Here is a 144,179-nt window from a genome sequence, read left to right on the forward strand (position 1 = left end):
TTGCTGATATTTGAGGGTTTTTCTGTCTATTTTCATCACAGCGATTGGGCTGTAATTTTCTTTTCGTGTAGTGTCCTTGTCTGGATTTGATGTCAGGGTAATGCTGGCCTCATAGAATAAGATAGAAAGTGTTTTCTCCTCTTCCATTTTTTGGAAGAGTTTGAGGAAAACTGGCATTAATTCTTTAAATGTTTCATAGAATTCAGCAGTGAAGTCATCAGGTCTTGGGCTTTTCTTTGTTGGAAATTTCTTGATGAATGACTTAATCTCCTTTCTCAGTGATCTGTTAACATTTTAAATTTCTTCATGACCTAGTCTGGGTAGGGTGCATGCTCCTAGGAATTTATCCATTATATTCTAGGTTATGCACTGTGTTGGCATACAGTTATTCATAATAATCTCATAGTACTTTGTATTTCTGTTGTAGCAGTTGTAATGTCTTCTTTTTAATTTATAATTTTGACTGAGTCCTCTCTCTTTTTTGTTGGTTAGCTAAAAGTTTGTCAATTGTATGTATTTTCAAAAGTCCGATTTTTAGTTTTGTCAAACTTTTAGATCTTTTTTCTTCTCTGTATTTTTACTCTAATATTTATTATTTCCTTCTTCCTGCTAAATTTCGGCTTAGTTTTTTCTTTTTCTAGTTCCTTCAGGTGCAAAGTTAGGACATTATTTTAAGGCCTCCTTTTTTTTTAAAATGTAAGAGTTTATCACTGCAAACTATCATCTTTGAACTACTTTTGCAGAACTCCATAAGTTTTGGTATGTTGAATTTCCGTTTTAATCTGCTGTAACATTTTTTTTTTTTTTTTACTTTTTATTTTTTTCAAGTGGGTTAAGTGAGCCTTTATTGGAATGCTGTAGCAGTTGTGTTTGAAGAAGGCAGGCCTACAAATTAAGGATTTTAAATTAAAGTCCCTAACTGCATCAACAGAAAAACAGGACTGGAGCTGCACTGGGGGACAGAGGGACCCAGTTCTCACATGGACGTACACCTGTGCATGGACACCCGACGCCCTCACTATGCATGGAGCTGGACCAGTTGGCGGTAGACACAGAACGACTTCTGCCTTTCATCGTGGAACTGGTTTTTATTTATTTATTTATTATTTTTTATGAAGGCTATGGGAAGCAGAAAGAAGCAGCAAGTACACGTGCTCCCCACCCAGGTAGTACAGGATGAGGCATGTGGCAGAGAAGAGACAGCCCCTGAGAAAGCGGAAGGGAAAGCCACGTCCTTGGGAAAGAGCCAGGTATGCGCAAGAATATTAAGAGAACATTTGTAGAAGACGCAGAGAGGGGACAGACGGGGACAGACGGGGCCTCCGAAGTGAAAGAAAAGATGGGAAAAAGGGCTCTGGAGAGCCTGACGACGGCGATGGCAGCCGGTCAAAGGGCCCCTCGGTTCTAGGCGGGCACGCAGCGCTCGGCGGGACCCCGCCAGCCTCCCTCTCAAGGCGGACAGAAGAGGATCAGGCCACACGCGAAGCAGCTTCCCGCGAGTCTAGCCCTCGCCAGGCGGAGGGACTGCAACCCCCCTCTCCCCACCGTCTCTGATCTTGCGTGACCAGTGTTCATGTCCCCAAGGGGGTGCACCTGTGCCTGGAGACACTGCCATACCAGGCCGATGCGTGGACTGGACGGAGCAAGCTCACATTCCATGTCCCTGCTCCCAAAATCCATTTAATATACTGTCCTCCGATACAGGACGTATCAGATATTAAACTGATAAGAATAGATACTACACATGATCTTGGCCAAAAGGCCGAGAAGCGATGTGGAACTGGTTTTTAGAGAGTGGGAGGGGAAAGAAAGAAAAAAAAAAAAAAAACAAACAAAAAACCCAAAACTAAAAGAGGACCTGATCCTTTACAAAACATTTCTGTAGACACTAAAGGGGGTGGGGTAGGGGGAGGAAGTGTGAAAGCGAGCCCTGCCAGCAACCTCAGCTTTAAGGAAAGGCTCTAGCTAGCTAGACCCAAACAGAAATCCTCAGTCTGGGGGAGCAGCTCACCGCACACCTGGACGGCGCCTCCCAGCCCAGACGCAACTGTTCGAGGTCACCAGAGAGCAACGCAGGCCAGGGTGGCCTAAGACTGTGTCCATCAAAATGAATAGGAAAAGAAAAGGAAAAAAAAAATACAGTAAACCACCACCAGTAGCCGCACAAGAAAAAACCACACAGCAACCCTCCCCTCCGACTTCCTGGCCAGGCTTCAGGGCGTCGCTGCGGATTCTCTCCTCCCTCCGTTGTGGGCAGTGCGCATCTTCTGGGATCCCTACTCTCTGGCCGGGTCTGGATTTCAGTTTGTTCTTCAGTTGAGCCTGGGGGGTTGGGGGGTCTCAGGAAGGCGCAGCAAGGGAGGCTTTCTGGCAGGAGCGAGGCTGCGCTGGCGCTTCCTGCCTCTGCCACTCGTAAGGTTCATGTAGCCGCGGCCGCCCACTCTCCAGCGCACGGGGGCGGCCGGGACTACGTGTGCACAACAGAGACCCCGGGTCTGCTCGGTTTACTTTTAACTCCATCATCATGAGGTGCTTAAAGAAACCAAAAATCTTTCAACCTAGAGTTTGCCATGAAGAGACGCAGCCACAGATTGGTGGCCGAAGACAGGGAAAAACAAAAACAAAAGGAAACGCCTTGCTGGAGTCAGGAGCTCCGGGGAACCAGCCTTGCTCAGACCTGTCACAGTGTCCATGGTGAGCCTCCCTTTCACCCTGCTGGGGGCAAAAGAAGGCGGCCTGGGGCAGAACCAGCCCCGGAGGTCCACTTGACTGCTGGTGTTAGGCAAAGTAACGGGAACGAGATCGAGGAAGAAAGCCCCGTGGAAAGGTCCCCCAGTTGTAATCCTCGTCCGCCTGTGAAGCAGCATCTCCCAGCCGCGAAGAGACTTTGCAGCCAAGAATCGAGGTGTCGCTTGTGCAGAACGGCCGTCACTCACTCTGTAGGGTCAGCACAGTGGAGGGCGGCACAGTGTGTCCTTCTAGACCGGGGCCAGGTAACAGTGAGGAGGGAGCCTGTCCTCCACCGGTCCTGGCTGGCACTATCCCACGTGGCTGACTGGAGGGTGGAGCGTGGCGGGATCACATCAAGGACGTACTCTCGCTGGCGGTCCACGGCCGAGGACGTCTTGGGTACTGCCAAACTCTGGGGACAAACGCAAGGGTACTGGGTGTTCAGGGACGTCTTCTTCCAGGTCGAGGCGGTGCTGCCCCTTCCGGCGCTCAAGGCTCTCTTGGAATGTCTGCCAGTCCTCCTGACCAGGGCCGTGCCCAAGGCCGTGTTTTGCAGTTTGGGGACTGGCTAAACCTGTACAGGACACCATGGGTCATCGTGCCTGAGCCCCAGGACAGCTGGCTGGAGGCCAGTAGCAGAGCTCTGTTACTCCAGTCGCGAGCCTCTCCTGAGCTGAGCATGAACGTACAGTGGGGTTTTATGAGCTGCTTCAGTGTGGGTGCAGCGCGGTGGCAGGCGCGGCGTCCTGCTGCAGGAGGCGCTGCTTGATCGCACGCTCCCGCTGTAGCGCCTTCACAAAGGTGGCCTTGAGCCAGCTAGTGCCCTCCACCTTGAGCGCCTGTTCTCGCCCATGATGGCCCCGCCCTTGCGGCTTGCGAAGGCCATCTTGCAGTACACGCACATGGAAGGTTCCTGGGACAGCACAAGGGCGGCCAACATCCGGCTTGCTTGCGTCTCCAGTAGGTTCTGCACCACTTCCTCCAGGCCAACTAGGTAGACGAACTTCTTGGCAGCACTGGGCAGGAAATTTATCTCTGGGGTGAGGGGCTTGGGAGGGGGAATCTCAAGCAGCATCTTCTCTAGCTGTTTGCACAGCTCGAGCTCGGCGGCCACCTCTTGGCTGCCTGGAGACTCAGTGGAGGTGATCATGGAGGCCACGCTGGTGGAGGTGGAGTTGGTCTGAGCGGAGTTGGTCGTGAACACTTTAATGACGCTGAGGAGGGCTGCAGGATGTTGATGAGCAGAATGGTGTTGGGGACGTTGGCGACACGGATAAGCCCTTGCTGGATGACTCTCTATCCCTGAATTGGCACTCTGGGCATGGACACCCTGGGGTCCAGGAGGAGGGGCAGTGTCCCATGCTAGAATGTTGTTTGATGTTGTGGATTTGCTGGGATCCCCTGACGAGTGGGGCCATGACCACCTGTGAGGTCACCTGCAGCACCAGCATTGAGGGTCCCTGCTGCCCTTCCCGGACCAGCAGAAGCGGGATCATGCTGCCCGGCATTCAAGTTGAAGAGGTCAGAAGTGACGGCTTGCTAGCAGGAATGTTTTGGGTGCCCTGCACAAGCAGAGGACGGGTGGTCACGGTGCTCCCAGCGGAGCATATGGGCTTCTGGGCGGTGGCTTCCTTCTGCATTTGACTCTGTGGCAAGTTTTTCAACAAGATGAGTTTTGCTTCCTCTGATCTTAATTGTTCTATCAGTTGCTTGATCATCCTTTCTCATCCTTCAGGACTACTTTTGATGAGGGCTTCATTGCTTCTTTCCATCAAGGCCACCTTGGTCAGCACATTCACTCTCAGATTCGAAGGCTTCTTATGGTTGGAGAGCACAATCACGTCCTCTCGGACTTTATGTCACTGTGTGCGGTGTGCATATCCGTGTGCTGTTGCCAGTCTGCCCTTCACCTCTGCCCATGCCAACTGCCTGTGCTGTCCTTAGCAATACTTGGGCCAGGCTTGCTACCGGCTCAGGCATCACCCTCATATATCTGTCAGCATTTAAATTTGAAGCCAGAAATCCTCTCTTCATTTTATTTTCTTGCCGTCCACATCGTCCTCCGGGTCTGCGCAAGCACTAGTGTTTAGAGCGCTTCTGTGGCCATTCTGAACTGGCTTCAGGGATCAGGATGCTGGTCCTACCTGTAGGCCATGGCTGCAGCTGTGGCAAAAGGCAGTTTGCATCAACATGCTAACCAACCAGGCCACAGGTAGGAAGGGCCTTATGGCAGCATGAGTTTGCGAGGCTATAGTCTCCCACAGGCTGGGCGGCAAGATGCAGGCGATGCGAGGCTGGGGTGCTCTGGCTCTGCCTGCGGGACTGCCGTTGCTTGTCCAGCAGCCTGCTGGCCAGTGCCACTAGCCACATAATGCAACCTTCGGCCGCACAACTGGAAACCAGCATTGGTGTTACAACCTGGGACATGCACAGCAGGTTGATGTGCCTGGCCTGGGGCCCCAAAAACACTAGAGGGCTCTGAAAGGCAAGGTTGCCTGTCCACACTAGCTCATCAGGTCCCCTGCTGTAAGACTTAAATATAACTTATTATATATGTTTAAGGTCTACAACATGATGCTTTGATATACATAGAAATAGTGTAAAGATTACTATAGTAAAGCAAATGAACATATCTCACACTCCATTGTGTGTGTGTGTGTGTGTGTGTGTGTGTACGTGGCAAGAGCACCTAAAAATCTACTCTTTTAGCAAAATTTCCAAGTACAGTACAATATTAAGTATAGCTCTCATGTTGTACATTAGATCTCTAGACGTTCTCATCCTACATATCTGCTATTTTGTATCAACTTTGTTATCAGGTTAAAATAGACTGTTATTACTATAATATATTTCACACAAGCCCTTTGGTAATCACAAATAAAATGTTTATAGAAGTTACATAAAAGAAAAAAAATACAAATCCCCCCCCACACGCTAAGGAAGACAGGAAGAGAGAAACAGAGGAGCAAAAGAACTATAAGAAAAACAGAAAACAGATAACAAAATGGCAATAGTAAATCCTAGCCTATCAATAATTACTTTAAATGTAAATGGACTAATGTTCCCAGTAAAAAGATTACAGAGTGGCTGAACGAATAGAAAACAAAAGCCAAGATTCATCTGTATGTTGTTCTCAAGAACTCACTTTAGATTCACATACATACAAAGGGTGAAAGTGAAGTGAAGGCAAAAAATATTTCATGCAAATAACAATCAGAAGAAAGCAGGAGTGGCTGTACTAGTATTAGACAGAGTAGACTTTAAGTCAAACACTTTCTCTAGATACAAAGAAGATTATTATATAATGATAGAAAAGGTCAATTCAACAGGAATACATAAACATTGTAACTACATAGGCACCAAACATCAGAGAACCTAAATATATAAAAAAATTGACAAATCGGAATGGACAAATTAAACAATACAATAATAGCACGACTCTTCAATACCACGTTTACAATCATGGATAAAATGCCCAGTCAGAAAAATTAGTAAAGAAACAACAAACTTGAACAACACTATAGAACAAATGTACCTAACAGACATATACAGAACTTTTCACCCAAGAGCACAATGGTTACTTAATTCTTCTTAAGCACACATGGAACATTCCCTAGGATACATCACATTTAAGACAAAAAACAAGTCTTAATGAACTTTAGAAGTCAAATCATTCCACATATCTTTTATGACTATAATGGAATACAACTACAAGTCAATAATAGCAAGAAAATGGAAAAATTCATAAATATGTAGAAAATAAAATACACACTCTTGAACAACAACTGGGTCAAACATAAAATCAGAGGAAGTTTGAAAAATATCTTGAGACATAAGTAAATGAATGCAGAACTTATTAAAACTTATAGGATGCAGAAAAAATAGTCCTAAGAGGAAAGCTTTTAGCACTAAAAGCCTACATTAAAAGAGAAGAAAAATCTCACGTAATCTAACTTTATGTCTCAAAGAACTAGAAAAAGAACAAATTAAACACAAAATTAGCAGAAGGAAGAAAGTCATAAAGATCAGAGTAGAAATAAATCAAGTAGAAGACAGGAAAACTATATATAAATAAAAATATCACCTGAATTTAGTTTTATTTTTAATACACAAAATCAACAAAACCTTAGCTAGAGCAACCAAGAAAAATGTCCCCTCAAAATCAGAGATGAAAGGAGATACTTTACAATAGATATCTCAGAAATCAAAAGGTTCACAAGGGACTATTATTAACAATTTTGCAACAAGAAATTGGATAACTTAGAAGAAATGACCAAATTCCCAGGAACATAAAACTTACCAAGACTGAGTCAAGAAGAAATAGAAAGCCTGAACAAACCAGTAACAATAAAAAGACTGAAACAGTAACCAAAACCTTTCCAGCAAAGAAAAGGCCAGGACCAGATGGATTTATGGCTGAATTCTACCACACATTTAAAGAAAAATTAATACTAATCCTTCTTAAACTATTAAAAACAATAGAAGTAGAAGGAATATTTGCAGAAGGCTGGCATTACCCAGTTACCAAAGCCAGAGAAAGACGCCACAGGCAAAGAAAACTACAGGTTACTATCTCTCATGAACATAGATGCAAAAATCCTCAATGAAATACTAGAAAACCTAACTCAACAACACATCAAAAAGATTATAGAACGTGACCAAATGGGATTTATCCCTGGGATGCAATGCTGTTTTAACATATGGAATTCTATCAATGTCATACACCACATTAACAGAATGAAAGATAAAAACCACTTGATTATCTCAATTAATGCAGAAAATATATTTGAAAAAGTTCAACTTCCATTCATGATAACAACTCTCAACAAAATAGCTATAGAAGGAAATTTCCTCCACATTTAGTCCATTTATGAAAAGCCCACAGCTAATACCATAATCAATGGGGAATAACTGTAAGCTTTTCCTCTAAGACTTGGTACAAGGCAAGGATGCTCACTCTCACCATTACTAGTCAACATAGTACCGGAAGTACTTGCCAGAGCACACAACAACGACAACAGCAGCAACAAAAAGGCATCCAAATTGGACAAGAAAAAGTTAAATGGTCTCTTTCCAGATGACATGATTTCACATGTACAAAACCCCAAATAGTCCATGAAAAAAATGTTAGAACTGACAAATTCAGTAATGTTGCAGGATACAAAATCAACATCCAACCTTTAAGTCCCTGCTGATATTGACAATAAATTTCCACTGACTATATTTACAATATTCAGATTTCCATATTAGTAAAATGGTTGGCTGTTTGCTTAAGGTTTATTATTTCTATTACCTACCTGAGCTTGCTCCAAAGGGGATCGGAACACACTACACCTAAATATGCCATAAGGATTAATTTGAACTAAAGGCAATTGAGACTCAACAGATGCCGGAAGAGTTCTATCCTCTTTTAGGCTTGATCTGCCTAAAAGGCAAGACATGGATTGCCCTTTGAGGAAGGTGCCCCCTTTATACCAGGGAGAGAAGAGCTACCATTCTCACTGAAGGCCGAGAGCCAACACCAAGGTGAGTAAGCATAAACAGATGTCAATAAAGTAACTCATATCTTTCATTACTTCACCCAGGTATTTCCATACATCCTAGTCACTTGAAGCCTGTTAGAAAACAACTTGACAAAAACTTTAGAGATTTAATTGGCATTCTAGAATCATTTTAAAGTTAAATTCCTTACAGGGGTAACATACACGGAACTTCCTTATGATGGCTCATATGTTGTTGCTGTGAATCTTCTGAGTTTTTGGAAACTGCCCCACTGCCAATTTGGCTTCACGACATTTAGCTCAAGTAACTCCATTCTTGTTTACTTAGTCTAAATAATGGACTCCCATAAACTCTGCTTACTTAAGTCCCAACCCTTTTTCCTTCACTAAAAGGGTAAATAAGCCCCTGTGTCTAAACTTGAATTCTAGCAACCAATATTTTGTGAACCCCAGTGCAGAAATAATGTAAGATATATGCTCAGAAAAATAAAAAATCACTATGTAAAAATTAGTTGCATTCCTTTATACTAAGAATGATCTATATGAAAAGAAAACAATCCTATTTATGATAGCATCAGAGATGAATATACTTACGAATAAATTTAACCAAGGAGGTGAAAGATCTGTACACTAAAAACTCTAAAACATTGATGATAAAAATTGGAGAAGACACAAGTAAATGTTCATGGATTGGAGAATAAATATTACTAAAATACCACAGTTCATAAAGGTAATCTCTACCCAAATTCCAGTGGCATTTTTCACAGAAATAGAAAAAATTTTCAAGTGTGTAAGAAATCACAAAAGATCTCAAATAGCCTTAGAAATCTTGAGAAGGAACAAAAATGTTAGAGCATCAAACCTCCTGACTTTAAATTATATTACAAAGCTATAGTAATCAAAACAGTATGGTACTGGCATAAAATTAGACACACAGACCAATGGAACAGGATAGAGAACCCAGAAATAAACCCAAGCATAATATGGTCCACTAATTTTTGAGAAGGGTGCCAAGAATACACAATGGGAATAGGTAGTCTCTTCAATAAATGGTTCTGGGAAAATTGGGTATGCACATGCAAGACAATGAAGTTGAACCATTATCTTACACCATTCACAAAAATTAAGTTAAAATGGATTAAAGACTTAAATGTAACTCCAGAAACCATACAAGTTTTTGAAGACAACATAGGGAAAACATCTCCATGACATTCACCTTAGCAATGAATTTTTGGATATGACATCAAAAGCTCAAGTTACAGAAGCAAAAATAGACAAATGGGATTATATCAAACTAAAAGTCTTCTGTACAGCAGAGGAAACAATCAACAACATGAATAGGCAGTCTACAGATTGGGAGAAATTATTTGCAAATCATATATCTGATTAGGGGTTAATATGGAAAATATATATAGAACTCACATAACTTGATAGCAAAAACAAAACAGCCCTGATTTTAATATGTTCAAAGCATCTGAATAGACATTTTTCTAAAGAAGGCATACAGATGGCCAGTAGGTATATGATAAAATGCTCAACATCACTAATTATCATGGAAATTGAAATCAAAACCAAAATGAGATTACCTCACACCTGTTGAAATGGCTATTATCCAAATGACAAAAGATAAGCATTAGGGTGTGGAGTAAAGGGAACCCTTGCAGGTTGTTGGTAGGAATGTAAATTAGTACAGCCATTGCGGGCAACATTATGAAGGATCCTCAAAACATTTAAAATAGAACTACCATATGATCCAGAAACTCCTTCCTTGGGTATTTATCCGAAGGAAATGAATTCAGTACCTCAAAGAGATCTCTGTGCTCCTGTGCTCACTGCAGTATTATTCACAGTAGCCAAGGTATGGAAACAACATAAATGTCCATTGACGGATATGTAGGTAAAGAAAATGTGACACACACACAGGGATATTATTTACCTTTAAAAGAGAAGGTAATCTTGCCATTTGCAACAACATGGATGAACCGAGAGGACATTAGGTTAAGTGACATAAGCCATACACAGAAAGACAAATACTGCAAAATCTCACTTATGTGTGGAATCTAAAAAATTCAAATACATGGGAGCAGAGAATGGAATAGAGGTTACCAGGGGCAGGAATGTGGGGCCAATGAGGAGATGTTGGCCAAAGTGTACAATGTCGTAGTTATGTAGGATGAGTAAGTCTAGAGAATTAATGTAGAATAGAATGACTATAGCTAATAATACTGTATTGTGTGTTGGAAATTTGCTAGAAGTATAGTTTTCAGGCATTATCAATACACACATGAACACATATACCCACACGTTCACGCACACACGGTAACTATGCAAGGAGAATGATATGTTAATTTGCTTGACTAGAGTAATCATTTCACTATATATGTATATATCAAAACATCATGTTGTACACCTTAAATACATATAATTGATATTATAAAAAGATTAACTCAAAGGAGATTAGAGATCTTAATGTAAAAGTGAAAATTCTAAAATTCTTAGAAGAAAACATAGTTCTTTGGGCCCCGCCTGAGGGCCTAGGTCATCAAGCCTGGGACCAGACCCCCTGCTCACAACCAGGCACTCCGCCAGTGCCAAGGAGCATCACCTCCATGTAGGTGACCCACTATAGCCACCACAGTAACCACAGCTGCCACAAAAGTGTCTAGACGTCACAACCACCATGCAGATGGTCTGCCAGAGACTGGAGTGCATTGACACAAGGAGAGTCACCAGCAGAGTCCACAGAAAAGAATAAGATGTCTTTCTCCAAAAAACCCATTCCAGAGTGACAGAAGAAGCATATGCTCTATAATATTGGGGGGCCTGAACACACCTTTCAGCATTGGACAGATCATCTAGGCAACAAATCAACAGAGTAACCATTACTCTTTCCGAGGGAGAGAAGACATCTAGGATTATCAGTGGTGGGGGGTCGAGAGGGGGATGGGGAGGGATTGGACAAGGGGTATAAAGAATAAGTACAATTTGTAACAATATACATACTAGTAATATTGATTTGATCAACATATGTCAACATTGAATCCCCAAAATGCGTATAATCAATGATTCAATAAAAAAAAGAAAGAAAGAAAACAGAGTTCTAAGTCTTCGTGATGATGGAGTAGTCAATGGCTCCTTAGATATAACACAAACAACACAAGCAACAAAATAATAGGGAAATATGACTTCATCAATATTAAATACTTTTGTGCTTCCCAGGTTATAACGTATAAAAGAGGAAGACAAGCCACAAAATGGGAGAAAAATTTTGCTAATCTTGTATCTGATAAGGGAATTGTATGTAGAATATATAAGAACATCTATAAGTCCATAATAATAAGTCCAATAACCCAAATTAAAGTAAAAATATTTGAATAGACATTTTTCCAAAAAAGATATGAAAATGGCCAATAGGCACATGAAAAGACACTTAGCATCACTAATTATCAGTGAAATACAAATCCAATCCAAAATGAGATAGCACTTCACACTCACCTGTATGACTATAATAATAAAGAAAGACAGGCAATAACAAGCGTTGGCAAGGAAGTGGAGAAATTGGAGCCCTCATATGTTGCTGGTAGGAAGGTAAGTAGTGCATGCAGTTTGGAGAAAGAGTTTGGCAGTTCCTCAAATTTAACATAGGGTTTCCTTATGGCCTACCAACTTGACTCCTCTGTATATTCCCAAGAGATTTGAAAACAAATGTCCACATACAGATTTGTACAAGAATGTTTATAGCAACGTTATTCATAACAGCCAAAAACCAAAAAGTGCAAACAACCCAAAGGCCTATCAACTGAATGAATAAATAAGATGTATTGTATCCATTCAATGAACTATTATTTGGTTACAAAATATGAAGTACTGATAAATGCTACAACATGGGTTAACTTTTAAAACATTATACTAAGTGAAAAAATCCAGATATCAGAAGCCACATATTGCACGCTCCCATTTATATGAATGTTCAGAATAAAAAATCCATAGAGAAATAAAGTCAATGGATGGTTGCCAGTGGCTGGGGGTGGAGGGAGTGTGGAATGGGTTCTAATGGGCACTGAGTTTGTTTTTACATTCATAAAGCGGTCCTCAAATTACACGGTGATGATTTCACAACTTTGTGCATGTACTAAAAACCACTAAATTACATAGTTTTAGAGGGTGACATTTATGTTGTTTATCTTCATAAAAGCAAGGCATATTCAGTTATAGTTATTACTAAAATATTTCATAAATCAAAATTTTAGCACAAAATTATAAAGGAGAAATTAATATATTCCCATATAAACAGAAACTGAGAAAAGTTATTGCTATCAGATCTGTCTTAGAAGAAATAGTACAGGAAGCTCTCCAGGCTGAAATGAAAGGACAGTAGGTATTACTCAAATCCACACGAAGAAGTAAAGGTCATCAGTTAAGGTAAGTATATGGATAAACATAAAAATATAAATATATATAAATATATATATATAAATACATTTTTGTTTATGTCTTTTTCTATTTGATTTAAAGGAGAACTTTGTAATGCAATAATTATTAATCTGTGTCGATGGGCATACAATGCATAAAGATGTAATGTTTGTGTTAACAACCACATAAAGGAAGGGGATGTGAAGCAAAGATTTTGTGTCCTGTTGAATAGTTCTGTAACAAGTAAAGGAATTGAATTAGTAATCAAAATCATCCTATAATGCAAAGACCAGAATCAGAGGGCTTTACTTGTGAATTCTTCCAAACATTTAAAAAAATACTAATGCCAATCCTATCCTATTTCCTTAAGAAGACAGAAGAGGAGGAAACAGTTCCCAATTCATCTCATAAAGCCGGTATTACTCTGATACCAAAAAGAAATAAAGTTACTACAATAAAAGAAAACTGCAGACTGATATCTCTTATGAATTTAGAGGCAAAACTTTTCAAAAAATATCAGCAGACTGCATCCAGCATTATACAGAATGGATTATACACCGTGACCAATAGGAATTTATTCCAGGAACGCAAGATTGGTATAGCATCTGATAATCAATTAATGTGATACGCCATGTGATAATTAATGTGATATACCATATCAATAGAATAAAGAACAAAACCCACATGATCACCTTACTAAATGAAGAAAAAACATTTTACAAATTCAAAATCTCTTCATGATAAACACTCAACACTATGAATAGAAGGCAACTATTTCGATTTGATAACAGACACTACAGTAAACCCACAGTTATCACAGTTATTGGTGAATGCTGAAAGCTATCACCCTAAGATTAAGAGAAGACAAGGATGTCCATTCTTGTCTCTTCTATTCAATCTTGTCCTGGAGGTTTTCATTAGGACAACCAGGGAAGAATAAGAAATAAAAGACACCCATACTGGAAAGCTAGAAGTAAATCTATCTCTATTTACAGATGCCATGCTTTTTTCATACAGAAAAACTAGGAATCAACCAAAAGACAAGTTCAGCAAGGTTACAGGATAGGTCAATATACAAAAATCAATAGTAATTAAACACCATATCAATAAACAACCCCAAAATGAACTTAAGAAAACAATTAGTAATAGCATCAAGCCACTAATTTTAAAACAGGCTGTCCATTTTCTTTTGGAACTACTTTCTGGGATACTGCTTCAACTTTATTTTCAACTCTTCTATTGACATTTTCATTTCCACTGTTGCGTTTTTAAGGGAGGGAGGTTTTGGTGATGGGGAGCAATAATCAGTCACAATGTATATCGACAAAATAAAATTAAAAAAAAATAAATAAAAAATAAATAAATAAAAATTAAAATTAAAATTAAAAAAAAGAAACCTGAAAAAAAAAAATTCTGTAATCTCTTTTTTTGTTCTCCATTATGTCCTTGTTTCATGGAAACAAGTACCCTCTCTCATCTCTCTAACAAGATGAATCATAATATCTCTTAGGTTTTCTTCTACCAGAATAGGTCACTATCCCGAAAGTGGGTTTTTTACTGTTTATTTTGGCCTTTGTCATTGATGTTAGAGGCTTTCCTACATATGTGGTGATCCTTGGCTATTTACTTATATTTAAAAGTAGATAAATATGATCTTTGGCTATTTGCTCATATTTAAGCACAAATAAAGTTTCTTTAGTTTAATCCTAGTGACAGTAATCTATTATGTTATTTCTTGTGCTATTGCCATGATAATTTTTCAAATTATTATTTCGAGATTATTATCCTCTTGCTAGCATTCTGGAAATAGAGTGGGGAAATCGATTTGCAAAAATGGTCTTAACATTCATTTTGTAGAGGATCTTTTATTTAACTTTTGTGTTTTCAGTAATACACCTCTGCCCTCAAGTGTGCTTGGGACTCCCCTGCCTATCCTTCCCCAGTGTGGTCGTTTGGTTTTATATTTGAGAGGGTAAATTGCCTGGCTGATTGGCATTTGGTAGAGGACCTGGGGGTCTTATTCTTACACATGTTTTTGACATAATGTTTTTGTTTCTAGCTTTAGTTTCACCTATACTCCCAGAGGTACCAGGAAGCAGAAATGCCTGAGCACTTACGGAGGGCCGTGCTTCACTTCTCACTGCTAGGGTAGGACTCACTCACCTTTGTCAGGTCTGCTAAATCTGTCACATCTTTTAGCCGTCAAATTTCCAAGTGTTGTTAACATTGTATCATCACTAGTTATATCTAGTTATGTTACAGGATGAGTTAACATAATTTTCTTTGTTTTCCTTACTCATCTGCGGTAATTTTTTCTTTGAGGATATTTAAAAAGATTGAGATTGAGGCAGCTACCATTATTATACAGCAATCCACAACGTAGGACTTCCCTTTTGATGGGTATTGCATTGTATGAATGCATCACAATTTATCCAAAATTTTTACAGTTTTAGAAGTATAGGTTGTTACTGATTTTTGTTATTAGAAGCAATGATACTATTGATTTTATTGCACATATATCACTGCTTACTTGTGGGGGAAGCTCTTCTTGATGCTTTCTTTTTTAAATTGCTCGATCAGAAGGTCTGGACTTTTTTATTTTAATAAATATCGCCAAATTTTCATCAAAATGGCTTCACCAATTTGTATACTCATGAACAGTATATATTAGTGCCTATTTCTATACCCTCATAAAATGAGGATGTTATCAACTTAAAAATTTTCCAGTAAAACGGGGGGAATTTATTCTCATTTTATTTGTCATCTCCTTGGTAACAAGTAACATGGGATTTACATTCATTTAATTATAACATGTTTAACTTTATTATTTTACAAACTGTTTGTATCCTTTCCTCATTTTCTCTAATTGTTCTTTTCCTTAAAGATTTATTGGCATCTTTGTGTTATAGAAATTAACCTTTTTCATTTATATGATGCAATTGCCTTCTCTCAGTTTGTTATATGCTTTTCTGCCTTTGTTTTGTATCTTTTGCCATGCGATATTTTTAATAGTTGTGATGAAACCTTCCATTTTTCCCCATAATGTCTTCTGGATTTTAAATGCTACCTTGAAAAATTTTCCCAGCACCAAGCTTTGTAAAGATAGTGTCCTACAAAGTTTTCTATTATTTTTATCTACTAATATTCTAACTAAAAATTAACTTTCAAGGTTTTGGCAAGAAATAGGTGGCACACTAAAATTAGAATAGCTCTGGGAATGTTTAATAAAGGTAATATTGACAAACCTGAGGGCAGGGTGTAGAGAAATGACAGAACAATGCCTTACCTCGAGGCTAACACCATTCACTGCAGCGAGGCTCGGTTACCACTTCTATGCTAAAGCGATGAAAAGGAGAGAAAGCTGGGTAGGTAAGGCAAGCTGAGGGGCGTTTGACTTGGTCAAGGGACACTGCCAGTCCGTGGCAACCTTCGGAGAAGGTGCAAGGCAAAACAAAATAAATAAGTAAATAAATAAATAAATAGGGATAAATCTCATGTCAATCATACTCTTCCCTCCCCTAATCTCCTGCCAGAAACCAGAGAGCAAGGGAGGTCACTGAATTAATCAGTATAAACTAGCCTCCCAAGCAAGGTGCTCATGGGGTTAATTACAAGGAATTTTCTTACCTGATCAGTTGTGGGAGGTGTCTAGAAAGCCCTAAGTCCACAAAGCATGAGGTCAGGAAGGGAAGATCCTAAGAAGGTGGAACTCCTCAAATGTTAGGTGAAAAAAATTGAAGGAGGTCCAGGGAAAAGGCATAGCAATTTCAGGACCAGCAATTACTGCGTGCCAACCTTGCACGCCAGCAAAGCCACAATGACAAAGTGAGTGTGAAGAAATATCTACAATTTTTCTTCCTTTCTGCTGCTTGGAGTTTCTGCTCTCAGGGAAGGCTTACAACATCTTTTAAAGGGCTTCCATCGGATTAGGACATGCCTACTTAGGATAATCTTCCTTTTGATTTACTCAACAGAAACTGGTTAGAAACTTTAATTACTACTGCAAAACCCCATCACGAAAGCACCTAGATTAGTGTTTGTTTGAATAATTGGGAGAAGGTGTGCGTATGCTACAAAATGGCTACGGCCTCCCTTCTCTCCAATTCTTATTTATTTATTTATTTATTTATTTATTTATTTATTTATTTATTTATTATGAATATTGATGAGATGCAAAGCTGATTGTTCCCCCTTCTGAGCATGATGTGGTGGCCAGATTCATACTGGGGGCATATGCATTACCAGAAATTACTTTTGTACCCTTTGTCCCCTCCCAATTATTCCCCCTCCCCCCTCTCGTTCCCCTCTCCCCTCAACTCGAATTTGTAGCCCTAGGAATGTTCCCTCCCTCTGTTGGATCACGGCACTACTGTGGTCTTTCTTTCCTGCCTTCCTTTCTCTCTTAGTTCCCTCATATGAGTGAGCACATGCGGAATTTATCCCTCTGTGCTTTGCTTGTTTCACTCAACATAAGTTTCTCCAGGTTCATCCATGTTGTTGCAAATGGGAGTATTTCATTCTTTTTTATGGCAGAGTAGTATTCCATGGTGTATATATACCACAGTTTCCTTATCCAATCATCCATCGACGGGCATTTAGGTTGATTCCATATCTTGGCTATTGTAAACAGAGCTGCAATAAACATGGGAGTGCAGGTATCCCTTTGACATGATGATTTCCATTCCTCTGGATGTACACCGAGAAGAGGGATTGCTGGATCATATGCAAGATCTTTCTGTAGTTGGAGGCATAACTCTGCCTGACTTCCAATTATACTATGAAGATGTTGTAACCAAAACAGCATGGTGCTGGTATAAAAATAGACATTCAGACCAGTGGAGTAGAATAGAGATCCCAGAAATCACTCCTCAGGCTTATAGCCATCTGATATTAGACAAAGGCAACAAAAATCTACATTGGGGAAAAGACTGCCTCTTCAGCAAGTGGTGCTGGGAAAACTGGATATCCATATGCAGAAGAATGAAACTAGATATGCATCTTTAACCATACACTAAAATCAACTCAAAATAGATTAAAACCTACGTATAAGACCCAAAACTGTAAAATTACAAAGGGAAAATATAGGTGAAACACTTCAGCGTTTATTTCCGGGCACAGACTTTACGATCATGAGCCTGAAAGCACAAGCAGTAAAAGAAAAAATAAACAAATGGGACTATATTAAACTAAAAAGTTTCTGCACAGCAAAAGAAACAATCAACAGAGTGAAAAGACAACCTACAGAGTGGGAGAAAATTTTTGCCAACTATGCATCTGACAGGGGACTAATATCGAGAATATACATAGAACTCAAGCAATTACACAGTAAAAAAGTAATGACACAATTAAAAAGTGGGCAAAGGAGCTGAATAGACATTTTTCAAAGGAAGGCATACAAATGGCCACCAGATACATGAAAAATTGCTCAACATCACTAGTCATCAGGGAAATGCAAATTAAAACCACATTGAGATACCACCTCACCCCAGTTAGACTGGCTATAATCAAAAAGATGGTGAATAACAAATGCTGGCGAGGGTATGGAGAGAAGGGAACACTATTGCACTGTTGGTGGGAATGTAAATTAGTACAACCATTTTGGAAAACAATTTGGAGGTTCCTTCTCTCCAATTCTTATGAGGGAATCCCTTTCGTAGCTCACAGCAGAAATTCTGGTGAGTGTAGGTAGTGTAATCAAGTTGACATGTTAAAAAGGCATCTCATGGGGTGTATAGTAGGATGTAGAAGGGTTAAATGTCACCCAGAATGGCAAACAGAAGCTAACAAGCATAAAATACGTGCTTATTATTTTAAATTGACAAAACGTGTACATATTTATTACGTACAACACGATGTTTTGAAATATGTATACATTGTGGAGAGGCTAAATCAAAGTTAGGTATTGCCTAGCGTAGGGAAAGTGAAGAAAAATGTGCAGGGCCCTTCCGATGTTTAGAATCTTGCCAAGCATTTGATGCAAATTCGCACGTGCGCCCAGGTGTTTCTTGGTTATTGTCTAATGTAATTGCCCATGTGCACTCAGGTGTACTGAGTTATGGACTTAAGTATAAACCATCAGTGTCTTTGATCCAAGATGCCCCCCACCCCTGGGATGCCCTGGAGGAGGGGTACAGGGAGGCCGCTACTGCTGCTGGAGGCTGTTGCCGCCAGGGCCCCTGGGACCCTCCGGGGGCCACTGCTGCTGCTACTGGAGGCTGCCATAAGCCTCTGCTGCTGCTGGAGTCTGCCATAAGCCGCTGCAGCTACCGCTGCTTCCGCCACCACTGCCGCAGCCGAGGACTGAGCTCATGTCATTTGCCAATGGCTCCCAGGATCTTTCCCAATTACCTAGCGTGGACCTGCGTGTGAGGGGTCTTGTGAGCCAGCCTGGCATGTGAGGGGTCTGGTGACCCAGTCTGTACAATGGCTTTAAAGGGTCTGAGCCCTAGCCCTGACAATACAAATGGAAACTTATTATAACTAAAATAATGAAACTTTTTGGCTTTAGTTATGAAATACATAGCCATACAATTAGCGTAGCTATTGCCTCAGCCCTGACAAGTGGCGTAGTTGTGTAGCTTTATGACTAGAGATTATTTTATAATATTATGTAAGTATACTTGCATTCCAGGCTAGGAGTTTGGCTTTTTGCTTTTTTAAATTCAGGTACACATGTAAAATTTTAATTGACTGTCTTTTTAAAGCATTTAATTTTTTTCATTTATTTTCATACATGTTCATGCTATACAACATGATGTTTTGATGTATGTAGACATTGTGGAATAGCTAAGTCATGGTAATTAACATATTTGTTACCTCATATCCTTTTTTTCCGGCAGTGAGAACACTTAAAATGTACTCTGTGATTTTCAGATACACAATATATTGTTTTTAACTATCGTCACCATAATATTCAATCGACCTCTTGAACTCATTCCTCCTCTCAAACTGGAAGTTTATATTCTTTGGCCAACATCTTTCCAATCCCCCACCTCTCCCTCGCAATCACCCTGGCCCCTGGTAACCACCATTCCACTCTCTGCATACTGTGTCTTTCTGTGTCTGGTTTATTTTACTTAACATAATGTTCTCCAGTTTCATCCACATTGTTGCAAATGACAGAATTTCCTTCTTTTTAAAAGGCTGAACAGTATTCCATTATGTATATATACACTACGTTTTTTGTACCCTTTCATCTATTGTTAGACACTTGGGTTGATTCCATATCTTGGCTATTGTGAATAATGCTGCAATGAACATGGAAGTGCAGATATCTTTGACATATTTATATCATTTCCTTTGCATATATACCCCACAGTGGGATTGCTAATTCATATGATAGTTCTATTTTTAGTTTTTTGAAAAACTTCTATACTGTTTTACATAGTAGCTGTACTAATTTACATTACTACCAGTAGTGTGCAAAGGGTTCCCTGTTCTCCACAACACTTTTCTTTGTCTTTTTAATAGTAGCCATTTATAACAGGTGTGAGGTGGTATCAAATTGTGGTATTAATTTGTATTTCCTTGATTACTGATAGTGAGCATTTTTTCATAAGTCTGTTGGCCATTTGTCTGTCTTTTGAGATGTCTATTCAGGTTCTTTGTTCAGTTTTTAATTGGGTTGTTTTCTTACTATGGAGTTGTTTGAGTGCCTTATATATTATAGATATTGACCCCATGCCAGATGTATGGTTTGCAAATATGAGGGTACTTCAAAAATTTTGTGGAAAAGTAGAATTTAATGATAATAAGAATCTTTCTATGAACTTTTTGAAGTACTCTTGTACGTTCTCCCCAATCTGTCGGTTGTCTCTTCACTCTGTGAATTGTTTCCTTTGCCTTGCAAAAGCTTTTTAGTTTGATGTGATTCCATTTGTCTGTTTTTGCTTTTGTTACTTGTGCTTTGGGGGTCATATCCAAAAAGTCATTGCCCAGACCAATATCATGGCGGTTTCCCCCTACGATTTGTTCTAGTAGTTTTTACTATTTCAGGTCCCACATTTAACTCTTTAATCCATGTTGAGTAGATTTTGTATATGGTGTGAGATAATGGTCTGATTTTATACTTCTGTATGTGGATATCAGATTTTTCTAACATCAGTTATTGAAAAGACTGTCCTTTCCCCATTATATGCTCTTGGCATCTTTGTTGAAAAATGAATTGATTGTAAACATGTAGATTTATTTCTGGGATTTCTGTTCTGTTCCATTGGTCTATGTATCTGTTTTTATGCCAGTACCATGCTGTTTTGATTACTATAGCTTTGCAATATATTTTGGAATCAGGTAGTGTGATGCTTCCACCATCATTTTTTATTTTATTGTTATAATAGTTCTATTTTATTATTAGATATTGTTCATCTCTTACTGTGCATAATTTTTAATGCTTTTCAAATTGAAACTTTGTAATTGTACATATTTATGGGATACAGCTTGATGTTTTGATACATATGTATGTTGTATAACTATCATATCATGGTATATAATGTATACCCCACTTCATGCACTTATTATTTCCTTATAACAAAAACATTTGAAGGCCTTTCTTCTAGCTATTTTGTAATATACGATAGGTGGCTATTAACCATGGTCACCCTACTGTACATTAGAACACCAGAACTTATTCCTCCTATTTAGTTGTAACTTTTTACCTATTGAACAACCTCTCTCCATCCTCCTCTCACTCCTCCCATCTGCAGTCTCTGGTAACCACTGTTCTACTCTCGGCTTCTAAGATATCAATTCTTCCTTTTCCTTTTCTTCTTCTATTTTTTAGATTCTACATGTGAGTGAGATCATGCAGTATTTTTCTTTCTGTGTCTGGCTTATTCTACTTAATATCATGTCCTCCACATTCATCAGTGTTGTGGCACATGACCAGTCTTTTAAAATGACATTTTAGAAATGGCTTAATAGTATTCCATTGTGTATATACAACACATTTTATTTATCCATTCATCCATTGTTGGACACTTGTGTTGATTCCGTATTTTGGCTATTGCGAATAGTGCTGCAATAAACATAGAGTGCAGATATCTCTTTGAAATACTTTATTAGTCCACTTTGTGTTGCTATAACAGAAATATCTGGGACTGGGTATTCTATAAAGAAGAGGTTTATTTCAATTACAATTCTGGGACAGCTACATCTGGCACGGGCCTCAGGCTTCTTCTACTTGTAGCAGAAAGTGGCGGGCAGCAAGTGGGTACAAGCAGATCACATGGCAAGAGGAAGCAAGCGAGGGAGAGAAGATGCCAGGCTCTTTTAAACAACCAGCTCTCCTGGGAACTAGTAGAGTGAGAACTCACTCATTAATCCCCCCAACAAGGGAGAGCAATAATCAGTTCATGAGAGATCTACCCCCATGACCCAAACTGCCACATTGGAGATCAGATTTCCGTGAGTTCTGGGAAAACAATACATCCAAACTCCATCGCATACTGATTTCATTGCCTTTGGATACATAAACAAGAGTGGGATTGCAGGAACATACAATAGTTCTATTTTTAATTTTTTGAGGAAACTTCATACCGGTTTTTTTTGTTTATAGTGGTGACACTAATTTACAAAGCCACCAACAGTGTGCGTTTCCTTTTCTCCACATCCTTATCAGTACTTGTTGTCTTTTGTCCTTTCGATAATAGCAGTTCTAACTGGAGTGAGGTGGTATCTCATTTTGGTTTTAATTTGCATTTCTGTGAGCTAATTTTCATCTACCTGCTAGCCATTTGAATGTCTTCTTTTGAGAAACGTCAATTAAAGTTGTTGAACATTTTTATAATCAGGTTTCTTGATTTTTTGCTTTTAAGTTCCTTGTATATTCTGGATATTAATACCTTGTCAGATGTATAGTTAGCAAATATTTGCTCTGACTATGTAGGTTGTCTTTTCACTCTGTTTATTATTTCCTTTGTTCTGCAAGGGGGGGGAAGAAGATATAACAACCACAATTATTTGAAGTTGATACGACAAGCAAACAGAAAGGACATTGTTGGGGGGGAGAGGGGGAGGGAGAAGGGAGGGAGGTTTTGGTGATGGGGAGCAATAATCAGCTACAATGTATATCGACAAAATAAAATTTAAAAAAGAAAAAAAGAAATTAAAAAAAAGAAATTAAAAAAAAAAACTTTTTAGTTGGATGTAATCCCATTTGTCTATTTTTGCTCCGTTGCCTGTGCTTTTGAGGACTTATTTCAAAATTCCTTGCCTGGCCCAGTGTTGTAAAGCATTTCCCCTGTTTTCCTTTATCAGTTTTATCATTTTGGATTTTACATTGAAGTCTTAAACTCATTTTGAGTTGATTTTTGTATATGTTATGAGGTAGGGGTCTATTATCTTTCTTCTGCATGTGGATATCCAATGTTCCCAGCCTGGTTTATTGAAGACACTGTCTTTTTCCCAGTGTGTGTCTTGGTACATATATCAGTTGGCTGTAGGAGTGTGAATTTATTCCCAGACTGTGTATTCGGTTTCATTGGTCGATGTTTTTTTTTTAATGTGAGTACCAGCTGTTTTGGATACTATAGCTTTGTAGTATATATTGTGAAGTCAGGCAGTGTGATGCCTTTAGATTTTTTTTGCTCAAGATTGCATTGGTAGTCTTTTTTTTTTTTTTGTACTATAGGAATTTTAAGATTTTTCTATTTCTGTGAATTTTTTCACTGGAATTTTGATAGGGATTGCATGTAATCTGTAGATGAGTTTGAGCAGTATGGACATTTTAGCAATATTAATTTTTTCAATCCTAAAACACAGGGCATCTTTCCATTTATTTTTGTCTTCTTTAATTTCTTTCATCAATATTTTGTAGTTTTAACTTTGAGTTTTTCACTTGCTTGGTTAAATGTATTCCTAAGTATTTAATACTTTTGTTACCTATCGTAAATGCTATTTTAAAAACATTTCTTATTAGAGAGTTCATATTTTTTCAAATAATGCTATTATTTTTTACTGGTTATGAATATTCATGAGAAACAAAGCTGATTTTCACCACTCGTGCCCATGATGTGAGGGCAAGATTCATACTGGCAGCATGGCCATTACCATAAACTGCATTTGCATCCCGTGTCCCCCTCCCAATTATCCCCAATGTCCCTCTCCCTCCTCCTTTCCCCCCATTCCACTTTCCAACCCATAGAATCTTCTCTCCCTGTGCAAGTCCAATGCATTACTGTGGTCTTTCTTTCCTTCCTTCTTTCTCTCTTAGCTCCCACACATGAGTGAGTACATACGGTATTTATCCCTCTGTGCTTTGTGTATTTCACTCAAAATAACTATCTCCGGACTCAAACATGTTGCTGCAAATGGGAGTATTTCATTTTTTTCATGGCATAGTGGTATTCCATGGTGTATATATACCACAGTTTCCTTATCCACTCATCCATCAATGGAAATTTAGGTTGGTTCCATGTTTTGGCTCTTGTAAACAGAGCTGAGATGAACATGGGAGTACAGGTATCCCTTTGACATGATGATTTCCATTCCTCTGGGTATATACCCAGAAATGGGATTACTGGATCATATGGAAGACCTATCTGCAGTTGTTCGAAAAACCTCCATACTGTTTTCCGTAGTGATTGTACATTCCCTTCTCTCCACACCCTCACCAGCACTTGTTATTCACCTTCTTTTGGATCACAGCCAGTCTAACGTGGGTGAGGTGGCATCTCGATGTAGTTTTAATTTGCATTTCCCTGATGACGAGTGATGTTGAGCATTTTTTCATGTACCTGTTGGCCATGTGTATGTCTTCCTTTGAAAAATGTCTATTCAGCTCTTTGCCCATTTTTTACTTGGGTTATTTGTGTTTTTTACTGCATTTTTGCTTGAGTTCCTTGTATATTATGGACATTAGTCTATTGTTGGATGGATGTATAGTTAGCAAAAATTTTCTCCCACTCTGTAGGCTGATGTTTCACTCTGTTGATTGTTTCCTTTGCTGTGTAGAAGCCTTTTAGTTTGATATAATCCCATTTCTTTACTTTTTACTTTGGTGCTTGTGCTTTTGGGCTCATGTTCATAAAGTTTGCACCCAGATCTAGTTGTTGAAGTGTTTCACCTATATTTTCCTCTAGTCATGTTACAGTTTCAGTTCTTGTACTTAAGTCTTTAATCCACTTTGAGTTGATTTTAGTGTACGGTGAGAGGTTCATATCTAGTTTCATTCTTCTGCATATGAAAACTGCTATAGCCAGTTTTCCCAGCACCACTTGTTGAAGAGGCATTCTTCTCCCCAATGTAGATTTTTGTTGCCTTTGTCCAATATCAGATGGCTATAAGCCTGAGGGGTGATTTCTGTGTTCTCAATTCTAGACCACTGGCCTGAATGTCTATTTTTATACCAGTACCATGCTGTTTCGGTTACAATACCTTTGTAGTATAATTTGAAGTTAGGTAGTGTTAGGCTTCTGGTTTCTTAAACAACTACCAGTAGATCTTCCATGTGATCCAGCAATCACACTTCTGGGTGTATGCCCAGAGGAATGGAAATCATCATGTCGAAGGGATACCTGCACTCCTATGTTCCTCACAGCTCTGTTTACAAGAGCCATGACATGCATCCAACCTAAATGTCCATCAATGGATGATTGGATAAGGAAACTGTGGTTTACATACACCATGGAATACTACTCTGCCATAAAGAAGAATGAAATAGTCCCATTTGCAACAACATGCATGAGCCTGGAGAAACTTATGTTGAGTGAAATAAGCAAAGCACAGAAGGATAAATACCACAAGTACTCACGTCATATGTGGGAGCTAAGAGAGAAAGAAGGAAGGGAAGGAAGACCACAGTAGTGCTTTGTACTTGCACAGGGAGCGAACATTCTATGGGCTACAAAGTGGAATGGAGGGGAAGGGGGGTAGGGAAGAGAAGTTGGGGACAATTGGGTGGGGGAAACAGGGTACAAATTCAATTTGTGTAATGGGTATGGAGTCAGTATGAATCTGGCCCCTACATCATGTGCATGAGGGGTGACAATCGGCTTTTTATCTGATGAATATTCATAGCCAATAATGAAAAAAAAGATCAGATGGTATAGTTGTGAGACCAACATCTTCCACTTGGTCTTTATTTTAATATGTTGTATATATGCTTATACATGTACAAAACCTCTTTAAGTGCCTTATTTTTCTAGTTGGATTATAACTTTTCCAAAGATAGAAAAATATTGTATTCCGTTGTATAATTTAGAATATTTAGCATTGTATTGTTCACATTGAAAATTCTTGATGAACCCCTTTATAGTTGTTGGTTTGCTTCAAGTTCAAGTACCATATTATTGCCATAAACATCGTATGACCCTTAGCATAAGATAAACAACCATGTAGTTAATTATACAATATTATTGCAATAAATAAAGCAATGTGTGACCATTCACTGAGAACTACCAATGAAACAAACGAAATATTGAAATTTTCGGATATGAAAAATTAAATTAGTCTGTTCATTTGCCATTGGCTTACAGATGTTAAATAGAGGTAGAAAAGGGGGGGGGGACTTATGAGGAACTGGTCAAAGGACACAAAGAATGATTGTGTATTGTAATGATGACTAAGCTAACTATACTGATCTAACCACCACACATTGTAGAAAATTATTCGAAATCAACCTTTTACTCCACATGTATGTATGATTAAAAGAATATATATATATGTGTGTGTAATTCCCTTTGTGTAATACTTTATTTGAAAATGGTGAAACTATGTTTTTAAAAACTCAAATAGCATTTTTTAATTATAACAGAAATGCACTATTATCTACATATGTATATTTAGTATAAATATATATGTAATAAAATAACTATTTTGTTTTAAATGTCTGATTTTACTTTAAATATAATTGTCTCCTTTGTCTTTGTGATGATAACCCATTTATCCAAAAATTGGGATAGAGAGTTCGAATACACGTTGATGCAAAAATTCAGATTTCTGGATCAAAGCTAAAATTATTCTGTCAAAGCTGTTACTTTTACCTTTCTTTATAATTCTCAGGTAACATTACTTAAGTTGATAGTAATGTCTGAGCAAATAAAGGTTCACAACAGGGATGCATTAAAATCTAAATAACTAATATTAAATTACTTTCAAAAAATTATAAAATTGTGTAGATCTATTGAATTGTTGTAATACTATCCTCTAGTAAACCAGGGTCCCTTGGGGAGTAGTTGATTTTTGTGATGCAAATGGGAATGTGCAAGCTGGACCTATATATCTTGTTGTCTTTAAATAGTCTAGGGGTACGAGACACAGGAGCCAGTTCAAATGAGCTACCAATTGCCAAGCTGTGACAGTATGATCATCAAAGAGAGAATTATTATCTTTAGTTAAAACCAGACAAGTCTATGAAATGCCAAGCGTCTATAATGTACTCAAAGGGGAAAATTATTATTTCTTCCTTTTCAAATGACTAGTACTATACTCAGCTGATTTTATGAGGAGAAGATGCCAGACTGACTGAACACAGTTTGTTGAGGCATTCCGTATACAGGTATGAAAAACTAACCAATCGACCTATATGAACCGTGCCATGTTCTACTGTCTGAAGATTAGAGCCACATGAAAAATGGTGTCATATATCCCTGCCAAAGGCCATACCTAGTCCTGTTCACCGCCTAAACTGTAATAAAGAACGTGCTTTACTGGATGTAAGATCCCGAGTTCTCATTTCATAGTGCATTGTTCAGCATTAACACCTCAGGGAGAGATTTGTGAGTATTTCTGACAGAGCAACAGTCAGCACAGGACCGAACCAGAACCTTCCTATATTGAAAAGGCTCAGCCCCAGCTTCAGGTTCAGTCTCCTCATGAGCAAATATAATTAGCATTTTTAGAAAAGAATGTCCGTGTAATTGCCCTCATGTCAGGAGAAAACAATGTCCTATGAAATAACCGCTATGAATTTACCTGTGTATAACAATCACCCTAGAGGTTGCTGGTTTATGTCAGTGAATCTCAGATTTAAAAAATGCCATTCCACAGGGAAGGAGAAGAGAATTTGGCAATGCAGAGAGAAAGGGGCTTGCTACAACTGAGTGAGTACGTTAATCTTCATGAAATTGATCAGCTTTCATCTGCTTCCTGCTAACGTCTTTTTGTTTCACAAGTTCAAGGACTTAAAGACTGTGCTACTGTCTTTGTGGCCGATCAGTATGTTAGAGATTTAATTATCTAAATGTTGTGTCTGTGCCAATATTCCCCATAGTTCTAAAGAAATGTTCCTATGATGCAGTAACTTTCACTTGGTGTGATAATACATGTCATTCAAAAAATGTTGAGTAAAAGCTACCTTAACTGTAGTAAAAGTATGGGAGTTAACTGAATTTTCTGAGTGGGGAAAGAAAGGGCTTATGTATACTACAGATGACTAATAACACAGACAACTCCTCAGACCAAATGACAAGAAAACAATGTAGTCATATGGATCTCAATATTAATTAATCCAGTAAGAAGGAATATGTGACATTATTAATGAATCATGGCACATATACATTAAAAATAATTCAGAACTTATCCATAATACAAGTGGTCTTCAACAAGTTCATGGAAAAGTATGTATTATCATTTAATTGCACTTTTCCGTGAACTTTTTGAAGTACCCTTGTATAACCAGTCATAGTAATATAGAAGCTTTCATATTTTGAGACTAATATTGGTATAATTAGTCTGGGGCAATATGTTAAAAAAAATAAGAACTGAAATTGTTCAAGGTAACAAAACTATACTAAAAATGATTTTCTCCTTACATCTGAAAAACGTTGATTAAAATCTACTAACTATACCTACCGAAACAAAAAAACCCTAAAATACATTAAAAACTTAAATGTTTTCAAAAAGGCATTAAACGATGTATTGTGTAAGTCATATGTGTGTGTGTGTGTGTGTGTGTGTGTGTATAAATTAAAGAATAATTTTGTTCCATCTTCGTTAAATTTAAAATTAAAGTATAGGTCACACGTTCTTTAAAGTCCTAGGTTATTTATTATTCAAAGGGATAAGGAGGACTAAATGGAGTGGCTACGTTTGGTAGTGTGGAGAACACAATGGAAGAAGAACTTTAAGCCAAGGGGAATAAAGATTTTCCTTTAACTTTGAATGAATACATGATCTGTCTCTTGTAAATATAACGACAGTTTCCATTGTATGTTTGGTCTTTAATGGTTGAGAGAGCCTGTAATATGAAATTTTTAACTACAAAGGCTATAGTCTGTAACCTCAGTGTTTACATTTATTGCAGCAACTATACTTTAAATATTTCTTATAGAAATGTGTTTGTATTTCTAAAGTTAAAAACGGTAGAACTTCAAATTTGTCATAAGAAAGTACATTTGCTTAAAAAACATCGTGATAACAAACCCATTTTCCGTTAACTCGCTGGCCTTATTACCATTTGCTTCAACATAAATGTTCTCGCCTGTTAGAAAAATGTATAGACTTATAATCTGAGTTATTTTTCTACTTGTGTGTTGTTCAAATAAAATAAATGCTGTTTACAGATGCTGTTTTTCTTCACTAATGAAAGGAAAAAAATATTAGTTTTTCCACATAACTCAGAGATGAAAAGCAAAAAGAAAAAAATACAAAACACCTTAATTTAAAAGTTGAACGTTTGGGCCGAGCCCGTGGCACACTCGGTAGAGTGCTGCGCTGGGAGCGCGGCGACGCTCCCGCCGCGGGTTCGGATCCTATATAGGAATGACCGGTGCACTCACTGGGTGAGTGCCGGTCACGAAAAAAACGACAAAAAAAAAAATTAAAAATAAAATAAATAAATAAATAAAAGTTGAACGTTAGTCATGTTTGATCCTAGACCTGCCACTGGGAAGTGTTCACTGCTTCTGTCTACAATTCAAGTTCTGACCTACTAACATTACACACTGGGTCCTATTTCGCCCTCCCTTGACATTTCCGTCTTTTCTCTTCAGCTCCCTTGCTTCCTACATCCAAAATATCATGGCATTTCTTAAAAGGCGATTCATGACTACAGACCTTACACACATTGGGTATTATCAGATTTGCATACGTGTGTGTATGTCTACACACCCAGTCTGATGGGAAAGGGTCTGATATATCAATATTTTTTTAAATTGTGGTAAAATACACGTAGAATCTTTAGCATTTTAACCATATGTAAATGTGTGATTCAGAGGCATTAAATAGCTTCATATTATTGTGTAAACCTCATCAGTGTCTTAGTCTGTTTGGATTGCTAAAACAAAATACTTTAGACCAGGTCATTTATAGCAACAGAAATTTATTGCTCACAGTTCTGGAAGCTGGAAGTTCCAGATGAAGGTACCAGCAGATTTGGTGTCTGGTAAGGGTTGTTCCTCATGATGGCACCTTCTATGTATTTTCATGTGACAGAAGGCACAAACAGTGTATTCTGACATGGTAGGAGGAGGAAACCGGCTCCCTCAAGCCCTTTTATAAAGGTACGAATCTCATTCATGAGGGATGAGCCCTCATGACCTCATCACCTCCCAAAAGTTTCACCTCTTAATACCATCACCTTGGAAGTCAGGTTTCAACATATAAACTTTAGATTCTTTTATTTTTTCTGGCCAGTAAGGGGATGGAACCCCAGACCTTGGTGTTAAACATCTGAATTTTAAAGGAACACAAACATTTGGACTGTAGCACTATCTATACGTGTAACTTTAAAAAATTCATTCTTAAACACAAAACTCTGAACCTGATAGCATAGTGCACAGTAGCTAGACAAGAGGCTCTTGAATGTTTTTGCCACACAGAAATGATAAATGCACGAGGTGACTGATACATTAAGTACCCGTCTGATTATTATACAACATTATATATGTAACAAAACAACAGATTGTACCCCATAAATATGTAGCATAAATCAGAATCAACTTCCTTTTTTTTTTTTTTTTTTGACCAGTAGCATCCACTTACTGGACAATTCCAGGTTCTTTCCTAATAAGATGCAGCCCGAGGCTTTATTCGGGTATTTCTACAGTCCAGCCAGTTAGGGGAGAAGAAAAGGCAAAGGCAGGCACAACCACAGACGCACATATGTTGGGGGAAATGTACTATAAACCATTTTTTCTTCCTTTTTTTGGTTATAGACAAAAAACTCTGTTATCTATATTTTATTCATAAGTAAAAGGGGAATAGAAAAAACTTGTTTTTAATCTGGTATTTATGTATGTCTTCCCATTTCACATGTACAGGTTATTCAAGTAACAGTGCTGTCTACCGAGGCAATACCTAAAAGCCAAAAGAAATACTAGGAAGGAAAAGTCCTAACAATTGGAAGTTCAAGAAGATACCTTCAGGAGGCTGAGCCACGAGTGGCCAGCAGCATCAGTAGAAGCACACGGTGTGCAGAAAGGTCTTGCCGTTCTTCTTCTCCAACTCCTTCAGCATCTCCTCCATCTTGTTGTCCATGTCCTCCAGGAGCTGAAGACACTGGCAAATCTCACAGATGAGGAACGCTCCAAGGGTGGCCTCTTCTTGGTTGTCTTGGATGTCCACGTTGACCACGTGCACTGGCTGGCAGGTCTCCTGTTCTCTGGAAGTGAGATGTTTTACCACCTTGTCGTAGACTCTCTCTTCACACGTGAGGATCAGATCAAACACATCGTTGCAGCTCTGGAACCTTTCTGGCCGGGGCTTGATTCTCCTATTTCTGTCCAGCATATACAAAATGCCATTGCTTGTATAGAATTCTTTGTCTTTCCTAAGAAGATCATTGTACATCTGATCATATGTGGTACTGAAATCATAAACATTCGGCTTGTGGGGTGTTGATCCTGGAAGCTTCACGCGAGTTGCTGTTCCAAAGGACCGGACATCGAATCCTCGTTTGCTGAGGACGTTGTGTGCCTCCATGCTCCGATTCTGGTTGCTTGAGTCCACCACAGCCACCCTCAGTGGTGACGACTGCATGGCGACAGCAGCTCTGTCAGCTCCGCTCAGCTCCAGGACGCCCTCCCGGCTGTGGGTCTTCAGCGTGAGCAAAATGGCGGCGGTGGCGGCCGGAAGTCAGGTAGGAGGAAGCTTCAGCTGTGACGCAACACATGGGGACGCGCAACACAGGGGGACGCACAGCAGGGCGTCTGCAAGGCGCCCGGAAGTCCTCCCTGGGGTCCCGAGCACCAGGCCTGGGTAAGAGTGGAGGCCCTGCCCCTCGGGCCTCCAGGCCAGCTCCCTGCAGTCTGTTCATGTGCTGCCTGATGGCCAGGTGCCTTGCGTCAGCGTCCTGATGTCACAGCGACCTGCGCCAGCGCTGAGAGTCTCATTCCTGTTATGGCTGAATAATATTGCCTTGTATATATAGATCACATTTTGTTTATCCATGCATTTGTTGATTTGACACCTTTGTTGCTTTCACCTTTTCTCATTTGTGACGACATGAATGAACCTAGAAAGTGTTATGTTTAGTGAGATAAGCCAGGCACAGAAAGAAATAACTGCATAATCTATTTATATTTGGAATCAAGAAAAAATGAACTCATAACAGCAGAGGGTACAATGGTGGTTACTAGGGACTAAGAAAGGGCAGGGCATCGGGAGATGATGGTTAAAGAGTACAAAACTTTAGTTAGGCAAGAAGAACAAGTTCTGCAGATCTACTGAGCAGTATGGTGACTGTAGTTAATAATACTGTATTTTATACCTGAAAATTGCTGAGTGCATCTTAAATGTTCTCACCATTAAAAATGGTAAGTATGTGAGGTGATGGATATGTTAATTATCTTGATTAATCATTCCCCAATGTACACATATATTAAAACATTACATTGTATACCATAAATATATATAATTTTCATTTTATAATGAAAAAAATATAAAAATAGGCCAATAACCAAGTATAAAGGAAGAAATCTCAAACTATTATTGTAGAACTGTGTATTTCTCCCTTCAGTTCTGCCAGTTTTTTGCTCCATATATTTTGGTGCTCTGTTGTTATGTGCCTGTCTGTTTCTGATGGGTTCACACATTTATCAATATTTAATGTCCTTCTTCGTCTCTGAAAGTCCTTAACTTAAAGTTTATTTTTTCTGATATTAGTAGAGCCATGGAATATGCTTCTGCATCCTTTCACTTTCAACCTTTTGTCTTTGAATGTACAGAGTATCTTGAAGACACCATATAGTTGGATCATTTTTCAATCCATTCTGCCTATTTTTTCCATTCTACCCTTTAAAGGTGTTTTAGTTCATTTATATGCACTGTAGTTACTGATAAAGGCATACTTACTTCTACTGTTTTACTATTGGTTTTCTGTAGGTCTTATACCTTTTTGGTTACTCAGTCCCTCCACCACAGCCTTCTTTCATGCTTAATTGATTTTTGTTAATGTACTGTTTTGATTCCCTTTAAATTTCCATTATCATTATCATGACTTTTGCAAGAATCATTTTATTATAATCACCAACACCACCACCATTATCCTTATATTTATTATTACCATTTTCTTTTTCTAAAATTAATTTACTTATTTTAATTGACCCATTGCAATTGTACAAGCTTATGGGATACAATCTGATGTTTTTTTTTAAATCTTCAAATTTAAATTTATTAAGACATTCAGCTATGTCCGTCAGTCTACATCCAAATTTGCTACTAAAAATTAAGTCACGTACCACGTTAGGAATACTGAGTCTGAAAAACACTTTTTGAGCCAGCCTATTGTATAAACAAATGACTAGTTTCTTTTCATATCAAAATTCCCATAAAAAATTACATTCGCCCTCCCCAGTTCTACCTGTAGTCACGATGAAGGTAAAAATTTAAATATGACACATCCTTGTCAAAAAAGGTTGCAAAGTCTATTAACAGCTTTAAATGTGGCATTTGCAGAGTGTGATGATACAGTTATGTACTTACCGCCAAAGTGAAAATATAGTCATAACTTAACATTGTTTTGGTTCAATTGCAAGAATTAAATATTACACAGGATTGAAAAGTACACTCAGGGCCTTCATCAGTGACCTAAAGCCCTTCCCACTTAGGTCTCCTTCACTGAAGCGGACTCCAAAGTGTTCATTAGAGAGTTTTAGTTTACTTCACAGAGCCAGTGAAGTATACAAAATATTAACAAAAGTTCCATATATAGCAAAATATTGAAGATTCTGTCATACAGTTCCAGAGTCTCAGGTTACATGAATGCACTCGCAAGGGCCTGGTGTCCACGCACCCCTCCCCTAAAGCACATATAAAGTATGAGCGTGTTCCAATCTTTGAATACAATCAATGCTTCTCCGATTTCATTTAAGTGCTGTACAAAACTCAATCACCTGGCTGAGTTCCAATTAACTGAGGGAAAAGGGGATGGAGAAAAGGGCTAATCACTACTCATACTTTATAACAAGAATGATCCTGTCCCCATAGAAAGTGAAATATCAGTTCCACTTCTGCTTGCTTCTTCCCATGCTGTCTTTATGCTCTTTATCCTCATTTCCTTAGCCCCGCTTAAACATTCAAATCTAATTTTATTTATCCCTCACAAATCAGGGGCAGTTTCTGAAGTTGCTGAGGTTGAGTTTTCTTGGCAAACCTCTACAAAACATCAACACAGAACATATAAATACATTTTGATTAGCACACATTGCAGAATTTCTCCCACAATGTCAGGGGATGAAAGCAGGTTGTCTCCACTGAGAGTACTTCCTGCATTAAGATCCTTGGAATGTCAGTTTCTTGCCTAATCATTTCTTACATTCATTCCTCAAATCTGAGCAGGAATCTGTTTTGAGTTCTTCTAGAAAGAATCAAAGCATCATTTCCTCTTCTTTTCCTTGGCTAACTCAACAGGATGTGCTTCGTCTTTTGCACTATGAGGATCTTGTTTGGGGTCAATAGCCCCTTCCTGGCTATCTGATCTTCTGGCACCGCACTCATTATTGTCCCTAGAACCTTCCTGTATCTTGGTCCCTGGAGGCTGCTCTTGTTCTGGGGGGTTCAGTGCCTTCCTGAAGCATGACATTTTGCTCAGCTGCAGCAGGAGGCTGTGGAACTCATTCAGTTCCTAATCCTGGAAGCTGGGAGGACTTTTTGAGGTGGCAATGGCACAGAGGGCAGGTCTTCTGGACATACAGCCATTTCTTAAGATAGCCTACATGGAAGAAATGACTGCAAGGCATGATCACAGCAGATTTCATGTCCTGCTAACAGATGGCACAAATATTGTGTTTCTCAAGCTGCTCTTTTGTAGCAATAGGTACTGATTTAATCTTATTCACAGCATCCCTGTGGAGAAGAAAGCTCTCCCACTGAAGCTGGGCCTGAAGCCACACATTACACTAGGAATAAATGAAGATGATCATTTAGCCTATCACTGTCCATTCTCCCAAGATGGTCTCTGAGACGCCATAAGCCACCACACAGAAACTCCACAAGAAACTCCAGCAGGCAGTAAGTGCCATTCGCGTAGCAGATGATATGATCCGTATTTTCTACTGGCTCTTTTCTGAATTCCTCCACCATAAATAAGACTTAAAAAAGTGTTCCTAGAACTTGAAGACAGGTGAGATTGCTGCTGGAAATAATAATAAGAAGCTAAAAGTGCATGTGGGAAAACTGGCAAATGATATAAGCTGTATAAATCAGTAAAAATAAATGAAAGCTTACGGCATGGAAGTGTTTCCATAAACTCTTGTCTCTAGATGCTACCAGTGCCAAAACAATAGGACCTGTAATTTCTATTATAGACTGAAGGATAGAAGCCACAGCAATGAAGAGACTAATACTGAGCAGGAATGCCCGGTGAACAACCTGTAGTTCTATCAACCCAGTCTGCACCGCCGGGATTAACAGCGTTACTCCTTCCGTCATGCCCCAATTCATGGCAGGATCATTTACAAAAGCTCGATAACCTTGCATGTAAAACTTGCAGAGTGTCAGAACACCCAAGGCGACAAAAGACACTGTGAAGACCAAACCCAAAAGAGAATACGGAGTGAGGCAACGTTCAGCAATATTTGTCAGAAAAAGGAAAAGAGGCCTCTCATGTGATGCAGGCTAATCTCGAACACTGAAATAGGAGTAAATGTAAAGAGCAAATAAGACGAGCCAGAAAACCATGAAAAGGTCGAGGACTACCAGTTGATTCCACAGGGAGATTCTCAAGGCTAGAAGGCCATTTACCTCCACAACCTGAACCAATTCTCTGTATGTAGACTTAGCAAGGTTATAAGGTACTAGAAGATTAGACACAAGAAAATAGAGAACTTCCAATCCAGTAAAAATGATAGCAAATTTGTTTATGATAACAATAGTCTCCAGAGGGACAAGGCCGAGTCATGCTAGCGAGGAAGCATGTGAGCTGAAAAGAGCCAGATCTGCTTCGTTTTCATGACACATGAGAATAAAGTACACACCCTCAACTGACCTATTAAGGCTATGGTGAACCGATTCATGGAGAGAGGTTCTAAATACACTGGTCCTTCATAGGCGGACTCCAGTTCACTCCTAACATAGTCCCTGGAGATTTGACGTCCAGCATAATGTAGGGCAGTCAAAGAATATAGATAAATCTGGGTCATATGGAAGTTCTTTGTGCAGTGGTTTGAGGAACCTCCATACCATTTTCCATAAAGACTGCACCAATTTACAGTCCCACCAACAGTGTAGGAGGGTTCCCCTTTCTCAGCATCCTCGCTAGCATTTGTTATTCTCAGTCTTTGTGAGAATAGCCAGTCTAACTGTGGCGAGATGATATCTCAGTGAGGTTTTGATTTGCATTCCTTGGATGCTGAGTAATGTTGAGCATTTTCATGTGTCCGTTGGCCATTTTTATATATTCCTTTGAGAAATGCCTATTCAGCTCCTTTGCCCATTTTTTAATTGGGTTACTTGTTTTTTTACTGTTAAGTTGTTTGAGTTCCTTGTATAGTCCGGATATTAATCCTTTGTCGTATCCATATTTTGCAAATATTTTCTCCCACTCTGTTGTCTTTCACTCTGTTAATTGTTTCTTTTGCAGATACTACAGATAGAACTGCCATATGACCCAGCTATCCCACTGCTGGGCATCTACCCAAAAGAATGGAAATTATCATGTTGAAGGGACACCTGTACTTCCATGTTTATTGCAGCACTATTTAAAATAGCCAAGAGTTGGAACCAGCCAAAATGTCCATCATTGGACTAGTGGATAAGGAAAATGTGGTATATGTATACCATGCAATATTATTCTCCTATAAAAAAGAATGAAATCCTGCCATTTGCAGCAACGTGGATGAACTTAGAGAACATTATGTTAAGTGAAACAAGCGAGACACAGGAAGAAAAATGCCACGTGCTCTCACTTATATGTGGGAGCTAATAAAAATAAATAAACAACAAAAAAGATACAACAATCACAATAATTCATTGAATTTTTTGAGAGAAGAGAAGAGAGCTGAGGTTGCCAAGGGTATAAAGGGGGAGAGGGAGGGGGAAAGGGCCACGAAAATCAATTCCATTCAATAATGGTAAATAATAATAATAATAATAATAATAATAATAATAATAATGTATAAATAAAGCTGAACCAGATGCTGCCTGGGCACGGTTAGTAGCACAACACTTAAGATATAAACTACATAATGCATATTAAGAGCCAAATACTTATATTGGAAAAGAGGGTTGTTACTGAGGCTACTTCTTTGGATTTGCTGGAAAAAGGAGCTGACATCCCATCCGTACAGAAAATCCAACAGCATGATGCTTGGTACCCTCAGGTTCACGTTGAACACTGCCTCCAGTTTCTGTCTCCTCTCCAGCTGGGTTCATTTATTTTTTTTCCCCTTGGAGAAGACCTCGGGCCGCAGCTTCCCTCCCTGCAGGGCGGCGCTGCCGGCGGGAGGGCTCGGAAACTCCTGGCTCTCTCACCAGCCTTACTGTTGTCCTCAGGCGGCGATGGCGGCGGCAGCGGGGTTCCAGGACAGTGCGGCTCACAGCGGCGGCTCTTCCGCGCTGGGCCTTGGTTGTTGTGTTTTGGGAGGTGGTGCAGGGAGCGGCGGCGACAGCGGCCAGATGAATGAGGTCACCGCCCGAGCCCCTCAATAGCCTGTGGTGGCGGCGGCGGCTGCCATGGCCTCCTGCGCTCGCTGCTCCCGCCCCGGCGCTCTGCCACAATGTGATGTTTTGATACACACATACGTTGGTTGCATAATGATCGGATCAGGGTGGTTAATGTAACCGTGTCCTCCTGAACTTATCATTCCTTTGTAGTGAAAACATTCAAAAGCTTCTGTGATATGCAAAAGTTAACTGTTAACCATAGTCACTCTACTTGCAACAGAACACCAGAACATACTGATCCTAGTTGTGATTTTGTATATGTTGGTCAACTTCTCCCTGTTTTTCCTCCCTCCCCCACCCCCACCCCCTTCCCGGTCTCTGGTAACGACTGTTGTACTCTCTGCTTCTATAATATCGACCTCTTTCAGAAAGGACATTGTTGGGGGGGGGGGGAGGGAGAAGGGAGGGAGGTTTTGGTGATGGGGAGCAATAATCAGCTACAATGTATATCGACAAAATAAAATTTGAAAAATAAAAATTAAAAAAAAATAATAAAATAAAATAAAATAAAAAGGAAAAGCAAAAAAATATATATAATATCGACCTCTTTTTAACTTTTTTTTTTTTTTTGATTCCACATACGAGTGAGTTCGTGTGGTATTTGGCTTTCTGTGCCTGGCTTACTTCATTTAACATGATGACCTCCAGGACCATCCATGTTGCTGCACATGACAGGTTTTCATTCTTTTTTTTTTTTTTTTTTTTTTTGGCTGGATAGTAATCCATTGTGTATAGATACCACATTTAAAAAAATCCATTAATTTGTTGTTGTACACTTAGGCTGAGTCCTTATCATGGCTATTGTAAACTGTGCTGCAATAAACTTGGGAGCGCACATATATCTTTGACATACTAATTTATTTTCTTTGGATGTGTTCCTAGTAGTGGGATTGCTGCATCATATGGTAGTTCTACTTTTAACTTTTTGAGGAACCTTCATACTGTTTTCCATAGTGGCTGTACTAATTTACATTTCCACCAAGAGTGTATAAGAGTTCTCCTTTCTCCGAATCTTCCCAGGATTTGGTCTTTTTTGTCTTTTTGATAATAGCCATTTTAACTGGGGTGAGATGATACCTCATTTTGGTTTTAATTTGCATTTCCCTGATGATTAGTGATATTCAGCATTTTTAAATATACCTGTTGGCCTTTTGTATGCCATCTTTTGAGAAATGCCAATTCAGATCTTTTGCCCACTTTTTAATTGGATTATTTGTTTTTTCGTTGTTGAGTTTTTTGAGTTCTCTATGTATCCTGGGCATTAACCCCTTGTCAAATGCATATTTTGCAAATATTTTCTCCCGTTCTGAAGGTTGTTGCTTTACTCTGTTGATGGTTTCCTTTGCTGTGCAGAATCTTTTGAGTTCGATGTAATCTCATTTGTCTATTTTTCCTTTTGTCGCCTATGCTTTTGGGACCATATTCATAAAGTCATTGACCAGACCAATGTCATGGAGCATTTTCCCTATGTTTTCTTCTAGCAGTTTCATAGTTTTGAGTCTTATATTTAAGTCTTTCATCCATTTTGAGTTGATCTTTGTATATGGTGACAGATAGGGGTATAGATTTATTTTTCTGTGTGTGGCCATCCAGTTTTCCCAGCACCATTTACTGGAGAGCAATGTCACTATTATTACTAGCATCAACAGCACCAAACATCATCATGAATGTCATTACCATCCACATCATCATCATCGACTCCTTCATTGTCATCACCATCATCAAGTCCATCATCTACACCATTACTAGCATAAGCATATCATCACCATCACCATCATTACCAGCATCAACAGCACCAAGATCATCTTTAACAACTTTATCATCATCATCATCATCATCATCATTCTTCCCATCTTTATCAGCATAAGCATATTCATCACCACCAATACAATAACTGCCATCTTCTTTAATTCCATCATCACACTTACCACAGTCATCATCATTATCATTATCATCTGTACAACCACCATGGTCACCATCATCTCATCATCATAACTGTCATCCTCACCACCATTGCTATCATCATCTTCTTAATTATATTGATAACAATTCTGTGACTGGCAATAATAGTGATGGTTGAATAATAATGAAGATGATGAGGATGATGGTAGTGATGATAATGGCAATAATGGTGGTTTCAAGATGGCGGCGGCTGCGGCGGCTGGCGCGGAGTAGCTGAGGTGGAAAAGGTGGCCACTGGGCCTCAGGCAGCCGGGAAACTTGTGGACCTTTCTCTGGCCATCTCTTAAGGGAGGACTGCTGCTGCTGGCCGGTCGTGGGGGCTCAACGCCACTTTGCCCCCGGCAGGAGAGGCTGCCTCATTTACAGGCAACAGCTTTGAAGTGTGGAGCAGGAAAAGAACTGATTCTTAGCTGCAAAAGCGAGTCTTGAAACAGGGAACACGGCGCCAGGGCTGCTGTGGATGCAGCCAGGATCCCGGAGGCTGGGGCCGCACTGAAGGCGGCCAGCTGCCCTATCCAGGATTCGAGGTTTCAGGCCGGCATTAAAGAAGACTCCTGGGAGCGCCCGAGCGGCGCCGCGACTGAACAGCCCGAGGCGGCAGCGCCGAGAACACGGAAGGCAACAAACCAGAGACAGAGCAAGCGCCCGACCTGGCACAGCACTGTGAGTGATCCCTGGCAAAGCTCTGTTCGGGGGGTGGATGCCCACGCGGCTCCCCGCCTGCACCACCAGGCCACTCATTGCCCCGGTGCTGCCTCCATTTTCCCAGGTGCGGGCAGCTCCGCCCTGCTCGGCCATCACTGAGCCCATTTGCTTGGCCTGGCGCGGGGCTTTCCGGACCCTGCGGGCCGACCTCCTCTCCCACTCCCTCCACGGTTCTCTGGCAGGGCTGGGGGTGTGGGGCGTCCCGACCAGTTTTGGGAGGGCTAGGAAGTACGGGCGGGCCGACTGTCACTCCACCACACCCTGGACTCCGGCCCCGGTAAACTTCCTGTTACTGGGAGGCAGATACCATCTCTGCGACCACCAGTTTGGAAAAAAGCCTAACGAATTTCTGGTTGGGAATAGTGTGGTAGGAGAGTTCCCAGGTCTGCTTGAACCTGCCGGAGAGCAGGCTGCAGGCGGGCACTAGACTCGGTTTATACCGGGGGGATACAAAGGTGAACAAGACCCGAGAAAGATCTACACAGTGCTACAAAGGCACCCAGAGAGACTGGTCGTCTGTGCCTAGCAGAAACCTGGTAGACTTCCTGGGCGAGGCGGTGCTGAGCAGGATCTTGAAGGCCCAGCTGATAGAGGAGGGGTGCAGAAGACACGCCCCAACCCAGCACAGTGTGCACAGAGGGGGGAGACGTGCGGCCAGGGAGGCGGAGACTGGACAGAAACCACACACCCGGTGGGGTCGCCACTGCACGATCTAACAGCCTGGGCCAGAGCACACTGAACGGGGAGAAGTCCTGTACAGAAAGTGAAAGCTCAACAGAGATCACACACCCTGTGGTACGTGATCCACCAGCCCAGCAGAGTACAAGCTGACCAGAAAGGTGGATCCCCGGAGAAGCCCAAGACCCGAGGCAACCACACACACAAGACACTAAAGGCCAACTGAGCAGCCACGGCGGGAGCCATACCAAATTGGCAACCACAGCAACATCCTAGTTAGTCATTAGTCTTAAACCGGTGGACTGTGAAACCCCCTGCCACAATGAATAAACACCAAAAAAAAGACACCAGAAATACAAAAAATCAAGAAAGTACACCACCAAAAGTTAATAAATCTCATACTCTAGATCCTATAGAACAAGAAGCCCTTGAAATAACTGATAAGGAATTTCGAGTGATAATTCTAAGGAAACTGAATGAGATACAAGAAAACTCAGCTAGACATCATGATGAAATGAGGAAAAGTATACAGGATCTGAAAGAGGAAATATACAAGGAAATCAATGTCCTGAAAAAAAATGTAGCAGAACTTGCTGAACTGAAGAAGTTATTCAGCGAAATAAAAAACACAACGGAGAGTTTAACCAGCAGGCTTGTCGAAGTTGAAGAGAGAACCTCTGAACTTGAAGATGGGCTGTTTGAAATAACACAAGCAGACAAAAAGAAAGAAAAAAGAATCAAGGACATGGAAGAAAATCTGAGAGAGATATCAGACAACCTCAAGCGCTCAAATATCCGAGTCATGGGTATTCCAGAAGGGGAGGAAAATGGAGATTCCATTGAAAACATATTCAACAAAATAGTGGCAGAAAACTTCCCAGGTATAGGAAAAATCACAGATCTTCAGATCCAGGAAGCTCAACGATCTCCAAACGTATTCAACCCAAAAAGGCCTTCTCCAAGACATGTCATAGTCAAATTGGCAAAACTCAGAGACAAAGAGAGAATCTTAAAAGCTGCAAGAGAGAAGCGTCAAATCACCTATAAGGGAGCCCCAATCAGGTTAACATCAGACTTTTCATCACAAACCCTAAAAGCTAGAAAGGAATGGGATGATATTTTCAAAATACTAAAAGACAAAGATTGCCAGCCAAGAATACTCTACCCTGCAAGGCTATCCTTCCGAAATGAGGGGCAAATAGTATATTTCTCAGACAAACAAAAACTGCGGGAGTTCACTACCACAAGACCACCCTTACAAGAAATCCTCAAGGGAGTACTGGGTTTGGTTCCTGAAAAATAACTACCACTGCCATAAAAACCTAAGAAAAATCTAAACCTGCTAGTACAATAAAAATGGCATTCATGAAGAGAAAACAAGCTAACAAAAACACTATCTACAACCTAAGGAACCAACAAACAAAGAAACCAAACAGTAAATCAGAAAGCAAGGAACAAAAGACACCTAAGACAACCAAACAACCAATAAAATGCTAGGAATAAATCAACACCTTTCAATATCAACTCTTAATGTTAAAGGCTTAAATTCCCCAATTAAAAGACACAGACTGGCTGACTGGATCAAAAAGCAGGACCCAACTATATGCTGCCTACAAGAGACCCACCTCACCCATGAAGATTCACACAGACTAAGAGTAAAAGGATGGAAAAAGATTTACCATGCAAACAGAAAAGAAAAACGAGCTGGAGTGGCTATTCTTATATCTGACAAAATAGACTTTAAACTAAAAACCATAAAAAGAGACAATGAGGGACACTACTCAATGATAAAAGGACTGATCCATCAAGAAGACATAACAATCATAAATATGTACGCACCCAATGTTGGAGCAGCCAGATTTATAAAACAAACTCTATTAGACCTAAAGAAGGAAATAGACACTAATACCATAATAGCAGGGGACCTGAACACTCCACTGTCAATATTAGACAGATCATCTAGGCAAAGAATCAGTAGAGAAACACAAGATCTAAACAAGACTCTAGACCAATTGGAATTGGCAGATATCTACAGAACATTCCACCCAACAACCTCAGAATATTCATTCTTCTCATCAGCACATGGATCATTCTCCAAGATAGATCACATATTAGGTCACAAATCAAGTCTCAATAAATTCAAAAAAATTGGAATTATCCCATGTATCTTCTCAGACCACAATGGATTAAAACTAGAAATTAATAACAAACAAAACTCTGGAAACTATACAAACACATGGAAATTAAACAGCATTCTACTTAATGACATATGGGTCCAAGAAGAAATCAAGCAGGAAATCAAAAAGTTTATTGAAACTAATGAAAACAATGATACATCATACCAAAACCTGTGGGATACTGCAAAAGCAGTATTGAGGGGAAAATTTATTGCATTAAATGCTCACTTCAGAAGAATGGAAAGATGGCAAGTGAACAACCTAACACTTCACCTTAAAGAACTAGAAAAACAAGAACAATCCAATCCTAAAGTTAGCAGACGGAAAGAAATCATTAAGATCAGAGCAGAACTGAATGAAATTGAAAACCAAAAAACAATTCAAAAGATCAACGAATCAAAAAGTTGGTTTTTTGAAAAGATAAATAAAATTGACAAACCATTAGCATGGCTAACAAAAAAAAGAAGAGAGAAGACTCAAATAACAAAAATTAGAAATGAAAAAGGCGATATTACAACTGATTCATCTGAAATACAAGGAATCATTCGAGACTACTATAAACAACTATACGCCAACAAATTTGAAAATCTGGAGGAAATGGATAAATTTCTGGACACACACAAGCTCCCAAAACTGAACCGTGAAGACGTAGAAAATTTGAACAGACCAATAACAATAAAGGAGATTGAAGCTGTTATCAGAAGGCTCCCAACAAAGAAAAGCCCAGGACCAGATGGATTCACAGCAGAATTTTACCAAACATTCAAAGAGGAATTGACACCGATTCTTTACAAAGTATTCCAAAAGATTGAAACGGACGCAAATCTCCCAAACTCATTCTATGAAGCAAACATCATCCTGATACCAAAACCAGGTAAAGATATAACCAAAAAAGAAAACTACAGGCCGATATCCTTGATGAATATAGATGCAAAAATCCTCACTAAAATACTAGCAAACAGAATACAGCAACACATACGAAAAATTATTCATCACGATCAAGTGGGATTCATCCCAGGGATGCAAGGTTGGTTCAACATACGCAAATCAATAAATGTGATACACCATATTAATAAACTCAAACACAAGGACCATATGATCATCTCTATAGATGCTGAAAAAGCATTTGATAAAGTTCAGCACTCATTCATGACAAAGACCCTCTATAAGTTAGGTATAGAGGGAAAGTATCTCAACATAATTAAAGCCATATATGCCAAACCCACTGCCAATATCATCCTGAATGGGGAAAAGCTGAAAGCTTTTCCTTTAAGAACAGGAACTAGACAAGGATGCCCACTCTCACCACTCCTATTCAACATAGTGTTGGAAGTACTAGCCAGAGCAATCAGAGAAGAGAAGGAAATAAAGGGCATCCAGATTGGAAAAGATGAAGTCAAACTGTCCCTGTTTGCAGATGACATGATCCTATATATCGAACAGCCTAAAACCTCTACAAAAAAACTGTTGGAATTGATAAATGATTTCAGCACAGTAGCAGGATACAAAATCAACACACAAAAATCAGTAGCATTTCTTTTCTCCAATAGTGAACATGCAGAAGGAGAAATCAAGAAAGCCTGCCCATTTACAATAGCCACCAAAAAAATAAAATACTTAGGAATTGAGTTAACCAAGGAGGTGAAAAATCTCTATAATGAGAACTATAAACCACTGCTGAGAGAAATTAGAGAGGATACAAGAAGATGGAAAGATATCCCATGCTCTTGGATTGGAAGAATCAACATAGTGAAAATGTCCATACTACCCAAAGTGATATACAAATTCAATGCAATCCCCATCAAAATTCCAAAGACATTTCTCTCAGAAATGGAAAAAACTATTCAGACATTTATATGGAACAATAAAAGACCACGAATAGCCAAAGCAATGCTCAGCAAAAAAAATAAAGCTGGAGGCATAACACTACCTGACTTTAAGCTATACTACAAAGCTATAATAACCAAAACAGTATGGTACTGGCATAAAAACAGACACACTGACCAATGGAATAGAATAGAGAATCCAGAAATCAACCCTCACACTTACTGCCATCTGATCTTTGACAAAGGCACCAAGCCTATTCACTGGGGAAGGGACTGCCTCTTCAGCAAGTGGTGCTGGGATAACTGGATATCGTTATGCAGGAGAATGAAACTAGATCCATACCTCTCACCATATACTAAAATCAACTCAAAATGGATTAAGGATTTAAATATACACCCTGAGACAATAAAACTTCTTAAAGAAAACATAGGGGAAACACTTCAGGAAATAGGACTGGGCACAGACTTCATGAATACGACCCCAAAAGCACGGGCAACCAAAGGAAAAATAAACAAATGGGATTATATCAAACTAAAAAGCTTCTGCACAGCAAAAGAAACAATTAAAAGAGTTAAAAGACAACCAACAGAGTGGGAGAAAATATTTGCAAAATATACATCTGACAAAGGATTAATATCCAGAATATATAAGGAACTCAAACAACTTTACAAGAAGAAAACAAGCAACCCAATTAAAAAATGGGCAAAAGAGCTAAGTAGGCATTTCTCTAAGGAAGATATCCAAATGGCCAACAGACATATGAAAAAATGCTCAACATCACTCAGCATCCGGGAAATGCAAATCAAAACCACATTGAGATACCATCTAACCCCAGTTAGGATGGCTAAAATCCAAAAGACTATGAACGATAAATGCTGGCGAGGCTGCGGAGAAAAAGGAACTCTCATACATTGTTGGTGGGACTGCAAAATGGTGCAGCCTCTATGGAAAATGGTATGGAGGTTCCTTAAACAATTGCAAATAGATCTACCATACGACCCAGCCATCCCACTGTTGGGAATATACCCAGAGGAATGGAAATCATCAAGTCGAAGGTATACCTGTTCCCCAATGTTCATCGCAGCACTCTTTACAATAGCCAAGAGTTGGAACCAGCCCAAATGCCCATCATCAGATGAGTGGATACGGAAAATGTGGTACATCTACACAATGGAATACTACTCAGCTATAAAAACGAATGAAATACTGCCATTTGCAACAACATGGATGGACCTCGAGAGAATTATATTAAGTGAAACAAGTCAGGCACAGAAAGAGAAATACCACATGTTCTCACTTATTGGTGGGAGCTAACAATTAATATATAAATTCACACACACACATACACACATACACACACAAACCGGGGGGGGGGGGGGAAGAAGATATAACAACCACAATTATTTGAAGTTGATACAACAAACAAACAGAAAGGACATGGTTGGGGGGGAGGGGGGGAGGGAGAAGGGAGGGAGGTTTTGGTGATGGGGAGCATTAATCAGCTACAATGTATATCGACAAAATAAAATTAAAAAAAAATAAAAAATAAAAAAAAAATTAAAAAAAAAAAAAACAAAATGAAAATGTCATGTATAATATAGTATGAGAAAAATTTCATATGTATGTGCACATATACATAAAAATGTATTTAAATGATTAGTATAAAAATAATGCTGGTCTTCCATGTGAAATTTCTGGTGAAACAACATACTGTACCCCACAAATATGGACAAGTAAAGGTTAAAATAAAACAAATATTTCTGATGATTTTCATTTCCTTTTGTATTCATACTTCCATTTGAATTTTATGATGATAATGTATTATACATGAGTCAGGAAACTGTAGCTGTTTTAACTGATGAAAACAATCAAAGCACCAGACCTGAAGAGACCTGGATTCAAAGTTTTACTTCAAAAAAATTTTCTTTTTCTTTATATATTTATTTACTGAAACAATTGATTGTATATATCTGGGGGGTACAGAGTTGCATATCAATGCCTGTGTGAAATTTGTGATGCTCATATGAGAATAATTAGTATACTCAATATTATACAATGTAATTGTTTTTCATGGCCCTTTATCGATTCCTCCCTTACTCCTCCTTCCCCTTTTCCCACATCTGGTAACCTCAGTTGTGGTTCTGTACTTTTGAAAGTTCAATGAACAAAATTTGACTTTTGAAGAGATAGAACCATATTATTTTAACTTCCTGTTCTCTTAGTAAGACTATACTATAGTCTGGGTCACCTTTGATTTAATAACAAGGATAACTTTTCTTGATATTGGGATATTCTTTCTGTAAAGACAAACAGATATTGAAAAAATTCTTCAAGATGAAATGTTGCCACCATCAAATGAGGTTTCTGTCCATTTCCAGATATAGAGATAACATAATCTTGGACTTGAAATCACCTCATCCAATTTTTCTTCTGTCATATATGAAATCCCACTACAATATCCTTGCTAAGTAGTTACTGAGTTTCTGCTGACATACCATCAGCGATAGGCAGTTCACTACCTCCCAAGGTTGGCCCGCACCATTTTTTGTCTGGTTCTGACTGCTGGAAATGAATTGCTAGTTTCTGAGGGCCTTCTAGCTCTGGGGTTCTTATGATTATGGTGGTTTTATTACACTCTGGGGCAACACTACTTAACATGGCCTGTGGACCTGATGCGTCTGGATCAGCTGGGAGTAACTGTGACAGATGCAGTTACCTAAGCCTCTCCCCAGGTCTGTGAGGCCACCAGTCATTAGTGTCCCTCTTCATATTTCTTTTCTTAAAATGTATTTATTTTTGATTATACATATTTATGGGCTACAGAGTTGACTGTCCGTATTTGGGTACAGCATGTGATGATCAAATCTATATTCTTAGCATGTTCATCATTACAAATCATAATTACTCTTTGTGTCCCTTACCCAATGACTCCTTAACCCCCCCTCCCACCCCCTTTCCACCTCTAGTATAGGTCTGTTCTCTCCTTTTGAAAATTGAGCGTTTTATTGTGGGGTCTCTCTCTCTCTCTCTCTCTCTCTCTCTTTCTTTTTCATACTTTCTTAGCTTCCACTTACGAGTGAGTACAGATGGTATTTCTCTTTTTCTGCCTGCCTTATTTCACTTAACATAATTTTCTCCAATCTCATCCGTGTTGCTGCAAATGGCAAAATTTCATTCTTTTTTTATGGCAGAGCAGTATTCCATTATGCACATACACCACAATTGTCTTATCCAGTCACCTATCGATGGGCATTTAGGTTGGTTCCACCTCTTGGCTATTTTAAATATAGCTGCAATAAAATAGGAGTGTAGGTATCCCTTTGACGTGATGATTTTCATTCCTTTGGGTACAAACCCAGAAGTGAGATTGCTGGATCGTATGGTAGTTCTATTTGTAGTTGTTTGAGAAAACTCCATACTATTTTCCATAATGGCTGTGCTAATTTACAGTCCCACCAGCAGTGTAGAAGAGTTCTCCTTTCCCCACATCCTCACCAGCATTTTTGATAATAACCAATCTTTTTGATAATAACGAGTCTAACTGGGGTGAGATGATGATATCTCAGTGTGGTTTTGATTTGCATTTCCCTGATGATTAGTGAAGGTGAGCATTTCTTCATGTACCTTTTGGCCATTTGTACATCTTTCTTTGAAAAATATCTATTTAGCTCCTTTGCCCATTTTTTAATTGGATTATTTGGGGTTTTTTACTGTTAAGTTGTTTGAGTTCCTTGTATATTCCGAATATCTATCACTTGTCAGATGTATAGATTGCAAATATTCTCTCCCGTTCTGTAGGTTGTCTTTTTTCTCTGTTTTTTCTTTTGCTCTGCAGAAGCTTTTTAGTTTGACGTAATCCCATTTGCTTATTTTCTTTTGTTGCTTCTACTTTGGGGGTTTTATTTATAAATTCTTTGCCTAGACCTACATCTCAAAGTGTTTCCCCTTTGTTTTCATTTAGAAAGTTTATAGTTTTCAGGTCTTATACTCAAGCATTTAATCCATTTTGAGTTAATTTTGGCATATGATGAGAGATATGGGTGTAGTTTCATTCTTCTACACATGGATATCCAGTTTTCCCAGCACCATTTACCAAAGAGGCAGTCCTTTCCCCAATGTTTGTTCTTGGTGCTTCTGTCAAAGGTCAATTGGCTGTAAGTACCTGGGCTGATTTCTGGGTTCTCCATTCTGTTCCATTGATCAGAGTGTCTGTTTTTATGCCAGTATCATGCTCTTTTGTTTACTATAGCTTTGCAGTATAGTCTGAAGTCAGGTGGTGTAACGTCTCTTGTTTTGTTTTTCGTTTGTTTGTTTGTTTGTTTGTTTTTCTTTCTTTTTGTTCAGTATTGCTTTGGCTACTCAGGGTCTTTATTGTTCCATGTGAATGTTAGGATTGTTTTTTCCTATTTCTGTGAAGAATTTCATTGGTATTTTGCTGGGGATTACATTGAATCTGTAGATTGCTTTGGGTAATACAGACATTTTCACAATGTTAATTCTTCCAATACATGAACAAGGAATGTCTTTCCATCTTTTGGGGTCCTCTTTAATTTCTTTTAGCAGAGTTTTGTAGTTCTTCTTCCTATTTCTGTAGGGTGTAGATGGTGACATCGTCTATCCCACAGATTGGCTGTGATGTTCATCTGTTCAGTTTAACCTGAATGAGCATGGTGGGATAGTGCAGGAGGGACAGAGTAGTATTTGCTCCAGATTCAGAGCTCCTAAGATGACCATGCCCTTTCCTTTTTCTTGGATTATTATATCCTGTTTCTACATTTGGTGGCTGAGTTCAGGACCCAGCCCTGCTTTTCTTTACTCTGGCTTCACCCTTCTAAGTGTAGTTCCAGATTCCTTCCTGGGATATTAGGAAGGTAGCACATGCTCTCAGTGCTTCTCTGCAAGTGCTTGTTTTAACAGTTGACTGGAGAGAAATCTCTCTTTTGACTAATGCTTTGTGCAATTTTTCAAGGCTTGTTGTTTAGCACCACAAAAATGAACCCAGGGTTAATTTTTATGCCATTCTCTTTTGACCCATGCAAATATATGCTGTTCCAGATTGATTCTGATGATGCGACTGAATCCTGAGGGCCAACATTTATAAAGAATCACTAAATTACTCATTGATTGTTTTCAAATAATTTAATTTCCTTACCTGGCCAAGGGTAATGATATCATTATCTTAATTTGCCAGGAAGAATGGCAGCAAGATGCTGATGAGATCCTGAGCAAGACCCAGTACTTAATGTGGAACAGCTCAGGACAATTCCTATCCTATGACTTTCCTCCATTGACACAGTCTAGGCAATGTACAGACAAAGTTCCAGGAAATGGGATTTTGAAAAGCATATACCTCTTCTTAGGTAAACTTGGGGGCCAGATGACATAGGAGACAACTTCAGTTATTTATGCCTGAAGAGGAGATGTGATTTTATTAGATGAGAAAGCACAAAATAGAGGATTTTTAAGTGGCTGGCTGGTAGGCTTAGTTGGTTAGAGCATGGTGCTGATAATACCAAGTTGCAGGGTTCTATCCCTGTACCAGCCAGCTGCCAAAAAAAAAATAATAATAAAAGGAGGAATTTTCAGAACTCATTTTTCTGTTGATTTAAATTTATCATGTCGATCAGATTGTTAAAAAGGGACCTACTACTATAATTTATTTAGTAATAAAATATAAACTCTCTAGCTTGATCAAACCACAGAAAATCTCATTTAGCAAGCTTGGTCATTTGTTCCTGGCCTAAATTGAACATGAAATGTATTGAGCTTAATAGACTGCATGTTTCAGTTTGATTTATCTAGATCTAAATATTTTCAGGAACACTTAAGAGAATATTTACAGATACTTGTGAAAAAATTTCCATATGTCTTCAATGTAATTGATTGGCTTTGTGTAGAGACTGGTGATATTTGAAAATTTTGAAGACTTGTGGAGATGTATAGTATCTGAGTAGAGATTAAATCAAAAGTTTTGGAAGAAAAGAAATGAAAATGCAAAAAGAAAGATTTCATGGTCACTAGAGTAATTAATGTGATTTGTTTAAAAAGACCACTTAAAGTATTAATATGAGATATGTCCATGAGAAATTTTTGCTCAGATGCACCTCTTGGACTCTTGAGCACATTAAATAATCCAGAGTAAAAGAACATCACCACAGTGTGGTCTAGCCAAAGATCGTGAAGGGGAGTCTGGTGATGAATACACTAGTTTTAAACAGTACTGGCGAAAGCATTTATGGGATTTATGGAAATAGTAGATATCATAATTTTGGCAGCAGGATGCCTAAGTTTTTTTTTTTTTTTAACAGAGAAACACCTTCTGAAAATCACGTGGGTTACAGTTAGGAACACATAACTATGTAGGCCACACCCAAGGTAATGCAGAAAAGGTAAGCTGGAACGTTTTAAAGAGTTGAGTCACTAGACTGAATTTTTGTCAGTGTGTAACATGTAGCTTGTGTCTATTGCAGGCCTGTGAGGCTCATCTGTGTTGCAAGGGATAGCTCAGAGGAATGGTGTAGGGCCCTTTTATTATAGGCCTTACTGGCTGCATAATAGTGGTAAAATTCCCCTCCTAGGCATGCACCACGTTCTCATCCAGGGGGAAGGGAGGGGCTGTGGCATAATTGGGCAGGGCATGTCAGCCTAGGAACAGGCAGGAAGGGAACAGATTGTACCTCCTGACCCATCCATGGAAAAGGAAAGGAGAGGACTGAATCAGTCTATCCACTGGCGAGAAGGCGTTGATTTTGGAGGTGGGGTATGGTAGGAGCCTATAGCAAAGGCAGCAGAAGTACAACTATTAAAATTTGTCCCAGGCACAAAAGGAGGCTTTGAGTGAGGTTAGAAGCCATTTTGATCTGCAAAGCCGGTGATTTAACAATGATTTTGCTCTCCTGAGAAACTTTCTTGCCTTGCTTGGGGAACCCGGTTGGCTCATTCTACTAAAGCAGCAGTTGTAAATAGCAGCAAGTATGAGCAAGATGAGACAAGACAGGCAGGGCCAGAGGCATAACACGGAGTCCTGAAGGTGTCACAGCCAGGATTCAGTTTGCATAGGCAACCTTTGTAAGACAGTAGAGGTTTGGCCAATGAAAGAGAAATCCTCGGCGACATAACACAGTCTAATTATCCTAACAGGACCCACTAGCATCTAGACACGCAGCACTTCAATTATCTAAAGTACAGTCTGACTTACTCATAATAAAGTAACACAAAGATGAACAGAGGTATGAGTCCTTATAAATCCTCAATTACCTCCCATAGGTACACAAATGAAACAAAAGCCTCTTATTAAAATACGTTTGAGATTAATGTGAAAAAGAAATTATAGCAACTTGGATTTTTGTCTCTTCTATTCTCTAATTGACTTTCCATTCACTTGTTCCTTCATTTTTTATTTATAACATATTAATTAAGCATCTACTATGTACTGAATAAGGTACTATGCAATAGGGATACAAAAATAAATATCAACAAATCAAGCCCAGATGATAGAAGAGTCATACAAGTAAATCGAGGTCCACACTTCCCCGATTCCTTGGGGCAGAATTGGACTCGTGTAAGTTAATCCTTGTATAGGTGAAAATTGGGGAATTGGTCACCCTGACACCTCTGTCTGGGTCCTTGCAGGGTTTACAGCACGGGCAGAGATGGATTCTTTATATATGTTGGTGGCTGGATGGAGAAGGGAACCAAACCCTTCATCTCGGTGTTATCACAGCACTCTGTAATCAACTGAGCTAACCAGACAGCACGAGATGGAGTCCTTGTGGTTGCTTTGTTTTGGGGAGTGGACCCCTCCGATGTCACTCATGAGGGTCCTCATCTTGGCTACTGGCTTCATGACCAAATGCTTTCTGGGAGATGTCCTCCCCATCACATCTGCGAATTTTTCTAACTGCAGCCTTTGTGAAAAATGACTCCAAGTCTGGAGCTGCAGCAGGGAAGACCAGTGGTGGACAGTCATATCTATAGTGTTGCCTTAGAAACATCTCTCCGGCATCTATATTTCATGTATATTTTTAAACTTCTATTCTTTGTTTGTGCTTTTTTTCTTAGTAATTGATCATCTATGCAAAAAATGTCTATTGTATAAATATTTTCAAAGAACTGGGTTTTGTTAGTTATCTCTGATAACTGTTTTATTACTTATGCATTTATCTTTATTTTTTCCTACCTTCTACTTAGATTTAATGTTGTATTTATTCCCTAGTTTCTTTACTTGCCTGGGTGTTTTAAATGCTTTTTTAACTTTCTAATACATTTAAGGATATACATTTCCGTCTGAGTATCACTTGAGCTGTATCACACAGTCAGTGTTAAATAGCTTTATGTGTATTGCTTGAACTCTTTACAAGTTGAATATATTACTCTATTACATATCCTATTAATTTTTTCCATATATATCCCCAAATAAGGGGGTGTAAAATTATTTTTGAGAAGATTATGAAAAGGTTGAGAGGGATAGAATGTCATTTGTAGGAGATCTCATGGTCCAGGGGCATTTTGTTTTGTTTTGTTTCATTTTTGTCATCAGTTATAGAAGGGACTTAATCGTATTCAAATACTGTTGACACAGATGGGTTTAATGCAGGAATGCAAAGAAGTTTAACACTATAAGATCAATCAGTATAATTGACAATGTGTAACTGTCAGGAGAATAGAAACCCCTCTGAATATTTAATACAGAGGGAATATAATGCAGGGGACTGGTTAGACAAGTGTAGGAGAAGCCAAACATGGGATAAGTGGAGAACCCAGTAATTAGCAACATACAGTAGTAAATCCCACCTCTAGGCTGAGAGGAGAGGATGTTACTGGAGCATATGTGTTGAGTTCGACAGGATCTGAAGTCATGGTGGGCCAACGCGATGGTGGCTCAGGGAAATATGTGATGGAGCCAAAGAAAATATGTAGTCATTGAAGGAGAAGCCACCTGATGCAGAGGAAGAATGAGAAAAACTCTGGTTGCTCTGTCCTCCTGCTTTTATGCCCTGCGGATTCCTCCAGTTGGCTGAATCAAAATGGCAGCCAAATGTTAGTGAGCTTAGAAATTGTAGCCTGCAGGGGTCAATCCCTGCATAGCAGAGAGCAGAGCAGAAGAATGAGTGATGGGTCTGTGGGCAAAAACTACTAAGCCTGGCTAACTACATTAACATACTGAGTGAGAAAAATCATATCTCACTTAATCTTAAATGTATTTAATAAAAATTAACATACATTAGTAGTGAAAGAAATGTTAGTCTAAAAGTATAAAATGAAGTGCTATGAGTCCATACTGATATAAATAAATGACTGAATAAATAAAGAAATAGAGAAGAGTAGACAAATCTCCTGTGCAGAAGAATTGCTGACCATTTATGCAGGTACTCTCTACTCCTCAAGTGTGGGCTGTGTATTAGTGATGTTCTTCCAGTGTGGATGGGGGGAAAAGGGTAACTTTACAGTAGGGAAGCCTGAAAAACACCACCTGGGGGAGGTGGTCAAGATTAACATCAACAGTGGTAAGGCACTGTCGGTAGCATATGTCCTTAATACCATGCCATGAGAATAGCACTTTACCTCTGTGTTCTTCCCATCCCAAAATTCGTAATCCCAGTATAATCATGACAGAATCACCAGAAAAGTTCCAAAAGAGAGTCATCCTAAAATATGCCTGACTAGTATGGCACTCTTCAAAACTGTCAAGATCATCACAAACAAGGAATGCCTGAGAAACTGTCACAGCCAAAAGAGGAGCCTAAGGAGGCATCATGGGTAAATGTGGTGTGAAATGCTGGGTAGAATCCTGCAACAGAAAAAGGATATTAGATAAAAATAAAGGGAAATCTGAATAAAGTGTGTATTTTTGATAATAACATTATATTAGTATTGGTTTATTAGTTGTGACAATTGTGCCATACTAAGAAGATAGTAACAGGGGAGATTGAGTGAGACACCTGCACCCAATCTGTACTATCTGTGTAATTTTTCTGTAAATCTAAAATTCCTCTAAAAGAAGTTTATTGAAAACGGAAAAGAAGTAAATTGAGCCAACTGGATGAAGAATATGTACGAAAAACCTATAGGAAACCTTACACATATATGTGGAAAAGTTGAAAGCTTTTACTCTGAAATTGGGCATTGGATTCCTGCCATCACCATTTCTATTCAACATTTTGGTATAATGACAATGCAGTGCAGTAACAGGAAGCATCAGGAGAAATAAGAGACAGGGATCATAAAATTTTTAAAAAGGTTCATGATTAACAGATGATTAGACTATGAGGGAAAAAAATCCGAAAGAAATGAAATTAAACTATTCAATGAATAAAAGTGTTTATGAAGGTTGCTAAGTGTAACATCAATATACAAAAAGTAAACTTTCTTTCCGTAGCAACAAACACTATGAAGTAAAAATGGAAGTAAGCAAAATGCAACCTGTAAAATATTATACAAAATATCAAATATCTAAGATTAAATATAGCCAAAGTACGTTTAAAAACTTTGAAGAAATAATATTAGAATACCATTTAGAGAAATAAATGAATGCCTACATGAATATAAAATATAACATGATCATAGATATAAAGATTTAATATTGTAAACATGTTAATTATCCCTAAATTAATCTACAGATTGACTGCAATCTTACTAAAAAGTACAAATGGCTTTGTGGGTGAATGTGTGTGTGTGTGTTTATGTTCATGTGTATGTGAAATGTGACCCAATGATTCTAACAGCTAAATTGACATTCAATAGGCAAAGCATCGGCTCTTGAGGTAACAGAAGATAAGAGGTGCCACCCTAGCACGGGAGTAAGAATTATTAAAATGCTATAGTAATAAAGTCTGTGGTATGGGTACAGTGATTGATAAGTAGACCAAAAGAACTAAACAGAGTACTGAATGGACCCTTGATTTATGAAAAAAAGGTGCAACTGCAGAGCAATGGGGAAAAGACACTCATTTTAATAAATCACAGTGAAACAACTGTGTCTCTAAATAGGATAGAAAATGCAACTGGAACCCTCCTGACGCTATACAAAAGCTAATTGCAGAGGAATTAAAAACCTAGTTTTCAAATTGTTGTAAATATTGTCCGCCATACATGAAATTATGTAGAATAGCAAAATGAACCTTCATATATTTCTGTCATCTAGAGAGCTAGGAGCATGGGTCAAGTAGGGCATTGATAATGCTGGACGGGAAAGGACTGAAGGAAGCTGGGGACGCTGGTCAGGTCAGTAAAAAAAAGCATGCAGATGACACGAATGGGGGAACAAGAGAGGAAGTGGCAGCTCCTTCTGCCCTTGTCTCCAACGTAGATTGCCTTGCCACCTTCATGGGCCTTTCTTTTCAAAGAGCGCAATCGGGAATGTAGAGGTGGCTTGGGAAAAAGCTACCTGGATCGATGATCTGTTCATTCCACCTCCCACAGCATCCCCTGCTGAAATCTGGAGCCCTGGAGCTTCAAGAAGTATGGCCTGACAGCACGATTCAGAGACTCGTGACAAGGGATGTTGGGCTGACACTCTGAACAGGCCCAGGAGGACTTTACCCACCTGGAGGCAGTGCCAGGTTATCCACATGTGACAGGAGCAGGGTCCTACCTCCGTCCTCACCAGGATGTGAGCTCTTGATGGGAGGAAGGGTTTCAGGGTTTTTGCTTCCTTCATTTTGTGCTCATTTCAAGGTGTCCTGCAGATCCTGCGCTTTTGTGGGAAACCCTCTCTGGGGATCCCCACTACTGGGACTTGGAGTACTTAATGGAGCAAAGGAAGGGGTCTCTCCTGAGGTCAGAGGTACTCTAAAGGTAGAGAGGAAAGGTATCATGGGATGACCCTGAGCTAATTCCACAATGGGAGGGGGCCTCCAGGGACAGCAGTGCATGGGCTTCTTCACCAGCACATCAGCTACCACCAGTCTGGGCAGGATATGTCATGGAAGTCTTAATGAAGACCCTTCACCATTAAAATGGGATTTGGAGTTCCTAGTTGGAAAGGCTTCAGGTTAGCAGTCAGTCTCAGAATGAGAACAGGGTCACCCAACCTGGAGCTCCGGGTGATGGGCTGAGAAGGCACTGCAGGAAGGAAGAACGCCATCTTGATTATCACATCTGCCCATGGATAGTTGCTGGCCCAGATCAATGTGTGCCCCGACCTCTGCTCCACCTACTTCCCCTCAGCTGTCCTCTCTCTCTCTTTTTACTTTTTTCCATTTACAAGTTGGATTATATTATATTTTGCTTTATTTTATTTTAAATTTTTAAATTTATTATTAGCATATTCATTCTTACAAATCGTTATATTTCTTTATGCCCTTTTTTGGCTAAGATCAAGTGTAGTGCCCTCACTCTTGACAGGGCCCTCACGGAATTCAGGAAACTCAAGATTCCACAAGTGGTTGAATTGTGGTTTTGTCAGAGATTTCACTGAAGGTTTGGGTCATCTCCACATCTACTCCGCCCAGGAACAACTGAGCTCTTGTGGATGTTGCTTTCTTCCTCAGCTTTGGCTATCAGTGTCTCAGGTGCAGTTAGCCTCTCTTGTAGCCAGAATGGGGTACACAATGTCAAAGGTGAAGGTGGAAAATCTTGGGTGTTTACTTCACAATGGTTCCTCTTTGCCTCCCCTGGCCAGATCCACAAGGAGATCTTTCTCAGATCTTCATTTTGACAACCTATTGGGGTATCTGTAAGTAAGGCCCACGGACTTTCCTCTAAAGCCTGTAGCCCCAGGTAGCTTATTACTCTCATAGTACCTCACACTCAACCTTCAGAAATTCATCAGAGTTACCACTTAGATATTCTTACCAGTTTATGGCTCCAGCAGCCTTTGCTCCAGGTAAACTGATCTTTCCTGTGGCTCTTTGTATGCACCTGTCTCTCCACATTTTGGGTTGGTGGTTTGCCCTAAAGTCTCAGTTCTCGGATGGGTGTAAGAAAAGTAGTTAATTTTTCAGTTTGTCCAGCATATTCTTGTTGTAAGAATGGGAGTGTGGACAACTGTATAGTTTTATGGACTGCTTTATGTATTACATATATGGTATAAGTATACATATAACATATATATATATAATATACATACTATGTATGCATGTATGTAAACATAAAATATCACAGTCTACTGTTGTTGACATTTTACCAGTTTACCTGCATTCATGTCTTTTTACCCTTCCCAATTTATGTCTTTATTGTCTTAATTATTTCTTATATATACATTTAAAGCCGCATCAATGTGATAATTTTTGCTTAACTGTCAAACATGACTTAGAAAAGTAAAGGGGAGTGAGAAAGTCTATTGTATTCACCACATTTTTGCTTACTATATCCTTTTTTCCTTCTTGATGATACAATTCCCCATTAACCCTTTCATAATTTTTATTTTTCTGTTCAGGGAACTTCCTTTTCCTTCATCAGAAAATGTCTTGATTTCCCATTCATCCTGAAGGTTATTTTTACTATATATAAGATTCTGTGTTGATTCTTCTTTCCTTTTAGTACTTGAGAGATGTGCATTTTTCCTTTTGGACTTTGTGATTTCTGTTGGAAAAAACCCAATGTCATTTGAATTGTTTTCCCTCTGTATTAGTCTGTAATTTGCAAAGAAACTACGTTTATTGCTTATAGTTTCAGAAGCTGGGAAGTGCAAAGTGCAGGGAACACTTCTGGTGAGGGCATTCTTTGGTGATGACTTCAGTGATGCAGGGTGTTACATGGTGAACTGGTGGATGGCTTGAACAGAGAGAGAGGGAGCTTCTCGTGTGCTCTCCTTTTAAAGCCAGCAGAACTACACCGATGACCACCCATCAACAGATTAATTCTCATACAGTCCTCAGAATCTAATCACCTCTTTAAGTTCCCTCTTTCAGTGACCATAATAGGATTTTCCATGCTCTTGACACTGTCATTCGGGATTAAGCTTCTAATTCACAAAGTTGGGGGACACAATTCAATCCATATCATCCTGTAAGCTGAGGTGTGGTTTCTTTCTTGCTGCTTTTAAGATTTTTTCTTTGTCTTTAGTTTTCAGAACTTTGAGTGGTGTGTCTTCACTTGGGTGTTTTGCTTTTTTGTGTGTGTGGATTTTTGATTTATAGTCTCCGGGTTCACTGAGCTGCTTGAATTTGCAGGTTTATGGCTATTCTAAATTTGGAAAGTATTCAGCCGTTATTTATTTGGGAACATTTTTAGCCCTATCCTCTTTTTCATCCATTTCCTGTGCTCCAGCAACATGAATGTTAGATCTTTTGTTATAGTCCTGTAGGATCCCGAGGCTCTGTTCATTTTTATGTCAATGTATCTTCCATCTGTTGTTCAGACTGGGAAATTTCTATTCTATCTTTCGGTTTACCGGTTCTTTCCTCTTTATCTCCATGCTCTTTTGAGCCCATCCATGGAGTTTTATTTCATCTTTTCATTTCTGAAAACTTCACTGGATTTTTCTTTGTATGCGCTACTTCTTTGCCAAGACTTTTTTTTTTTTCCCCACGTGCTGCAAGTGGGGTCATAATTTTGCGTTGAAACGTTTTTAGGATGGTGAATTTAAGATCTTTGTCAGATAATTCTTTCGAGTCTGTCACCTTGGTGTTGGCATGTATTGATTATATTTTTTTACTTGTTTAACATCTTCCTGTATATTTTTGTTTTGTTTAAGATCTTCCTGCTTCTTGTTATGTGGGTGAATTAAAATTTTTATTGAAACATATTGATTGTATGTATTATGGAGTCTAGAGTTATATTTCAATATGTGCATACAATGTGTGATGATCTAATCTGGTAATTAGCATATTCATCACTGCAAACCTTCATCATTTCATTGTGATGTGGACATTTGACCTCCTCTCTTCTAGTTGTTTCATAACCTGTGTTAAACTGATGTTATTAAAGATTCTTGGGTCAACTGCATAGCAATAGAATTTATTTTTCCTTTCTAGCTGTAAATTTGTGTCCATTAACCAGCCTCTCACTTCCCTCCCTCCTCCCTGCCCTTTCCCAACTCTAGTAACCACAGTTCCTCCCTCTCCTTTTACCAGTTCAATGTACTATTTATTTGTTTGTTTCTTTCTTTGTTTTTAGCTCCTACATATGAGTGAGATCATGCGGCATTTCTCTTTCTGTGCCTGGCTTTTTTCACTTAATTTTCTCCAAGCCCATCCGTGCTGCTGCAAACGGCAGATGTTCATTCATTTTTATGGGTGAGTAGTATTCCCTTGAGTCTATATACCACATTTTCTTTCTTTTAACTGAAAGATAATTGATTATACATATTTGTAGGGTATGATGTTGAATATCAATACCTGTGTACAATATGTGATGAGCAAATCAGGATAATTAACATATTCATCATTCCAAAATATGATCATTCTTTGTGACCCTTAACCAATTTATCGCTAATGCCCCTTCTCATCTCCCATTCCTACCTTATTAATGACAGTTCTATTCTCTCCTTTTGAAAGTTCAGCATATTATTGTGGTTGTTGTTTCTTTGTTTCTTATTTGTTTATTTGGTTGCTTTTAAGCTCCAAATTGTGAATGAGAAAATGAGGTATTTCTCTTTCTGTGCCTGGCTTATTTCACTTAACATGATTTTCTTCAAGTTCGTCTATATTTCTGCATATGGCAGAATTTCAATCATTTTTATGGCTGAGTAGTGTATCTATATTTCCTTGTGTGTATATACCACAGATGCCTTTTCCGGTCATCTGTCAATGGACGCTTAGGTTGGTTCTGTATCTTGACTATTGTAAATAGATCTGTGATAAACGTTGGAGTGCAGGTATCACTTGGATGTGATAATTTCCATTCCATTGGGTATATACCCAGTAGGGGGATTGCTGGATCATATGGTAGTTCTATCTGTAGTTGTTTGAGAAACCCCCATTCTGTTTTCCATAATGGCTGCACTAACTTACAGTGCCACCAACAATGTACAAAGGTTCCCATTTCTCCACATCCTCACCAGCATTTGTTATTCTCAGCCTTTTTGGTAATAGCCATTTTAAAGGAGCAAGAAGATATATAAATGTAGTTTTCATTTCCATATCCCTGATGATTAATGACGTGGAGCATTTTTTCATATACCTGTTGGCCATATGTATGTCTTCTTTTGAGAAATATACATTCACCATATTTGCCCATTTTTAAATTGGTTTATTTAGTTTTTTACGATAGACTTGTTTGAGTTCCTTCTATTTTCTGCGTATTAGTCCATTGTCTGATGCACAGTTTGCAAATATTTTCTCCCGTTCTGCAGGTTGTCTCTTTGCTCTGTTGATTGTTTCCTGTGCCGTGCAGATGTTTTTAGTTTGATAAATCCCATCTGTTTATTTTTGCTTTTGTTGCCTGTGCTTTTAAGGTCTTATTCATAGTATGTTTGCCCAGTTCTACATCGTGAAGGGTTTCCCCTGTGTTCTCTTCCAGAAATTTTATAGTTTTAGGACTTACATTTAAGTCCTCAATCCATTTTGACTTCATTTTTGTATGCGGTGAAAGATAGGTGTCTAGGTTCATTCATTTACACATGGATATCCAGTTGTATCAGCATGATTTATTGGAGAGACTGTTCTTTCCCAATGTTATGTTTTCAGGGCCTTTGTCAAGGATCAGTTGGCTATAAGTACATGGATTTATTCCTGGGTTCTCTATTCTATTCCATTTTTCCATGGGTCTATTTGTATCCTGGTACCAGGCTGTTTTGGTTACTACAGCTTTGTAGTACATTTTGAAGTCAGGAAGTGTGATACCTACCGTTTTATTCCTTTTGCTGAGAATTCCTTTGTCTATTCGGGAATTTTTGTTTGTTTGTTTCATATGAATGTTAGGAATTTTTTTCTATTTCTGTGAAGAATGTCATTAGGAATTTGATAGGGATTGTGTTGAATCCGTAGATCACTTTGGGTAGTATGATCATTTTCACAATATTAATTCTAGCAATCCATGAGCATAGAATGTCTTTCTGTCTTTTTGTGTCCTCCTTAATTTCTTTCAGCACTGATTTGTAGTTTTCATCGTAGAGATCTTTCACCTCCTTGGTTAGATTTATTCCTACATATTTGACTTTTTTTGATACTTATTGTAAATGCTATTGCATTCTTGATTTCTTTTTCTGCTAGTTCATTGACCGTGTGTAAAAACAGTAGTGAATTTGTATACTGATTTTGTATCCTGCTACTTCACTGAATTCTTAATGGAGCTCTAACAGTTTTTTGATAGACTCTTTAGGCTTTTCTCTATATAAGATCATGTCATCTGCCAACAGGGACAATTTTACTTTCTCCTTTCTAATATGGATGTCCTTTATTTCTTTCCTTTGCTCAATTACCCTGGCTAGAACTTCCAGTACTATGTTAAATAGGAGCGGCGAGTGTGGGCATCCTTGTCTTGTTCCAGTTCATTGAGGAAAAGCTTTCAAGTTTTCACACTTCAGGATGATGTTAACTGTGGGTTTGTCAAATATGGCCTTTACTGTGCTGTGACACTTTTCTTCTATGCCTAGTTTGTTGAGAACTCTTATCTTGAAGGGATGTTGAATTGGATAAAGAAAGGTTTTTTTGCATCCTTTGACATCATCATATGACTTTGTCTTTCATTAAGTTGATGTGGTGTATCACATTTATTGTTTTGCTTATGTTGAAACTTCCTTGCATCCCTGGCATGAATCCCAGTTGATTAAGTGACGTATAATCTTTTTGATGTTCTGTTGGATTTGTTTCCTAGTAGTTTGTTGAGAATTTTTGCATCTAATTCATCACAGATATTGGCCCGCGGTTTTCTTTTTTGGTTGTGTCTTTGTCTGATTTTGGTATCAGTTATGCTGGCCTCATAGAATGAGTTTGAAAGCCTACTGTCTTCTTTAGTTTTTTGGATAGTTTGAGAAGAATTGGTATTAAATCTTCCTTAGAACTTTGGGAAAATTCAGCAATGAAGTCCTCTGGTCCTGGGCTTTTCTTTGTTGAGAGACTGCTGTTTACTGATTCAATCTCATTGCTCATTACTGGTCTGTTCAGGTTTTCTGTTTCTTCTTGGTTCAGTCTTGCTGTGTTATATATGTCCAGACATTTATCCATTTTCTCTAGATTTTCAAATTTGTTGGCATATAGTTGTTCATAATAGTCTTTTACTGAGTCTGCATTTCTGTGGATTCAGTAGTAATGTCTCCTTTTTCATTTCTGATTTTGGTATTTGTGTCTTCTCTTTGTTTCTTGGTTAGTCTAGCTAATGGTTTGTCAATTTTGTTTATCTTCCCAGAAAAACAAGTGTTTGGTTAATGAATCTTTTGTATCATTTTTTTTTTCCCTCTTTTTCATTAACTTATGCTCTGACTTTTATTATTACTTTCTATCTACTAATTTTGGGGTTGGATTTTTCTTGCTTTTTTAGTTCCTTGAAGTATAATATCAGGTTGTCTATTTGAGATCTTTCATCTTTATTTGACATAAAAACTTATTGCAATAAACATCCTTCTTCAAACTGCTCTTGCAGTATCCCGTAGGTTTTGGTGTGATGTGCTTCTATTTTTATTTGTTTCAAGAATTTTTTTGATTTCCTGCTTTCCCTCTTTTTTGACCCATTGGTCATTCAGGAGCATGTTGTTTAATTTCAGTGATTCTGTATAGTTTACAAAGTTTCACTTGTTATTGATCTCCAGATGTATTCAATGTGGTCTGAAAAAAATACTTGATGTAAGATCAATATTTTAAAATCTGTTGAGACTTGATTTGGGCCTAATATGTGGTCTACCCTGGAGAATGATCCATGTGCTGATGAGAAGAATGCATATTCTGCATTTGGATGAAATGTTCTGTAAAGGTCCGGCAGGTGTGTTTGCTCTAACGTGCGGTTTAAATCCAATGTTCCTTGGCTAAATTTTTGTGCAGGTGATCTGTCCAATGCTGAGAGACGGATGTTCAAGTCTCCAACTATTAACATATTGGGGTCTATCTGTCCCTTTAGCTCCAAGAATAATTGGTTCATATATCCAGGGGCTCGGATGTTGGGTGCATGTATATTCATGATTACTACATCCTATTGCTGAATCATTCCCATTATCATTTTATAATGTCCTTATTTGTCTCTTTTTATAGTTTTTGTTTTAAAGTCTATTTTATCTGATAGAAGTGTACTTATTCCTGCTTGTTTTTGGTTTCCACTTGTGTGGAATAACTTTTTCCATCCCTTCTCTATTAGTCTATGTGTGTCTTTATGTGTGAAGTGAGTCTCTGGAAGGCAGCATATATAGTTTGTTCTAGATTTTTAGTTCATCAGTCAGTCTACATCTTTTAATTGGGTAATGTCATCCATTTATATTCAGGGTTGTTATTGAAAGGTTTTGCCTTACTCCTGGCATTTTATTGACTTTTTTAATGATTGTTTTATGTTTGTTTTGCTTGTTTCGTTCCCTTTGATTACTTTTCTTTTATGTTTTTTGTTTTTCCTTTTCTTCTAGTGATAAAATATAGGTTTTTTTCTCGTTCTTGTTTGCGTATCTACTCTACCAGGGAGTTTTATTCTTTCTCATGCATTCATGACAATGATTATTGCTCTTTTGATTCTGAATGTAAAATTCCCTTGAGGATTTCTTGTACGGTCAGTCTCATTGTGGTCTCCTTTACTTCTGAAGGATAGCACTGCTGGTTATAGTGTTTTTGGTGGGTCATTTCCTATAAGGTTTCTGTTGAGAAGTCTGCTGTTAGTATGCTGGGGATTCCCTTATAGGTGATTTGACACTTTTCTCTCCCTGCTCTCTCTTTCTCTCCCTCCTTCTCTCTTCCCTCTTTTTTTTTTTTTTTTTTTTTTGACTTTTGACAATTTGACCATAGTATATCGTAGGAGGGCATTTTTTTTTTTTTGAGGGGGAGTTTGAAACTGTTTGGGGATCTCTGAGACTCTTGAGTCTGGATGACCATATCTCTCAGAATACTTGTGAAGTTTTCAGCTATCATTTTGTTAAATACATTCTTTTTTCTTTTTGGTCCAACTCAGTTAATTCAAAAGCCTGTCTTCAAGTCTAGAAATTCTTGCTTCTGCTAGTTCTAGGCTCTTGCTTAATCTCATGGTGGTATTTTATTATTTTGTTGAATGAATTCTTCAGTCCCAGGATGTTGCTATGTTCCTTTTTATGATATCCATCTTTTTGTTGAATTTCTCCTTCAGGCCCTGGAATGTTTTTCTCCCTTATTGTTATTTCAGTCTATTTTATTGCATAATGCTGAGTTTCCTGAAGATTATTATTTGGAATTCCTTTTCCGGTATTTCATAGATTTTCTGCTGTTTGGAGTCTGGTATTGGAGAACTATTGCTTCCTTTAGTGGAGTCACGTTTCCTTGTTTTTTTCATGCTTCTCATCTCTGTGAGTTGATGTCTGGGCATCTGGTGTGGCAGTCATTTCTTCTAACTTTTGGGGTAGTTCTTGAATGGAGAAACTTCCTGTAGAAGTGTTCTATATTACCAGTCAGGTTGAGTATTTCAGGTTTGGTTCCAGGTGAGCACCGTAGGGTAGCCTTCGTGCAACTTCTTCAGCTGCATTCAATCTTGGAGTTCTCTGTGGGTGTCTTCATGGCTGAGGCAGTGGGGCCTTTGGCAGTTTCTTCTTGGGAGTGGGTAACACTGAGTAGGGTTTTTGTGGCTACGGGCACAGCATTAAGTACCTTGGGGGTAGGCTGGTTCGCTCAGTGTTTCCTGTGCCAAAGTGAATGACTCTGTATGGTGTCGCTGTGGTCACCAGTCGAACTTTGATTCCTTGGATAGGTGTTGTGGTAATGGTCAGTTCCTCTGGTAAACTGGGCAGGGTTGAAGGGGTAGTGAGCAGAGTGTACAGTACTGGGCAAAGTGCTGGTGCACTTCTTTGTGCCCCTGAGTGAGGTGGGCAAGCTTTCTGAAGTTTCCCCACTGGAGTATGTGGGTCTCTGCAAGTTTATCAGGGCCACAATGCACTGTGCATACCTGGGAGAAGCCAGCATGCTCCCCTCAACCTCTCAGTTGGAGTGGGAGTTCCCAGCAGGCTCTCCAAGGTGGGTAGGACACTGCATTACCCAGGGGAGGTGGTTGGGCTTTCTGAAATTTCTCTGCTGGAGTAGGTGGATCTAGACAATATTACCTGAGATGTGCCCGACTATGAGCACCCAAAGGTGCTCCAGACCATCATGCTCCTGCCACCCTCTGCACTGTATTGGGTGATTTTTGTTTGAGCTGTTGCCATTTTGGTTGTCATGGTATTTTACTCTGGATCTTATTTAATGCTTCTGTTGTAGCTGGCTTCCTCTGACACCACTCTAGCAAGAGAAGCAGGGTACCCTTTCATTACTGCCATGTGGAAATGGAAGACCAGGTACCCGTCTTGACCTCCACTGACACCCAAGTCTCTTCATTACTGCTGAGTGGGAGTGGCTGCTCTGGGTCCCCACTAGGCCTCTACTGATACCTCCTTATATGGGAGTGGTTGGTATTTCCATTCATGTTCCCCATGTGGCCTCCACTGATACCACGGTTTGTGGGGGGATGCCCTCATTATTGCTGGACAGTAGTGAAAGTCTTCACACTTCATTAGGCCTACTTTGTTGACATCCCAGTTGACAGAGGAAGGGGTAACTTGTTATTTTTGGATGGAAGACCATGTTCGCCACATAAGCTGTACAGACAAGCTGGGGTTGGGGGTAGGGGAAGGCCTCATGTGTTCCTGGTGGGGAAGAAACTCCAAGCTCCCACTCAGACTTCTCTGACACCAATCTAATGGTGGTGAGGGGGCAGCTGGAGCACCATGGTATATCCTGATGAGGGTGAAAATCTAGGCTTCCTACTTGGATTTTGTTGGTGTGTGTGTGAGGGAAGCCTCAGATTATTTAAAACATTTTTTTTTTTTTGGTCGTGGTGTTTGGTGGGAGTAGGGCAGTTGTTGTGTAAAAGATTTCCATCCTATTAGGCTGACCCCTTCCTTTTTTGCATAGACAGAGCAGGCTTTTGTTGAGGCTTTTTTTGCCCCCTTCACCTGTTGGTCTTTTCATTTGCTAGCTTTTAAAGCTCCATTTCTGAAATGTATGAGGCATAAGGAAAACCCAATTAACTCACCACTGTGTTATTCCTTGGACGCCAAGGTCTTCACCAGCCTGCATTTCTCTCTCCACTGTTAAGTCTTCTTATGCTTGTTTTACATATAATGTTCTGAGTGTTTAGTTGTACTTAGCAGGAGAAATGGGGGAAAACACATTTACTCCATTTTCCCAGAAGTGGAAGTTGAATCCCTATGGAGAATTTTACAACAGTGATAAGACTGAATAAAAGCCAGCCTTGACTTTGGTCACCACCATATCTCGGTATATCTACATAATTCAATTGACAAAATACTCTCCCCACAAATCTCTCATCTTTAATCTTTTAAAAAGTTGCTTTACTCTGCAGAGAATATAATTTTAAAATAGAGTTTTTTTAAGGTATTTTTGACATTGACATTCAATGAATTTCCCAAAGTGTCTAATTTGAAAATTTTACATATCTGTACACCAGGAAAACCATCACCATGGTCAAGATAGTAAACATATCCATTACCCTTAAAAGGTTCCTCCTATCCCTTTGTAATTCCTCCCTCCAGCCCCTTCCTGTATCACCAGTCCCAAGCAACTATTTATCTGCCTGTCGTGGTAGATTAGCTTGAATGTTGAAAAGGCTTATATGAATACTTGAGAGGGGAATGGTTGCAGTGTATTGTAGGTATATGATTATCTTTTTAAGAAACTGTCAAATTGTTTTGAAAAGGTGTCATTTTATAATCTCACCAGGTATGTATGAAAGTTCCAGTATTTTGCATGCTTGCCAACCTTTAGATGGGATGATCCTTTCCAATACCAGCCATTCTAATAGTGTATAGAATTCTCATTGTGATTTCGATTTTAATTTTCCTAATAAATAGTGATGTTCAGATTATTAATGTGACTATTTCCCAGCTTCTTCCTACATAATTCTTATTTTCTGAAGCTATTTTAAATGACACTGTTGTCTATTTTAGACAGGTACAGCTTTTTGCATAGACTAACTTGTGGCCTGTGAAAAATAGTTTTAGTTCTCCTTTTCCAATCTGGAAGCCTAAATTTTTCTTGATGCACTGAACAGAATCCCAAGTACAATACTGAGCAATCCCCCTCCCCGTATCATGAATTTATTATTCTTGGATAATAGTTTCCTGCATGCAAACATCCACCACAACTTCTGGCATGTAAATATCTGCCTCACTGCTGCACACACACTATTAAAATCCAAGTCTCGGTACTACACCTATTGAGATAAGTAGATCCCCCAGATTTGAAACAAGACTGGGATACGCATAAGAGCGAGTTTATTTACTGAGTCTGCCAGCCTGAAGGCAGTGATTTCAGACTGGAAAACAAAACTGGGGGGACCTCTGTGTACACTGGGAAAAGCGAGTAGGATGGAAAAGTTTCCTGGTGGCAGCCAGGAAGTGAGTGGTCATCAGGGTGCCTAAGAGAAATTTTTAGAAAGATAGTAGGATGATTCATATCTCCTCATAGACTTAAGCGTGGCTACATTACCGTGGGTGGATTGTACGTAGGACATACAAAATCCAGGTAATGGTGAAGGGTGGGAGAGAACAGAATGAGCCACTGAATCAGGTGGCACTGGGGAAGAGCTTGGAGAAGACACCCTCTCCTTGCCATGTGATCCCCCAGAAATGAACCATGAGGAATGTGGCAGGTCTATTCGCAAGGCGCTGTCGGTTGCTAAGAAAACACCCCATTTTCCAACCAGGGCACCTGGCTTCCCCCCACTCCCGGAGGAGTCAGGATGGGCCACTGTGATGTCTGAACTACCCCTGCCAGGACAGGGCTAGACAGGTGGGCGACTGGCTTGCTGACCAAATGAAGCGTAGACTGTGGCTGCTCATTGTCCTGTGCAGGGCGTATATAGGGAGGCCAGGGGCCCTGGGACAGAACACTGGGCAGTGCTGACATGGTAAAGGAGACCAGGAAACCACAGCGCACCAGAAACAGCAAAGCGGGGAAGAAGAGGAAGAACCCCTCTCCACCCAAGTCCAGAGGAAAGGGCAAGGTGAGATGACCACCCAAGCTCCTTCTCGTCTTCCCCTTGACTCCTTTCTCCCAAGTTTCCTACCCTGTCCTCACCTGGTACAACCCCCTCAGCCCACACGCATTCTCAGGAAGCCCTTGTTCCCATCCCTTCTCCACCGTCTTCCCCAAACCATCGCCCTTCTGTGATCTCCCTGTTGTCCTTCCAGGGGCCCAAGACAGCCGTGAAACTTAAAAGACCCCTTCAAGGGAGTGTAAGGACAGAAGGCACTGCAATAATTATCGCCCCCTGAATTAAACCCCAAAAAGGTAAAGGGCCAACACTATTCAGCCACTATCAACAGCTGAATGAGGAACTGCAGTAAAAAGAGCCATAGCAGGTCCAAAAGGATAACGAGATTTGTCGTTGCACCTCGGGTGAAGAGGAGATCCCAAGTACCAGTGATGACCTGGGCACCCGCCAAATTAAGAGTGAGACCGGAAACCTCGAAGTTATCTGCCCTGGATTGTGGCAATTGAACCTATGAGGACTTGCCTGAACTTTGGTCCCCCTTGCAGCTGCAGCCCAGCCTCATAATCGGGACCCAGTACCTTCCATGCATCAGCAGGCGGCTCAGCACCCTCCTGTGTCTGCATCTCCGCTTAGTGACCAGGCTGCACATTCAACTCTATCTGGCTCCACAGCCTATGCTAGTCCTGTCTCCCTACCTTGTGCTCGGGTTCAGATAGAACCTCACATTTGACTGGTTTTGTAAGCAATCCTTGGAGGACCAGAACATTCCTGCCCTGCTGCCTCACCACGCCTGACATTTTCTCCTCTCCTCACCGCTTCAAGCAGGCCAGTTTGGCGTTCCAATTCCTCTCTGGCACTGGCTGCTCCAGGTTGAGGATGAACGACAAGGCCTGATGCAGGAGGAGCAGGTTGGTCTGGGGCTTCTCACCGTTGAGGTGCAGCTGGCACATGCGCCCCAGCTCCTTAAAAGCTTCTTCATTGTCTCTGATCCCCAGCGGCTCATGGGGGTTACTGGTCAACCGGCGTTCCTTCTCCCACTCGGCCTTCTGCTCTGGGGTCAGAAGGTCGTCCTCATCTGGGCTCCTCCGTGTCCGGGGGCCTTCGACTCTTTCTCTTCCTCCGAGCTGTCAGCCACCGACGTGTTCTCCTCGTCCTCCGTCTCCTCCCGCTTGATTGCGCTGGCACCCGCCGCGGCACCCCTCGCCCAGTCCGTTGTAGGAGGCGGGAGCGCTCAGGGAGGGCGCTGGGCTAGCTGGGGAGGCTGCGATGGCAGGCGGCCGACACTGCCTGCGAGGCCCTGCTCAGAATGGGCGCCTCCCACCAGGCAAGCGTGCCGCCCGCCCTGCAGCAGGGGGCCTGCAGAGCCCGTGGCCAGCATCCTGTGGCCACACAGCAGCCGGTGCACATTGCACGCCCTGCCATGGACCACGTGGATGCTTTCATCCCGGTGGTCCAACATCTTGTTCAGGCTGTGCGGACCCCATCGCAGCTGGGCTTTAAGGCACAGGGAGCTCCTGCTTGGGGCCACTGCGATGTTCCTGCCAGCCCTGTGGGGAGCCCACGGGGGTCACGGGGCTAGAGGAGAAGTTATTGCTTGAATGATCCGGGGAGTAGGTGGAGGCCAGAGCCTTCCCAAGGGCATCGTGCAGCTGCAGGCTATGGTCTGGCAGGAGCCCACGAGGCTGTTGGTCCGCTGATGGCCCGTGGTTGGAGATGCTGCTGTAGGCGGCCCTGAGGGCCAAGGAGAAGGTGGACACAACCCGAAGCCCGCCGTTCACCTCTGCTCCCTGCAGCTGGTAGCCCACGCGCTGGTGCTGGTGCAAGCGACCAAACACACTGCCACAGCTCACTGATCTACGGGCCTGGCGGGACGGGCAGGGGAGACCAGCTTTTACCCAGCATGGCCTGAAGCCCGGCCGGCCTGGCGGACTCCAGGCTGCTGTCGGCGGCTCTCCACTGAGGGTTGCCGGGGTAGGTACTGGGAGTTACCCTTGATGCCCAAAGGGGACAGTGGCCTGGGGCTGCTGAGGGCCAGCTTGCCCGGCAGGAAGCCAGCCTGAGTCAATTCGCCAACACCCGCGTCTCTCCTGAAAGTGGCATAGGCATTCTGCTCACCGCCGTCGCCTCCAAGTTCAGGTCCCAGGAATGTCGTGGGACTCACCCAAGTGGGCCCTTCACTGTAGGTGGGGCTAGGGTCAAAGGGGTAACTGTTCTGGTTGCTGGTGCCCCAGGAACCTGAGCTGGGTGAGTCCTGGAGACCTGAACCTCCAAACTGCTCACCTTCAAGGAGGTGGGCAAGCCGTTCCCACTGGCCACAGGCAGCAGAAACATCACGCTAACATCCACGAGGTCGCTGACTTCCTTGTCTGTGCCCGCAGGTGCCATCCTCTGTGGCTGACTCATTCTCCAGCAGTGATGATGGACACAGAGGCCTAGAGACAGCCCCGCACAGCACTGCCTGGCACACAGTGAAAGGGGGTGGGGTATCGGGGCCGCGGTAGCATGAACCTGGGGGCCCTTCCCCGACAAACAGGCATCACTACCCGGCCCCACACGGTCACATGTTGGTGGCCGTGCGTGGCCCTGGCCCCTTCCTCCATGTCACCTGGGGCGTTGGGGCAGGGTCGTGCATCGTCCCTGCGGTGCACGGATCCTGATTATAAATTTAGTTCCGTTTTAAAATAATTTAAGATCTTAATTTATATTTTAAAAATTACTCTGTGCTGTAGTTAACTGAAGTAAATGGAGAAGAGATTCCCTGTCTAAAAGGCAAGTTTAGATTTTTTTTTTCTGGGTTGGATCTCCACTGCAGATAAGTGACTGAGATATTTAAATGGAAATGGGCAGCAATTAGTAATTGGGAATAGATTTCAGTCAGAAGTAAAACGGAAACATTGCTGTAATTAAAAAATTTTGTGTCTTGCTTTATTAATCTTTGTCTAACCTAACGTCATCATGACATTCTTATGTCTTGTTTTTTTAACAGGTCATTTGTTTTTGTGTGTGTAAGCTCTTATATTTTATTTTTTCTAGCTTTATTGAGGTGTAATTGACAAATAAAATGGTCTATATTGAAGGTACGGAACGTGGTGATTTGATATACATATGCACTATGAAATGATTACCACAATGAAGTTAGCACATCCATCACCGCACACAGTTATTTTTGTGTGTGTGCTGAGAACACGTAAGATCTACTCGTAGGAAATTTCAAGTATACAAAACTGTATTAACTATTGTTACCATACTGTTCATTAGATCCCCAAAACTTACGCGTCTTGTCACTGAAAGGTTGTAGCCTTTAAGCAACATCTCCCCATTGCCCCCACACCTGAGCGCCTGGCAACTACCATTCTGCACTTGGATTCTATGAGTTTGACTTTTCCTATCCGGCCTTTATTATTCTGAGGTACTGTTCGTCTATACTTATTTTGTTGAAAGTTTTTATTGTGAAAGGCCATTCACATCATTTCAAATGATTTTGATGATGTTCAAATGATTTTCCTGCATCCACGGAGATGGACATATGATTGTAGTCCTACACTCTGTTGATGTGGTATATGCCTCTTACTGATTTGCATATGTCGAACCAGTCTTGCTTCCCAGGGATAAGTCCTACTTCACCATGGTGTGTGAACATTTCACTGTGCAGTTCCATTCGGCTTGCTGATATTTGAGGATTTTTCTGTCTATTTTCATCACAGCGATTGGACAGTAATTTTCTTTTCGTGTAGTGTCCTTGTCTGGATTTGATGTCAGAGTAATGCTGGCCTCATAGAATAAGCTAGAAAGTGTTTTCTCCTCTTCCATTTTTTGGAAGAGTTTGAGGAAAACTGGCATTATTTCTTTAAATGTTTCATAGAATTCAGCAGTGAAGCCATCAGGTCTTGGGCTTTTCTTTGTTGGAAATTTCTTGATGAATGACTTAATCTCCTTTCTCAGTGATCTGTTAACATTTTAAATTTCTTCATGACCTAGTCTGGGTAGGTTGCATGTTCCTAGGAATTTATCAGTTATACTCTAGATTATGCACTGTGTTGGCATACACTTATTCATTATAATCTCATAATACTTTGTATTTCTGTTGTAGCAGTTGTAATGTCTTTTTTTTCATTTATAATTTTGGTTGAGTCCTCTCTCTTTTTTGTTGGTTAGCTAAAAATTTGTCAATTGTTTGTATTTTCAAAAGTCCGATTTTTAGTTTTGTCGAGTTTTTAGATCTTTTTTTTTTTTCTCTGTATTTTTACTCTAATCTTTATTATTTTCTTCTTCCTACTAACTTTGGGCTTAGTTTTTTCTTTTTGTAGTTCCTTCAGGTGCAAAGTTAGGTCTTTATTTAAGATCCTCCTTTTAATTTTTTTAATGTAGGACTTTATCGGTGTAAACTTTCATCTTTGAACTACTTTGGCAGAACTCCGTAAGCTTTGGTATGTTGTATTTCCGTTTTAATCTGCTGTAAGATTTTTTTTTTTTTACTTTTTATTTATTTTTTTCAAGTGGGTTAAGTGAGCCTTTATTAGAATGTTGTAGCAGTTGTGTTTGAAGAAGGCAGGCCTACAAATTAAGGATTTTAAATTAAAGTCCCTAACTGCATCAACAGAAAAACAGGACTGGAGCTGCACTGGGGGACAGAGGGACCCAGTTCTCACATGGAAGTACACCTGTGCATGGACACCAGACGCCCTCACTATGCGTGGAGATGGACCAGTTGGCGGTAGACACAGAACGACTTCTGCCTTTCATCGTGGAACTGGTTTTTATTTATTTATTTATTATTTTTTATGAAGGCTATGGGAAGCAGAAAGAAGCAGCAAGTACACGTGCTCCCCACCCAGGTAGTACAGGATGAGGCATGTGGCAGAGAAGAGACAGCCCCTGAGAAAGCGGAAGGGAAAGCCACGTCCTTGGGAGGGAGCCAGGTATGCGCAAGAATATTAAGAGAACATTTGTGGAAGACGCAGAGAGGGGACAGACGGGGACAGACGGGGCCTCCGAAGTGAAAGAAAAGATGGGAAAAAGGGCTGTGGAGAGCCTGACGACGGCGATGGCAGCCGGTCAAAGGGCCCCCCGGTTCTAGGCGGGCACGCAGCGCTCGGCGGGACCCCGCCAGCCTCCCTCTCACGGCGGACAGAAGAGGATCAGGCCACACGCGAAGCAGCTTCCCGCGAGTCTAGCCCTCGCCAGGCGGAGGGACTGCAACCCCCCTCTCCCCACCGTCTCTGATCTTTCGTGACCAGTGCTCATGTCCCCGAGGGGGTGCACCTGTGCCTGGAGACACTGCCATACCAGGCCGATGCGTGGACTGGACGGAGCAAGCTCCCGTTCCATGTCCCTGCTCCCAAAATCCATTTAATATACTGTCCTCCGATACAGGACGTATCAGATATTAAACTGATGAGAATAGATACTACACATGATCTTGGCCAAAAGGCCGAGAAGCGATGTGGAACTGGTTTTTAGAGAGTGGGAGGGGAAAGAAAGAAAAAAAAAAAAAACCAAAAACTAAAAGAGGACCTGATCCTTTACAAAACATTTCTGTAGACACTAAAGGGGGTGGGGTAGGGGGAGGAAGTGTGAAAGCGAGCCCTGCCAGCAACCTCAGCTTTAAGGAAAGGCTCTAGCTAGCTAGACCCAAACAGAAATCCTCAGTCTGGGGGAGCAGCTCACCGCACACCTGGACGGCGCCTCCCAGCCCAGACGCAACTGTGCGAGGTCACCAGAGAGCAACGCAGGCCAGGGTGGCCTAAGACTGTGTCCATCAAAATGAATCGGAACAGAAAAGGAAAAAAAAATACAGTAAACCACCACCAGTAGCCGCACAAGAAAAAACCACACAGCAACCCTCCCCTCCGACTTCCTGGCCAGGCTTCAGGGCGTCGCTGCGGATTCTCTCCTCCCTCCGTTGTGGACAGCGCGCAGCTTCTGGGATCCCTACTCTGTGGCCGGGTCTGGATTTCAGTTTGTTCTTCAGTTGAGCCTGGGGGGGTTGGGGGGTCTCAGGAAGGCGCAGCAAGGGAGGCTTTCTGGCAGGAGCGAGGCTGCGCTGGCGCTTCCTGCCTCTGCCACTCATAAGGTTCATGTAGCCGCGGCCGCCCACTCTCCAGCGCACGGGGGCGGCCGGGACTACGTGTGCACAACAGAGACCCCGGGTCTGCTCGGTTTACTTTTAACTCCATCATCATGAGGTACTTAAAGAAACCAAAAATCTTTCAACCTACAGTTTGCCATGAAGAGACGCAGCCACAGATTGGGGGCCGAAGACAGGGAAAAACAAAAACAAAAGGAAACGCCCTGCTGGAGTCAGGAGCCCCGGGAAACCAGCCTTGCTCAGACCTGTCACAGTGTCCACGGTGAGCCTCCCTTGCGCCCTGCTGGGGGCAAAAGAAGGCGGACTGGGGCAGAACCAGCACCGGAGGTCCACTTGACTGCTGGTGTTAGGCAAAGTAACGGGAAAGAGATCAAGGAAGAAAGCCCCGTGGAAACGTCCCCCAGTTGTAATCCTCGTCCGCCTGTGAAGCAGCATCTCCCAGCCGCGAAGAGACTTTGCAGCCAAGAATCGAGGTGTCGCTTGTGCAGAACGGCCGTCACTCACTCTGTAGAGTGAGCACAGTGGAGGGCGGCACAGTGTGTCCTTCTAGACCGGGGCCAGGTAACAGTGAGGAGGGAGCCTGTCCTCCACCGGTCCTGGCTGGCACTATCCCACGTGGCTGACTGGAGGGTGGAGCGTGGCAGGATCACATCAAGGACGTACTCTCGCTGGCGGTCCACGGCCGAGGACGTCTTGGGTACTGCCAAACTCTGGGGACAAACGCAAGGGTACTGCGTGTTCAGGGACGTCTTCTTCCAGGTGGAGGCGGTGCTGCCCCTTCCGGCGCTCAAGGCTCTCTTGGAATGTCTGCCAGTCCTCCTGACCAGGGCCGTGCCCGAGGCCGTGTTTTGCAGTTTGGGGGCTGGCTAAACGTGTACAGGACACCATGGGTCATCGTGCCTGAGCCCCAGGACAGCTGGCTGGAGGCCAGTAGCACAGCTCTGTTACTCCAGTCGCGAGCCTCTCCTGAGCCGAGCACCAACTTACAGTGGGGTTTTATGAGCTGCTTCAGTGTGGGTGCAGCGCGGTGGCAGGCGCGGCGTCCTGCTGCAGGAGGCGCTGCTTGATCGCACGCTCCCACTGTAGCGCCTTCACAAAGGTGGCCTTGAGCCAGCTAGTGCCCTCCACCTTGAGCGCCTGTTCTCGCCCATGATGGCCCCGCCCTTGCGGCTTGCGAAGGCCATCTTGCAGTGCACGCACATGGAAGGTTCCTGGGACAGCACAAGGGCGGCCAACATCCGGCTTGCTTGCGTCTCCAGTAGGTTCTGCACCACTTCCTCCAGGCCAACTAGGTAGACGAACTTCTTGGCAGCACTGGGCAGGAAATTTATCTCTGGGGTGAGGGTTTTGGGAGGGGGAATCTCAAGCAGCATCTTCTCTAGCTGTTTGCACAGCACGAGCTCGGCGGCCACCTCTTGGCTGCCTGGAGACTCATTGGAGGTGATCATGGAGGCCACGCTGGTGGAGGTGGAGTTGGTCTGAGCAGAGTTGGTCGTGAACCCTTTAGTGACACTGAGGAGGGCTACAGGATGTTGATGAGCAGAATGGTATTGGGGACGTTGGCGACACGGATAAGTCCTTGATGTATGACTCTCTATCCCTGAATTTGAACTCTGGGCACGGACACCCTGGGGTCCAGGAGGAGGGGCAGTGCCCCATGCTAGAATGTTTTCTGATGTTGTGGATTTGTTGTGATCCCCTGACGAGTGGGGCCATGACCACCTGTGAGGTCACCTGCAGCACCAGCACTGAGGATGCCTGCTGCCCTTCCCGGACCAGCAGAAGTGGGATCATGCTGCCCGGCATTTAAGTTGAAGAGGTCAGAAGTGACGGCTTGCTAGCAGGAATGTTTTGGGTGCCCTGCACAAGGAGAGGACGGGTGGTCACTGTGCTCCCAGCGGAGCATATGGGCTTCTGGGCAGTGGCTTCCTTCTGCATTTGACACTGTGGCAAGTTTTTCAACAAGATGAGTTTTGCTTCTTCTGATCTTAATTCTTCTATCAGTTGCTTGATCATCCTTTCTCATTCTTCAGGACTACTTTTGATGAGGGCCTCATTGGTTGTTTCCATCAAGGCCAGTGCCACTAGCCACATAATGCAACCTTCGGCCGCACAACTGGAGACCAGCATTGGTGTTACAACCTGAGACATGCACAGCAGGTCGATGAGCCTGGCCTGAGGCCCCCAAAACACTAGAGGGCTCTGAAAGGCAAGGTCGCCTGTCCACACTAGCTCATCAGCGCCCTTGCTGTAAGACTTAAATATAACTTATTATATATATTTAAGGTCTACAACATGATGCTTTGATATGCCTAGAAATAGTGAAAAGATTACTATAGTAAAGCAAATAAACATATCTCACATCCCCATTTGTGCGTGTGTGTGTGTGTGTGTGTGTGTGTGTGTGTGGCTAGAGCACCTAAAATCTACTCTTTTAGCAAAATTACCAAGTACGGTAGAATATTACGTATAGCTCTCATGTTGGACATTAGATCTCTAGACTTCTCATCCTACATATCTGCTACTTTGTATCAGCTTTGTTATCAGGTTTAAATAGACTGTTATTGCTATAATATATTTCACACAAGACACTTGGTAATCACAAATAAAATATTTATAGAATTTACATAAAAGAAAAAAAATACAACTCCTCCCCCCCCACACAAAGGAGGACAGGAATAGAGAAACAGAGGAGCAAGAGAACTATAAGAGAAACAGAAAACAGATAACAAAATGGCAATAGTAAATCCTAGCCTATCAGTAATTACTTTAAATGTAAATGGACTAAACTCTCCAATTAAAAGATACAGAATGGTTGAACGAATAAAAAACAAAAGTCGAAGATTCATCTGTGTGTTGTTCTCAAGAACTCCCTTTAGATTCACATACATACAGAGGCTAAAAGTGAAGTGAAGGAAAAAAATATTTCATGCAAATAGTGATCAGAAGAGAGCAGGAGTGGCTATACTAGTATTAGACAGAGTAGACTTTAAGTCAAACACTTTTTCTAGATAAAAAAGAAGATTATTATGTAATGATAGAAAGGGTCAATTCAACAGGAATACATCAAAATTGTAAATCCATATGCACTCACCATCAGAGAATCTAAGTATGTAAAAAGATTGACAAATCTGAAAGGAGAAATTAAACAATACAATAATTGTAGGACTCTTCAATACCATATTTACAATCATGGATAAAATGTCCAGTCAGAAAAATTAATAAAGAAACAGCAAACTTGAACAACACTATAGAACAAATGTACCTAACAGACATGTATAGAACTTTTCACCCAAAAGCGGCATAGTAAATTAATTCTTCTTAAGCACACTTGAACATTCCCCAGGATATATCACATATTAGAACAAGAAAACAAGCCTTAACAAACTTTAGAATTCAATTTATAGCACATATCTTTTATGACTATAATGGAATGAAACTACACATCAATAACAGCAAGAAAATGGGAACATTTATAAATATGTGGAAACTAAAAAACACATTCTTGAACAACAACTGTGTCAAACATAAAATCAAAGGAAGTTTAAAAATATCTTGGAAACAAAAGAAAATGAATACACAATTTACTAAAACTTACAGTATGCAAAAAAGCAGTCCTAAGAGGAAAGCTTTTAGCAATAAAAGCCTACGTTAAAACAGAAGAAAAATCTCACATAAACTAACTCTATACCTCAAAGAACTAGAGAAAGAACAAACTAAACCCAAAGTTAGCAAAAGGAAGAAAGTCGTAAAGATCAGAATAGAAATGAATCAAATAGAAAACAGAAAAACTATATAAAAATAAATCAACTGAAGTAAGAAGTTTTTTTTAAATAGCCAAAATCAAGAAAAGCTTAGCTAGACTAACCAAGGAAAAGAACCCTCAAAGTCAGAAATGAAAGAGAAAACTTTTCAATGGATGTCTCAGAAATAAAAAGGTTCACAAGGGACTATTATTAGCAATTATGGAACAAATAATTGGATAACTTAGAAGAAATGACCAAATTCCTGGGAACATAAAACTAACCAAGACTGAATCAAGAAGAAATACAAAGTATGAACAAACCAATAACAAATAAAAAGATTGAAACAGTAGCCAAAAGCTTCCCAGCAAAGAAAAGGTCAGGGCCAGATGGCTTGATGGCTGAATTCTATGACACATTTAAAGAAAAATTAATACTAATCCTTTTTAAACTACTAAAAAATAGAGGTAGAAGGAATATTTGCAAACTCATTTTAGATGGCTAGCATTATCCTGATACCAAAGCCAGAGAAAGACACCACTGGCAAAAAAACTACAGGTCACTCTCTCTGATGATCATAGATGCAATGAACATGACGCAATGGGATTTATCCCTGGTATGCAATGCTGTTTTAACATACCGAATTCAATCAATGTGATACACCACATTAACAGAATGAAAGATAAAAACCACATGATTATCTCAATTAATGCAGAAAATATATTTGAGTAAGTTCAACTTCCATTCATGATAACAACGCTCAACAAAATAGTTATAGAAGGAAATTTCTTCCACATAGAGGTCATTTATGAAAAGCCCACAGCTAATATCATAATCAATGGGGAAAAACTGTGAGCTTTTCCTCTAAGACTTGGTACAAGGCAAGGATTCCCATTCTCACCACTTCTATTCAACATAGTACCAGAAGTACTAGCAAGAGCAATCTGACAACAACAAAAAGGCATCCAAATTGGACAAGAAAAAGTTAAATGGTCCATTTCCAGATGACATGATTTCATATGTACAAAACCCGAAATAGTCCCTGAAAAAAATGTTAGAACTAACAAATTCAGTTATGTTGCAGGATACAAAATCAACATACAATCTTTAAGTCCCTGCTGATATTGACAATAAATTTCCACTGACTATATTTACAATATTCAAATTTGTGTATTAGTAAAATTGTTGGCTGTTTGCTTTAGGTTTACTATTTCTATTACCTACCTGAGCTTGCTCCAGAGGGGATCGGAACATGCTATTGTAACATATGCCATAAGGATTAATTTGAGCTAAAGGCATTTAAGACTCAACAGATGCAGGAAGAGTTCTATCCTCTTTTAGGCTTTTTCTGCCTTAAAGGCAAGACATGAGTTGCCCTTTAAGGAAGGTGCCCCCTTTATACCAGAGAAAGAAGAGATGCTATTCTCACTGAAGACCGAGAGCCAACACCAAGGTGAGTAAGCATAAACAGATGTCAATAAAGTAGCCCATATCTTTCATTACTTCACCCATGTATTTCCATCCATCCTAGTCACGTGAAGCCTATTAAAAAACAACTTGACAAACACTTTAAAGATTTAATTGGCATTTCTAGAATCATTTCAAAGCTAAATACTTACACAGTTAACATACCCAGGACTTCCTTTTGGTGGCTCACGTGTTGTTCCTGTGAATCTTCTGATTTTTGGGGGAACTGGCCCACTGCTAAGTTGATTTCATGGCATTTAGCTCAAGTATCTCCATTCTTGTTTACTGAGTCCAAATAATGGACTCCCATAAACTTTGCTTAATTAAATCCAAACCCTTTTTCCTTCATTAAAAAGGTAAATAAGCCCCTGAATCTACCCTTGAATTCTAACAAGATATTGTTGTGAACCCCAGTGCATGTAAATAATGAAAGATATATGCTTAGAAAAATAAAGAATCAATATACAAAAATTAGTTGCATTTCTTTGTACTAACAATGATCTATATGAAAGGAAAACAACCCCATTTATGATAGCATCGAAGCATAAAATACTTAGGAATAAATTTAACCAAAGGGGCGGAAGATCTGTACACTAAAAATTATAAAACAATGATGAAAGAAATTGAAGAAGACACAAAGAAATTTTCGTGGATTGGAGAATAAATATTATTCAAATATCCATAGTATTTAAAGGTAATCTCTATCCAAATGCAAACTCTATCAAAAGTCCAGTGGCATTTTTTGCAGAAATAGAAAAACTCTCAAGTGTGTATGAAATCACAAAAGATCTCAAATAGCCTTCCTAATCTTGAGGAGGAATAAAAAAGTTAGAGCATCACACTTCATGATTTCAAATTATATTACAAAGTTATAATAATCAAAACAATATGCCAGTGGCATACAATTAGACACACAGACCGATGGAACAGGATATAGAACTCAGAAATAAACCCAAGCATGATATGGTGAACTAATTTTTGAGAAGGGTGCCAAGAACATACAATGGGAAAAGATAGTCTCTTCAATAAACGGTTCTGGGAAAATTGGATATGCACATGGAAGGGAATGAAATTGAACCGTTATCTTACACCATTCACAAAAATTAAGTTAAAATGGATTAAAGGCTTAAATGTAACACCAGAAACCATGAAACTTTTTGAAGAAAACACAGGGAAAAATCCCCATGACAATGGCCTTAGCAATGGTTTTTTGGCTATGACACCAAAAGCTCAAGTTACAGAAGCAAAAATAGACAAATGGGATTATATCAAACTAAAATCTTCTGTACAGCAGAGGAAACACTCAACAACATGAATAGGCAGCCTAAAGATTGGGAGAAATTATTTGTGAATCATATATCTGATTAGGGGTTAATATGCAAAATATATATAGAACTCATATAACTTGTTAGCAACACCAAAACAAAGAAACAAAACAACCCTGTTTTTAAAATGTTCAATGCATCTGAATAGACATATTTCTAAAGAAGGCATACAGATGGCCAGTAGGTATATGTTAAAATGCTCAACATCACTAATTATCATGGAAATTCAAATCAAAACCAAAATGAGATCACCTCATACCTGTTAAAACGTCTATTACCAAATGACAAGAGTTAAGCATTAGGGTGTGGAGTAAAGGGAACCCTTGCACGCTATTGGTAGGAATGTAAATTAGTACAGCCATTGTAGGCAACATTATGAAGGTTCCTCAAAATATTTAAAATAGAACTACCATATGATCCAGAAATTCCTTCTTTGGGTGTTGACCCAAGGGAAATGAATTCAGTGGCTTGAAGAAGTATCTGTACTCCCATGTTCACTGCAGTATTATTCACAATAGCCAAGGTATGTAAACAACATAAATGTCCATAGATGGGTATGTAGTAAAGAAAGTGTGACATGCACACACGGGGATATTATCTAGCTTTAAAGGAGAAGATAATCTTTCCATTTGCAACCACATGGACGAACATTAGGTTAAGTGACATAAGCCATACACAGAAAGACAAATACTGCGAAATCGCACTTATGTGTGGAATCTAAAAAATTCAAATACATGGAAGCAGAGAATAAAATAGTGGTTACCAGGGGCAGGAATGTGGGGGCAATGAGGAGATGTTGGCCAAAGTGTGCAATGTCATACTTATGTAGGATGAGTAAGTCTAGAGAATTAATGTAGGATATAATAACTATAGCTAGTAATACTGTATTGTGTACTGGAAATTTGCTACGAGTATAGTTTTCAGGTGTTCTCAAAACACATATGCACGCACACACGGTAACTATGCAAGGAGGACGATATGTTAATTTGTTTGACTCTAGTAATCATTTCATTATATATATATATATATATCAAAACTTCACGTTGTACACCTTAAATACATATAATTGTTATTATAAAGTCAAAAGATTAACTCAAAATAGATTAGAGGTCTTAATGTAAAAGTGACAATTCTAAAATTCTTAGAAGAAAACATAGTTCTGAGTGTTCATGATGTTGTACTAGGCAATGGCTTCTTAGATGTAACTGCAACCGCACAAGCAACAAAAAAATAGAGAAATACGACTTCATCAGTTATTAAATACTTCTGTGCTTCCAAGCTTATAATCTATAAAGTAGGAAGACATCCCACAAACTGTGAGAAAAATTTTGCTAATCTTATATCTGATAAGGGAATTGTATCTAGAATATATACGAACATCTATAACTCAATAATTAAAAGGTAAATATCCTGAAATAAGCAAAATATTTAAATAGACATTATTCCCAGAAAAATGGCCAATAGGCACATGAAAAGACAATCAATATCACTAATTATCAGTGAAATACAAATCCAATCCAAAATGAGATACCACTTCACACTCACCTGTATGACTATAATAATAAAGAAAGACAGGCAATAACAAGCGTTGGCAAGGAAGTGGGAGAAATTGGAGCCCTCATATGTAGCTGGTAGGAAGGTAAGTAGTGCATCCAGTTTGGAGAAAGAGTCTGGCAGTTCCTCAAATTTAACATAGAGTTTCCTTACGGCCTACCAACTTGACTCCTCTGTATATTCCCAAGAGAATTGAAAACAAATGTCCACACACAGATTTGTACAAGAATGTTTATAGCAACGTTATTCATAACAGCCAAAAACCAAAAAGGGCAAACAACCTAAATGCCCATCAACTGAATGAATAAATAAAAGGTATTGTATCCATTCAAGGAAATATTATTTGGCTATAAAATATGAAGTACTGATAAATGCTACAACATGTGTCAACCTTTAAAACATTATGCTAAGTGAAAGAAGCCAGATATAAAGGCCACATATTGTATGTTCCCATTTATACGATTGTTCAGAATAAAAGATTCATAGAGAAATGAAGTCGATGAATGGTTACCAGTGGCTGGGGATGGAGGGAGTGTGGATTGGGTTCTAATGGGCACTGAATTTGTTTTTATGTTCATAAATCTGTCCTCAAACTGCATACTGATGATGATTTCACAACTCTGGCATATACTAAAAACCACTAAATTGCATACTTTTACATGGTGACATTTATGTTATGTTTATCTTCATAAAAATGAGGCATATTCAGTTATAGTTAATACTAAAACATTTTATAAACCATAAAATTTTAGAACAAAATTATAGAGAAGAAATTAAAACATTCCCATAAAAATAGAAACTGAGAAGAGTTATTACTATCAGATCTGTCCTATAAGAAATAGTAAAGGAAGTTTTCCAGGCTGAAATGAAAGGACAGTCAGTATTACTCTAATCCACATGAAGAAGTAAAGGTCATCAGTAAAGGTAACTGTACAGATAAACATTTTATACACACACACACACACACACACACACACATTTTTGTTTACCTCCTTTTCTCCTATTTGATTTAAAAGAAAACTTTGTAATTCAATAATTATAAATCTGTGTTGATGGGCATACAATGCATAAAGATGTAGTGTTTGTGTTAATAACCACATAAAGGAAGGGGGTATGAAGCAAAGATTTTGTGTCCTATTCAATAGTTCTGTAACAAGTAAAGGAATTGAATTAGTAATCAAAATCTTTCTATAAAGCAAAGACCAGAATCAAATGGCTATACTTGTAAATTATTCCAAACATTTAAAAAAATACTAATGCCAATTCTATCCAATTTTCTTAAGAAAACAGAAGAGGAGGAAACACTTCTCAATTCATCTTATAAAGCCAGTATTACTCTGATACCAAAAAGAGATAAAGTTACTGCAAGATAATAAGAATCTTTCTATGAACTTTTTGAAGTACTCTTGTACGTTCTGTCCTTTCTGTCAGTTGTCTCTTCACTCTGTTAATTGTTTCCTTTTCCTTGCAAAAGCTTTTTTATTTGATGTCATTACATTTGTCTGTTTTTGCATTTATTACTTGTGCTTTTGGGGTCATATCCAAAAAGTCATTGCCCAGACCAATAGCGGTTTCCCCCTATGTTTTGTTTCTAGTAGTTTTTACCGTTTCGGGTCTTACGTTTAACTCTTCAATCCATTTTGAGTTGATTTTTGTATATGGTGTGAGACAACGGTCTAATTGTATTCTTCTGTATGTGGATATCAGATTTTTCTAACATCAGTTATTGAAGAGACTGTCTTTCCCCATTATGTGTTCTTGGCATCTTTATTGAAAAATCAATTGATTATAAACGTGTAGATTTATTTCTGGGCTTTCTGTTCTGTTCCATTGATCTATGTATCTGTTTTTATGCCATTACCATCCTGTTTTGATTACTATAGCTTTGTAGTATACTATGAAATCAGGTAGTGTAATGCCTCCACCATCATTTTTCATTTTATTGTTATAACATTTCCATTTTATTATGAGTTAATGTTGTTAATCTCTTACTGTGTTCATTTTTTAATGCTTTTTAAAATTGAAATATTGTATTTGTACATATTTATGGGATACATATGTATGTTGTATAATGATCAAATCATGGTATATAATGTATACACTAATTCATGCATTTATTATTTCTTTAAAATGAAAACATTCAAATACCTTTCTTCTAGCTATTTTCTACTATACAATATCTTACTATTAACCATGGTCACCCTACTGTGCAATACAAAAACAGAACTTATTCCTCCTATCTAATTGTAACTTCGTACCCATTGGACAACTTCTCTCCATCCTCCTCTCTCTCCTCCCCTCGCCAGTCTCTGGTAACAACTGTTCTGCTCTCTGCTTATAAGATATCAACTCCTCCTTTTCTTTCTCTTCTTCTGTTCTTTAGATTCCACATATGAGTGGGATCATGTAGTATTTGTCTTTCTGTGTTTGGCTTATTTTACTTAATATCATGTCCTTCAGGTTCATCCATATAGTTGCAGATGACATTTTTTTTTAAATGACATTTTAAAAAATGGCTTAATAGTATTCTATTGTGCATGTATAGCACATTTTCTTTATCCATTCATCCATCATTGGACACTTGTGTTGATTCCATATCTTGGCTATTGTGAATAGTGCTGCAATAAACATGGGACAGCAGATATCTCTTTGACATACGTTCAATTTTTAATTTTTTAAGGAAGCTTAATACTGTTTTTTTTTAATCGTGATTGCACTAATTTACAATCCCACCAACAGTATGTGTTTCCTTTTCTCCACATCCTCGCCAATACTTGTCTTTTGTCCTTCGATAATAGCATTTCTAACAGGAGTGAGATGGTATCTCATTATGTTTTTATTTCACATTTACCTGAGCTATTTCTCATGTACTTGCTGGCCATTTGAATGTCTTCATTTCAGAAACATCTATTAAAGTTTGTTGACCATTTTTTAAATCAGATTTATTTATTTATTTATTTATTTATTTTGCTTTTAATTTAAGTTCCTTATATAGTCTGGATATTAACACTTTTATGTATAGTTTGCAAATATTTTCTCTGACTCTGTAAGTTGTCTTTTCACTCTAACATTTCCTTTGTTCTGCAAAACTTTTTAGTTGAATGTAAACCCATTTGTCCATTTTTGCTTTCTTTCCTGTTCTTTTGATGTCTTTTTTCAAAATTCCTTGCCTGGCCCAATGTTGTGAAGCATTGCCCCTATGTTTTGTTCTAGTAGTTTTATCGTTTTGCAATTTACATTGAAGTCATAAACCCATTTTGAGTTGATTTTTGTATATGGTCTGAGGTGGGGGTCTATTATCTTTCTCCTGAATATGGATATCCAATTTTCCCAGCATCATTTATTGAAGAAACTGTCTTTTCTGCAGTTGTGTGTCTTGGCACATACATCAGTTGCCTTTATGTATGTGAATTTATTCTCAGGTTCTCTATAAAGTTTCAGTGGTCTATGTCTTTATGTGAGTATCACGTTGTTTTGATTACTATAACTTTATAGTATACTCATACTCTGAAGTCAGATACTGTGATGCCTCTACATTCTTTTCCCTCAAGATTGCATTGGTAGATGCTGAGCAAAAAATAAACAAATAAATAAAGCTGGAGGCATAACACTACCTGACTTTAAACTATACTACAAAGCTATAATAACCAAAACAGCATGGTACTGGCATCTAAACAGACACACTGATCAATGGAATAGAATAGAGAATCCAGAAATCAACCCACACACCTACAGCCATCTGATCTTTGACAAAGGCACCAAGCCTAAACACTGGGGAAGAGAATGCCTCTTCAGCAAATGGTGCTGGGATAAGTGGATATCCATATGCAGGAGAGTGAAACTAGACCCATACCTCTCATCATATACTCAAGTCAACTCAAAATGGATTAAAGATTTAAATATGCACCCTGAAACAATAAATTTTCTTAAAGAAAACATAGAAGAAACACTTCAGGAAGTAGGACTGGACACAGACTTCATGAATATGAGCCCAAAAGCACGGGCAACCAAAGGAAACATAAAGAAATGGGATTATATCAAACTAAAAAGCTTCTACACAGCAAAAAAAACCAATTAATATAGTTAGAAGAAAACCAACAGAGTAAGAGAAAATATTTGCAAAATAAACATCTGACAAAGGATTAATATCCGGAAAATACAAGGAACTCAAACAACTTTACAAGAAAAAAACAAGCAACCCAATTAAAAAATGGGCAAAGGAGCTAAATAGGCATTTCTCTAAGGAAGATATATGTATGGCCAACCAACATATGAAAAAATGCTCAACATCACTCAGCATTCAGGAAATGCAAATAAAATCCACACTGAGATACCATCTCACCCCAGTTAGGGTGTCTAATATCCAAAAGACTGTCCATGATAAATGTTGGCGAGGTTGCAGAGAAAAAGGAACTCTCTTACATTGCTGGTGGGACTGCAAAATGGTGCAGCCTCTATGGAAAATGGTATGGAGGTTCCTCAAACAATTGCAGATAGATCTACCATATGACCCAGCTATCCCACTGCTGGGCATATACCCAGAGGAATGGAAATCGTCAAGTCGAAGGTATACCCGTTCCGCAATATTCATCGCAGCACTCTTTACAATACCTGAAAGTTGGAACCAGCCCAAATGTCCATCATCAGATGAGTGGATATAGGAAAATGTGGTATATCTACACAATGGAATACTACTCAGTTATAAAAAAGAATGAAATACTGCCATTTGCAATGATATGGATGGACCTGGGGAGAATTATATTAAGTGAAACAAGTCAGGCACAGAAAGAGAAATATCACATGTTCTCACTTATTTGTGGGAGCTAAAAATAAATTAATAAATACTGAAAAAAACTGGGGGGGAGGAGGGAAGAAGACATAACAATCACAATTCCTTGAAATTGATACAACAAGCAAACAGAAAGGACATTGTTGGGAGGGAGGGGGGAGAGGGAAGCAGGAGCGAGTTTTCAGTAATGGGCCACAATAATCAACCACATCGTATATTGACAAAATAAAACAAAATAAAATAAAATAAAATAAATAAGTGATTGAGCAGGGAATCCAAGAAAAAAAAATCCCTTTCTCTCCACATCTTCTTCACCAAGACTTGGAATTATTAAACTTTTTACCTGATGTATGGAAAGAAATTTGTTTTAAAATGCTTTTTATTACTCTCTGCTGTTTGTAGGTTCCTTTTCATATATGTACCGGCTATCTCGGTTGCCTTTTCTATGATTGATTATTAACTCATTTTTCACAGCTCACTTCCACTGCTCATTTTCTTGTTAAATTGTTTAGCCTCTCTATTTTAATTCGTAATATACACAAATATACATATTTCTAATATATCAAGGGCAGAATTCACACTTTTTCTCAAAATAGCCTTGATTATTTCCATATGGATTTTAAGAGTTGTCAATGTCCATGAATTCCATGTAAGAAAATTGTAAAGATTGCATAGAAATATATCTAATTATGGAGTATTGGGGAGAATATAAACAACTTGGTGAAACAGATTCTTCCCTTCTAAGAACATTGTATATCTCTGCAATCATTTGGGTTTTCTATTTTCTTTGGAAAAAATTTCTGATTGCCTCCAAAAGATCTAAAATTAGTACTTGCTTAATTTGCTTAAGATATAGAATTGCTTAGTATTTGCTCAGAATGTCCTTTTCCAATGCTTAATGTTGAAATCCTTTGTTGTGTTTAGGTTTAAATAAAATCTACTTTCTTACTACTTAAAAAAAAAAAAGAAATGTAGTTAAAAGAGCTGAATAGACAGTCTCCAAAGAAGACATACAAATGGCCAGTAAGCACATGAAAGAAGTGCTCAACATCATTATTCATTAGGGAAATGTAAATCAAAACCACAGTGAGATACTACTTCACAGTGGCTAGGATGGATATAATGAAAAAAATGAACCATAACAAGTGTTGAGATGATGTGGAGAAATTAGAACCCTAAAAAAAGAAAAACGATTGCATTTGTAGTCTTTTTTTCTTTTTTGTAGTTCCATAGGAATTTTAGGATTTTTTTCTAATTCTGTGAAAAATTTCATTGGAATTTTGATAGGAATTTCATCGAATCTGTAGATTAGTTTGAGCAGTATGGACATTTTAGCAATATTAATTTTTTCACTCCATGAACACAGGACATCTTTCCAATAATTTTTGTCTTCTTCAATTTCTTTTATCAATATTTCATAGTTTTAAATGTATCAATTCTTCACCTCCTTGGTTAAATGTATTCCTAAGTATTTAATGTTTTTGTTGGCTGTTGCAAAAGGGATTTTTGAAAAATTTTTATTGGAGAGTTCATTTTTAGTGTACAGAATCACTACTGATTTTTGTATGATTTGTATCCTTCAAAATGTTGAATACATGTTGGAAAACGTTCTAACAGTTTTCTATTGGAGTCTTTAGTGTTTACTATGTATGAAACATATGTTGTTCCTAACCTTAGGAAAAAAGCTTTCAATTTTTCACTGTTGAGTATGATGATAGCTGTGAGCTTGTTATATATGGCAAACAGAAGATATCCAGCATCAAATCCATACTTATTTTAAGCTGAATCATCAGAAAATGGAGACAAAACCAGGGGTATGCCAGTTGAATTGTGTTACTTTCTTTGATAACACTATCCTTTCCTGTCAAATCTGTGCCAACTTAAGATGTTGCAAGTGATCGTTTTCTAGTTAGTAGATTGTGAACAGAAGGGATGTACCCGGTGCATATAAAAGTCTACCATGTGATATTCTCCATTCACTTTATCCCTTCCAAGTGTCTGGAACACAGAGAACTAGAGTGGTGGTAAAAACCATTTGTTGAAGTTGGCAAGGCCCCCATCACTCTGGTAATCATCCATCAATCCTTGTAATAATTCAGGGGAATGATTAAAATGAATATGGTGGCTGCTGACTGGAACTCTGGCCCTCAACCAAAGTGGTAAGGAGCTTTCTTGTTTTGAAGCCACTGAATATCCGGGGTTTGTTTATTTATTTATTTGTTTTAGCAGCTTGGCCTACCATTAGTAACTACCGTATTCCAGAGGTAATCTGGATAAGTAACATTTCTGCATAAAATCACACAGATTTTAGGAAAATTAAGTGATCAAATTGAAATAGTTAAAGAAAATACATACATGAACCTAGGACTAAAAGTTTGGATGTGATTGTGCCTCTCTCTTTGTCTCTCTCTCACACACACAGACACATTGTAAAACTGTGGTGTAGACAGGGGAAAAGCTGGTTCAATTTTTCTCTATTTTTCTTATCTTCACATCCTCTCTTGAAAGTTATGTTTACTAATGTTTATATTTTTAAAGACAAAGATATGCGCTTAGAAATGGAACTGAAAAATTTAAACACTGTCTTTGTACAAATGAATGAACCTTAAAAATTAGTGTTCAACGGACAAACTACTTAAAAATAATTTTCTACTTAGAACGTGCTGTGGAGTGAATTGTGTCACCCAAGGTCCATGTATTAGAAACTTAACCCCAATGTGACAGTGTTAAGAGGGTGAGAAATCCTATTATGGTAATTGAAAGTTGGGACCTTGAAGAGATGATTAGATTGTAAGGACCATGCCCTGGTAAATGGATTAATAAGTTGATTGTTTAATGGTGGTCATGGGCACCCTGGTTCTGAGGGCTTTAAAAGCAGCGGTGAGGAGTTAGCTCTGCTCTGCCATTCCCGCTGCGTGACACCCTGCATTGCTGTAAAGCCGCCACCAAAGAAGGCCTTCGCCAGATGTGTTCCCTGGACTTCGGACTCCCTCGCCTCAGAAACTATAAGCAATACATATTGGCTCTTTGCAAATTATCCCGTTCCAGGTATTTTTGTTATAAGCAACAGAAATGGACTAATACAGAAAGGTAACTTTTAAGTGGAAAAACAATTTCAATATGTGTAATTGACACCATAAAACTTTCAAAATAGAATGTATGTTGAGATTTGGCCAGATAGATTACATGCATATAAAATATATTTACGTGAAAAGCAGATATTATGACCTTTTGTTACAAGATGAATAATACCAACCACACATGGGAAAAACTTTTTGAAGATTATTATGTCTTGAAACCTCATACTTTAAAAAGGAGGTTAATATTTTTTTCTGGCTTTACCATGTATGATTGTAATGGGGATGGTGTACCCCATGCTTTTTATAATATAAGATAATTTAAAATATTTATAATTTTGAAATGCCTTCCGCTCAAGAACCTTTTAAACATTAAAATCTATTAAGACTAGGTTTTTCAAGATGGCGGCGGCTGCAGCGGCTGGCGTGGAGTAGCTGAGGTGGAAAAGGTGGCCACTGGGCCTCAGGCAGTCGGGAAACTTGTGGACCTTCCTCTTGCCATCTCTTAAGGGAGGACCGCTGCTGCTGGCCGGTCGTAAGGGGTGACCGCCACTTTGCCCCCGGCAGGAGAGGCTGCCTCATTTACAGGCAACAGCTTTGAAGTGAGGAGCAGGAAAAGAACTGTTTCTTAGCTGCAAAAGCGAGTCTCGAAAATGGGAACGCGGCGCCAGGGCTGCTGTGGATGCAGACAGGATCCTGGAGGCCGGGGCCGCGCTGAAGGCGGCCAGCTGCCCTATTCAGGATTCGAGGTTTCAGGCCGGCATTAAAGAAGATTCCTGGGAGCGCCCGAGCCGCGCCGTGACTGAACAGCCTGAGGCGGCAGCGGCCGAGAACGGGGAAGGCAACAAACCAGAGACGGAGTGAGCACCCGACCTGGCACAGCACTGTGAGTGACCCCTGGCACAGCTCTGTTCGGAGGGTGGATGCCCACCCGGCTCCCGGCTGCACCACCAGGCCACTCACCGCCCCGGTGCTGCCTCCATTTTCCCAGGTGCGGGCAGCCCCGCCCAGCTCGGCCATCACTGAGCCCTCCCACTTGCTAGGCCTGGCACGGGGCTTTCCGGAGGCTGCGGGCCGGCCTCCCCTCCCACTCCCTCCGCGGTTCTCTGGCGGGGCTGGTGGCAGGGGGTGTCCCCGGCCAGTGTCGGGAGGGCAAGGAAGTATGGGCGGGCCGACTGTCACTCCACCACACCCTGGATTCCGGCCCCAGGTAAACTCCCTGTTAATGGGAGGCAGATAACATCTCTAGGGCCACCAGTTTGGAAAAAAGCCTAACGAATTTCTGGTTGGGAATAGTGTGGTAGGAGAGATCCCAGGTCCGCTTGAACCTGCCGGAGACCAGGCTGCAGGTGGGTGCTAGACTCGGATTATACTGGGGGGATACAAAGGTGAACAAGACCCGAAAAAGATCTACATAGTGCTACAAAGGCACGCAGAGAGACCAGTCGTCTGTGCCTAGCAGAAACCTGGTAGACTTCCTGGGCGAGGCAGTGCCAAGCAGGGTCTTGAAGGCCCAGCTGATAGACGAGGGGTGCAGAAGACACGCCCCAGCCCAGCACAGTGCGCACAGAGTGGGGAGACGTGTGGCCAGGGAGGTGGAGACTCGACAGAAACCACACACCTGGTGGGGTCGCCACTGCACGATCTAACAGCCTGGGCCAGAGCACACAGAACAGGGAGAAGTCCTGCACAGGAAGTGAAAGCTCAACAGAGATCACACACCCTGTGGTACGTGATCCACCAGTCCAGCAGAGTCCAAGCTGATCAGAAAGGTGGCTCCCCGGAGAAGCCCAAGACCCGAGGCAACCACACACACAAGGCACTAGAGGCCAACTGAGCAGTCACGGAGGGAGCCATACGAAATTGGCAACCACAGCAACATCCTAGTTAGTCATTAGTCTCAAACAACCAATAAAATGCTAGGAATAAATCAACACCTTTCAATAATAACTCTTAATGTAAAAGGCTTAAATTCCCCAATTAAAAGACACAGACTGGCTGACTGGATCAAAAAGCAGGACCCAACTATATGCTGCCTACAAGAGACCCACCTCACCCATAAAGATTCACACAGACTAAGAGTGAAAGGATGGAAAAAGATTTACCATGCAAATAGAAAAGAAAAACGAGCTGGAGTAGCTATTCTTATATCTGACAAAATAGACTTTAAACTAAAAACCATAAAAAGAGACAATGAGGGACACTACTTAATGATAAAAGGTCTGATCCATCAAGAAGACATAACAATCATAAATATATACGCACCCAATGTTGGAGCAGCCAGATTTATAAAACAAACTCTATTAGACCTAAAGAAGGAAATAGACACTAATACCACAATAGCAGGGGACCTGAACACCCACTGTCAATATTAGACAGATCATCTAGGCAAAGAATCAGTAGAGAAACACAAGATCTAAACAAGACTCTAGACCAATTGGAATTGGCAGATATCTACAGAACATTCCACCCAACAACCTCAGAATATTCATTTTTCTCATCAGCACATGGATCATTCTCCAGGATAGATCACATATTAGGTCACAAATCAAGTCTCAATAAATTCAAAAAAATTGGAATTATCCCATGTATCTTCTCAGACCACAATGGATTAAAACTAGAAATTAATAACAAACGAAACTCTGGAAACTGTACAAACACATGGAAATTAAACAGCATTCTACTTAATGACATATGGGTCCAAGAAGAAATCAAGCAGGAAATCAAAAAATTTATTGAAACTAATGAAAATAATGATACATCATACCAAAACCTGTGGGATACTGCAAAAGCACTATGGAGGGGAAAATTTATTGCATTAAACGCTCACTTCAGAAGAATAGAAAGATGGCAAGTGAACAACCTAACACTTCACCTTAAAGAACTAGAAAAACAAGAACAATCCAATCCTAAAGTTAGCAGACGGAAAGAAATCATTAAGATCAGAGCAGAACTGAATGAAATTGAAAACCAAAAATCAATTCAAAAGATCAACGAATCAGAAAGTTGGTTTTTTGAAAAGATAAATAAAATTGACAAACCATTAGCATGGCTAACAAAAAAAAGAAGAGAGAAGACTCAAATAACAAAAATTAGAAATGAAAAAGGCGATATTAAAACTGATTCATCTGAAATACAAGGAATCATTCGAGACTACTGTAAACAACTATACGCCAACAAATTTGAAAATCTGGAGGAAATGGATAAATTTCTGGACACACACAAACTCCCAAAACTGAACCGTGAAGACGTAGAAAGTTTGAACAGACCAATAGCAATAAAGGAGATTGAAGCTGTTATCAGAAGGCTCCCAACAAAGAAAAGCCCAGGACCAGATGGATTCACAGCAGAATTTTACCAAACATTCAAAGAGGAATTGACACCGATTCTTTACAAAGTATTCCAAAAGATTGAAACGGACGCAAATCTCCCAAACTCATTCTATGAAGCAAACATCATCCTGATACCAAAACCAGATAAAGCTATAGCCAATAAAGAAAACTACAGGCCAATAACCTTGATGAATATAGATGCAAAAATCCTCACTAAAATACTAGCAAACAGAATACAGCAACACATACGTAAAATTATTCATCACGATCAAGTGGGATTCATCCCAGGGATGCAAGGTTGGTTCAACATACGCAAATCAATAAATGTGATACACCATATTAATAAACTCAAACACAAGGACCATATGATCATCTCTATAGATGCTGAAAAAGCATTTGATAAAGTTCAGCACTAATTCATGACAAAGACCCTCTGTAAGTTAGGTATAGAGGGAAAGTATCTCAACATAATTAAAGCCATATATGCCAAACCTACAGCCAATATCATCCTGAATGGGGAAAAGCTGAAAGCTTTTCCTTTAAGAACTGGAACTAGACAAGGATGCCCACTCTCACCACTCCTATTCAACATAGTGTTGGAAGTACTAGCCAGAGCAATCAGAGAAGAGAAGGAAATAAAGGGCATCCAGATTGGAAAAGATGAAGTCAAACTGTCCCTGTTTGCAGCTGAAATGATCCTATATATCGAACAGCCTAAAACCTCTACAAAAAAACTGTTGGAATTGATAAATGACTTCAGCACAGTAGCAGGATACAAAATCAACACACAAAAATCAGTAACATTTCTTTTCTCCAATAGTGAACATGCAGAACGAGAAATCAAGAAAGCCTGCCCAGTTACAAAAGCCACCAAAAAAATAAAATACTTAGGAATTGAGTTAACCAAGGAGGTGAAAAATCTCTATAATGAGAACTACAAACCACTGCTGAGAGAAATTAGAGAGGATACAAGAAGATGGAAAGATATCCCATGCTCTTGGATTGGAAGAATCAACATAGTGAAAATGTCCATACTACCCAAAGTGATATACAAATTCAATGCAATCCCCATCAAAATTCCAAAGACATTTTTCTCAGAAACGGAAAAAACTATCCAGACATTTATATGGAACAGTAAAAGACCACGCATAGCCAAAGCAATGCTGAGCAAAATAAATAAAGCTGGAGGCATAACACTACCTGACTTTAAGCTATACTACAAAGGTATAATAACCAAAACAGTATGGTACTGGCATAAAAACAGACACACTGACCAATGGAATAGAATAGAGGATCCAGAAATCAACCCACACACTTACTGCCATCTGATCTTTGACAAAGGCACCAAGCCTATTCAGTGGCGAAGGGACTGCCTCTTCAGCAAATGGTGCTGGGATAACTGGATATCCATATGCAGGAGAATGAAACTAGACCCATACCTCTCGCTGTATACTAAAATCAACTCAAAATGGATTAAGGATTTAAATATACACCCTGAAACAATAAAACTTCTTAAAGAAAACATAGGAGAAACACTTCAGGAAATAGGACTGGACAAAGACTTCATGAATACGACCACAAAAGCACGGGCAACCAAAGGAAAAATAAACAAATGGGATTATATCAAACTGAAAAGCTTCTGCACAGCAAAAGAAACAATTAAAAGAGTTAAAAGACAACCAACATAGTGGGAGAAAATATTTGCAAAATATATATCTGACAAAGGATTAATATCCAGAATATATAAGGAACTCAAACAACTTTACAAGAAGAAAACAAGCAACCCAATTTAAAAATGGGCAAAAGAACTAAATAGGCATTTCTCTAAGGAAGATATCCAAATGGCCAACAGACATATGAAAAAATGCTCAACCTCACTCAGCATCCGGGAAATGCAAATCAAAACCACATTGAGATACCATCTAACCCCAGTTAGGGTGGCTAAAATCCAAAAGACGCTGAACGATAAATGCTGGTGAGGTTGCGGAGAAAAAGGAACTCTCATACGTTGTTGGTGGGACTGCAAAATGGTGCAGCCTCTATGGAAAATGGTATGGAGGTTCCTCAAACAATTGCAAATAGATCTACCATAAGACCCAGCCATCCCACTGTTGGGAAAATACCCAGGGGAATGGAAATCATCAAGTCGAAGGTATACCTGTTTCCCAATGTTTATCGCAGCACTCTTTACAATAGCCAAGAGTTGGAACCAGCCCAAATGCCCATCACCAGATGAGTGGATACGGAAAATGTGGTACATCTACACAATGGAATACTACTCAGCTATAAAAACGAATGAAATACTGCCATTTGCAACAACATGGATTGACCTTGAGAGAATTTTATTAAGTGAAACAACTCAGGCACAGAAAGAGAAATACCACATGTTCTCACTTATTGGTGGGAGCTAAAAATTAATATATAAATTCACACACACACACACACACACACACACACACACAAACCGGGGGGGGGGAAGAAGATATAACAACCACAATTATTTGAACTTGATACGACCAGCAAACAGAAAGGACATTGTTGGGGGGGGGAGGGAGAAGGGAGGGAGGTTTTGGTGATGGGGAGCAATAATCAGCCACAATGTATATCGACAAAATAAAATTTAAAAAATAAATAAATAAATAAAAATTTAAAAAATTAAAAAAAATTTTTTTAAATGAAAAAAAATATCTATTAAGACTAGAATTACAGTGTGACAATATGTGTAATATAATCCCAAGTAATGTTTCAACTAGATTAAAATAATTTGTGTTTTTACTTTAAATATAATTGTCTCTTTTGTCTTTGTGATGATAACCCATTTATCCAAAAATTGGGATAGAGGTTTCAAATACATGTTGATGCAAAAATTCAGATGTCTGAATCAAAGCTAAAATTGTTCTGTTACAACTATTACACTTACCTTTCTTTATAAATCTCAAGTAACATTACTTAAGTTGATTGTAATGTCCAAGCAAACAAAGGTTCACAACTGGGATGCATTAAAATCTAAATAAGTAATATTAAATTACTTTCAAAAACTATTATAAAATTGTGTAGATCTATTGAATCTTTCTAGTGCTATCCTCTAGTAAACCAGGGTCCCTTAGGGAGTAGTTGATTTTTGTGATGCAAACGGGAATGTGCAAGCTGAACCTATATGTCTTGTTGTTTTTAAATAGTCTAGGAGTACGAGACACAGGAGCAAGTTCAAATGAGCTACCAACTGCCAAACTGTGACATATGATCATCGAAGAGAGAATTATTATATTTAATTAAAACCAGACAAGTCTATGAAATGCCAAGAGTCTATAATGTACTCAAAGGGGAAAATTATTATTTCTTCCTTTTCAAATGACTAGTACTATACTCAGCTGATTTTATGAGGAGAAGATGACAGACTGATATCACAGTTTGTTGAGGCATTCCGTATACAGGTATGAAAAACTAACCAATCGACCTATATGAACCGTGCCATGTTCTACAGTGTGAAGATTAGAGCCACATCAAAAATGGTGTCATATATCCCTGCCTAAGGCCATAGCTAGTCCTGTTCAGAACCTAAACTGAAATAAAGAACGTGCTTTACTGGATGTAAGATCCCGAGTTGTCATATCATAGTGCATTGTACAGCATAACACCTCAGGGAGAGATTTGTGAGTATTTCTGACAGAGCAACAGTTAGCACAGGACCCAACTAGAACCTTCTTCAGCCCCAACTTCACTTTCAGTCTCCTCATAATCAAATAAAACTAGCATTTTTAGAAAAGAATGTACTCGTAATTGCTCTCATGACAGGTAAAAACAATGTTCTAGGGCATAACCACTATGAATTTACCTGTGTATAACAATCACCCTAGAGGTTGCTGGTTTGTGTCAGTGAATCTCAGAATTAAAAAATGCCATTCCAAAGGGAAGGATAAGAGACTTTGCCAATGCAGAGAGAAAGGGGCTCGCTACAACTGAGTGAATAGGTTAATCTTCATGAAATTGATCAGCTTTCATCTGCTTCCTGCTAATGTCTTTTTGTTTCACAAGTTCAAGGACTTAAAAGCAGTGCTACCATCTTTATGGTGGATCAGTATGTGAGAGATTTAAATATCTAAATGTGTGTCTGTGCCAATATTCCCCATAGTTCTAAAGAAATATTCCCATGATGCAGTAACTTTCACTTGGTGTGATAATATGTCATTTGAAAAATTTTGAGTAAAAGCTACCTTAACTGTAGTAAGTATGGGAGCTAACAAAGTTTTCTGAGTGAGGAAAGACAGGGCTTATGTATACTACAGATGACTAATAACACAGACAACTCCTCAGACCAAATGACAAGAAAAAAATGTAAAGTCATATGGATCTCAATATTATTTTATCCAGCAAAAAGGAGTATGTGACATTATTAATGAATCATGGCACATATACATTAAAAATAATTCAGAACTTATCCATAATACAAGTGGTCTTCAAAAAGATCATGGGTAAGTTTGTATTATCATTTAATTGCATTTTTCAATGAACTTTTTGAAGTACTCTTTTATAACCACTCATAGTAATATAGAAGCCTTCATATTGTATGAGCCTAGCATTGGCATAATTAGTCTGGGGCAATATGTTAAAAGGCTAAGAACTAAAATTGTTCCAGGTAACAAAATTATACTAAAAACGATTTTCGCTTTACATCTAAAAAATAATGATTAAAAGCGACTAACTATACCTATCAAAACAAATAAAAAAAACATCCTAAAATACATTAAAAACTTAAATGTTTTCAAAAAGGCATTAAAGGATGTGTTGTGTAAGTTATGTGTATGTATATCTATAAGTTAAAGAATAATTTTGTTCCACCTTCTTTAAAATTAAAACTAAAGCATAGGTCACAAATTCTTTAAAGTCCTAGTTTATTTATTATTCAAAGGGATAAGGAAGACTAAATGGAGTGGCTACGTTTGGTAGTGTTGGAGAACACAGTGGAAGAAGAACCTTAAGCCAAGGGGAATAAAGATTTTCCTTTAACTTTGAATGAATACATGATCTGTCTCTTGTAAATATAACGACAGTTTCCATTGTATGTTTGGTCTTCAATGGTTGAGAGAGCCTGTAATATGACATTTTTAACTACAAAGGCTGTAGTCTGTAACCTTAGTGTTTAAATTTACTACAGGAATTACATTTTAAATGTTTATTATAGAAATGTGTTTGTATTTCTAAAGTTAAAAATGATAGAACTTCAAATTTGTCACTGAAAATTACATTTGCTAAACGACGTCGTGATACAAACCCATTTTTTATTACCTCACTGGACTTATTACGATTTGCCTCAACATAAATTTTCTTGCCAGTTAGAAAAATGTATAGACTTATAATCTGAGCTATTTTTCTTCTTGTGTGTTGTTCAAATAAAATAAATGCTGTTTACAGATGCTGTTTTTCTTCACTAATAAAAGGAAAAAATCGGTTTTTCCATATAACTCAGAGATGAACAGCAAAAAGAAAAAAAAAACACACCTTAATTTAAAAGTTGAACGTTAGTCATGTTTGATCCTAGACCTGCCACTGGGAACTGTTCACTGGTTCCGTCTACAATTCAAGTGCTGACCTACTAACATTACACACTGGGTCCCATTTCACCCTCCTTTGACATTTCCTTCTTTTCTCTTCAGCTCCTTTGCCTCCTACATCCAAAATATCTTGGCATTTCTTAGAAGATTATGGGACTATTCATAAATACAGACCTTACTCACATTGGGTATTATCAGATTTGCTTGTGTGTGTGTGTGTGTGTGTGTGTGTGTGTGTGTGTGTGTGTGTACACACCCAGTCTGACGGGAAAGAGTCTGATATCTCAGTTTTTTTTTTTAACTGTGGTAAAACATACATAGAATCTTTATCATTTTAACCATATATAAGTGTGCAATTAAGTGGCATTAAATACCTTCATATTATTGTGTAAACCTCATCACCATCTTAGTCTGTTTGGATTGCTGTAACAAAATACTTTAGCCCAGGTCATTTACAGCAACAGAAATTTATTGCTCACAGTTCTGGAAGCTGGAAGTCCCAGATGAAGGTGCCAGCAGATTTGGTGTCTGGTAAGGGCTGTTCCTCCTGATGGCACCTTCTATGTATTTTCACGTGACAGAAGGGACAAACAGTGTATTCTCACATGGTGGGAGGAGCAAACCGGCTCCCTCAAGCCCTTTTATAAAGGTACAAATCCCATTCATGAGGGATGAGCCCTCATGGCATCATCACCTTCCAAATGTTTCACCTCTTAATATCGTCACCTTGTAAGTCAGGTTTCAACACATAAACTTTACATTTTTTTATTTTTTGTGGCCAGTACAGGGATGGAACCCCAGACCTTGGTGTTAAACATGAATTGTAGAGGAACACAAACATTTGGACTGTAACACTATCTATACCCACAACTTTAAAAAATCATTCTCAAACACAAATCTCTGTACTTGATAGCATACTGCATAATAGCTAGAGAGGCTTTTGAATGTTTTTGCCACAAAGAAATGATAAATGCACGAGGTGATTGATACATTAAGTACCATAGTCTGATTATTATACAACATTATATATGTGTCAAAACATCAGATGGTACCCCATAAATATGTAGCATATATCAGAATCTCCTCTCCCCCCCCTTTTTTGACCAGTAGCATCCACTTACTGGACAATTCCAGGTTCTTTCCTAAAAAGAGGCAGCTCGTGGCTTTATTCAGGTATTTCTACAGTCCAGCCAGTTAGGGGAGAAGAAAACAGAAAGGCACGTACAACCACAGACGCACATATGTTGGGGGAAATGTACTATAAACCATTTTTTCTTCTTTTTTTGGTTACAGAAAAAAACTTCGTTTTCTATGTCTTATTCATAAGTAAAAGGGGGATAGAAAAAACTTGTTTTTAATCTGGTATTTATATGTGTCTTCCCATTTCACATGTACAGGTTATTCAAGTAGCAGTGCTGTCTACCGAGGCAATACCTAAAAGCCAAAAGAAATACTAGGAAGGAAAAGTCCTAACAATTGGAAGTTCAAGAAGATACCTTCAGGAGGCTGAGCCACGAGTGGCCAGCAGCATCAGTAGAAGCACACGGTGTGCAGAAAGGTCTTGCCCGTCTTCTTCTCCAACTCCTGCAGCAGCTCCTCCATCTTGTTGTCCATGTCCTCCAGGAGCTGAAGACACTGGCAGATCTCACAGATGAGGAACGCTCCAAGGGTGGCCTCTTCTTGGTTGTCCTGGATGTCCACGTTGACCACGTGCACTGGCTGGCAGGTCTCCTGTTCTCTGGAAGTCAGATGTTCTACCACCTTGTCGTAGACTCTCTCTTCACACGTGAGGATCAGATCAAACACATCGTTGCAGCTCTGGAACCTTTCTGGCCGGGGCTTGATTCTCTTATTTCTGTCCAGCATATACAAAATGCCATTGCTTGTATAGAATTCTTTGTCTTTCCTAAGAAGATCATTGTACATCTGATCATATGTGGTACTGAAATCATAAACATTCGGCTTGTGGGGTGTTGATCCTGGAAGCTTCACGCGAGTTGCTGTTCCAAAGGACCGGACATTGAATCCTCGTTTGCTGAGGACGTTGTGTGCCTCCATGCTCCGATTCTGGTTGCATGAGCACACCACAGCCACCCTCAGTGGTGACGACTGCATGGCGACAGCAGCTCTGTCAGCTCCGTTCAGCTCCAGGACGCCCTCCCGGCTGTGGGTCTTCAGCATGAGCAAAATGGCGGCGGTGGCGGCCGGAAGTCAGGTAGGAGGAAGCATCAGCTGTGGCGCAACACATGGGGACGCGCAACACAGGGGGACGCACAGCAGGGCGTCTGCAAGGCTCCCGGAAGTCCTCGCTGGGTCCCGGAGCACCAGGCCTGGGCCAGAGAGGAGGCCCCGCCCCTCGGGCTTCCAGGCCAGCTCCCTGCATTCTGTTCATGTGCTGCCTGCTGGTCAGGCGCTTTGCGCCAGCCTCCCGATCTCACAGCGACCTGCGCCAGGGCTGAGAGTCTCATTCCTGTTATGAGTGAATAATATTGCCTTGTAGGTATAGATCACATTTTGTTTATCCATGAATTTGTTGATTTGACACATCTGTTGCTTTCACCTTTTGTCTATTGTGAGTAATGGTGCTGTGAACATTGATGTGCTGGTATCAGTTTGGGTCCCCGCTTTTTTCTTTTGTGTGTGTGTGAATTTATTTATTTATTTTTATCTCACACCAATAAGTGAGAACATGCGGTATTTCTCTTTCTGTGCCTGACATGTTTCACTTAATATAATTCTCTCGAGGTCCATCCATGTTGTTGCAAATGGCAGTATTTCATTCTTTTTTATAGCTGAGTAGTATTCCATTGTGTAGATATACCACATTTTCCGTATTCACTCATCTGATGATGGACATTTGGGCCGGTTCCAACTTCTGGCTATTGTAAAGAGTGCCGCGATGAACATTGAGGAACGGGTATACCTTCGAATTGACGATTTCCATTCCTCTGGGTATATGCCCAGCAGTGGGATAGCTGGGTCATATGGTAGATCTATCTGCAATTGTTTGAGGAACCTCCATACCATTTTCCATAGAGGCTGCACCATTTTGCAGTCCCACCAACAATGTATGAGAGTTCCTTTTTCTCTGCAAACTCGCCAGCATTTATCATTCACAGTCGTTTGGATTTTAGCCATCCTAATTGGGGTGAGATGGTATCTCAGTGAGGTCTGGATTTGCATTTCCTGAATGCTGAGTGATGTTGAGCATTTTTTCATATCTCGGTTGGCCATTTGTATATCTTCCTTAGAGAAATGCCTACTTAGCTCTTTTGCCCATTTTTTAATTGGGTTACTGGTTTTTTTCTTGTAAAGTTGTTTGAGTTCCTTGTATATTCTGGATATTAATCTTTTGTCAGATGTTTATTTTGAACATATTTTCTCCCACACTGTTGGTTTTCTTCTAACTATATTAATTGTTTTTTTCTGCTGTGCAGGAGCTTTTTAGTTTGATATAATCCCATTTCTTTGTTTTTCCTTTGGTTGCCCGTGCTTTTGGGGTCGTATTCACGAAGTCTGTGTCCAGCCCTAATTCCTGAAGTTTTTCTCCTATGTTTTCTTTAAGAAGCTTTATTGTTTCAGGGTGTATATTTAATTCTTTAATCCATTTTGAGTTGATTTTAGTGTATGGTGAATGGTATAGGTCTAGTTTCATTCTCCTGCATATTGATTTCAAGTTCACCCAGCACCATTTGCTGAAGAGGCATTCTCTTACCCAGTGTATAAGCTTGGTGCCTTTGTCAGAGATCAGATGGCTGTAGGTGTGTGGGTTGATTTCTGGATTCTCTATTCTATTCCATTGATCAGTGTGTCTGTTTTTATGCCAGTACCATACTGTTTTGGTTTTTATAGGTTTGTAGTATAGTTAAACGTCAGGTAGTGTTATGCCTCCAGCTTTATTTTTTTTGCTCACCATTGCTGTGGCTTTGTGTGGTCTTTTGATATTCAATATAAAGGTCTGGATAATTCCATTTCTGAGAAAAATGTCATTGGAATTTTGATGGGGATTACATTGAATTTGTATTTCATTTTGGGTTGTATGTACATTTTCACAATGTTGATTCTTCCAATCCAAGAACATGGGATATCTTCCATCTTCTTATATCCTCTCTAATTTCTCTCAGCAGTGGTTTGTAGTTCTCATTATAGAGATTTTTCACATCCTTTGTTTACTCAATTCCTAAGTATTTTATTTTTTTGGTGGCTATATATTGTAAATGGGCAAGCTTTCTTGATTTCTCTTTCGTTATGTTCACTATTGGAGAATAGAAATGCTACTGATTTTTGTGTGTTGATTTTGTATCCTGCTACTTTGCTGAAATCATTTATCAACTCCAAGAGTTTTTTTGTAGAGGCTTTATGCTGTTCGATATATAGGATCATGTCATCTGCAAACAGGGACAGTTTGACTTCATCTTTTCCAATCTGGATACCCTTTATTTCCTTCTCTTCTCTGATTGCTCTGGCTAGTACTCCCAATACTATGTTGAATAGGAGTGGTGAGAGTGGGCATCCTTGTCTAGTTCCTTTTCTTAAAGGAAAAGCTTTCAACTTTTCCCCATTCAAGATGATATTGACAGTGTATCAAATGCTTTTTCAGCATCTATAGGGATGATCATATGGTCCTTGTGTTTGATTTTATTAATACGGTGTATCACATTTATTGATTTGCATATGTTGAACTAACCTTGCATCCCTGGGATGAATCCCACTTGATCGTGGTGAATAATTTTACGTATGTGTTGCTGTATTCTGTTTGCTCATATTTTAGTGAGGATTTTTGCATCTGTATTCATCAAGGATATTGGCCTGTAGTTTTCTTTTTGGGTTGTACATTTACCTGGTTTTGGTATCAGGATGATGTTTGCTTCATAGAATGAGTTTGGGAGATTTGCGTCTGTTTCAGTCTTTTGGAATAGTTTGTAAAGAACTGGTGTTAATTTGTCTTTGAAAGTTTGGTAAAATTCTGCTGTGAATCCATCTAGTCCTGGGCTTTTCATTGTTGGGAGCCTCCTGATAACAGCTTCAATCTCCTTTATTGTTATTGGTCTGTTCAGATTTTCTACATCTTCATGGCTCAGTTTTGGGAGCTTGTGTGTGACCAAAAATTTATTCATTTCCTCCAGATTTTCAAATTTGTTGGCATATAGTTGTTTATAGTAGTCTCGAATGATTCCTTGTATTTCAGATGAATCAGTTGTAATATCACCCTTTTCATTTCTAATTTTTGTTACTTGAATCTTCTCTGTTTTTTTTTTAGTTAGCCATGCTAATGGTTTGTCAATTCTATTTATCTTTTCAAAAAACCATCTTTTTGATTCATTGATCTTTTGTATTGTTTTTTGGGTTTCAAATTCATTCAGTTCTGCTCTGATCTTAATGATTTCTTTCTGTCTGCTAACTTTAGGTTTGGATTGTTCTTGTTTTCTAGTTCTTTAAGGTGAAGTGTTAGGTTGTTCACTTGCCATCTTTCCATTCTTCTGAGGTGTGCATTTGATGCAATAAATTTCCCCCTTAGTACTGCTTTTACAGTATCCCAGAGGTATTGGTATTATGTATCATTATTTTCATTAGTTTCCATAAATTTTTGAATTTCCTGTTTTATTTCTTCTTGGACCCACATGTCATTAAGTAGAATTCTGTTTAATTTCCATGTGTTTGTATACTTTCCATAACTTTGTTTGTCATTGATTTCTAATTTTAATCCATTGTGGTCCGAAAAAATACATGGTGTAATTCCAATTACTTTGAATTTGTTGAGAGTTGATTAGTGACCTAATATGTGATCTATCCTGGAGAATTATCTATGTGCTGATGAGAAGAATTAATATTCTGAGGTCGTTGGATGGAATGTTCTATAGATATCTGCCAAGTTCAATTGGTCTAGAATATTGTTTAGATCTTCTGTTTCGCTGCTGATTCTTTGCGTAGATGATCTGTCCAATATTGACAATGGGGTGTTCAGGTCCCCTGCTATTGTGGTATTAATATCTATTTCCTTCTTTAGGTCTAATAGAGTTTGTTTTATAAATCTGGCTGCTCCAACATTGGGTGCGTATATATTTATGATTGTTATGTCTTCTTGATGGATCAATCCTTTTATCATTATGTAGTGTCCCTCATTGTCTCTTTTTATGGTTTTTAGTTTAAAGTCTATTTTATCAGATATAAGAATAGCTACTCCAGCTCGTTTTTCTTTTCTATTTGCATGGTAAATGTTTTTCCATCCTTTCACTCTTAGTCTATGTGAGTCTTTATGGGTGAGGTGGGTCTCTTGAAGGCAGCATATAGTTGGGTACTCCTTTTTAATCCAGTCAGCCAGTCTGTGTCTTTTGATTGGGGGAATTTAAGCCTTTTACATTAACAGTTGTTATTGAAAAGTGTTGATTTGTTCCTAGCATTTTATTGATTATTCTTTGGTTTTCTTAGGTGTCTTTTGTTCCTTACTTTCTGATTTAGGGTTGGTTTTCTGTGTTTGTTGGTTCCCTGGGTTATAGATAGCCTTTTCGTTTGTTTGTTTTCTCTTCATGAATGCCATTTTCATTATACTAGTGGGTTATGATTTTTCTTCGGTTTATATGGCAGTGGTAGTTATTTTTCAGCAACCAAACCCCATAGTCCCTTGAGAATTTTTTGTAAGGGTGGTCATGTGGTGGTGAACTCCCACAGTTTTTGTTTGTCTGAGAAATATACTATTTGCCCTTCATTTCGGAAGGACAGCCTTGCAAGGTACAGTATTCTTGGCTGGCAATCTCTGTCTTTTAGTATTTTGAATATATCATCCCATTCCTTTCTGGCTTTTAGGTTTTGAGATGAAAAGTCTGATGTTAGCCTGATTGGGGCTCCCATATAGGTGATTTGACCCTTCTCTCTTGCAGCTTTTAAGATTCTCTCTTTGTCTTTGAGTTTTGCCAATTTGACTATAATATGTCTTGGAGAAGATCTTTTTGGGTGAATACGTTTGGAGAACGTTGAGCTTCCTGGATCTGAAGATCTGTGATTTTTCCTATACCTGGGAAGTTTTCTGCCACTATTTTGTTCAATAAGTTTTCAATGCAATCTCCTTTTCCATCCCCTTCTGGAATTCCCATGACTCGGATATTTGAGCGCTTAGGGTTGTATGATATCTCTCTCAGATTTTCTTCAATGCCTTTGATTCTTTTCTCTTTTTTTTTTTTTTTTTTTTTGTCTTCTTGTGTTATTTTAAACAGCCCATCTTCAAGGTCAGAGGTTCTCTCTTCAATTTCCACAAGCCTGCTGGTTAAACTCTCTGTTGTTTTTTTTTATTTTGCTGCATAACTTCTTCAGTTCGGCAAGTTCTGCTACATTTTTTTTCAGGGCATTGATTTCCTTGTACATTTCTTCCTTCAGGTCCTGTATACTTTTCCTCCTTTCATCATGATGTGTACCTGAGTTTTCTTGTATCTCATTCACTTTCCTTAGAATTATCACTCGAAATTCCTTGTCAGTCATTTCAAGGGCTTCTTGTTCTGTAGGATCTAGAGCTTGAGAGTTATTATCCTTTGGTGGTGTACTTTCTTGATTTTTCGTATTTCTGGTATCTTTTCTTTGATGTTTATTCATTGTGGCAGGGGGTTTCACAGTCTACAGGTTTGACACTATTGACTGACTAAGATGTTGCTGTGGTTGCCAATTTAGAATGGCTACCTCAGTGACTGCTCAGTTGGCCACTAGTGCCTTGTGTGTGTGGTTGCATCGGGTCTTGGGCCTCTCCAGGGAGCCACTTCTCTTTTCAGCTTGGACTTGGCTGGGCTACTGGATCACGGGGTGGTACCGCAGGGTGTGTGGTCTCTGCCGAGCTTCCACCTCCCGTGCTGGACTTCTCCCTGTTCCGTGCGCTCTGGGCCGGGATGCTGGGTTGTGTGGATGCACTGCAGAGCGTGTGGTCTCTGGGGAGTTTCCCCTTCCCCTGCTGGATGTCTCCCTGCACCATGCGCACTAGGCCAGGCTTGGGATGGAGCTGGGTGGCAGCGGTGCTGCTGCTGGATCGCGTGGCGGTGGTGGCCCCCCACAGGGTGTGTAGACTCTATGCAGCTTCTATCTACCCTGCTGGATGTCTCTGTGCTCCCTATGCATTGGGCTGGTCTGCTGGATCGCACGGCAGTGGTACGGACCCTGTGGAGTTCTCGCCTCCCCTGCCGGACGTCTCCCTGCTCTTAGCGCTCTAGGCCATGCTGGGAATGGAGCCAGGTTCCTGCAGTGAACCCTACCTGCTGGATCATGCAGTGGTGGCCCCACAGTGTGTGTGGTTTCTGCGGAGCCCCCCCTCCCTTGCCGGACGTCTCCCCACTCTGTGGGCACTGTGCTGGGCTGGGAATGGAGCCAGGTGGTGGAGGTGAAGCCTATCTGCTAGATCGTGTGACGGCAGCTCCGCAGAGCATGTGGATATGGGAATTTGGATATAAAAGGGGAATTCCTGGGTTATATGGTAATTCTATTTTTTTTTTTTTTTTGTGACTGGTTCGGGGATCGTAACCCTTGGCTTGGTGTTGCCCACACTGTACTCAGCCACTGAGCGCACCGGCCATCCCTATATAGGATCCAAACCCGCGTCCTTGGCGCTTCCCAGAGCCGCTGCGCTCCCAGTGCTGCACTCTCCCGAGTGAGCCATGGGGTCGGCCCATATGGTAATTCTATGTTTAACTGTGTGAAGATCTGCCAGACTTATTTCCAAGGTGGCTGTAACATTTTACATTCCTACCAGAAGTGTATGAGGGTTCTGATTTCTCCAAATGCTCATCAAAAGATTTTTATATCTCTCTTTTTGATTATTATCATCCTAGTGGGTTTAAAGTTGCATCTCTTTGTGATTTTGATTTGTATTGCCTGATGGCTAATGATGGCAAGCATATTTGTAAGTGTTTATTAGCCATTGTATATCCTCTTTGTAGAATGTCTATTCGAATGTTTGGCTAATTTTATTATTTTATTTATTTTGTTGAAGCATAATTGATTATACATATTTTGGAGGTACAGTGTTGACTATCATTATTTGTGTACAATATATAATGATCAAATCAATATTATAAGCATATTCATTATTACAAATTGTAATTAATCTTTGTACCTCTTAGCCAATTTCTCCCTAAACCCCCTCTTCCTCCATGGTTTCCACCTCTAGAAACCGTAGGTTCTTTTGCTCCTTCTGGAAGTTCAGCATTTTATTATGGTTTTTCTTGCTTTTTTAGCGTCCATTTATGAGTGAGGACATGGTATTTCTCTTTCTGTGTCTGGCATATTTCACTAAACATAATTTTCTTCAAGCTCATCCATGTTGTTGCAAATGGCAGAATTTCATTATTTTTTGCCCATTTTATTTTTTAAAATTTTATTTGTTTTATTTATTTTTTTTCAGACTTTAATTAGATGTTGTCTTTTATTTTTATTTATTATTTTTATTTTTATTTATCGATATACAATGCAGTTGATTTTCCTGTCCCTTTACCAATTCCTCTTTACCCCCTCCTTCTCCCCCTCCCCCCATCAACATCGTATCTGTTCTCTTGTCTTAACAAGTTCAAGGAATTGTTGTGATTGTCATCTCTTCTCCACCCCCACTTATCTGTTTGTATACTTGTTTATTTCTTTATTTCTATTAGCTCCCATAAATAAGTGAGAACATGCAGTATTTCTCTTTCTTTGCCTGGCTTATTTCACTTAATATAATTTTCTCCAAGTCCATCTATGTTGCTGTGAATGGCAGTATTTAATTCTTTTTTTACAGCAGAGTAGTATTCCTTTGTGTAGATACAGCACATTTTCCTTATCGCCTCAATTACTCAAGGCACTATGAATGCATTGAGAAGCCTGGAATGACTGCACTTCAGTAATTTCCCCATTAGGAGGAGAAAGCTGAATGTTACAGCCCCAGTTCAAAGTTAGCTTCTCCCTTTTATTGTAAAGACAAGGAAGTTTTGCAAGAAAATTCAGTTGATTTAATCATTACAAAGAACACAAGGACATGGGCAGAGTTTTGGCTAAGTATAGTTTTAACAATGGAAACTAGCAACATCAGTGAAGTAAACAAAGTGACATTCTATAACGCAATTAGCAAAAGGTTAAGTCAATCCACCAAGAAAAGCTTATTCTTAGCAAACACTTTCTTTTCCTACAGCAATTTCCTCATTATGTTTACGTAACAATCAAGTAACTTTCTCAACATAGTGATCAGTAGGTTAACCTGCACCAAGGGCATCTGCCCTTTGAGCCAGTAATTTTGCTGTGTTACAATTCTTTATTTACAACAGAGACTTCAGTCGAGGAAAGTTTCTTGTCTTTTGCAAGCTTAACATTTCTATGTGTAATTCTACAAAGTTAGTTGCTGTGAAATACATTTGTTTTATTAATGTTAGTACTCTCCAAGGCCCCGTTTATCATTCTCAGTCTTTTGGATATTAGCCATCCTAACTGGAGTGAGATGGTATCTTAAAGTGGTTTTGATTTGCATTTCCTGAATGCAGAGTGATGTTGAGCATTTTTCATGTGTCTGTTGGACATTCATATATCTTCCTTTGAGAAATGCCTATTCAGCTCCTTTGCCCATTTTTTAATTGGGTTACTTGGTTTTTTTGCTGTTAAGTTATTTGAGTTCCTCGTGTATTCTGGATATTAGTCCTTTGTCAGATGTATATTTTGCAAATATTTTCTCCCACTCTGTTGGTTGTCTTTTCACTCTGTTAACTGTTTATTTTGCTGTGCAGAAACGTTTTAGTTTGATATAATCCCATTTGTTTATTTTTCCTTTGGTTGCCTGTGCTGTTGGGGTTGTATTTATAAAGTCTATGACCAATTCTACTTCCTGAAGTGTCTCCCGCTTTTTGCCCGTTTTAAATTGAGTTATTTGTCTTTTCATTAATTGTGAGTTATCAGTTGTGATTGTTCATCTATTTTAGATATAAGTCCCTAATTAGGTATATGATTTGCAAAAATTTACTCTCATTATGTGAGTTGTCGTTTTACTTTTTTGACAGTGTCCTTTGAAGCATAGACGGTTTTCTTTTGATGTTGTCCAGTACATCTATTTTATCTTTTTTTTGCTTGTGCTTTTGGAATCTATGATATTATTGCTAATTCTGGCTTCGAAGGGGTCACCCCTGAGTCAGAGCAGCTTTGTTGTTCAGTCAATGTTTTGTCAGAGTTTGTGTTTAAACCCCTTGTGCCAGTGAAGTTTGTGTCCTGTGTTGATCTGTGTGTGGCTTGGAGAATGCTTGCTTATCTACCAAATGTCTTGCTTAATGTTTACTTCTGGTTGGTTACAGCCATGCTTATGTGCAGACTTCCCCAAACCCAGAGTTGACTGTGATCCAGAGGGCTCTTCTTGGCTGTTTCTTTACCTGATTTTCTCTCTTAAATGGCTAACATGCTATTTTGCCGTTATTAGAGCTACCAGCCTTTTCTGTACTGTTCTCCTCCAAGACCCCCAGTGATCATAGATTTCTCCACTCTCTTCTAAATAAAGTTAATCCCTTCAGACCTAGCAGCAGAGCTCTTAGTCCTTATGGCCTATCTTTCTCTTGGAAAATCCCCTGTGCCACTACACCTGACTAGGGACAATGAGCCACTTTCCATGAAATAACGTTTTGTTCTAAGAATGGACACCGAAGCCTCTACTCTTCATGGCTTGTCCATCCTGCTGTAGAGCTAGGATGATGTTGGTAGTGTCCCATTATTCTAGGCAGCCACCACCTCTCATGTCCCCTCTTCTTCTCCTGGCCTCCAGGGTAGAGATAAGCCCCCAAATGTTTGTGGTCCGGTATTGGGATGACAATCCATTCTATGTATTGTGTGCCCTGAAGGACCATCCCTTTTGCCTGAGGAGGCAGGAAGGCATGGGCTTCAGGAAGCCAGAGGAGAAACCTCTTGTTCTGTGCCACTTGCTCAGGGAGAAATACTTGTCTGCCTTTGAGTAGGATCCCTGCTAGCAAGAGCACAAACGATGTCCGATACAGAACAATACAACAGAAAATGTACCATTCAACATTCAGAAACCTATTTACATGTCAGAGATTTTTAAATGAGTGGATTTTCAAAGGACGTTATCTTAAGTTGTATCAATCATAGGCCTTAGTTGCTCCCTCCAAGACCAGGCACCACTGGAGCACTATCTCCTCCAGCTCTTTGCCACAGAACTGCTAGGGGACCAGCACCTCTTCCAGGGGCCACTGCAGGTGGCATTCACACTGCCAACATGGGTGGGATGTTCTGGGCTGGGTCTAGAGGAGTGACAGCGACTGGCAGGTTTCCCCTGCCTGTCTGGTGTCTTTGATATCAGAGGAGACAGTCTGTGAAGGCCTCGTAGCTGGCCTCGACCCACCCTGTCCTCTAGTAGGTTCTTGACTCTGCCACAGGAAAGAATTCAAGGACAGACACACAGTACAAAGTGAAAACAGGTTCAATGTAACAGTTAAGAAGTACAAGCTTCACTGAGCTAGTGTGGCTTAGCTCCAGAGACTGAGCAGAGTCTGCACCAAGTTTAAAACAAAAGTAAAAAATGCACACTGGAGGTTTAGTACAAAGTGTAGGCTGGCTCAAGAGAGTGAGCAACAGCCCCTTAGAAATAAGCTTACCAGGAAAATAAAGTATGTGCACCTCTCCCGGAGAGTTGCAGGTGGGCTCCAGGAAAGCCAGCAACCAACCGCAGCAAGTCTAACACAAAAGTAAGAACTACAAGTTTACAAAGAGCAGGCTGGCCCCAGAGTGAACAGCAGCCTGCTAAAGGCAAGTTTAATGCAAAATGAAATACAGACCTCAGGTGAAGTGCAGACTGGCTGTAGAGTGAAGCAGCAGCAGTCCCACTTTCTCCTGGGACTCAACTTTATAGTTTGACTATCAAATACATATTCACTCTATCTAATGAATATTTAACTAAGGGGGTGGTTCCCAGTTATGTAGCATATTCTTGCACATGCTCAGTTGATCTCTTTTTAGAGCTCATTCGTTGGTTAAATTCCATCATACCCACTGGAAAACACCTAGTATATTCAGTGCTCTCCAGTGCCTCTGGTGGAAGGTCATTCAAAGGACAAAGTCCCCTCTACTAGGGTTATATAACCCCTCTCTTCTGAGCATGCCCAGCCACTGGATTTGCATAAATCAGCTCCCTGAGGTCTCAATTTCCCCATGTTGGTACCAAAAAATAAGTCCAACCTGCAACAGTAACTCTTCTCTTGGGGAGGGCCTAGAGGAAGGGCCTGAGACCTTGGGGAGTGGACGGAAACCTAGAGGTGTGTCTCAAAACGCAAACCCATGGAAACTGAGCACCTCCTATCTCACCTTGATTTATATTTTCTCTCCTTTTGAAAAAAAGGAACACACTGTTCTGGCAAAATAATGTTCACCTAAGGAGACATATATAAGGTAGAGAGGAAAAGATAGCCAGTGGTGCCACCACTCAGAAATGCGGGATGAGGAGTGGGAAATTGGGGCCTGTATCTTCCTGGCACCTTGTCCCTAAGGACAGAGTGAGAAACAAATAAAGATGTTTTTAAAGCAATATTCTAGTGAGCTCCATAGGCCCATGGGTAACCTGCTAGCTATTTAGTTAGTAAAAATGATCGAATATGAAGATATTTTTGTGGGCCCTTTTTATTTTCTTTGACAAATGTAATTCTTGCTTGATTATATTTATTTTCCAAAAAAAAAAAAATGTTCACAAATACAGAATTGTTTCAAGAAAGAATTAGTCACTCCTGTCCAAATCCACTGCTCAGTGTAATCACCCTTAGAGATTGTTTTGTATTTCATTACATACATATACTGAAATTGAAATTCAACTCTGTACCCCACAAATATGTATAATCAATATGTTTCAATATAAAAAGAAAAAAGATTGTTGTGTACTTGCATACTAATTTTTTTATGTTTATAAAATCATTTATATATGTATTAAGAACATGTTTAAAAGAAATCTTTCCATCAACCTGAGGTCAGCACTACTGTTCTTTGAGGGCCCCTACTTCCTCAGAACTTCCTGCCTCCATTCCACTCCCCCCAGCGGATCCTCACAATCCCAGGCCCCCAAGGCCACCTGCTGGCCTGATACTCCAAGCCTTGGGCTCAGGCCCTGACTCACAGCCCTTTATTCTTACCCAGTCCCTTGCTGTTTGGGTAAAGCTGGAATTACCAGGGCAGGAGGAGAAGGACAAAGAGGCCCCTGAAGGGCTCTGTCCTGACCAGGCAGCTGCCTATTTGCATCGCAGGTCTACACACGAAATCTCCCAAATCCCTGCTGCCTTCAACTGGTGGTGATTGGAGGAGGGGTTAATGCTCTGTCACAACTTTCCCACCTTTTACGGAGTGGAAAGTTAAAAGAGATTCTAATTCCTCCAGGAAATTGAAGTCCCCAGAGGCTAAATGGCTTTGCCAAGTTGAACCAGGTGGCACAGGATGGAGTCACACATGTGGAGTTCTCACATGTGCTGCAAATCCTCTGCTTTCTTCATGCTATAAATAGATTTTTAAAAATTTCATCTTAGGACGGAAACCAACTCTGCCTGTAACGCTCCCAACACTTGATTTTTCTACACTCCCTGCCCTAGCTCCTGCTCCAGCTCCCCTTCTCTGTGCCTGTCTAGTTCCAAGGCCAATAGAGGCAAGCTCAGGAAACTGCAATTCCTTTCTAAGCTAGAGGCCAGGATCATCTCACCCTGGCTTCTGACTTGCTCCTGTGTTTTCCAGCTTTGCCTCTGCTCAGGGCTTTGAGGATTAGTTCCCCTCATGGTCCCACCTCCTGGCCTTTAGATAGACTTTGATTTTCCAAGATCTAAACTCAGCACATCAAGCTTGACTCTCTGGGCCCTGCATCCTCTGGAATGTCGCAATTATCTCTGGCCCTCTGGCACACAAATCCTCGTCCCTTCAGGTTTGGCTGCACCCTTGCAGGATGTAGGGGAAGCCCAGACTGGCAAAGACTGTTCCTGAAATCCCCATGCTCAGTTGTAGTGCTTCCAGAACTCTGCTGCCTGAGTATGTCCCATTATGATTCCAAGATAGATACGCACACACATCATCATTTATAGTCAGGGTCAAAGGGAACCTCAGCCTCATGGTTAAATCAAGATCTTTCCCAGATAAAGACTTGTTTTCCCACCAAAGTCAGACTGTTTCCCAGGTGTTTAAAGTGTTTCTTGCGTTTTGAAATAGATGAGGCTTTGTTAGTATTTCATCCAAGCCCGAGAGTGGTGGACTGGCTGGACTCCTTCAGCATTGGGTTCAATTTTAAATAAAGGCTGACCGATTAGCTCAGTTGGTGAGAGCACTGTTGTGGTAACACCAAGGTCCAGGGTTTGATCCCTGTACCAGCCAGCCACACACGGAATAAATACATAAAATAAAAAAGAATAAAATAAGCTAGTGGCACTATTCATTTCGACCACTAGATGGCAGGACCTCTTCAGCATGAGTATAACCTGAAGCTGGCAGGGAAAACCCCCAAGTGGTCCTGCTGGCCAGCCCCAGAGAAAGCAAAAGAAATTTAGGAAGTTTTGGCGAAAGGAGCTCTTCTTGTATGAGGGTACTTCAAAAAGCTTGTGGAAAGATTTGTATTATCTTTCACTTCTGTTTTTCACAAACTTTTTTTTTTGAATCTTCTCAAGTTTATCCTTATTTTGATAATGACGTTAGCAAATACAATTTTGATCATCTAGATTGTTTCCATAGTGATACGTTTGTCCTCATTACACTCTTTCTCCACACTTTAGAATTCGTAAAAAAAAAAAAAAAAAAAACAACCTCCTTTAGTCGGGAAGGAAAACCTGAGACTTTTATGGAAATGCAGGGCAAATACAGAGACTCCACTTTTGTGGAAAAATGTTTTTCAAATTGTTAGATTAAGTTTGGCCTAAAGGTTCCTTTAGACATAGTGAACTGTAACCCAACTTGATGTGTAAACAGACTGTAACCTACTGCTTTAACAGGTAGACAATTCTCAGCCAATTACAGGCAGTCAACTATTCAAACTGTGTTCAGATAATACAAACACCCAGCTGTAACCAATCCAGCTGTTTCTGTGCCTCACTCTCGTTTTCCATACATCACTTTCCCTTTTCTGTCTATAAATCTTAGCCAACCACGTGGCAGCTGCTGAGTCGCTCTGAACCTATTTTGGTTTGGGCGACTGCCTGATTCTCAAATCATTCTTTGCTCAATTAAACTCTGTTAAATTTAATTTCTTTTAACAAAAAGAAGTCTCTAGGAATCCTCAGTAAGCTTCCTGAACACAGGTCATCAAACACAGAGAACCGATCCAAATTTTATTTAGAGCAATTATTCACAGTTAGACCTTTACAATAATTAATTGCATGCTAAGTACTTTGAACTCCTTCGAAGGGTGAAGTGAGGGTACTGCAAAATGGTGTTCCTTTTCCAAGATAATAAAGTCAGAGGAGACGAACAAATAGGCCCTGAGAAAAGTGGAGAAGAGGAGCCCAGTTCTGGGCATGTGAGTAGGGGTGAAAACTTGAGTGCTTTTTCTCACTGCTGGCTGTACAAACAATCTGGAGATGGAGTCCGTTGTTTCCAGGGTCAAAGAACACCAGGAACATCCTTGTAGTGAAACAAGTGGGGTTTTTTTGCTTGTTGAAGAAACCATGGAATGCCTCCGTAAAAGGCTATTAAGAAAGGATTTATCTTAGGATTTGGGTTTGTATTAGGTGATTTTAGAGAGGATTTAAGGAATTAGTGCTTTGCTCTGTATCGGATGCTACCAGGGAGTGAGGTTAATTCTATGACTGAGAATCTTAATAAGTCTGTCTAGGAGGAGGCGAGAATACAGAGACCAAAGCTGTAATTGGTTACAAACAACAAAAGCAGTAGTCACACATATTAGCCAGCAGAGGGGGATGTTGGTTATTTCTGTATGTTAGACAATGTCCATGCTTAGTCTTTGATAAGACACGATTACTGTGTGTTCTTGTTTTTTGCCTTGGTTGATCATTATTGTTACAGAGTGGCCTTGCCTGGTATTGCTGTTCTTTGAGATTGTTCATGTTCAACAGGAGATCCCCATGGCACGGCTGTGAGTGCAGGGCCTGCTCCTGGCAACAACAAGATCTAGCTGACAGTACTAGGCCAGCTCCTGGATGTCAGGGGATGCCTTGCTCTTTCTCAGTCTCCCCATTTGGCGGAAGGCAGATGAAGTCAGCCTGCAGAACATTCATCCATTATATGCAGATTTTCACAATAGCCAAGATTTTACTTGCAGAGAATATAGTCTAAATTTGGAGTTTCGTTAGTCTCTCCTGCTCCTTTTATTGCAGGATGAATTGTTGAATTCTCTGATGGCTGCAGGATAGCATTTAAGACTGATGGGGTTCAGGGCATACCACCCCAAAAATATGACTGTAGGAGACCAGATTATGCCACCCCAAAAATATGCCTCCTTGGCCCAAGGATTATTTTGAGTTGATATTTTGGGAAACAGCAGACACAGGAGAAGCTCTAAAAACAAGGATAAAAGTCACCCTTTTGTAAAAGAAACTTACATCTATAAAAGAGATCCCTATTTATTTTGTAGTACAGTCAGCCATCTGTATTCGTGGGTTCCGTATCTGTGGGTTCAATGAATCTGGCATAGAAAATATTTGGGGAAAAAAAAATTTCACAGAGTTCCAAAAAGCAAAACTTGAATTTGCTGCGCACTGAGTACCACATTGAACCCACGTGAATGAAATGATGTGTTTGCATTGTATTTGGTATTGTAAGTAATCTGTAGGTGATTTAAAGTATATGGGAGGACATGTGCAGGTTATATGCAAATACTATGCCATTTTATATAAGGGATTTGAGCATCCTCAGATTTTGTTATCTGAGGGGGGTCCTGGAGCAAATCCCCCACGAACACAGAGTGACTGGTATAAATAGGTGCAGCAAGGAGTGTTTGCTACAGCATAAATTCCCCCTCGGCTAGTTAAGATGTAATCAAAGACTATGTGGTTGTCCGTAACAATCTTGGCTAGTGAGCGTAGACTAGTTTGTCTTTCGGAGTTGAAGTTGTGTTTCGTTAGGGTCTGAGGCAAGTTTTGGACCATGTTTGCCACTGGTATTATCCCTAATGAGGGAATTGCAACTTACATAGTATCCATGAAAAGGGAGTCAGTTATACTTTCTGGGAGTTCATTTGTTTTTAAATACCCTTGTGTGTACTGCATTTTGGAGGTTTCTGAATAGTATTTTTTTTCAGGGAAACACGATCCACTGAAGGGATAGTATTTTTAAATATCTGAAAGTGTCTTACAATTATTCTGAATACACAAAATAAGTTTGTGTGTGGCAGACCAGCGGAAGCCTAATATCCATATGAAATTTAGTACCCTAGTAGGAGGTAGACTGTATTGGGAGTATACGTATCATTTACCGGAATAGGTGTAGGCCAGTTTTGTGTCCCTCCAGGTAGACGAATTTTTGAGTAAATTACATAGTTCAACAAAGCAGGATGACATGTTTCTGAAGAGAATAAACTGACTATTATGTTCAGGAAGGTTTCAATATTATTGCCTGTTTCTGATTGGCTAAGGTCTGATGATAGTATTATAATAAGTATTTGATAATGTAAGGTCGAAGTTCATTTTTGCAAGGCTGAAGATGGGCATTAATGATATGAGGGAAGTTTAAGTGCCAGAAGGGGACTATAAAAGGGAACTGGCCTTCTGAAGTGTTTAAAGGGATTGCCATGAAATTATGATCAGCAGGGTCTGGTGGTAGATGTTAGATCCAGCAATCAGTTAAATTCAGATCAGTAGCCATGGCCTGTGAAAAACGTAAAGAAAAACTTCATTTTCCCTTAATCAGCAGAAGACGACCATAGAGGTTCAAAATAATAGGATAAGTTAAGAGAGATCATATTAGTGTTCTAGAGGGTGTCATAGTGTAATAATAGGTAGTATTAGTAAACGGGCAAAGGACAAAAACGTGTTAAAGAATCAGAAAATCAATTTTGTTCCATCATCTTGGGTGAAACTTCTGAAGTCCCAGCTTGTTTTATCTTGTGCAGAAGCTGTTCATTTCTGCAGTCAGCGGCTTCTAGAAAATGCCTAGGAATCCTCAGTTTAAGGTTTTTTGATGAAATGGATGTCCCTTAATGTAGGAGGAAGTGACGTATATCTTTTAAGTCAAAAGTTTTATAGACTTGGGCTGGCCAGATAGCTCAGTTGTTTGGAGCCCAGTGTTATAACACCAAGGTCTCTTGGTTGGGTCCCCTTACTGGCCAGCTGCCAAAAAAAATTTAAAAAGTAAAAAATATAAAAATAAAAATTCTACCTGGGGCCAAAAGCTTTAAAAACAAATAAATAAAAGACAATACACTCATCTCTTCAGCAAGGAGAGGCCTCAACTACACTAAAAACACACAGTGATAACCGGAACACATTCATAGCCCATTTGGAGAGGTTTAAAAACGACTTTGACGCTTTGGATCCCGTCCATATCCTGTCCATTGTCTTACTTAGTCTTACAGAATTGTGCAATTGTGGGTAGGAAAATCCTTGGCAATATCTCTTAAAATCCCCACCATTGCTGGTTCGGTATTGTGGCCAATCTATCCCTGCAATTGAGGGTAAAATCATGAAGTATTTTTGCTAAAATCTGTTTTCGTTATGATTATTTTCTTCGATAATGTCAAAGCATCTTCAGGGTTTTTAATTCACCATTTGTCTTATAGGGGTTCCTGAAGAGGTCAGGTAATTTCTTTGTTTCTAAACCATTTGGATGTCATGGGCTAACCTAAAACCACATATTTACAGTGAATATAAAATATCCTCTTTTCTATTTTGTCAGTTGGTGAGTCTGAGCAAGAGTTATTAATTGAACCATCTGTTTTGTGTTCTTCCATGTGATGGTCAGTCAGGTGCAGTCACAAGAAGAGATGCCGGAGAGGCTCAGGGAAACACAGTTTATTATACTCCCAGGTCCTAGAGACAGGAGGCACGGCACGCCATGTAGGGCCGCATGGGAAGGAAACCAGAGTGATCAGGTGGCAGGCGACAGTGAGAAGGTTTAGGCCACTGCCTTTATTGGGGTTTCCACGGAAAAGGTGAGGCAGGCAATAGTTTGAATAATGTATGTGGGCTTTGGGCTCTAGGGGTGGTCTCTAATTGCCTGGTATCTGGCCCTAGGGTCATTAAGGCAGATTTGGGCCTCCTGGGCTGCCTGGGCCACTTAGAGGAGGTATGGCTCTGGATTGGTTAGTTTATATATCAAAGGAGCTCCTTGCTGGGCCTTTGTTATTTCTAAAACTTGGCTAGCCCCAGGAGGGATATTCTCTCCCCATCAGGAAAAGTTCTTTAAGGTGTCAAAACATCATCATATACAGAAAACTTAAAAATATTTACAATACACCTCTTGAATTGATTTAGTTTATTTGAAAAGCTTGTATTTTAAGGGCAAATTAAGTATGTGTTAGCATATCTTGTTTAGCACTTTTTAGTTTTCAAGCATTAACAAGAACAGTTAAGTCAGGGTTATTCAAGGAAGTCTCTAGAAAGTCTGTCCAGGTCATGGATAATCTCATAAAAGAAGTAAATGACCGTGGGGTTTTTCTTTTTCAGCTAAAGGAAGAAGAGTGGCTGGGTTTGGAGTGCTGCAGCAATGGATAGCATGTGTGAAGTAGAAAGGAAAAAAATCTTAGGCAGGTAGGTGACTAGCCGAAAAGTGCTGAGCATTTTTCAATAGAAGAGTTTATATGCCAAGGAGAAGTATAACATTTAGTGAAGATCTTAGAACTAAGATCACTGAAGTTTTTCGGTATTTCACTGCTGCTGTTACAGCAGGCAGACAAAGTGGGTAAGTCTTGGCTACTGGATGTAGTGAAAGACTGAAATATACAGCAGACTCCTGATGATTCCTATATAACTGTGTCAGTACTCATACTGCCTATTCAGAAACATTTTGAATAAAAAAAGAAAATAGTTTGTGAATCTGGAATCCTGGAAAAATTTTGAGACAGTCATTGCTTGAGCCTTTCTGCTTAAACATATGTATGTTTGCTTTAACTTGATAAGTATTCAATCATCGAAAGATATTTAATTATATTTCTTTATGTTAGACTAACTTAGGAAGTTAAACCTTTAAAATTTCTCAAGTTTATTCTTATCATTATACCATTAGTATGAGTTTGGCAGACAAAAGCTGTCATAATAGTTTTGACTTAATTAAAAGTTGGAGAAATTTACTCTTATTGTCCTTTCTTTTATAAGATTGAGAAGCAAATCTTTATATTACTGTTGTTGGGAAAATAGAACAGTTTGATTAGGCCTCCTCACCTTAGGCCCGGTAGGAGGTGGTGCGGCACATTCTTTGTTAATAAGTTGTGTGTGGGTGGAGTTAGTGGCATGCGCGGCACCACTGTTTTGGCTGGTGTTGACTGCTTCAGGCGTCCACCCTGTGCAGCCATGTGCTCCAACCTATGGTGTGGAGTACACTAACATTTATAAAGCAAATGTATTTCACAGGGCCTAGTTTCCAATGCCCTGTAGTTTCAGGTTTAACCTAACTTTTTAGAATTACGTATAGAAATGTTCACCTTGCAAAAGACAGGAAACTTTTCCCCAGGCCAAAGTCTCTGTTGAAGATAAGAACTGTAACACAGCAAAATTGCTGGCTCAAAGGGTAGATGTCCTTGGTGCAGGTTAATCTTACTTGATTGTTATGTAAACATACTAAGGACATTGTTGTAGGGAAATAAAATGTTTGCTAAGAACAAGCTTTTGTTGCTGGATTGACTTTACCTTTTTCAAATTGCGTTATGGAATATCACTTTTTTATCTCACTGATGTTACCAGCCTCTATTGTTAAACTGTACTTAGCCATAACTCTACCTATGTTGCTTTTCTGTAACTTTCTCATTTGGAGAATAAATACTGAGACAGAACCCCAGTTCAGTGTTAATTTCCCTAAGGAGGAGTACCTCTCTCTTGAGGGTTCCAGGAAGTTAACCCCTTCAGGGTGTCTCACTGCTCAGAGGAAATGGGCTTTGAGTAATCCTTTGCATCTCTGTCACTCAGGGGAGAGAGGTGGCAAATCTGTGTGAGGACAAAGAGAGTGCAACACTGTGGCATCCAAGGACCTGTTTGCCTGTTACCCAGCTCATAGAACTGGGTGTGAGGGGTCTGGTGACCCAGCCTGGTGTGTGAGGGGTCTGGGGTCCCAGCCTGGCATGTGAGGGGTCTGGGGTCCCAGCCTGGAGTATGAAGGGTTTGTGACCCAGTCTGTGAACGGGCTTGAGGGGTCTGTGAGCTCCAGACCCTGCCCTAGCTCAACAACTGTCTTCTTCTGTTAGGGCTGATATAAGAAAGTACCATAGGCTAGGTGGCTTATAAACAACAGGAATTTATTTCTCACAGTCTGGAGGCTGCAAGCTGGAGATCAGGGTGATATCGTGATTGGTTCTGGTGAGGACCTTCTTCCAGGTTGCAGACTGCTGACTTCTTATGTCCTCACATGGCAGAAAGAGGGTGAGCGAGTTCTCTGGGGGGTCCCTTTTATAAGGGCACTAATTTCAATCATGAGGGCTCCAGCCTCATGACCTAATTACCTCCCAAAGGTCCGGCCTCCAAATGCCATCACATTGAGGGTTAGAATTTCAACCCATGAATTTCGAGGGGACACGAGGGGACATATCCATTCAGTTCATTGCTATTACTTAATGGCAATTTTAGGAAATCCAAAGAAAGTTTAAGGAATAAAAGACATCTTAATAGTTTTATAATTCTGAATTTAGATCCTGAATTTGGGAAAGGAAAATTCAAGAATGGTTGTTAGAGGAGACAAGATACAAGTCATAAGTACTTAAAGACATAGATATTTACAATCAACTTATAAAACCATACTAGACTGTACTAAGACTAAAGCTATAATTCACGAAACAAAAAAAAAAATACCAGCAGCAATCACTCACATTAGCCAGGAGAGGGGGATGTTTGTTTGTTTCAGTGGCTTGGACAACGTTCATGTTTTGTCTGTGTTCAGACATGATTATGTAGTGGTCTCATATTTTGTCTGACTTCATCACCATCACAGAGGGACCTTGTCGGATGTTGATGCTCTGTGAAATTGTTTATGCTCAAAGGAGAACACCAAGGCCTAGCTGTGAGTGCCAGGCCAGTTCCCATATGTCAGGAATTAGTTTTCTCTTTCTCATCACTGGTATTGGGCTGTGGTAGGGGAAATTGTCAATGCTGTTTAAGCATCTCTTCCGTATATTTGAAGTCTAAGCTGTCAAGCTTTACAAGGAGGCCCTTCTAGGAAATCTAATGAGCTTAGCACAGTATTGAAATAGAACTTTGAAACCAGACAGCAGGTAAGGATTAAATCTAGATATCAAGTTGAAGCCTGTAGGAATTTTTTTTAACCTCTCTGGGCCCTCTTATTTCTGGCCAATCTTGTAATGAACTGATCACCAGCTAAAGCATAACTTTCACATTGAGGACCTTGCTGACCCTTGCCTTCTCCCCTCCCACCCACCACGTGTGCACATCCTGTCTGACTTTGTGCCCCTACCTTATACAAACTTTCATTGTAACACTTCATGGTGTTTGTGTCCCAGATACATTACTGTACAGCTCAAGGACAAGAATGTATCTCATTCGTCTTATTCGGGCCTTAGACAAAAGCTTGGGACAAAGGAGGTGCTCCATATTATTTAATTGATTAACTAATTTATTATTAATTAGACAGGTTTTAACAGAACACCCAACAGAAAATGTGACTTTGAAAACTTCCCCATCCACAGAAAGAATAAAAAGTGACAAAAGAGAAAGAAGACTGAAGTAAGTTTTTCATTTAGGGACATTTCACAAAATGAACAAAACCTGATACATTCCTGATGAATCACAGCAAGCCTCTATCCCTAGTGTTTAATGGTTAAGTAAAAAACAATTTTACAAATACTATTTGTTTCCCCATAAGTGGTTGTCATTTCTATCTTGTTGGCCCTTTTTGTATACCTTCCCATGCAGTGTTCCCAGGAAGGTATATACAGGTAGATAAAGGACAGAGTCAATTTCCATTAAATAAGCAATGATTGCTTTGGTCTTATTACTAATATGATACATATATTTTAAAGACTAAGAAAATATATTATGAAATAAATATCTCTAGGCCCATCCTCTGGAATAATGATTTCTAGACCCATTCCCTGGGGTAACCACTAGCAATATTTTGGTTTATCTTCTTCCTGATCTGCTTTGTACTATATATGTGTATACATGTACATACAGACGTACACACACACTGAAACCAAAATCTTCCTCAAGCAGTTGGCCACAGCCATAAGGACATTTGCTGTGTTCTAAACGGAACTCTCATCATTCACTGCAAATGCTAGGGAAGGCAGTCTGGTTCAGGCCCACCGTCGCATGGGTGCACAGGCAGGCCAATCACCGGAGGGACCCTGCGAGTGCTGGACGGGCCGGTAGCCAGCTGGAGTGGGAGCCAGTTCAGAGAGCCAGGCCCTGCCTCACCAGATGTTCCATCCTCAGGAGATGATGAAGAGGGGGAGAATGAGGCTGAAGACACAGATGGCAGAATAGATGGTCCCCAACGTCAGTCTCTCCCACAAATCAACCAATTTATAACTATTCAAAAGCAACAACAGCCAAGCTGGGACCACTAGAGCTCAGGGGAAGAAGAGGAGAGACCTATGGAGTGCACGACGGAGGGAGAAACCACAATGGGAGAAAGAACTGCTCTGACCATTTCGAGCCCGGGCCACTTCCAGGCCAGAGCTGCTGAGTGCTCAGAGCAGGAGCTGGCAAAAGCTGCAGCTGTGCCCTTCGGATGAAGTTGCTTGGAGGCAGCAGGGGAGAAGAGGGCCTTGATGGCTCCTAGGCCAGCAAGATCACTAATAGGGTTCCCATGGACCCACACAGGAGCAAGGAGCCACAGCAACTGAACCAAAGGAGCCACTAAGAGGCTGATGAGTCATCACAAGGGACCAGTGCAGGGCCTGTCCCATGGGGAGTGTTTGCAGCTGTCCTTGCTGTGCCCCAGTGTTCTCCCAGTGGGCTGGTTTCCCCAGGGAGAACACTGAGGCACAGCAAGGACAGCTCATCTGCCCCCCAATCAGTAGATGACCACTCAGAGGAGACTGGGTCAGGAATATAAAACTGTGGGGGGTAGGGGGAGCAGTTTCCTGAAAAGACTCAGGCCCAGACCAGAGTTTCTACACAACCCAGGTGCACTGGATCTCATGAGAGCCGGAAGTACCTAGAAAGTCAACAATTGAAACCTGAGCTGCACAAAAAGCCTTCCCTAGGGAATCAGCAGTAAAGCAGCAATTTAGCTCAACCACAGAGCTCAAGTACTGGTCCCCACAAGAATCAAATACAATTTTTATGAAATATTTATTACATATACAAGAATATTTTCAACAAAAATATATGTTTTAATGGGTAACAATAAAACAAAAACCTATGTACCCTGCTTAGGAAATAGAACACTACCCATGTATTTGAAGCTCCCTCCCCGATCAGATAAGTGTTTTCCTAAATTTTGTTTACCATTCAATAGCTTTTCATTGTAGTTTCACCATGCCTATATTTCTAAATGATATACGATTCTTAGTTCTGCATGGTTTTGAACTTTATATTAGAGGGACTCATACTGTGTATATTCTTTTGTGACTTTGTTTAACAGTCTTAAGATTAATCCATATTAATGAATATGGCTGTAGTTTATTTATTTTTCATTGCTATATGGTGTTTGAATGTTTAAGTAAATCACAAGTTTTTCATCTTGCTGATGGAAACTTGGATTGTTGCCAGTTATTGTCCTACTATATACCCTTTGGCACAATACATGTTTCTCAGTATACGTGTACAAGATTTCTCTAGGGTATATGCCTAGAAGTGTAACTGAAGGCCATAAAGTATGCTAATTTTCAAGTTTACTAGATAACGTCAATTTATTTCCATAGTATTTGTACAAATTTCCACTCTCATCAACAGAGTATGAGTTCCAGTTGCTCTGGATCCCAGCTAATACAGGAAATTGTCAGACTTAAATTTTCTTCCAATGTTATTCAGCTTTGATTTCTCTGATTCCTAAGTTGAGCAGTTTTCTCATGGGTTTATTTGCCATGCATGTTTCTCTTTCTGTTATGAAGGGCTTGTTTGAATTTTTTGCCCATTTTTTTTTATCGGTTTGTCTTTTTCTTATTTATTTGTAGGAGCTCTTTATATATTTTGGGTACTAATCCTTTGTCATTTATTTGAAAATATATCTTTTCAGTTTTGCCTTGACCTTTCTCTATTTCTATAATGTATCTTGAAGAATAGAATATCTAGTTTAATATAAACAAATATACACATTTTGAAATTTGTGTATTGTTTAAGAAATCTTTCTCTACCTCTAATGTCAGTAAAATATTCTCCTGTATTTTCTAGCAGTTTTTATAATTTTGCCTTTCAGATGTAAACCTTTAATGCAGATGGAATTAATTATTGTGTGTGATGTAAGGTAGAGATCCAATTTCATTTCCTTCCATATAGATAACCAGTGTCTCATTATCATGTGTCAAGAAATCAATCAGTGGTGTGATAACGTCAAGGCCACAGGTTTGGATCCCTATATAGGGATGGCTGGTTAGCTCACTTGGGAGAGTGTGGTGCTGACAACACCAAGTCAAGGGTTAAGATCCCCTTACTGGTCATCTTTAAAAAAAAAAAAGAAAGAAAGAAATCAGTTCCTAAGCACCAGCTGATGGCAGCTGCTAGATAGGCTTACCTCACTTCCATGGATTTGGCTGGTAAGGAAACAATGAGCCCTAATCAGATTTTTAAATACTTATATCAACTGCGGAAATAAAATCAGTATGGTGTCAGATTCATGCAACACTAGTTTCACAGGCAAACACTGAACCGGAGAGGCCAGATAACAGACAACAGGAATGGTAGGTCATTATGTTGCTGAGGAACCAACTCTAGACTACAACTAAATGGTTTTCTAGACTTCCACTGTACCCTAAGGGAGGTAAAGGTGGAAAATCCCATGCCTCATCAGAACCAGAAAATTGGATGAGAAACTGCTCATGGTAGCCTTTTACAAGATAAGGAAGGGAACAGAAACGGACTTGGGACAACTCCTTGTGAGATTCTTTATTCTGCCTTGTTCTGGGCAAGTTTTGGGTCAGAATGGGGTTGCAAGTTTCCTAGAAGGACTATGTGGAGCTGTGCAGGGTCTCCAGGGTGCCATAGAAGGGCTGTTCCCCGAAACCATTAATTGATGAATTTAAAATTTTAGCAAATACTGAGTGTGCATCTATTGAAATTATATAATTTTTCTTTATATTAATGTGACTGGCATTAATTAATTCTCTAAAGTTGATCCAATTTTGCATTCTTGGGGCAGTCCCACTCTTGTCACGACATAGTTTATCATCTAATAAAAAATGCTGATGCATTAGGTTTACCAGTTTTGTTTATTGTTTTTACAATTATGTCATAAGTCCAATTTCCCTGTAATTTTTTTTCCTTTTATATATATTCTTTCCTAGTCTGGCTTTGTTAACATGGTTATGATAGCCTGATAAAGTCAGGTGGGGAGTTTCACCTCTATTTCTAGACTTCGAAAAATTCTGTGAATGATAAGAATCATTATTTTTCTTGAATGTTTGATAGAACTCAATAGCAGAATCATCTGAACTGATGATTTTTTTTGTTGAAAGATTTTTTGTGCAGATACAAATTCTTTTTGTGTTCTGGAACTATTTACATTGCCTGTTACTTACTGAGTCTGTTCCAGTATATTTCTGGGAATTTATCAACTTCACCCAAATTTGCAAGTTTGTTATAAAATATTTAATAATGCCCTTTTATTCGCATTTTAATCTCTGCTGCATCTTATGTCTACTTTTTTACTTTTAATATTTTTCATGGTATTCCTCCTCTTTCTTGATCAGTCTTGCTAAGATTTATCCATTTTATCAATTTTTTTTTTTTTTTTTTTTTTTTGCCTGCTGGCCAGTCCAGGAATCCAAACCCTTGACCTTGGTGTTATAGCAATGTGTTCAATGAACCAAATTTTGGTTTGTTCATCTGCTTTATCACGTAGTTCCTATTTCATTATTTTCTGCTTTATTATTTCCCTCCTTTGCATTTATCATGAATTTATCCTAAAAAAGAGGTGCTTAACTCATTAGGACGCAGCCTTTCTTTTCTTATATAAAATTAATGGCTGTTGATTTAGCATTATCTAAAGGTTTTTTTGGTGTGGTTTAAAATACTTTCAAAATTATGTTTATTTTTAAGTGTCACACATAAAATTGTTGGTGTGGGTGTGAGGGGAGCCACAGATTACTTTTAAAAAATTGTTTTTCTGGTCGTGATGTTTGGTGGGAGCAGGACAGTTATTGGCTAAAAGACTTCCATCCTATTAGGCTGACCCCTGCCTTTTTTAGGTAGACAAGGCAGGCTTTTATTGAGGCTTTTTTTGCCCCCTGCACCTGTTGGCGTTTTCATTTGCTAGCTTTTGAAGCTCCATTTCTGAGATATATGAGGCATAAGGAAAACCCAAGGAACTCACCACTGTGTTATTCCTTGGACCCCAAGATCTTCACCAGCCTGCCTTTCTCTCTGCACTGTTCAGAGTCTTCTTATGCTTGTTTTACATATATTGTTCTGAGTGTTTAGTTGTACTTAGCAGGAGAAATGGGGGAAAACACATTTACTCCATCTTCCCAGAAAAGGACTTTGAATCCCTATGGAGAATTTCACAACAGTGATAAGACTGAATAAAAGCCAGCCTTGAGTATATCTACATAATTCAGGTGAAAAAATACTGTCCCCACAAATCTCTTATCTTTAATCTTTTAAAAAGTTGCTTTACTCTACAGAGAATATAATTTTATTTTTTTATTTATTTTATTTTATTTTATTTTTTTCCTAATTTTATTTTGTCGATATACAATGTGGTTGATTATTGCGGTCCATTACCGAAACCTCCCTCCTTCCTCCCTCTTCCCCCTCCCACCCAACAATATCCTTTCTCTTTGCCTGTCGTATCATCTTCAAGGAATTGTAGTTGTTATGTCTTCTTCCCCACCCCCCCCCCTGGTTTTTGTGTGTGTGTGTGTGTGTGTGAATTTATTTATTTATTTTTAGCTCCCACCAATAAGTGAGAACATGTGGTATTTCTCTTTCTGTGCCTGACTTGTTTCACTTAATATAATTCTCCCAAGTTCCATCCATGTTGTTGCAAATGGCAGTATTTCATTCGTGTTAATAGCTGAGTAATATTCCATTGTGTAGATGTACCACATTTTCCATATCCACTCATCTGATGATGGACATTTGGACTGGTTCCAACTCTTGGCTATTGTAAAGAGAATATAATTTTAAAATAGAGTTTTGTTTAGGTATTTTTGACATTGACATTCAATGAATCTCCCAAAGTGTCCAATTTGAAAATTTTACATATCTATACACCAGCAAAACCATCACCATGGTTAAGATAGTAAACATATCCATTACCCTTAAAGGTTTCTCCTAGCCCTTTGTAATTCCTCCCTCTAGCCCCTTCCTGTATCACCAGTCCCAAGCAACTATTGATTTGTCTGTCATGGTCGATTAGCTTGAATTTTGAAAAGGTTTATATGAATACTTGAGAGGGGGATGGTTGCAGTGTATGGTAGGGATATGATTAACTTTTTAAGAAACTGTCAAATTGTTTTGAAAAGGTATCATTTTATAATCTCACCAGGTATGTATGAAAGTTCCAGTATTTTGCATGCTTGCCAACCTTTAGATGGGATGATTCTTTCCAATTTCAGCTATTCTAATAGTGTATAGAATTCCCATCGTGATTTCGATTTTAGTTTTCCTAATAAATAGTGATGTTGAGTTTATTAACGTGACTATTTCCCAGCTTCTTCTCTACATAATCTTATTTACCAGAGCTATTTTAAATGACACTGTTGTCTATTTTAATATCCAACTGTTCATTGCAACTTTATAAAACCACAATTATTTTTGTGTATTGATCTTGTGTTCTTCAACTTTGCTAAACTCAATCATTAGTTTTAGTAGCATTGTTTTAGATAGGTACAGCTTTTTGCAAAGACTAACTTGCGGCCTGTGAAAAACAGTTTTAGTTCTCCTTTTCCAATCTGGAGGCCTAGTTTTTTCCTTGTTGCACTGAACAGAATCCCAAGTAAAACACTGAGCAATCCCCCTCCCCGTATCATGAATTTATAATCCTTGGATAATAGTTTCCTGCATGCGAATATCCACCACAACTTCTGGCATGTAAATATCTGCCTCACCCTTGCACACACACTTTTAAAATCCAAGTCTTGGTACTACACCTATTGAGATAAGTAGATCCCCCAGATTTGAAACAAGACTGGGATACGCAGAAGAGCGAGTTTATTTACTGAGTCTGCCAGCCTGAAGGCAGTGATTTCAGACTGGAAAACACAACTGAGGGGACTTCTGTGGACACTGGGAAAAGCAAGTTGGATGGAAAAGTTTCCTGGTGGCAGCAAGGAAGTGAGTGATCATCAGGGTACATACGAAAAATTTTTAGGAAGATAGTAGGATGATTCATATCTCCTCATAGACTTAAGCGTGGCCACATTACCGAGGGTGGATTGTACGTAGAACATACAAAAACCAGGTAATGGTGAAGGGTGGGAGAGAACAGAATGAGCCACTGAATCAGGTGGCCCTGGGGAAGGGCTTGGAGAAGACACCCTCTCCTTGCCATGTGATCCCCCAGAAATGAACCATGAGGAGTGTGGCAGGTCTGTTCAGAAGGCGCTGTCGGTTGCTAAGAAAACACCCCATTTTCCAACCAGGGCACCTTGGCCTCCCCCCACTCCTGGAGGTGTCAGGATGGGCCACTGTGATGTCTGAGCCACCCCTGCCAGGACAGGGCTAGACAGGTCGGTGACTGGCTTGCTGACCAAATGAAGCGGAGGGTGTGGCTGCTCATTGTCCTGTCAGGGCGTATATAGGGAGGCCAGGGGCCCTGGGACAGACCACTGGGCAATGCTGACATGGCAAAGGAGACCAGGAAACCACAGCTCACCGGAAACAGCCAAGCGGGGAAGAGAAGGAAGAACCCCTCTCCACCCAAGTCCAGAGGAAAGGGCAAGGTGAGATGACCACCCAAGCTCCTTCTCGTCTTCCCCTTGACTCCTTTCTCCCAAGACTCCTACCCTGTCCTTGCTTCGTACAACCCCCTCAGCCCACACGCATTCTCAGGAAGTCCCTGTTCCCATCCCTTCTCCACCGTCTTCCCCAAACCATTGCCCTTCTGTGATCTCCCTGTTGTCCTTACAGGGGCCCAAGACATCCGTGAAACTTAAAAGACACCTTCAAGACAGTCTAAGGACCAAAGCCACTGCAAAAATTATCGCCCCTGAATTAAACCCCAGAAAGGGAAAAGGCCAACACTATTCAGCCACTATCAACAGCTGAATGAGGAACTGCAGTAAAAAGAGCCATAGAAGGTCCAAATGGACCAAGAGATCCCCAGCACCTCCAGTGACGAGGAGATCCCCAGCACAAGTGATGACCTGGGCAGCCACTAAATTAAGAGTGAGACCAGAAAACACAACGTTATCTACCCAGGATTCTGACAATTGAACCTATGAGGACTTGCCTGACCTTTGGTCCCCCTTGCAGCTGCATCCCAGCCTCGTAACCAGGCCCCAGTACCTTCCATGCCTCAGTAGGAGGGTCAGCGCCCTCCTGTGTCTGCATCTCCGCTTAGTGACCAGGCTGCAGATTCAACTCTATCTGGCGCCACCGCCTATGCTAGTCCTGTCTCCCTTCCTTGTGCTCAGGTTCAGATAGAATCTTATGTTTGCCTGGTTTTGCAAGCAAACCTTTGAGGACAAAAACATTCCTGCCCCACCGCCCCACCAGCCCAGTGGAGCCCCTTTCAAGTTCTTTTGGTAGATGAATTACAACCCCCCAAATGTGTCCACGTTCTAACCCCCAGAATCGGTTACTGTTACCTTATACGCAAGAGGGACTTTGCGGATGTGATTAAGGTAAGGAACTCGAAATGAGGAGATTATCCTGGATTATCTGGGTGGGCCCTAAGTGTAATCACAAGTGTCCTCATAAGAGAAAGTGAGAGGGGGATTTCACTACAGAAGAGGAGAAGGAAATATGACCATGAAAGCAGAGACTGGAGCAATATTTGAAGACGTAGGAAGGAGCCACAAGCTAAGGAAAACAGGTGGCCACTAGAAGCTGAAAAAAGGCAAGAAAACGGATTTCCCCCCTCAGAGCCTCCAGAAGCAGTCAGCCCTGCCAATACCTTGACTTTACCTTAGTGAAACTGATTTTTGGCTTCTGAACCCCAGAAGTATGAAGCCAGTTACAGAGTAGGAGCTCAGTATTTGTTGACTGTTAGACTTCAGGGACATTTCCTTGTTCACTGTCTGGGTATCGATTCTTGGTCTTCAGCCTCCTCAACTTCTCTGCACCGCCCGACACTGCTGACCACCCTCTTTCTTGATCCTTTTCTTCCCAGCTTTCCTTGACACCCTAGTTTTTGGGTGGTTCCCCAAATTGGGTGGATCTCAATTCCCAAGGTCCCATCCTTCATCCTCCCACATTCCTATGGCTTCAAGCACTAGCAATAGTCTAACTCCCCTCAAATATCTATTTCTTGCCTTCTAGACATTTCCACCTGAAAAATCCAAGATTCATCAAACTCACCATGGCCAGAATGGAATTCGACCTCTACCTTGCCACTGCCCAAATCTTGGCCCTTTTTTGGGTCCCTAACTCAGGAGGCACTACTAACCACCAGTTCCTCGAAGCTGGAGCCTCCTAGTTATCTTTAATCCCTCCCTCTCCCTTGGCCTCACATCCAATCAATCACCAAGTATTGTCCATTCTTGCCCAGAACCATCTCTCAATTATGTCCTCTCCTCTGTTACCTCCGTTACCAGTTCCCCAGGACAGACACCCTCTTGTCATCTTTCCCCTGGACTACAGAGTAGTTCCCACTGGTCCCCTGCCTCCAGTCTCTCTCCCTGCACTCTCCCCACCATCCAGACACAAATGCCCCCATATCACTTTCCGGGGGATGATCAAGTCCAAGCTCCTTGACCCCTGCAGCCTCATCTACCATTTCCAGCCACAGCCCCATGGTGGTTCGTCCTCTTCTCAAACTGGCCAAATCGGTCTCATCCTTCCAGACTGACTGAGTCACCTCTCCTTGAGAACTCTCCTGTAGTGACCCCTCTTTCCTCTGTGCACTTGCACACTTACTTATTAGCCACTTTTCCTAAAAACATATTTTTAATTGTTGTAAAATACTCCTAACATAAAATTTACCATCTTAGCCATTTTTAAAGTGTATAGTTCATGGCATTAAGCACATTGACGTTGTTGTGCAGCCATCACCACCGTCCGCCCACAGAACTTGTTCATCTTGGAGAACTAAAACTCTGTGCTCATTAAACATTAACTCCCCACCCCTCTCCCCCAGTCTCTGGCAACCACCGTTCTACTTACTGTCTCTATGGATTTGACTACTCTAGAAACCTCATGTGAGTAGTATCACACAGTATTGGTCCTTTGTGACTGGCTTATTTCACTCAATATAATGTCCTCAAAGTTTTGTCCATGCTCTAGCGTGTCTTAAAATTTCCTTCCTTTCTAAGGCTGGATAATATTTCATTGTATGTATAGGCCACATTTTGTTTATTGATTGATCTATTGATGGACACTTGGGTTCTTTCCACCTTTGGGCTATTGTGAGTAATGCTGCTATGAACATGGTTGTACAAATACCTCTTCAAAACCGTTCTTTCAGGGAACACTTCAGGAAGTAAGACTGGGCAAACGCTTTATAAATAAGACCCCAAAAGCACAGGCAACAAAAGAAAAAATAAACAAATGCGATTCTATACAACTAAACAGCTTCTGCACAGCGAAGGAAACAATCAAAAGAGCAAAAAGACAACCTACAGAACGGGAGAAAATATTTGCAAACTATGCATCTGACAAGGGATTAATATCCAGAATATACAAAGAACTCAAACAACTCAACAATAAGAAAACAAGTAAGCCAATTAAAAAATAGGAAGAGGAGCTGAATAGACATTTCTCAAAGGCATATATACAAATGGCCAACAGACACATGAAAAATGCTCAACATCACAAAGCATCAGGGAAAGGTAAATCAATACCACACTGAGGGATCGTCTCAGTCCATTTAGACTGTCTATGATCAAAAAGAGAATAACAAATGCTGGTGAGGATGTGGAAAAAGGGGAACCTCCTACACTGTTGCTGGGACTGTAAATTGGTGTAGCCATTATAAAAAGCGATATGGAGTTTTCTCAAACAACTACAGATTGAACGACCATACGATCCATCAATCCCATTTCCGGGTATGTACCCAAAGGTATCATGTTGAAGGGATACCTGCACTCCCATATTCATTGCAGCTCTGTTCACAATAGCCAAGGTATGGAACCAACCTAAGTGTCCATCAATGGACAACTGGATAAGGAAAATGTGGTATGTATACACAATGGAATATTACTCAGCCATAAAAAAGAATGAAATTCTGCCATTTGCAGCAATGTGGATAAGCCTGGAGAAAATTATCTTAAGTGAAATAAGCCAGACACAGAAAGAGAAATACCACCTGTCCTCACTCATAACTGGGAGCTGAGAAAGAAAGAGAGAGAGAGAGAGAGAAAGAAAGAAAGAAAGAGAAAGATAGATGATAGATAGATAGATAGATCGATGACTGATAGATAGATAGATAGATAGATAGATAGATAGATAGATAGATAGATAGATAGATAGATAGATAGATAGAAAGAAAAGACCACAATAACATGTTGACCTTCCGGACGAAGAGAATGAACCTAAGAATACTAGACATGGGGGGAGGGAGGGAGGAAGGTGGTAGAGTGATTGGTCGGGTAAGGGGCCTAAAAAATAATTACGATTTCTAGTAACAAATTTGCTAATAATAATACTGAAAAAGAAAAGTAACAGAAAGACAGAAAGGAAAAGAATATGTGTGAGCACAGGGAAAGGTTTGGATGAATATGCCCCAAATTGTTAAAAGGCTATGTGGGAGAAGGGTGTACTGAGAAGGTGATATGAAACTTTTTAAGCAAAACAAAACAAAAAAATAAAATGTTATTTAAAAACAAAAAAAACAACCTTTCTTTCAATTCTTTTGGGTATGTACTTGGAGGAGGAATTGCTAGATCACACAGTTGTTGTATGTTTAATATTTTGGGGAAAGGCCATACTGTTTTCCATAGTGGCTGTACCGTGTTACATTCCCACCGGCAGTGCACAAGGGTTGCAGTCTCTCCACATCCTTGCCAGCACTTTTTTATATAATAGCTGTTGTAATGGGTGTGAGGCGATATCTCATTGTGGTATCAATTTGTACTTCCTTAATGATTAGTGATGTCGATCATCTTTTAATGTGCTTGTTGGCCTATTGGTCACTCTTAAGGAGGGTTGGCAAACTTTTTCTGTGAAGGGTGAGATAGTAAATATTTTAGGCTTAGTGGGCCAGACAGTCTCTGTCATAAGTACTCAACTCTACCATAGTAGCACAATGGCAGCCATAGACAATATGTTAATGAATGAATATGGCTGGGTACCAGTAAAACTTTATTAACAAAGCAAGTGACAAGCAGGATTTGACTCCAAATTAGTTTGCTGACCCCTGCTCTTAAGGCAAGGAGCACTGGGTTATTAATTTCTGCATTTCATTTCTTCTGTGGGACTGTGAGCTCTCTGAGGGCAAGGGCTCTATCTTGGTCACTCCTGCATCCCTTCGGATATAGCAGGGGCCCAGTTGATATTTTCTCAGTTGGCATCGCTCCTCTCCCCATGGAGAACAAAGCCGGTGGTGTGTGCATCTCCCAGGACCTGCTGCAGGAGGCATCTTGAAAGAGTTGCTGGGAGGCAGGCTGTGGTGCAGGACAAAAGCTGAGAGGCCTTTGCTCCCTTTCCTCCTTTTCTCCCCTGACCAGGTCACTCGAGAATGTTCTCTAGGAAATTCTCTGGGCTAAAGCAGCTAGTGTGAAGAAAACTTCTGGGGCTGAGTGGGTAAGAGGCCGAGCTGGCAAAGGGAAAGCTCTAATTTGGTTCCATCATTTGGAGCCTTTTATGATCAATGACTAGGCAGTGCTGGTGAAAACAGGTGCACCCTGGAATGGAAGGTTCTAGTGTCCCCCAACATGCCTCTTTTCTTTCTCACAGTTTCTGACTATCTCTTTGTGCTTTTTGAGCCCTCCCCATTTGAGAGATCAGATTGGAGCCCGTGTCCTGACTTCCTTCCTCCCCGCATGGCACCTTTGCTGCATCAGTCTCCCTGAATCTGAGTGGGGAATGTGGGGTGTATTGGCCAACCCCCTCCCAGTCCAGGAACATATGCACACCGGGACACCAAGAATACCTCTGCTCCTCAGCTTGTCTCTCCTGGACCCCACCTCCAAAGCAGGCTTCCCCACAGCTGCTGGCCCGGACCCCACAGGCTTGTATTTTTAATTAGGCCACAGTCCTCTTTGAAGAGCTGGTGAAAGTTACATGCCCTCTCCCATCAAAAGACACTCACTCATAGACGCCCCAAAGGCTGCATCCGCTTTTTGGAGTTCACATACGTCCCGAGTCCACACGTGAAAGCGAAGTCTATAACCTCTGCTCCAACCCAGTCCTGCTGACTACTCTGATCCCCATTGCTTAGGCTGTTTTGTTTTGTCACCGTTGTTGCTCTAGGATTCCAAGCCAGGGAAGTGATTACCACGTTTCCTGAGCACCCACTTGGTGCTGTAGGGACACTGATTGGCTCTGCCCTAAAGGAGCTCCGGGCCTGGTGGGGGTGGGAAAAAGCACGAGCAGGGAGCAAAACAAGGCAAAGATCAGGGGCCACAGCCTGGGAATTCAGAGAAAAGAGAAGGTTTCCAATTGGAGGACCAGCCAGGCTTTCGGGGGAAAGGGAGCTGGCCATTCTGAACATAGGGACACATGGGGTAGAGGACACTACAGGCAGCAAGGACAACCTGAGCAAGAATATGTATGACAGGGCATGTACAGGCAAGTGTGGCTCAGTTGGGCTGCAACATGGCAGGAGTGGAGCCCAGTGAAAGAATGTGGAAAGGTGGGTTGGGAGAAAGTCAGGACCCGCTGAAGCACTTTCGGCAGAGGAGAGGCAGGATCTAGGTCTGTTTTAGGCAGGACACCCTGGATGTGCAGAGAGGCTAGATGGGAGGAAGGGCAGGAGAGGAGGCAGGCAGATCAGCTCGGCTGTCCCAGTACACCTGACCTAGGTGCAGACGCGGCCAGCTTCTGAACCAGGTCGGTGTTGATGGGGAAGGAATAGGGACTTCAATGAGAGATCACCCCAGTGGATGTGCAGGACTTGGCAATGGGCTTTTAGCTGTTCCCAAGCCGGGAGAGAACTGCCTTCCCTTGGCCATGATTCTCAGATGGTTCAGGCCACAGGGCAGAGGCACAGGCCTGGGGCCATGCTCCAGGATGCCATTGTAAGCCATGTGCTACAAGGCCTCCCACCGTCAGGGAAGAAACGGGTGGGGGTGGCCCCCAGGACTTCTGACCTGATGAGCTCTCAGGGGTACCGGGGCTGTGGTTTCCTGGTGGATGGACTTTCTCCAAATGAGTGTGTATGTGTGTGGGGGGCGAGATAGGTCTGGGTCAGGAGTGTGGGCAAATACGAGGAGCGACCAAAGCACCCACCGGATGGGAAGCGTGTCTGCTTCCACGACTGTTCTGCCCCCTTTGCAACTTCCCTGTGCTGATTTTTTTCTCTTTTCTTTCTTTCTTTTTTTTTTTTTCTCTATCCTTTTGCTGTAATAATTCGTACAACTGTCTGTGGAGTCCTGTGAATCTTCCTAGTGAATGATCAAAGCTAGGAGTGGTCTTTGGGACACCCCAACTCGGATCGTCACTAGATCAGAGGCTTATGTCATGCCTTCACACTGGCCTCCCCTTACACTCTTCAGACCCTTCTGGTGCCCTGATGCACAGGGCTGGAAACTTGGCTGTGACTTGGCAGATTCTGTGTCCCAGAGAAAGTACAGCAGGTGGTGGGCCCAGCTGAAGCAGGGTGGATGCAGGTGAGAGGGGCTGGAAGACACACACTCCTGGGGATGAGTGGCTGGATTCTGGAAGAACAGGGAGCTGCTGCAGTTGAGGGGGGCAGGAAGAATCTGCCTGAAGGAGCCCATGGGCGGGGAGAGAACCAGACCTCTCCTAGGCTCCACGGACCCCTCCTCCACAGTGTGGTCCTCTGAGGCAAGGGCCCACGCACAGGTGAGGAATGCTAATGAGTCAGATCCAGTGGAGAGGAAGCTCCACAGGCCTTGTGTGAGAGCGCCAGGGTTAGAGTCTTGGCTGCACCCCTGACTGGTGGTTTGTTGCTGGGAAAATGATTTACCTCCATTGTGCCTCAGTTTCTTCATCTTTAAATTGGGGATATTAATAGTTCCTACCTCATAGGTTGTTGGGAGGATGTCTTAGTCTGTTTGGGCTGCTATAACAAAATGCCATAAACTGGGTGCCTTATAAACAACAGAAATCTATTTCTCACATTTCTGGGGCCTGGGAATCCAAGATCAGGGCACCCGCTAGTTTCAGATTGTGGGGAGAGCCTGCTTTCTGGTTCATAGACAGTACCCTCTCACTGTGTCCTCAACTGGTAGATGGGGCAGACGACCTCCCTTGGGCCTATTTTGTAAGGGTACTAATCCCATTCCTGGGCATTTTTATGAGCATTCTAACCTGAACATCTTTCTATATCATTCAATATTTTTTTAAATGATGTTTTAATAGGTGCATACATCTTATCATATCATAGGGATATGCCAGTTGTTGTCATAATGACTAAAGGCTGAAGAGGATTCTACTGCTGAGATGCAGCACCACCTGGAGGATCCCCACATGGCCAAAGCCTGTGGGCATACCTGGAAGTAGGGGTGGGGAGGTGTGGGGGAAGTGAAAACACGATGTGCTTGCCAAAGGAGAGCTGCAGTCAGTGCGACTCTAGCAGCCAAGAGCTACTGTAGTCAAAGAGTCCATGGAGGAGACGCAGCGGGGTGGAAGCTGGCCCCAGAAGCTATTAGGACTTGACTAGAAGGTGGCAAAGATGTCCTACATGGCGTTCGGGGGGGGGCACAGATGCTCTCGGCATTTGAGTGAGGAGCAGAGGATTCACAGAGGGCATTGTAGACAAGAGATTCAGAAAGGTAGGAAGGGGCTAGATCTCAGTGCACCTTGCGTGTTGCCCCAGGAGTTTGGAATCCGTTGGGCAGGTCATGGGAGTGACCTTTGGAAGGCTATTGCCTTTGCACTTGGGGGCGGCTGGAAGCATTTTGGGCATCGATGGTGTTTGAGGCAGAGCCAGCTGGTGTCCTTGTGTTGGGAACCAGTGTCCTGTCTCCTGCTCAGAACAGACACTGTTAGAAAGGAATGCTTTCCTGATGGAAAACGGCAGCAAGAGCCCTGTTCCTGTAGAGTGTTGCTTAATTGCATGGGTTTCACCTCTGTGTAGTTATCAATGAATCAGCCTTGAGAGAGATGACTTTGCAGTTTATGTCATTGAGCCAGGAGGCCAGCAAGGGCATGTGTGTGAGAAGCAGCTTTGCCTGTGAGCCTCTGGGGGTCTGGGATACAGGGAAACCCCTGCCAGCCTCTGTACCCTCTGTGCCCACGTGGCTTCTGTGTGTGCCCCTTCAGCACGCCATGATCTTCCAGAGGTCAGGGACGGCACAGCCCATGTTTCACATGGTCTCGTGCATGCTGGTATATCTCACGACTGGGCTGCTGCACGAGGGTTGTCAGTCCTTCTGCACATAAGCTCCTTTGCTGACTTGATTCCTGAATGGAGTTCCAGAGGCTTTTACCACTATGCAACTGGAGGAGGTGACAGAGCTCTACAAGATCATTAGAAAAGATCTTGATATAAATCTTACTACAATTTGCTGTAAAACTTCATATCAGTCTTATTATTCTACAAGAGGCTTTATTTCTTTTTTTCTTCTTGAATCGTGCTAGAAAAAGCCCAGTTTGGTATATGCCAGGCCCAGGGGAGAATGGAGACATGGCAAGCTCCTGGAAGAATTTTGGAGAAAAAAGAATTCCATTCTGTTACGTGGGACCTCTGGGAAAGCAGAAAAGGAGGCTCAGAGGGAAGTCTTTGTAGACTCCAAAGAAACATCCAGAAAAGAATATGTTACTTTCTCACTCAAGTAATAACCATGTTTGGACGTAAAACCATCTCCTGCCCATCTTTCACAGTATAAAACTCGACATACATTAAAAACAGAATAATTAGAATGTGATATGTACCAAATAACTACCAGCTCAGAGGAGTCCTGCCCCAATTGGAAACTGAAACCAACAGTGATTTCTAATGTTATATTTTAGATGAAACTAAGCAAAACCACTTTCTTTTTGGATTATGAAAGTCAACAGGCTCATGGTAAAGGCAAGAAAAACACGTTTACAGAAGAAAATAAAAATAAGCTACGACCTCACAACCTCGAAATAATGATTGGCAACATTGTTAGCATATTACCTTCCATTATACCATATATATATATAAATAAAGGGATTTTGCATCGATACAATTGTATTTTGACTTTTTTAGCATTATAACATGAAAATTTTCCCTTGTTATTCAGTACTTTTTTAAATGATGTTTTAATATCTGTATACATTTCATCATGGGGATATGTCAAAATATACTTCACTGTATTCTTACTGATGGAAATTTGGAGGAACTTTAGTTTTTCGTTATGAGAAATAATGTTTTGATCAAAATGCTTACACAAAAACTTTCTTTTTTAATCTCTGATTTTTTTTTCCTTTTCCCCTCTGGCTACTTGTAAGATTTTGTCTTTGTTTTCTAAAATTTAGTTAAATGTCTAGGTATGGATTTCTTTTTACTTATTCTGCTTGAGATTTCTTGGGCTTCTTGAATCTGTGGGTTGATGTCTTTTCCTCAGTTCTGGGATGTTCTCAAACATTAGCTCTTCAAACATTGCCTCTGCTGTTTCCTCTTCTCTGGGAATTCACAAATCTGTGTCAGACCTTATCTTTGTACTCTCTATGTCGCCTGCCTTCTTTTGTGTATTTTCCATCCTTTTTTCTGTATGTGCTTCATTCTGGATAGTTTCTTCTGACTTGTCTTCTAGTTCAGTTATACTCTCTTTAGCAGTGTCCGATCTACTGTTAAACTAGCCACTGGGTTCTTAGCCTTAGTTACTGAATTTTTTGGCCCTAGATTTGTCTGTGTTTTCTTTTTCAAACCTGTTGTGTGTCACCTTTTACAATTTTCAGTTTCCTATAAAGATTTTGCATTTTGTCTCCTTGAGCATAGTAAACATGGATACTTTGCAGTAGGTCTGATAGTTCCCATACCTAGAGGTCCTGTGCCTCCCTTTTTGTTGTCTACTTCCACAGGTCTTTTGATCTCCTGACTCCTCATACTTTTGATTATCTTTGAGTATGTGTTAGAGATGTTAAACATTGTATTTGAAAAAGAAATATTTTCCGAATTAATTGAAAACCTAGGATGATGTTATCTGCCACTCATGAGAATTTTTACTTACTTTTGCCAGGAACACGGGAGCAGGCCCTGCTCCCCTTAATTGATATCCAGGGTTTGGGGTTCTCTGGACCCCCTAGAGGAAATGAAGTGGTCTTGCAGTCTGTGGGAGGATTTCTAGGTGGATTTCAGGTGGTTTTCTAGGTCACAGTTACTCTTAGGGATAGACAATCAGAGTCCTAGCCAGAAATGGAGGGTGGTTTACCAGGTTGCTCATCATTGCTGGGTACTGAAGTCCAATTTTTGACTCTCTGGCCATTTTTGAGGTTGCTAAAATTGCAGCTCAGCCTCTGAGCCCCTTTGTGGACAAGAATAAGCCTCAGGACAGAAGTAAACGCAGTACCGGTCTTCTTTCTGTCTCTATTTTCTGATCTCAGCCAGATCACAACCCAATAATTTCCACTTTGCTCATTTTTAATTGTTCCATTAAGATTTTTAAAAATATTATCTAGTTTCTTTAGTTGTTTTTAGCTGTAGAGTTGGCCCAGATTATATAATCTGACGTTCTCAGAGGGAGAAATTCTTCTTCTTCTTTAGGAAAAATTTCTAGGAGTAGAATTTCTAGGTCTAAGACATATGTATTTTTAAGACTCATGAGACAGATTGCCACAATCCTGTCCAGAAAAGTGTGTTTCCTTATGTGAGCCCTTTGCTCTTTTTCTCTCTCCTAGTTTCCAATTGATGTCTTAGAGTCCAGTCATTTTTCTGCGTACTTTAAAACCCGTAGCCTGTTTTAAATTTTAGTTGCACACCAGATGTAAAAAAATGGGGACTTCATTTTCCCATATTTGAATTCAACTTGTTCTCTAGCTCTTGTTTTCACTGATGATGGAAAAGTAAACTACTCTTTTTTGTTTCAAGATAACTCAGTTTCTTCCATTTGAAAACTCAACTCCATCTCTCCCAGGACAATTGCTCCATTAAATCGGGATTTAAAAAGTATTCTTTGTAAGGGCTCCTCTTCGCCCTTGACGGTGCCCCCTTTCCCACCTCCCCTCTTGAGTAGCTCGGGAGCTGGGGCGAGCTCGGGAGCGGGGCTGGCGCTGTCCAGTGGTGGTGGGAGAAGTGTCTGGGCTGCAGGCTGGCCTCTGCTGCCCTGTCTCCCACCTCCCAGTCTTGAGGGTTTTGTCCCCTCTGTGTTCACAGCGCATGTCCACCGTCCTGGTCCTGAACTCTGGTCACAGTATTCACCCTTCTGCACCTCCTTATCCCCTGAATCCTCTAGGGAGCCAGCCTGTTCAGCCTTTGGCCACCTCTGCCCCTCAGGATTTCCTGCATGTAAGGAGCTGGCTGTGGGCACTGAGAGCGTTAGGTTGGGTCCTCTGTGTGCCTAAGCATCACCCTACCATTTTTGCTCCCCTACCTGGGGCATTCTGCAAGACATTCACCCTCCCCCAGTTGCTAGGTGAGAAGCAACACACGAATCTCCTGTGCCTTCCCGTCTTCAAGCCTGTCTGCATGATTTCTTGGCCCACTCCCTGTATTCCAACCTGAGCAGGAGGTGAGGATGAAACTCCCCTGGAGAGGCCTTCTCTAATGTCAGTCTCCTCTCTCTCCAGAGTTTGCTCCCAACCCAGGAAGAATAAGTCTCCTTTTGGGGTTGGAAACATCCCCTATGTCAGTGGTTCTCAACCCTGGTTATACTTTAGAATCAAATTTGAATGCAGAACAATCGAATAAGAGTGTCTGAGAATGAGCCCAAGCCCAGGTAATTTTCTAACGCTCTTCAGCTGCTCTTAAGGTGAGCCAGCATCGAGACCTGGGCAGCCGTGTCACTGTCTCCACCCCTGGCTTCACCTGGCTGCCGTCCTGGATGTTTAAGGGAGGCTTTTGGAATTTAGAAAGTGCTTTTCTGTCCCTGGAGCATGGCTCATGCATTTCAATCCTGGCTTCCAGTCTGTGGTTTCAGAAATGAGCTTCGAGAGTTGGTTTTATAATCATGACAGAAAAGTAGCATCTCCTTTCCTTCTTTCCATCCCAGCTCTGACAGTCTTAGCTCATCTCAAGGCTATGACTGCTTCTGGATGAAATGGCAAATCCGGAATAGAAAAGTCTTCTCATGTATTTCAAAGTAAATTATGCTATTATGTGACTACTTTCTTATAACTATTTTTCTACTGATGTAGCCCTTAAATAAGCAAGGCCATCAGAAAACTGTGTTCCTCCTTGGACCTCATTGTGGCCCTGAAAACAGTTCCTCTCACTTTACTGTCCCTGGGCCACACCATGAGCCGGTGCTGAGGAGTGTTTTAAGAAACAGATGTGTGGAGCCTGTTGTGTTTACTGAAGTGCTGTTGTAAGGAGACTGCTCACCAGGCTACTCAGTAGAGAAGTCCCTCTTGGGTCTTAGTGGTCAAGTAACTGTACTTCCCTTCAAAACATCTTCTAGATATTAAGAGATCAATCCAGTGCACGGTGGAGAATTTTTTAATTTTTTTTAATGGAAACGTATTGATGGCTCATATTTATGGGGTATAGAGTTATATATCAGTACATGTATACAATGTGTGATGATCAAATCAGGGTAGTTAGAATATCCATCACTGCAAAAGTTTATCATTTCTTTGTGATTTAACATTTGAGCTCCTCTCTCCTAGCCATTTGAGAA

General features: G+C 40.2%; 2 protein-coding genes, 2 non-coding genes and 4 pseudogenes across 4 annotated transcripts; all 8 read right to left on the reverse strand.

Annotated features, from left to right (window-relative positions):
* Positions 1 to 1,582: 1,582 nt before the first annotated feature.
* Positions 1,583 to 1,774, reverse strand: LOC134368853 (U2 spliceosomal RNA). Its single transcript, XR_010022543.1, has one exon. It is a non-coding gene; the product is annotated as a U2 spliceosomal RNA (small nuclear RNA).
* Positions 1,775 to 2,558: 784 nt separating this feature from the next.
* LOC134368381 (transcriptional repressor p66-alpha-like) lies at positions 2,559 to 5,100 on the reverse strand (annotated as a pseudogene).
* Positions 5,101 to 30,974: 25,874 nt separating this feature from the next.
* LOC134367586 (RNA polymerase II subunit A C-terminal domain phosphatase SSU72-like) lies at positions 30,975 to 31,559 on the reverse strand. The gene has a single exon (XM_063084328.1). It carries the CDS (start codon positions 31,557 to 31,559, stop codon positions 30,975 to 30,977), a length of 585 nt encoding a protein of 194 aa, XP_062940398.1.
* A 2,836-nt stretch (positions 31,560 to 34,395) lies between these two features.
* LOC134368382 (RING finger protein 145-like) lies at positions 34,396 to 69,684 on the reverse strand (annotated as a pseudogene).
* A 54-nt stretch (positions 69,685 to 69,738) lies between these two features.
* Positions 69,739 to 71,464, reverse strand: LOC134368383 (transcription factor E2-alpha-like; annotated as a pseudogene).
* A 2,848-nt stretch (positions 71,465 to 74,312) lies between these two features.
* On the reverse strand, positions 74,313 to 74,504 carry LOC134368860 (U2 spliceosomal RNA). Its single transcript, XR_010022548.1, has one exon. It is a non-coding gene; the product is annotated as a U2 spliceosomal RNA (small nuclear RNA).
* Positions 74,505 to 75,275: 771 nt separating this feature from the next.
* On the reverse strand, positions 75,276 to 77,222 carry LOC134368384 (transcriptional repressor p66-alpha-like; annotated as a pseudogene).
* Positions 77,223 to 101,518: 24,296 nt separating this feature from the next.
* LOC134367568 (RNA polymerase II subunit A C-terminal domain phosphatase SSU72-like) lies at positions 101,519 to 102,103 on the reverse strand. Its single transcript, XM_063084314.1, has one exon. The coding sequence runs from the start codon at positions 102,101 to 102,103 to the stop codon at positions 101,519 to 101,521; it is 585 nt and encodes a 194-aa protein (XP_062940384.1).
* Between the last annotated feature and the right edge of the window lie 42,076 nt (positions 102,104 to 144,179).

Source organism: Cynocephalus volans, chromosome X (genome assembly GCF_027409185.1).
Source record: "Cynocephalus volans isolate mCynVol1 chromosome X, mCynVol1.pri, whole genome shotgun sequence".
Classification (NCBI taxonomy): Eukaryota; Metazoa; Chordata; class Mammalia; order Dermoptera; family Cynocephalidae; genus Cynocephalus; species Cynocephalus volans.

Coding starts and splice junctions, on each gene's coding strand:
- LOC134367586 (XM_063084328.1), bottom strand. CDS start 31,559: ATGCAGTCGTCACCACTGAGGGTGGCTGTGGTGGACTCAAGCAACCAG.
- LOC134367568 (XM_063084314.1), bottom strand. CDS start 102,103: ATGCAGTCGTCACCACTGAGGGTGGCTGTGGTGTGCTCATGCAACCAG.